The sequence below is a fragment of the Equus quagga genome, chromosome 21 (assembly GCF_021613505.1).
Source record: "Equus quagga isolate Etosha38 chromosome 21, UCLA_HA_Equagga_1.0, whole genome shotgun sequence".
NCBI classification, from domain to species: Eukaryota; Metazoa; Chordata; class Mammalia; order Perissodactyla; family Equidae; genus Equus; species Equus quagga.
This window is the reverse complement of record NC_060287.1, coordinates 12,214,531-12,358,709: the sequence shown is the minus strand read 5'-3', so window position 1 is coordinate 12,358,709 and position 144,179 is coordinate 12,214,531.

Genomic DNA, 144,179 nt, shown 5'->3' with positions numbered 1-144,179 from the left:
ATCATCTGAAGGTGATGAATTTTCGGTGGCACCAATCACTGTCACACATTCTAGGCAAGTGATATTTTTAGAGAGGCTTTGAGAAATGTAATGAAAAATTAGCAAGGAAAGTCATTTCCTTCATATAGGAAAAACTGCTGGGTGTAGATAGGAGAAAGGAGAACCCTCAGCAGAGATGTCTGTTTACGTGTCTGATGTCTACATGTCTTCTATCTGCATCAGAGATTTTGAGAAAATTACTAAACTATGATGTACTTCCATTTATTCATTTAAAAAATGTTTTATAAATCCAACTTTCCTATTTCACAGGGCTGTTAAGACCAAATGAGATATTTTGTTAAATATTTGAAAGTGCTATTTCTGTGTGTGTGTGTATGTGTGCACTTGTGTGAGTATGTGTGTGTATACACAAGGGGTACGTGTTTGCTGGGGATGTTATGATATTTAACTACTCCATAGCTAAGAATGTGACATGGTTTCTAACTTATTTAAGCATTTAGGAGCTGTAATTTTTTTGGTGAGCTTAAGATTTTGTGTGCAGAAAACATTCAGAGGTTCACCTTGGTTTTTAGAATTAATACTTGGCAGTAAATGGAATCTAACTAAAGCTGCAACAAAGCACAGATGGAATACAACTCTAGATTAGATTCATTTGCTCCTGACATTAGCAGCAGCCTGACAGGAGAAAGATGCATCCTTGCCTGGGATACAATGTGCTATGTGGTTTGTAGCATATGGAGAAATAAAATATAAGACCTCAAGAAGGTATGGAACAAGATAGATGGAAGGGTACTGTTGTTTATAATGTATTCTAATAATTTTTAAACATATATTTTGATAAATTAAAGATATATATATAGTGTTTTCAAGAACAGCACATAAAAAGAACACAAGAGGGGCCAGCCCGGTGGCGCAGCAGTTAAGTTTGCACATTCCACTTTGGCCAACCAGGATTCACTGGTTAGGATCCCAGGTGTGGACCTACATATAAAAGTAGAGGAAGATGGGCGAGGATGTTAGCTCAGGGCCAGTCTTCCTCAGCAAAAAGAGGAGAGACTGAAGTAAGTCGTTATGGATTGAAAGAGTCAATATTGTTGAATGTGTGTTCTCCATAAATCTATTTATAAAATCAACAAAATACCAATCAAAATCTCAGTAGGAGTTTTTGAAGGAATTGATAACTTTTATTCTAAAATTTATGTGAGAAAACAATTTTGTAAATGAAGAAATATTTGGAAGACCTACACTACCTGATTTCAAGAATTCTAATAAAGCTACAGCAGTAAGAATAAGAAACAGACCAATGCAACAGATGGAGAGTTCAGAAATATACCTACAAATATCTGGTCAATTAATTTTGACCAAGGCACCAAGTCAGTTTAGTGAGGGAAAGGAAAGTCTTTCTAACAAATGTGCTAGATAAAGTAGGCATCCAGATAGAAATATGAACCTTGACCCTACCTCACCATTTGCACAAAAATAACTTTCAATTTACCATGGATCTAAGTTTAAAGGCTAGCACTGTAAAGCTTCTAGAAGAAAACATAGAAATATATATATATAACCTTGGGATAGGCTAAGCTTTCTTGGCAAGATGGAAAAATTACTAACCATAAAAGAAAAAAACAGGAGTTTATCAAAAGTTTAAATTTATGCTCATCTAAAGACAACATTTAGAAAATGAATATGTAAGCCTAGATTGGGGAAAAGTATTAGCCATGCATCTATCTGAAAAAGGACTCATATACAAAAAACATAAAGAACTCCTATAAATCAATTTTTAAAAAAGGATAGTCCAGTTAGAAAAAAAAATGGATGAAAAGCTTGAACAGGTATTTCACAAAATTAGATACAACAATGGCCAACAAATATGCAAAATCAATCAATCATTAATAATGAGGACAATGTAAATTAAAACCACAATGACATGTCATTTTTTGTCCAATGACAATAAAATATTGGTGAAGGTGTGGAGCAACTGGAGTGTTTATACATTGCTGATGGGAAATGTGACATGATGTAACCACTTTGGAGGACTGTTTACAATATCTCATAAATCAAATATGAATCTATCCTATGACCAAGCAATTCCACTCGTAGATATTTACTGAGGAGAAGTGAAAGTATATGCCCCTAGAAAGATTTATAAGCAAGGTTTGTAGTAACTTTTTTCATGATAGCCTATAACTGGAAACAACCCTAATATCCAACAATAGGAGAATGGATGAACAAATTGTGGTGTCCTCATATAATGGAATACTGTTCAACAATACAAAAGAAACTGATTCCTAGAATGTGCAACAACATAAATTAATCTCAAAAATATAATGTGAAGCAAAAGACAGCAGAATCAAAAGAAGACATGCTGTATGATTCTGTTTATGTGAATTACAAGACCAGGCCAAATAAAGTATGTAGTAATAGAAATCTGAAAAACTAATTCCTCAAGGGTGATGGAGTTGACTGGAAGGTTACCAAATGGAATCCTCTGGAGTGATGAAAATTTTCTCTATCTTATCTTGCTTGGTGGTACATATCTACAATTAGCAAAACTCATTGAACTGAACACTTAATAACTAAAATAAAACTACCTTTATTCATATATGACATGATTGTGAATAAAAAATCCCAGTGGGATCCACGAAAAATCTAACTGAATTAATTAGTCAATTTATCAAGGTTGCAAAATACAAGATCAGTAAATAAAATTAATCCTATTGTATAATTTAGTAATATAGAATTAGAAAATAAACTTACTAAAAATGCAATTTGAATAGGTTAAAAACATCAAATTAAATCAAATTGTACAAAAATTATATCTAAATTTTTTAAAGTACACCAAAGTTTAAAATATGTTTCCCCACAAAGTAAACAGTCATGTCACCACAAGTATTTTAGGGAATTATTTTACAAAATAATCCTTTACAGTTTATTTTCACAATATTCTGAACAATCAATGTTGTTGTCTGGGATGCAAGGAGTTTCTTGTCTGTAGGTTAAAAATAACCTGAGCCTTATGTGAAAGCCCCCCAAATGGGATAGTCTAACAGCCCATCTCCCCCAAAGGCTAGTTACACATAACCACGCTCTTTCCTCTACGTACAGAAATCTAAGTATACCTAAGAGTTCCCCTGCTTAGGATTTTGCATGGCCATAGCTCTGGAAATTTCCTTCCTTCTTCCCCATTCCAAAAAAAGACACCAACTGTTCTCTAGGCTGATTTGTTTCTTACCTGGTCTCCCATTCTCCCAGATACTAAACTGTATGGTAACCTGGAACTCCTTGCTCTATTCTACCTTCTCATTCAGTGAATAGCCAAAAAAGTTGTTCCCTCCTTCATTCTGGTAGTGCCTGTTTACCCTTTCAGTGTAGTACTTATGTCAATATCAACTTAGTATTTACACTCACTCATTCACTAGAGTATAAGATTCTAGATGGCAGGGAAAAGTTTTTATTAATCTTTGCCCATAGATGGTACAATAAATATATATTTGCATGCCTAAATATTAGAAATAGAGCATATAATGATAATCATCAATTCCAACTTGAAGAGTAAGTTACATAGCTTTCCTTTAGATTCAAATTATGGTTATCTGGAGAGAGACAACAGAGGAATCTACAATGAGTAATTACAGGTACATTTGCCCGAGATATACTCCTCAAAAACGTGAAACTGACTAGGTTCAGACAATAGGTCTTAGCATTTGCAGTTTATTTGAGATGAAAGTTGATGCTCTTTAAATATTGAATGAGCCCATTTAGCTAGACAGGATGCTCTAAAATTGAAAAAGTCTTTCATCTGAGATGTAATAAGGAATGAGTTTCATTTGTGCAAGCATGTTTCTTACTATGAATTACGAGTACCTATCATGTTGTTTTGTGTTAGGTATTTCATATTATTCCAGTCCTATAATAACAAATACAAGTAAATGTTGAAAGCATATTATGGTTGTTTGGTTTATAGCATAAAACGAAACATAAAAAAACCCAAGTGCTCTGGTAAAGCTTTTCACTGTTCATATGACCCTCTTCCTCTTGATATGCACAGGGGTAAGATGTTTCAGCACGCATTACACTGAGATTTCTCAGGCTGGCATCATTTTGTCCTAAGCATTGTTTCTATAAGAAGAAAGATATTTTTCCTACTTTTTACTATTCTTTGGTATTTTATATGCTTCCTTTGATAACTCTGGTCACCATCTTATTCTTTTATTTCCCAAGACTACCGTTAGCTTTTTCTTGACTATTTACACCCTTTAAAGAGGTAACTTTTTGATAAAAAGGTCTACTGATAATACATGCTTTTCAACTGCTCATCAATTCAATTCATCATTATTCAGAATATTTTAAAAAGCATTAAAATGCATTTTAAGAGAATGATGTGGAAAATGATATTTGATATCATTGTATTCTACAAGAACACACAGGGGCATTTCTAATACTTCAGTTTCTTCTAAATATAGATAAATCCTACTAGACAGACATTTTTCATTCTCTTCTAGTTTAGTTTATTAATAGTGGCAACTATTTATTGAGCATATAATCTATGCCAGTGTTGCTTCAAGCATTTATATTTATTACCTTATTCAAGCTTCATAATACATGACACAAGTGTTATTATTCACTCTAAAAATGAAGAAACTGAGATATCAAGATTTTGCAGAGTCCGAAGTAGCCAAGTCTGAAATTAAACTCACTTCTGAATGACTTCACAGAAAATTATCAACCATTTTCCTTAATGTTGTTTATAAGAGACTTTTCTATTTATAACAAGGTCCCTCTCTATGAAATATTTTCAGCATATTGATGAGGATAGGTTGGCATGGTAATGTTAATAAATCCTGAAAATCCTCACCTTTCACCAAGAAATTTAGAGACAAAGCGATCTCTATTACAGAGATTATATTATAGACAGAAGAATCTCTATTTAAAGTTAGAATTTTATATTTAATCTGAAGATGGCCTAGAGACATGTTACATACAGTGAGCCCCACTTCCAATTTCATACTAATGGCAAATCATGATGCTCATAAATCTATGGCTGTCCATGTTTGACCCTGAATTGCTTGAGAAGTTTGCTATGGTTAATCCCCATCCATGACCAGCATAGTTCTGTATGAAGTTGCGTGTGTGTGATTGGGAAGGAGACTTGTATATTCTGCCATTCACAGAGGAACCACTTTGCCTCCTGATGAGAAGCTGGTCTACAATACTTCTGAAGTCCGCCCAACCATGTGATTGGCCGGAGTTTGAATCCTTCTCTCTTTTTCAAGCTTAACAAACTGGCGCAAATAGCGAAAACATAAAGAGCCCCTTTCTTCATTCCACCTTTCAGAAAAGTATTCCTACCCCCAACTTGAAATCAAGATTATTGTTGAGCAGTTTTATTTTAGGCGTGGGGGTGCCCTTGCCTGCAGAAATAGAGAAGGGAAGAAAGGAATATAATAGGGAACCCTGGGTAAAATGTTTGACTTTGGATCTGAAAAAGAAAGGTCTACCAAGTGCTATATCTGTAGGAATATCAAAGATTTCTATAACAAAGGAGAAGTTAGCTAACTTTTAAACAAGACAAACATTCACTTAATAAGGAAGGGAAGGCAAATTCTATGTCTGCCAATATAATTTGCCCCTTTTCCTTTAACTAAGGAAATGTCTTGTTTTCTTCAGGTTGACATTGTATTCAGCTAAAATGATTGCTTTCTGAAACTTTTGTGAAACTAGACATAGTCACATGATCCAGTTCTGTCCGACAAGATATAGGCAGATATCACTGTGGGCCTTCGAACAAAGCTTTTGAGAGGGGAAAGAATGTGCTAGAATCTGCTTTCTGCCTTTTGCTCTTGGCCTTTCCCCTTTTCCTGTATATATATATACAGGAATATAATGCTTGGATATAATGCTTGGAGATAGAGCAACCATCCTACAAGCACGAAGCTAAATGCCAAACTCTATGGAGAGTGAGGTTGAAAGTAAAAGGAAGACATTGTGAACCTTCTATACCAGGTCTGAACTGCTTCTTCTAAGACTCTTTTTATCATGAGATAAAAATAAACCCTATTTGGTTAAGTCAATACAGTGCAGCTGACACAATCTCAACAGATACAATCAAATTCTAACATCTTTTTCATGTACTGTATTGACTAGTTGAAAACACTGTTTTGTTTTCATAAGTTCTAGGGCTAGAATTCCTCTTGGCAAAGGAACCTCAAAGACTGTAAGTAGAAAGTGAATCCTGACAATGCACACGGGTGATTTACAGTATCAGCAAGCACCTGCAGCGTGATCTCTTTACTCGAGCCTAGTCATTGAGCAACTCTTCTTGTGGAAGATCTCTGAAGGCCTATGGGTACTGCATATGCTTATGCAGCTTTAATGACTTTACAGATACTCAGCACAGTTTCAGTGGGACATTGCTGAGAAAATTGCTGTTTATCTCAATTTAGCTATTGCTGTGTCTAAGTGTTCTCTATTTGTGAAGATTTAAACTGTTCTATAGGTGATGAAATTTTCATTGTATGTGTAGTTCAAAGCTAAAACTAAAGTGGGAGTAAAACAAGGGAAGATAGAATGTATTTTCTTTAGAAAGCAAAAATTTTGAAAATCGCCCATGACCATAATTTTGGAGAAAACTTCATTCAAGAACCACATAATTACCTAAACATTCCAGTTCAATGTCTGATTTCATACCAAAAAATATGGTAGGATAAATACATAACTTTTATGTACTTAACGTAATAGGAGCCCAGCTCCTAAACTAATATCTCCATAAGAAATTCACCATTCTATCTTGCAATTCAAAACAAATACAAAGAGAAGTATCTCTGCTAATATGAGTAACATCAAAAAGTAAACTTTTTTCATATGAAAAGGCTGCCATTCATAATGATATTTAAGAAAGAATGTGCAAATTGAAAGCCTACTCCTTTAAAAAACTTAAAGTATTAGAATTATTATTGTTTATGTGTAGACATTCTAACATTTTAAATCACTCTTTGCTACTTGCTAAAAACCAAAAATATTTATTATCTTTTAAAGTATTGGAATATTTTATCTGTGTAAATGTACAAAATAATTTTAATGCCATAAGAAATGCTATGTATAAACTTAAGAAAGTGAATATTATAGGTACCTTGTTTTATTAATCATATTGATCATGATGGTAATTGGTGACTTAGGGTAGTGTAAACAGTATTGTATTAACTTGAAGTTCTGAGGTCCAGGAATCACTAATCAGCTGTGTTAGTTGAGACAAGGTGAATAACCTCAAGATTTCAGTTTTCTCATTTGTAAAGGCAAAAAGTTGAAGTATATTGTAATCTCTAATAATTGATGGAAACACATGTTAAAATATTGCTTTGAGCCTATGATAGGTAAAAAAAATTGTCAGATGTCACCCAACACTCACAGGTTGAAGAAATTAGGGACACCATTTTTAAGGTCTGATCCATAATCCTTGAAATAGCATAACCCAGTGGTTATGATTTTCCTTCCTTTTCAGTTGCTGGTATGGAGAGATTTTAGCATGCAACCAGACTGAGGTTGCATTCTCCCCTCCAACCATCCCAGACATCCTCACCTTTAGCCTGAGGTCTGCTTCTGTTAAGTCTTTCAACAGATATTTATTGTGCAGTTACTCTTCTGTATGCCGATGTTTTCTTGTCCTTCTTGGGGTTAAAGTAAGAAGGCAGGCCACCTTTATTTGGATGTTTTATTTTAAAAATATGACATTTGGATAGCAATTACACTAAATAATATCTTTGACCTTGGGCTGGCAGATGTGTTTGGAATCTGTGTGAACTGTCTCGTTCCAGTCACCTGTAAGTAGGTAAAGAAATAGTGCAATGTGTAGCACTCAGTAAAATCTATAATAGCTTCTTCCTCTTTTGTCTCACCTGCCAGCTCAAAGGTGCGTACACTCATACACACACGCACAGAATCAGGATCACGGTCTCCATTAAATTTATGGTTCTACTCCTTGGCCTCATCTTGAACTCCTAACACAATGGCTCCTTGCAATTCGTCACAAGAGAGACTATAAGAAAGTGATGGATGAATTGGCCTAAATCTATCACTACTAACAGAAAACAACTCAAAAATTAAGATGCTTATCACTTTAAACCAGAACTTTTATTCTCCCATATAAAGAGTACTATAATAGCATCTTCATCATCAATCATCATCATCATCATCTTACATTTCTTTAGTATTATTGAAGATGAAGTCAAGAACAAGTAGTTCTAATTTTGCATCATGCTGTGAATATGTTCTGCTCCTACTTTCCAGGGCTCTGATGATGTCTAGGTAACGGTGATAGATAGTGTGCTCTACATAATTCTTCTCTTTAGTTTGGTGCATTTGGTTGTAAAAAGCACTAGCCTTTATGTCTAACAGAAAATCAATTAGCCTTAATGATACAAATATTTGCTTAATAAGGCTCCTTAGGGAGCCAATATTAATCAAAGGCTTAGAATGATCTGTAGTTAGCACATCAATTGTACATGTGTTAGTGGATGATTCTAAAGTGCTTAAGGGTTCTTGAAATAGTTTATTCTTTATTATAATTAAAAAATTTTTCTCCTGACACTTTATTTAAATTTCTTAGGCCAAGACAGCATTGTCTTTCATCTGGACAGTGCCCCTAACCTTCTAACATCTACTTGAACCTTGGGCACTTAAGGTTCAGAGTAACTTTTTTATAATATAAATCAAATCAGGTCTCTCCTCATATTAAACCCCTCCAACAGCTTCACATTACACTAAAATAAAATTCAAGTTTTGATCCCCACTTACATTTTCTGAATCAATTCCTACCACTGCCTCCCTAATGGTCTATGTTCCAGCTACATCAGACTTCAAAGCTTCAAACTGTGTCTCTCCTTGGGGCTCCCCTTTACCAAATCTTCTGCTCAGAATGCTGCCCGCTGACTCCTTCTTGTCCTTTCATTGTCAATTCAATTGACATCTCAGAAATACCTTCCCTGACTTTTGAATCTAAAATGCCGCCTAATTCAACCAGTAACTCTCAACAATTTTCCCCTATTTTTACTTTATTTGTAGCATTCATTGCTTTCCAAATGTTCTTTTTATTGATTTATTTGTTTATGATTTGTCTTTCTTCATTAGATGTAAGCTTTGTGAAAGCAAACACTTCTTGTTCCATGCTGTATTTCAAAATACCTAGACTAATGCCTGTCGAATAATAGGTATTCTATATAAATGTTAGCTAAACTGAAAAGTAGGTGTTAGGTGGAATCCTTTCGTCATCTCACATTTTCTGACTAACTTCTAAGGCTATTATTCATGAGTTATTTTAAAACTCTGCCTGGACTTTTATTATTTGTTTTATTATTTTTGTTATAGTGAGAAATTTTATTCATGGGAAATACCTGATTTTTCATTTATAAAGTAGAAACTTCCATTCACTTCACCAAAAAGTTTGAGGGAAATGAGGAAACAATGATGAGTATTCTGAGGCCTGTACAGCATCTCTTTTCTTTGAGAGTTTCTAAAATTTTGTAGGTTGCTGGCCTTAATAATGCTTTTCCCCTTTTACAGTGTCTTTTGTGTGTCTGTGTGTGTGTGTGTGAGGAAGATTGGCCCTGAGCTAACATCTATTGCCAATCTTCCTCTGTTTTGCTTGAGAAAGATTGTTGCTGAGCTAATATCTGTGCCAGTCTTCCTCTGTTTTAGGTTGGGTGACTCCACAGCACCCTTTGATGAGTAGTGCTAGGCCTGCACCCAGGATCCGAACCTGAGAACTCTGGGCCACAGAGTGTGCAAACTTAACCTCTATGCCACCGGGCCAGCCCCCTCTACAGTGCCTTTTTAAGGAAGTATCTATTTGAAATTCTAAAAGGGAGTACAACCTATTGTGTAAATTGCAATTAGTTTGCATCTTATCTGATTCTAGAAGTCTCTACCTTTTTTAATATAAATTTGCTTGGTTTTATTTTTGTCCCTGACTTATTTGCTGTTTCCTCGTTGGCCTGAATGCCTCTCTATTGTTTTCTTTGTGAACTAACTCTAAGAGAGATTAAAGTAAGCCAGCTGAGTGATTTCCCAATAAGAAACCACAATTCATTCTAATTGTTTTGGAACTGAAGCAGGTCACAGTTTTGCAGGTGAACAGAAGAGAGAGCCTGTGGTTCAGCTTCTTGTGGATGATATTCCATCCTGTACCTGTACTCTAATAGTAAACGTATCTCGTGGTCTAATCTGTTCTCCAACAGTTCATAATATAGGGTACCCTATCCCTTCAATTATTTATAGGCTTCTTTTATTTTGATTTGATGAGAACTATGTGTCCTGTGTAGGCGTTTGGATTCTGTTTCAAGCAATACACAAGGAAAAATATTTGTCCTCCTTCCTCTGAACCTTTAATATGGTAACAATCATGTTTTGAAATTCTGTAAGAGATATGATGTAAGCTAATTGAGATTCAATTAGTACATCACATGCTTTTTGCTATGCAGAAGCTAACAGGGGATCTGTCTATTAGAAATTACTCATAGCTGGATGAGAGCTAGAGGAATAGTAATTTAGACCTTGAAAGACGTGCAAGACTATAAATGGAAGTAAAAGTGAGGCTAATGGAAGATCGCCCAAGAACTTTTCAGAATTCCCTAATGAGAAATTCTAACTTTCATATTTGACCTTAGGGCTTATAACAATGACGAGACCTCAAGATTGAGTACAATTAGATCCATAAAATGCATTGCAAATATCTTGAAAACTACCTATTAAATTGAACCTTTGAGCTGGATTTGTCTCACTCTCTTATGATTCATAGCATGAGAAATTCTGGATTTACTTAGTTTTATTATTAACAACCAATATACTTCTATAGTATGTACTAATTATATAAAATAGCAAAAGCAATCTTTCCAAACCAAAGACAAAATGTCAATCCTCTGCTCAAAACATTGACATGGCTTTCCATCTTTCTGAGAATTAATTACAAAGACTGCCATGGCCTTCTAGATCCTCTGGGGTCTTCACTCACCCCACCCCCACTCTCCACCCTCATCACCTTTCAATCTCTCTGTTTGTTCATCACTTCTAGTGGCTGGCTCAACCTTTCTTTATGGTTCATGGCCATGACATATGGCCTGCTTGCTTCTTGGACCCTTAGCATATTCTGTTCCCTTATCAGGGAATATCTTTGTTATAGATATCTACATGACTCCTTCTCTCATCTCATTCTGCTCTGCTCAAGGGTCCCCTGTTCAGAGAGATCTTCTCTGATTGAACTACTTAAAATAGAACACTCCTCTCCTCAGACCCATCAACTCTGTATCTCTTATCCTGCTCTATTATTTTTAATACTTACAACCTGACCTACTATATTTTGTTTACTTTATTCTTTATTTTTCCATTGACAGTGTAAGTTTCCCAAGGCCAAAGACTTCAGAGTTTTTGTTCATGACTCTATCTCTGATGCATATTAGGCGTTGAATAAATGTCTGTCCACTGAATGAAGGATTTGTGAGCCTTTATCTTTGTGATTTATCTAAATCAGTTAATTGTGCATTCACTAATGAAAGAGAACAGAGTAACAATTTTTACATGAATTATTTGAGATTGGCCTTCATTTTATAGTAATGCTGTTTTCAAAATTACTTGCATAATATTCAATTTTTTAAAAATGTCTTTGTCACATAATCCTTTGAAATTCAATTTTTTACTGTATCAATAGCAAGTATTATGAAAATCTGTCTATTTTCACAAATATTTTTAGCTAATTATACACTGAAAAAATATTCTACATCTAATCTCTTATATAAAAATATCTCTTTAAATAGTAGTTAACAGTTAGTTTTTGTTAAACAGAGAAATAATCATTACAAAGAACAATCCAGTCCAAATTTGCTTCATGGGCATTACTTTTTCAGCATTTTTTACTGCAATCCAAGCAACGAAAATTGCAATCAAAAGCATCTTTTATTTTAAAGTATAAGAAAATAGAATAATAGGGTCACCTATACTATTGTTAGCCAAATTAGTGTGCACTCAATATAGAATTTAAGCAGAAACAGATGACATAAACAATTTTACATAATCTCCATTCCTTAAACTTTTAATTCCCTAAGTAGTTTATTTTAATGTCAAAATGACTATCTTTGATTTTAGAATATAGTTGCATAGATATTGCTTGCTTTACGCTCGTTATATCTCATATGACATAACCAATTTACCTGTTACCAGTTAAATTCCTAATTTCACAGTTCATATAACATTCTGAACAGTTATGGAAAGAGACTACCTCATCTAACTATCTATCTACCTACCTATCTATCAAGAAATATTTATGAAACTATTACCTGCACTTAATATACCCGATGTTCCATCATCAAGGGTGGTAGGGAGGTGGGAACAACTTGAGGAAGAAGAAGTGGATCTTTTTTTACTGCTGTTCCCTAAAAGAATTCATGCCAGGAGGATTGTGAGTCCTAACGCATTGCTTGACATTAGAGATAACACTAATTCAATGGGGAAAATTCCACTTACTGTATCACTACTTCCTGTGGTTTGTGCCTGAATTTACCACAGTGAAAATGCTCACACTCAACATTATTTAAGTCATAAAACAATTGGTTATTATAGTCTGCAGGAAACCACACAAAATGAAAGAAAATGGACCGCATGGAGCTTTTTATATAATTTACATTGTTCAAGTGGCTCCAATTTCCATGCAGAAAAAAACACCTAAATAATCCACCTTGAACGTCAAGCCTTTTACTGGATTTTTTTTTCTTCAAAATGAATAGTGTGTGAAAAAGCAGAGTTATTTGGAAGCTGTAACCAGTTTTCACTATAATTTTGTGCAACATTAGATTATCAATTCTTTTCTACCAGTCTGCTTGGAGTATGCATTGTCAACTCTTTTCTACCAGTCTGCTTGGAGTATGCATTGTCAACAACAGATAGTATTTACCAATGCACAGTGATGTGTATTCACTATTCTTTAGTAAGGAGCATTACTTAAAAGAGTGGATAATGGGTTTAAAATGAGCATTGATGTTGTAATCATGATTCTTTTTCTTTTGGTGTCATATCTAAATACAGTAAAGGTTACATCTTAAACCTTTTGTGAAATCATCAGGTATCATTATTAAATGAAGCAAAATCAAATCCTGAAAAATTCTATTGTGTTTGTCCCTTACGTGGTTTATAAAGACAGAGTTAAGATAAATAATTGCCAACAAAATAGTTGAGGGGTGAATGGGAGATGCTTTTTGTAGCCGTTTACATCTTTTTTTATTGAATTCATTAATTCCAATCAAATGTGAAAGCATGAAATAGAATAGTCTTTTTAAAAACATGTGTTCCAAGTACTTGTTGCTATGTAAACTTTACCCCAAAACTTAGCAGCTTAGAACAAAACTAATTTATGATATTTCATGATTTTGTGAGTCAGGATTCATCTGGGTTATTCTACTCCATGTGTCATTGACTAAGGTCAACAGTTGTTATACAGCAGCCTGATGAGCTGATATAGAAGGTCAAAGCAGCTTCACTCATACGTCTGATGTCTTGGCTGAAATGACTGGAAGATGGGGCTCTGCTGGGCCAGTTGATTACAGTGTCTACACCTGACCACTCCAGTGTGATCATGTCAGCATGGTTGAATGTCTCACACAGCAGCAAAAAGCTCCTAAATAGATTGTGTTAAGAGACAAGATGTGGAAGCTTACTGTTTCTTAAGGCCTAACTAGCATGGTTTCTCTTTACCATATTCTATTGGTTAAAGAAGTCCCAGAGTCCACTCAAATTCAAGGGAGAGAGGAACACAAGCCCCACCTCTTGATGGGAGGAATATCAAAGGACTTGTGGTCATTTCTAACTTGTCACAATATATCACGTTTATTTTCTCTCATTTCATCATTTGTCTGAATGAAACTCAGGAATTCTAATTAATACTAAAATTCTCTTGAAGGTATGCATGAGATATGGAGGAAACACATTTTGTTATGCAAAAATGTCCTCTTTCAACGACTCTTGAGAATGCTTCATCATTCTTATTCCCCTTCCCAACGTATTGTCAAAACTCTTTGTCTACTATTGAACTGAAAATGAAAACAAAGCAGACCATCAAAAAATGAAAGATGCCTCCCTTGATTCCATATCATTCTCTCATACATCTCCCTGTCTTTTCCCTTCACCTACAAACTTGTCACGAGAGAACTGTGCAAGCAATGTTTCTACTCCCACTTTTCTACCTGCAGCAACGTGGCTTCTTTCTCCTGTGTTTTACAGAAATATCTTCCACTGTTTTCATCAATAGCCTTATAATTCCAAACACAGTGAATATTCACTGTTCAGGTCTTAATGGACTTCTCTGCTGCCTTTGACACTGTTGCTCTCTCCTTACATCTGGAAATTATTCATTGGCCTCTTGAGTCATCACAAACTCCTGGCTCCCCAGGTTCCATGCTATCTTCTTTTGAGACTCTTCTTCCTTGTCTAACCTGAATATGTTAGTTCTCTCCAGAGTTCTGCCACTGGGGTCTGCTGTTTTCGTTCTACAGTCTCTCTCTAGGTGATTTAATCTTTGTTCACACTTGGAAATAATCACTATGTATTAATGACTTACATAGTTATATCTCTTTTTCAAACGTCTTACCAGGACTTCAGATCTAACATCCAAATGCCAGCTAGACATCTCTAAATAGAGGTGCTGGAGCTACTGCAAATTCAACATGTCTAAGCTTGCTCATCTTCTGATACTTATTGTATATTTTTGGCAATATCAGCATTTATTAGGTCAATACTGTTGTAAAACTGGGATTTATCCCTGGATTGTCTCTTTTCCTACCCTTTCTCACCCCCGCAACTATTTATAACCTGTAAGTAACTAAGTCTTGCTTATTCAACCTACTAAATATTTCCTCTGTTTTAAAATTATCCTCTCAATTCCTACTAACACTGCCCTAATTTGGATAAAATTATTTTTCAATGGGAGTGATGTAACTGCCTCCTGTTTGTTTCCCTGGCTTGTCTTGTGTCCACTCAGATATCACAATGAACCCTACAAACCTAACAACTTTTAATGTCTCTCCATTATCAAGAACAATATTTTTTCAACTGTAGATAGTTACCCATTAATAAATTATAAAATTAACTTAGTAGATCACAATGGATGTTTTTAATGAAACAATATATTATATGGCAAAATTATAAAGCTTTGCATTTAGTAAGAATGAGTATATCACTTGATTGTTTCAGACGTGTGTGTGTGTATACTGAGTAGCAATGAATATATTCTTCTTCTTCTAAAGCAATGGAGCACAGGTATTCCCAGTGCACAAGATAACGCATTGAAGGGGGAAAAGATAATCTAGAACTTCTATTTATTTTATCTAAAAATGGTAAGAAATAACTTGAACTTTTGTTATAGTCAATATACAGATGGCAATTGGTACCCTCCTAGTCACTAGGCAGCTTGTCGACTCATATCTCAGCTCCTTCCCAACTCTTCCATAATAGGCTGGGTTTTATTTCTTCCCCAGGATCCCCATGACAATCTTTGTACACTTCTCTCACTGCACTCACCCATAAGGAAAGGATCTGTCTCCCCCATGACTTCCATGGTTATCTTTATATCTTTGTAACCCTACTTCCAGGACAGTTCCTGGCACAGAGCTGACACACAGTAAATGGTGAATCCAAGCATGTGAGTATGTGTGTTGTGCATGTGTATAAATTCATGAAAGTAGCTAAGTTAGTGCTTTGGTTTACTATTTAATTTGAGCACAAAGATTAGAAATGCAAGAGGAACTTTGCTTCATTAAAATAAAGATGATCTATTCCTATCTTTAACCTTCTTTGAGTATCATGTGTTTATTCCAAAATATTCTGTGCACACAAAAATATGTAAATTGCCAAAAATTGAAAGGCTATTTGCAATCTGTTATATACATAATTATATCTGAAGCTTTGCACATACTGTATTGACTACACATTTGCTGATGTGAGAAAAAGCAAAACAAGAAACTTAGAAATTAGCTGCATATCAAATGTTTGCTTCAATCTTTGTGCATTAAATAAGACATATTTTTCAAGTTGATTTTTTCATGTGGCTTCTGCAGGTTTATGCACAATATCAGCATCATTCAAAACATGAGTTTCTATTGTGTTTAGTCAGTCTCCCTGGTTCCTGGTGATTACTTGACTATATTAACTTGTGTTCACCTCCAGAAACTAAAATAGTTACTATATTACTAAGCTCACTGAAGAGTGTACATTACTTAGATTAAACCATTAGGACATTAGGATTTCCTTAGGTTTCCTATAATATGGATAAATAATCTGGCTGTTAAGGAATAATAATATAAAAATCTTTCTAATGGAGTTTTTACTCAGTGAGTGTTTAGAAGAAATTGTGATTAAAAGAGAGTCATGCTACTAGATTAAGAGTCTTTTGATTGTCAACTGATAACACATTGAAGTATACTGATGTTAATTTCTTTCTGTTACTATTATTTTTACTGACATTATGTTTAATTATAATACTAAAAAGTATATGACATTCAGTCTTTTGTGTGCAAATAAGATAAAATTACATTTGTCCTTTGTTAACGTATCTTAAAGAGTAATGTTGCCACATCCAGGGCTATCCAAATAAGTGTTTGTATTTTCTCTTTGGGTTGAAGAATCTATATGTGATGAGTTTAAAAATATTAGTGCCTCATTTTATGTAGATTTTGTACAGATCTAAAAGCTAAAATGTTTCTGGAGTTCAGGCTCACCTCTCCTGACACACTGTTGCTACCAAAGTTGAGCAACATGGACCTGTAAACCGAGGTAGAAGTTGGTGTGAATTTCTGCAAACAATGATCAGCACCGTTAAAATAAATTGGGAGTGCTTAACCTTTTGTTTGAAAATGGTTTCCATATGGTAATATATGTGAAGTCTCAAATGCCCAAACTCTATCTTAATCATGGGAACACAATGTTTTCCTAAGTTACATTGACATGTATAAAATATATCTTCTTTTTCAGATTACCTGAAAAAAAAAATCAAATATTCAGCATAAAAATTAAGTTTTTATGTAACCAAGTGATTAGACTCTCATATTTGTAGATTATCAATCATTAATTCATTATAACTTAGGAGTCAGGCAAGACAATGCTTGCACATGGCTATTATCAACACCGCCCAAAGCCAAGGTGGCACCACTTAGTAATCCAGTAAGAAAGACAACGGAGGCTTTGCTTTTCTAGAACTGACTCCACTAGAACCCCTCATAGTGATGGGAGAGATAAGGCTAACCCCACCCCCACCAACCATGCCTCCTGAAGCTCCCCCAGAACCAGACCCAACATTGGACCATGAGTGGGGAATGCAGACATCTTTCTTGAAGATCAGTGAGATTCTCCTTAGACATGGCTGGTGTGTCGTGGAGGTATGGAGGGCTAAGTGTATGACAGCTAGTTTCACGTGTGAACACCAATATGAGCTCATTTTCCCCACCAGCTAAAGCTGCTTCTAAGGTTCTTTCTAAATCATTAAAAAGTAAAACCAGCTGGCCAAGGGAAATAATTTTATTCCTTGGGAACTACAGAGTCAAAGTCCAAGGATTTGGCTTCCTCTGGTCCCTGTTTGAACATAAGAAGTTCCCTTTTTGCTATCCAGGAAGTGTAGAACATTAAATTTCTGGTTAAATTTCTTTTTATTCTAACCCCTTCAGTAATTGGGAAACAGAGGGTACCAGTGTAGCACATTACATTTAAAAGGAATGTCAGTTTGGAAACTTTGACTTTATAGAAGTGCCTGAATAAGAATACATTCATATTAGTGCACAATCTGTGTAGATGGTAATTTCTTAAATTGAGCACTTGGTGGTCCATAGCACCCTCTGAATGTCCCTATTATCGTACTTTTTTTAAATCTATTAACATGCTTGTTTATTTGAATATATTCCCCAAAAGATGAACACTTTGAATCCAGGCACTATGACTTGTTCACTTCTGTATCTCCAGTCCTTAACAAAATGGCTGGCACAAATTAGGTGCTCAATAAATAGTTATTGAATGTGAGAATAAAGGATATGTCAGCAAATTTTTGATGTGCAACAAACCAACCCAAAAAGTAGTGCTTAGAACAACAATCATTATTATTGTTCATAAATCTGTTGATCATCTGAGCCTTTCTGCTTATCTGATGAGACTAGGTTGCTCTTGGCTGGACTTACTCATGCTGCTACAGTCAGTGATGGTTTTGCCCATGGACTGTGATATCTAAAATGGTCTTATTCTCACATCTGGTGTCTTTCTTTCTGTTGGCATGGGCAATGGGGGTGACTACGTGCCATGGCTCTCACCATCCAACACTCTAAGCAGAGTTTGTTCACATTGTGGTAGATGGCAGGGATTCCAAGAACTTAATAAAATTGCAAGTCCTTGAGGGCTAGGCTGGAGGCCCAATAACATTTCTGATTCATTTATTTGGTCAAAGTAAGTCCAAGGCAAACTCATTTTCAACACATAGGAAAAAAGATTCCTACTCTCCCAAGTTTTGATGGGATAAGTTTCAAACTATTGTGGTCATTTTTCAAATTTACCACAAATGATAAAACACAAAGAATGTCATAAGAGAGTAAGCTCCTCTGAAATCTGAAATCTCCTCCCTGTGACATTGGCAACATCATTAATATTTTCATCTTTTTTTCCTCTTAGGATCTGAATCCCCTTCAGAAACCCTCTTAAATGTTAGTTATTAGCTTTACTCTCTGTAAAATGTTTTTCTTTCTTTTATCACAATTGTACAACCTCTTAGCTTTTGTCTACCTGGGGAGGCTAGATAGAATTGAAAATCTAAGCAAAAAATCTACCCTGCTACAGAAAGCTGTTTTGAGAACAACTGGAAATTTCAGCAGGCTGGTGCAAACCTGAATTTATGGCTCATTTTAGTTTTATTTTATGTCTTGATTCCACTCAGCCTTAAGAAGACCACAGTTCAGATAATAATAGCTCATTTCTAAAGTGGGTTCAACAAAAGAAAGCTTTGACCATTCTTTTAACCTTCTTTTAATAGTGTGACTATCATAAGCTTTTTTTCTTCTTTTTTTTTAAGCAGGTGGTCTGGAGCATCAAGTATTGTAAGAACCCCTCAGGAGTTCTCTGGCTACATTAGATGGAATCAGTGAGTCAGAGGCTATCTATAAAGAGATATTGAGGATGTCATTAGAATAAATACTAAGCATTGTAAATGAGCACATGAAACTCTAGGTAAGGTGGTTTTCAGAGTTAGGTCTTAGTAAAACTTTGAGATTGGTAAAATGTCTTCTTGGCAACTCATGACTTACCTTAAATTTTGCATTCTGCTTTGTCTCAGAAAGTTGTCTTTCTCTACTAAAATCCTAACTGATAATGTTTGGGTAGTTTTTACAGAAAATGTTCGAAGATGGAAATAGCCTCAAGACCAGGAAGAATGGATTTAAGCAACAGCAGATGGATGAGGGTAGCAACCTTCATATCACGTTGTGGAGGTCACAATCTGCTCTTAAATAATCTTGGGTACTTTCATGTATGCAGTCATATATTCATCTAATAAACATTTATTGAACACCTTCTATGTATCAAGCACTGAGGCAATTACAGAGAAGAATGAGGTACATCCTTATCCTTAAGAATTATACTGCCTGGAAAAAAAGCCTACAGATAAGTTCATGATAAGTCATGAAGTGGAAATAAATATAAAGTGCTCTGAGCACACAGGGAAAGTAACTAAATATTATCTGGAGAGCTGGGGGCGAATTAATATGGAAGATAACGTAGAAGGTAGATCAAAAAGGATGACTCTTCACTATTCACAAGTAAAACAGAATTCAGACAGTCTGAATGATACAAAGCATAAAACAAAAGTGGAAAGTAATTTAGTCTCTGAGAAGTTAAAAGACAATTTAGTTTCTAAAGCATACGTTATATTGTAGTAGGAAAGATGATAATATTTTTAGGTATAATATTACTGAGTCAGAATTACCAGTGTTGAAATTATTAATTCACGTACAAGCATTGTTATCTAGTATATCACACACTCCACTCCTCTTGAGTCATATTTGAATGGTTTATCTCCTATGCCCTTCATATGTACCTGGATTCTAGTACTTTTCTTATTGGATTATATGGTTTCTTAATATCTGTACTTTTACTTGGCTTTAATCTTGAAAATAAGACAGTCTCATCATATTTCAATCTCCTTTGTCTGGAACAGTGCAAAGTGCTTATAATACTTACTGTATGCTTTTTTCTTAATCTTCCTAAATTACATCAATTCTTCCCAATCTTAGTCTTAAACTAGTTCCCACCTTTTAGTAAGCCTATTTTATTATCCCAAGTTCTTAATAACCCCAAGCAATAACTTTCAACTAGAATAACTTATTCACTTAGGTCTAACTTGGTTTCTTAACCCCAATGAATTAAACAAAAGCACTGAGCCTTGTAAACGTGCATAAATGGCCAAGGACACAATGTCACTTGTGCCAGGATTTGTCCAAATATGGGGAACCACTTAGTTGAGGATACCATGGATTTCACCTAAGTTGTCTGTTTGAACAAACTTGTTTGTGTTCCAGTATTCTTTTATCTGAATGTATGTGCTTTTAATCAGCTAGATATATAGTTGCATACAGTCTTTGCTTCTAGCTATCCAGCTTTTAAAGAGTTGTGAAAATCCAAGAATCAGTGGTCTCCCACTATCTGGTAATGATGCATCAAATCTGCTAAAATGTTCAGAAAATTCACTTCAACAAAAATCTATGTGCACAATATTTCTGTGTTCAGATTCAGAAACTTAATATCTATAGAATTACATGCAAGGCTTTGGTGAAAGGAATAGTCATAAAATAACTCATGAGACATCTTCTCAATATCTGTTTTAAATTAAACAGTGGAATCCATAATGTTGACACAGAACAAGGTTCTATGGCTACATTGCACTATTAATGGAATAGCCACATGAGTGATTCAAGGCATATTTAAATGTCATGCTTCAGGCATTGTTACCTTTTATTGACAAAAGAGATTGCATGATGGTTGTTTTTCAGAAGTTATTGCTTTCTGAGCAAGAGTACTGCACACAGAAAAGAGTATCGGGGTTCTGAAATTGTGAAATTGCTACTGAATATTACCTGGGGAAAACTGATATGATCTGAAAGAGTTGTACTGCAGATATTCCCTCAATTGTTCTTTTTATCCTTGCTAATCTCCTGGCCTCCTTGCTTTCAGCTTTCTTTGAAGTTATTTTTATTTTCTCCTTTTTACACTTCAGCGAATGCTCTCCCTATGTGAGAAAAACTGAGGACCAAAGTTCATAGCTGTTTACTATTCTCTTGTCTAACACATGCATGACAGAGTGTTATACTAAAAATATCTTGCAAACTGCTGGCATTTTTTTCTTCCAGGAGGAGAAAGGGTACTATCTTGTATATGTATATTTTTTTCTAATGGAAATATGCTGCCATTATGACTCAAAGAATCATTGATAACCCAAGTTGGTAGCACTTTTTCAGTTGATTACATTATTAGCAGTATCAGTTTGCTAGGATTTAACTCAGTGGCATACAGTTTGGTCCCTAGACACTAATGCATTTCTGGGAGCACATCTGTGACTGAGTGGTTGACTTTAAAGTCACCCTCTGTCACTCCATTTTTGTCAGTGTCTTTTTATTGGAAAAATACCTAGAGAAAAGTCACAGATTGTGGCAGCTCGTAGCATAATGTGAGATGCCTTCTAGGCATAAAATAAAAATACCAGAAGCACAGTTAAAGAATTTTAAACTTCTACTTTGTGATTAGTGAAAGGAACATTAGTCAAATAAACCTTACAAAGAAGTGAAAACTAAAATTCTTCACTCATTACTTTCGTGTGTGTTTCTAGATCCATGTTTCAAAGAAGATGATTAAGTTGATCTCAGTAATGGTGACAGATAAGGAAGTAAATTAGTTACTGGGATGTCAGTTATTTCAAATGCTGAAGGACTTATTCAGGTACCAAGGTGTAGTAATGGTATTAGAGATTTATTGATGTATCGATTTCTCTAAAATGTGTTAACTTATAGGAAATGTGTAATGTCATCATTAAAATCAAACATCAAATATCATCCATCCATTCATCCATCCATCTTTCTTTTAAAAAAGCATTCAAAGAGAAGTAAGATATATTACCAGACTTCAAGGAGCTCAGGCTGTGGTAGGATGCACAAGAATACAAATAATTACAGTGCAGACTGGTATATGGAGTCAGACAAGTTAATTCATACCAAAAGAATTCTGGAACCACAGGGAACAGAACCACCTAATTCTGCCTACATATATCAAAGAGGTTCTGACAGATGAGTTCAATCTTCAGCTGGGTTTCAAAAAAGAAGTAGTATTTTGCCAAATCAGTAAGTGATGGGAAATATTTCAAAAAAGTGAGAAAAGAACATAGAAATGCAAGGAGTCATACATAAAGTTGGTTGACATGTTTAGGAAACTTCTGCCAAGTTGTTATTGCTGGAGCCAAAAAATACAAAAAGGTTTGCAGCAAATGCTATGGAAGATTAAAAACTAGATCATGACCTCTTTGTACACAATAGTTAGACATTTTTCATTGCATTCTCTAGCCAGTGATGAGGAGCCATTTTATGCCTTTAGCAGAATAATGAAAGATCATAATATAAGCAGTGAGTAGATTGTGCTTAATGGTGGAAGGTGACAGGGACAGAGATAGGAGGGACTGAGCACAGGGGCAGACATTAATAAATGAAGATATTTTTTAATATCACATAAAAGATGCTGTGGCTTGAATAAAGACAGAATCTGGGATATAAATAGAAGAGAAGTAACAGGTGTAATAAGTTGCACAGCACATGCACAAGGCAGGTTTGAATTTGTAAGAAAGAAATGTGTCAGTGCAGGCTTACTAAAAGTTTTCAAACTGAAAACTATGGAAACTATTCAAACTGAAAGGAGAAGTTGATACATATTTAAAATCTTCACTTTTGCCGATAAACACATGAAAATATATTTTGAAATATTTTTCATAGAAAGAGCCTTTTTAATTGATCCAAAATGTCCTTATATACCTTCCTGTTTCTTTATTGAAGAGTTCTTGAGTTATTCTTAAAGCATCTCTAACACATTCACCAAAATGATGCCATAAAATGTAAGTCAAGCCCTGATGGCATAGTGGTTAAAGTGCAGTGTGCTCTGCTGTGGGGGCCTGGGTTCAGTTCCCAGGTACAGAACCATACCACCCATCTGTCAGTAGCCATGCTGTGGTGGTGGCTCATGTAGAAGAACTAGAATGACCTACAACTAGAACATACAACTATGTACTGGGGCTTTGGGGAGGGGGAAAAAAAAAGAGGAAGATTGGCAACAGATGTTAGCTCAGAGTGAGACTTTCCCATCAAAAAAAAACAGTCAGTCAGTCAAATCAGTCAGTTTGCAACAACCTCTCACTAAAACATCTAAGAGAAAAATCTTAATTCTGATATTGAAAATTCTATACTCATTTCAAGATAAAATTTGAAAAACCTGTATAATTACTTAAAGGCAGTTTCTTCTTTCACGAACATGAACTTTATGACAATTAAAAAATACTTGTAAATACTTTGTTGGAAGTTATTTTTTCATTATTTTCCATTAAAGATGAGTAAACAATATGAAGCAATGTTTCCAGTGTCTAGATTCCAGCTTTTGGAACATTAATAACATTTCAGCTCTGTTAGATTTGAGCTGATGCCTGGAAGTCTGTGAGATGAATATTGCTTCATGTGGTTTTAAAAATATGTTTCTGAGCCGTGCTCTTCAGTTGACTTTTTATATTAAAGCTTCAATTACTTTTTGATTCAATAGGTAATTTTTCTTTTTTTGAATGTGGAAGCCAAGCATTTTTTTCTTTTTTTGAAGATTGGCCCTGAGCTAACATTTGTTGCCAATCTCCCTCACTTGTGTTTCTCTCCAAAGCCCGAGTACATAGTTGCACATCCTAGTTGTAAGTCCTACTAATTCTTCTATGTGGGATGCTGCCACAGCATGGCTTGATGAGTAGTGTGTAGGTCTATGCCCAGGAGGTGGAAGATGAAGAAGAGGCATCCACTTGGAGATGTGGCCCAAAATGATCTCTACAGAGGCCATCCAGTAAGAATGAGCTCAGCTAGTTCCATTGTCTGAGAAATGGTCAGTGAACAGAGAGATGAGTAATAGGAGATGAGTTTGAGAGGTAGAAGTCAAAATTTAGGTCAGGGTTAGGTGTTAGACTTTATTCTAATGGAAACAAGCATCTATTGGAGGTTTTCAAGCAAAAGAGTGAATTGATATTCATGAAAAGGTTGGCCATTGAGCTGAGTCTGATGAAGAAGCTGAGCCTAGAAAATCAGGAGTGAGGGGAAAGGCCAACTTTGGGAAGAAGGACATACATAATAGGAATGTAGACTAATTATTGAATGTTCATGATGTCCTTAGTACTATTCTAACCATTTTGTCTATAATTACTTCATTCTCACAACAATAAGGCAGATAAGGTAAACAATAAGGTAGATGTTATTATTATTTTGCAGGTCAGAAAACTAAGACATAGAGAGGTTAAATGTTTTGCCCTACATCTCACTACTAGTAAGAGGCACAGTTGGAATTTAAATATAAGTTCAAAATCAAGCTGGAGAGCCTACCCTCGAGCACCATGCTATATTATGTCACTAGGCCAGACATATCTAGAACATATCTAGAGCTTTTATCAACTTAATGATCTTCTGTGATTGTTGAACTCATTTAAAAAAAAGCAAAGGAAGCGAGTATTAACGAGTGAAGAATTCTGTAACTGAAGAATACTATGAAGAATACTAATGAATGAGAATACAGTACTAATGAATGAAAAGTATACTAATGTAATGGGAATATCTATATTGGATGGAAGTGGAAGGAAAGGCAGGGAAGAGGCAGTTGAGAGGTAGGAAGAGAACACAGAGAGAAGGTTTGTTACTGGCAAGGCAGTGCTATTTACATACATTACAGGACTGTAAGGGCCAATGGATCTAACGTGTAGCTTTCTGGTGGCCATCAAGGCTGGTTCTAGCTTGTCCTTGGGGTTTAGAGGGTATGGGGGAAGTGAGGAAGTACAGATGATTCTTTCAATAATATTCAGGCTCAAGGGAAAGGAAGGAGAAAAGAAGTTACCCCGAGAGACTGTGAATAATTTTGTCTTTAGGCTAGGCAAACTTTAGCATCATTTCAAACTAAGTAACAAATAAAGAAGAGTTTGCATTTGCAAGTAAATGAAACAAATTGATTTGGCAATATTCTGAAAGATGTGAGAAGTGATGGATGAAATGAGCTAGGAAAGGTTAGTTTTGGAAATAAAGGAATGTTTTTGTCCTGAGAATAGAAAAAAAAAAAATTAGAGGAGCCCCTAAGTATTCTGCAGCTCAGAAGTTCTGCTATAGAAGTGGAGCACATGGCTTTGCCTATTCAACTCTGTTCCCCTTTATACAACTATGCAGTGGCTAAGTAGAGAATATATTCAAAATGACTGCTTAGCAAACACGTCCAACTTCCAAACAGCACATGTTAATCAAAACAGGTTAGTTTTCACTTTGATGAATTTATTGCTGCTTTTGATACTAGTCAGAAGCTGGAGTTTACTGTCATGTTATTTTCTTTTTTAGAAATTTAATTTGGAACGGAAAAACTTTTTGTGTGTTTTCCTTAGTGAATGGTGCTTAAATTACCTGTCAATAGTCTATTTCAAAGAATGTACAAAAATTGAATTTTTTTCTTTTAATGTGTGGTGAGAGAGGGAGAGACACAAATTATCTGGCATTTCTGGTGTGGAGCAACTGCCAACAGCTCAGATGGCTTTATGGTGATCACAGGCCATTCATAATAAAAAAAAAACAAAGTACCCCAATTCTGTTAGAATAAACCAAATAAATCTCTGATCATATGCAATAAATGAGCATAAGTGATCTGAAAAGCAAGCTATGTCCTTTATTTCGTGAACTCTATGTAAGGCTTCACTAGAGACTTTGAGTTTTCTAAGTGTCAGAGAAATTTCTGTTCAGGATATTCCCAGAGGATGGAGTGCTTTAAACTTAGACTTCACAATGACAGTGTCTGCCGCCGAACTGGCAGATGTCAGAGCATGTGACAAGACAGGCCAGGCAGCAATGCAGAAGAGCATCCCTGATAAGGCTCAGGGAGAGAATAGACGATTTGTTTACAGTGGACAGCTTATAAATAAATCTGCCATGTTAATCAAGGGCACGTAAATGCTTCCTCTGCCAAATGTGTAGTCATTTCAATTGGGCTGAATGAATTACACTGAAAAATTTTTTTCCAGTAGTTTTCTTGTAATTGTTACTAAAACTGTCCTTGGGCGCACATTAACATGGGATATGTTTATACATTTCTTGATTGGGCTTTGTAATATGCTGTTTATCCTCAGCAAGTACTTTAGTCCATGTTTTAGAGACAAGAACAAGATAATTGACTTACTGGGTATATGTTCATAGTCAGCCATATAGACCATCTGAGCCAACACTTTGGGGCTCTGCTACCACAATGAGAAGCTTTAGGTGGAGAAAAGCAGAGAAATAAATATGTTCAAACTGTAAGATCTGTACTACAAAGCAGGGGGGTCTTCTAAGCCTCAAAAATTGAAACCCAAATTTCATGTTCCTGTGTGTTCACATCCAGTCCCCTTATAGTTGAAGTTAGAGACTACACTCTGACTCTGTATTATTGTTTTAGTTTTTGAGGAAGATTAGCCCTGAGCTAACATCCGCCACTAATCCTCCTCTTTTTGCTGAGAAAGACCAGCCCTGAGCTAACATCTGTGCCCATCTTCCTCTATTTTATATATGGGATAACTGCCACAGCATGGTGTGATGAACAGTCCTAGGTGCACGCCGGAGATCCCTTCGGGTGAACACCCAGCCGCCGAAGCAGAGCACACGAACTGAACCACTGCGCCACCAGGCTAGCCCCTCCAGCTCTATATGATTTTGTCTGCAAAGTCTCTCTCTCATTTTTCATAATTCAATTCTTCTCAAATATTTAAAAATAGAAGTTTTCATATAAAAACAAAGCTTCTTCAGTTCTCTCAAAAAATCTACACACTTGGCAAAATGGACTCATATTTGGGATGGTGACACTTGGCTGAAGCTGTCTAGCATGACACAATCAAACTGTGAATAGTTAGTGAATAGTAAATTACTTTACCTACTCAATCCCTACAAATATTTGAGGCACATAGCCCTGGCTCAGCTTTTCGATATCTAAGAATTGTCAGCCTGGTATGGGAAGCTCACTAGCAAGTGAAATATTTAGTCATACGCAAAAAATAGAATTTGCATAAATACATAATTATTGCAGTCAGGCACCCTTCCAAGGCTCTTGGAGTCACTCACAGTCCACTCAGTGCAGCATTTTACCTTTTCCACCTTCTCAAAATCTTGTCATTCACTTTATTCTCCCTCACACAGATTTTGATCTGAATGTTTGGGTCAGTTTCTCTGTGTAGCAGGAGTAACAAAGAAAGAGTAATTTAAGTAAAGAGATTTAGTTTATTAACATATATTAATCAGCATATCACTTTTGAAACGTGGCTGCTCATTTTCCTGTGTCTATAGTTTTGTATCTATTTGACATGAAGATATGTCAGTTTTCACAGCCAGCAGAACATAAGCCATTATCAGCTAAAGATGTGGAAGGTTGGCTGGAGACTGAGCAATCTGATTCCAACTTCTCTGATGATTTAAGGAAATAAATTTTGTTCCACCCTTGATTTTCGATCCTAAATGAGTACATCTTTAAATTTAAGATGAAATACTAATACTTTTCCAATTAAAAGCCATAACAAGCCAAGTCATATATTTATAGTATATAGATATATTTTTATATTTATATAATATATATTATTTATATAGTTACATATATTATATTTATATAATAAAACGCATGCTATATTTTTTAACATATGTATTATATTTATGTGTATATTTATAAACACATATACCCCCTTAGATTAGTTTTACCTATACACAGAAGAACACAGGTTATCTTAATAAAGCAAACCTGATCTTCGTATTGCTCCTCCCTTCCTTTCATTCTTCCTTCCACTAATATTTATTGAATACCTACTACATGTCAGGTAATATTCTGGGAATATGACAGTGAATAAAACAAGCAAAAGATTCTGCTCTCCTGGAAGTTGCACCCCTTATTCAGATAGTATGTGTGTATGTATGTATATATGTATTTAAACTGTTATACATCATTTAGGTTGCAAATTATTGTGGTTCCTTCTTCAACATGTGGTGAATTTTCTCAATGTGGATTCTATATTGGCAGATGTTAAAGTGGGTTTTCAAGTGTAATGGAGTCTAAAGAATCATTTAGGACAAAAGGCCAGACTACAGTATCAAAACAGGGAGCTTAAAATACAGGTGATTTGGAATAGGTTTGTGTTGATTCTGTTAATCCAGTATTAAAATGGCACACACCATTATTCCACAAATGATTTTTTTTTTGAGGAATATTAGCCCTGAGCTAACATCTGCTGCCAATCCTCCTCTTTTTGCCGAGGAAGACTGGCCCTGAGCTAACATTCAGGCCCACCTTCCTCTACTTTATAGGTGGGACACCTATCATGGCATGGCTTGCCAGTCGGTGCCATGTCCACACCAGGGATCCGAACCAGCGAACCCTGGGCCACTAAAGCAGAATGTGCGAACTTAACCACTGCACCACCAGGCTGGCCCCAACAAGTGATTTTTGAGCTCCAACTGTGAGCCCCACAGTGGGATAGGAGCTGGTAAGAAAAAGGGAAATAAGCTGTGATCCTTGCCCGCAAGGATCCGGGATCAGCTGCTGGAGGTTGTAATCAACAATGAAAGGTGTTACGTGTTAAAACAGAGCGTGTAAAGAGAGTAGGTGGGAGGGTCACCTTGGACGCTATGTTTTACTTGCTTCTGTATCTCCAGCATCTAAAATTGTGTGTAGCACAAAATAGGCAATCAATAAATATTTGTTGAATGAATTTACCACATATTGTACTAATGGGTTGTGAATTTTTCAAGCCTGTGAAGCAACCCTATGAAAAAATCATTATAACTCTTTTTTCCTTTCACAGATGACAAAACTGGGTTTGTTTTTTTTTAAGAAATTAAGCAACTTGTTTAAATCATGGACTTTTTAGTTGGTAAAACCAGGAGAGTGTGTAATCAGGGCAGTTGTAGAGTCTGTGTTGTAGATGAGAGAAGGTTGGGGAAGTGATCAAGAACCATGTCTGATGTGTGCAGGACAAAGGCTTAAAAATAAGGCCATTTCTTGAAGATTCTTGCATTTCTTCTAAACAAGTGTGAGCTTTATCATAAAGGTAATGGGAAGTCATATAAAAAGTCAGAAGCAAGGGGATCCAATGGTAAGACCTTAACCTTAGCAAGATAAGCTAAAAACGTTATCAACCTTCTCTGGCGTAGGAAAACATTAGGCAGCAAAACCAGTTAAGGATTTCTTGCAGTAAAGATACTGAGGATCATGAGAAATATTTTCTGTCATATGCTTCTTTTTTGTAATTACTGGGTCATCAACCTATGACTTGTCCCTTTGAGTCTCATTGCTCTTGCATTGTACTTTGTCAGAAATGAAACAATTAAATTGTGTAAGGGAAAATACTGCTTATAAAGGATCATTGCCGTGGAAAATTATATAAACTCAGTGACTACAAATTTTACCAAATCTTGTTTGTATTTTTTTCCTGTCCCTCCCTCCAAATTTCCTTCACTCCACTATAACTTATTTTCTAGGAAAACTGAACTACTTGCAATCTTCAGAATGTGCCTTGGTTTTTGTGTCTTCAGCTCCAGATCTTTTATTTTCCCCAGGAAAGTTAATGTTCATTGATAACCCAGTTTTTTGACAGTTCTGCCCACTATTTTTCTGCACCTTTCCGTCTAGCCATCCATTCAGTAAATGCTTTGTGTTTTATGTCTATAGATATAATAAGTAATAAATAATTTCATATATTACCTAACATCTTTTTTCTTAAATAGTGCATTTGCTTTAATGGACCTTTTAATCTAAAACTATACCTATTCTAGAGCATTTTAAGTTTTGAATAATAAGACAGCAAACACAAACAAATTAGCCTATGTAGAAATCTTTTCAAAAACTAGACAGGAAAATTTTATTGCCCTAAAGTTAGAAAACGTATTTTACAAATGGAAGGACTTTGACTTAACATCCTGCTCAAATTTCATTCAGAGTTTGTATCTTATAAATTGATTTTGGGTGTGCAGGTCAGTGCGTGATACGCACAGTAAACTGATATTGAAATATGAGCAATAAAAACTTATTGACTGTGGTATTAACTGATATTTCAAATCAAGAATCCCCACAAGTAATACTTTTAGGAGCGCTTCAGAAAAGGGAGCAGAGAAATTATCTACTAGCATGCAATAACAGATTTTAAAGAAAAAAATTCTACCTAACAGTAAGAAAACAGAATATTTTAAGAAAATGACTGAGCCCTGGGTGAGTGTCAAGACGGAACTCAGAATTAGAATCCTCAGTATAGCTTTCAAATGGAAATAATTTGTTGGCTATGAACAGGATATTTGAAAACAATAGGAAGATATCATCTTGACTATGATTTCTTATTGAGAGTCATTTTCTCCAAATATATTACTGCATGTGCACTGTTCAGCCCATATGCTCTGTACTTATAAATCTTAGGTTCAGTGTTACAGATAAAAAGGAATCCATAAAATTCTTCACCTCTATATCTTTTTAATAAAAGACATACAGTAGCCCCACAAGACAAAGCTGTTTTCAGATTGGGTGGTTTGTATGACACATACAAATATAAGCAATGATAGGGCTTCTTGTGAAGTAACTTGATAATCCATCTTTCCATTTTCCTTTGTTATACATATTTATATTAAAATTGTTTCATCGATTACGTCTAGGCAATATGTTTTAGCCTCAATTTATTTCCATTGAACATAAGATTCTAGAGTTAAAATTATTTCTATGTTTTGCTTTGCATCGACCTTGGGAAATGATAGTTACATTTATTTGTAGCTTTTAATATTCTATTCTGAAAGCAAATTGCAGTCATTCTTCATGTAGGCTCAAACATCCCTTGTAAAGTTAGCAAAGTTCTACCAAATTTCCATTGGTTTGGGGCTTAAAATAATAATTATCTTGAAGTAAGGACTATTTCATTTTAAAGATGATACTCATTATATTTATTTAGGCCATACCCTAATAACTTAGCAATTATTACAAGCCACTTTTATTGAAAACTTTCAAATGTGCCCATCACCAAAAAAAATTGTTGATTTAAGAATATTTCATTCAAATCTAAAAGCACTATTATCATAATATCTTATGCTTTTCCATAACGTAAAGGTCTTTTGATGCTTTAACTCTTCAAAATAAGGCCATTATAGTAAAAATTTAATTAAAACATAAGCTTTTCTGCATGTGTTTGTGTATATATTTTGAAACTGATTTATTACAAATTTTATATCTTATGATTTTAACTTAAGGGAAAACAATATGATATATGTTAAAGAGGTCATTTCCATTTCTCAATGCAAGGTAATTATAGCTGTAATTTTTAGTGCTATGCTAGACAGTGCTGCTATGATAAAACTCATTAAAATTCCATTAATGGGATCTTGGCTATGTTAGCCCATGTAAGTTAAGCAATCAAACTGGCAAACTTAAAGTCATATCACTAGCCTACTTTGTTCCTTTTTCATTGCACTCTTGTCTCCTTGGCTTTCTACTCTTCCGTGAGTATACCACTTAAGTATGGGCGCATGTCTGTCCTTCCTCCTCTCTAAGTAATTATCATCTTCTGTTCAAGGAATTCTTGTCTTGACTGTCCTTTTCTTCCAACTTCTTCCACGTGCTACTACTATATTGGTGTATTAACCACATCACATCAGAACTAAAACTTCTAAGGGCAATATGTGTTATTTATGATATTTAATGCTTATATTCTAAAGTCTGACAAATAACACAGGCAGCAAAGTCTATCTAGTAAGTAAAGCAAAGTAATTTCAGTTGTTATCTTTTTAATGTGGACCATTAGGGACAGTAAAAACATTACTTAAATTAAATAATCCATGTAAAGTCTTCAGCATAGCACCTAGTAAATAGCAATCAATTAATATTAGTTACAATAAACATTATAAATATTAAATGTTATTATCATTTATTTTTTGCGTGTTGACCCAGTTGTAGATTCTCATTGTTATTGATGCAGCAATTGTTTCTCAATGATTAAGCAAGGGTGCACATATCTGGCCATACATTTCAATTTAAAACAGTTGCCAACCCTGGTTGATGACTAATGACTGCCTATTCTTTTTGTTGGAAATGATTTTGAGAATAAATCTCAAACTCCAAGTTTATTTAAGCACTTTAATTATATAAGTAAAAATATATATCTGAGCACTCTTATTCAGGGTTATTTTATTAGATGTTTTCTTCACAACATTACTAATTTTTTCTCAATGGCAATGGACTTATGTAATAAGATTTTCCTTTTCTGCGTGTATTTACGCCTAATTATCAAGAATATCCTTGGCATTAATAATGCAAATTTTAATTACAAGTTAGAAAATTGATGCACTCTTTCAGCTACATTATTGCAATGGCTTCCTACAAAGTGGGATTATTTGGATAATAATCTCTTGGGTATCCTGAGTTTTGTTTTAATTGTTTTCAGTTTTTTCTACAGCTCTGCACTATGGCTTAGAACTTAGTTTTTGTTCATAAACAGCGAATAGTGAATTTGAAAAATTCATGTATGATACAGTACAGATACCTAGATAAATTATTTTGTTTTAGAAGAGATAGTAACAAGTTAATAAGTAAATTCCTGTCAAATTGACATACATATTGATTCTTTGCTTCTTTATTTTACAAAGCGGTAATCATGACTGAATATTTGTTGGACTGATTTCAAGACATCTGATAAAATGGTAGCTTTCTTTGTACATTTTACTGCAAAAGGATTGCTTTCAATTTCAGAGATTGAGTAGCTTCTAGAAAACTATTTAATGAAACAATTGTCAATTGTCTCTCATCATGAAACAATAAAGAACAATAGTCATTTTAGGTTTAATAGAAGATAGGTATGCTTCAAGAGCCAGAACCTTGGATTCAAATTTATGATAACCAGGTATAAAAAAATTATACGAAGTTCTGTTTTTGATATAGGTTGAGATAAAAATCACCTCAAATGAACTGAATTTCGATGACCTTCACATCGATTTGTCTTGTTTGAAGGAGAGGGTATCTTAGTGTAATCATAGCACTGCTACTCAATTCTTGTTAAATTATTAGGAATTACGCTTTTTGGCCAAATTCAGTTTGGTATAGAAAAAGGGATCGGCTTAACTGCACATTTTTTGGTACATAAATTTGAACGTGAAGATGTAGGTGCTATTAGGAAGCTCCCTTGAGCTGACAACTTAAATGGGGACCTGTCAAGTGTCAAACAGGTGACAGCTATTGTTCTATACTAACAGTAAAATGCCATGTTTCCCAGCTCTCATGTCTTGCTGTGTATCGAAATCACCAGGGGAGCTTGTTAAAAATATAGACGTCCAGGCTGCAGGCCAGACCCATTGAATAAGAATCAATCTCTATCACAGAATGCAAGGACCTTTTATGTTTTCAGTAGCCCAAGTGGTTTTGAAGTTGTTTCAGAACTACTGAAACAGTAAGTTCCTCATTGAAATACGGAGGCATTTCCACATTAGAATTAGTCATACTTCTGAAGAATTTGGAAACATTTTTACTTGCATTTTTATAAATGAAGTTCCAGTAAAGAAAATTTGAAAATTATGGAGTATGTGATACCAAAATAATAGCAGGGATTGTCTGGGGTGGGAATTAAATAATCATTGTGAAGAACTTCAACTTTTTGAAACCTTTGTAGCATCTTTGTTATTACAAACTTTGATCTACTTTTATTTGATTCCCTATGTCAGCTGGAAATAAGACTCTCTAGGGGCCGGCGGGGTGGCGCAGAGGTTAAGTGAGCACATTCTGCTTCTTGGAGGTCCGGAGTCTGCCGGTTCGGATCCCGGGTGCAGACATGGCACCGCTTGGCACACCATGCTGTGGTAGGCGTCCCACATATAAAGTGGAGGAAGATGGGCACGGATGTTAGCTCAGGGCCAGGCTTCCTCAGCAAAAAAAAGAGAAGGACTGGCAGTAGTTAGCTCAGGGCTAATCTTCCTCAAAAAAAAAAAAAAAAGAAAGAAAGAAGACTCTCTAAAGTAAAGGATATATGTTCTCGTCTTGAGAAACACTATGAAAGGTTGGGGAGAGAGGGGTAGTGTAGTGGGCTTAGTAAGAAAGTAACGCCGAGGAGAAATTTCCCTGAAATCATATGACCTGCAGAAAGAAATTAAGTGAAGCTTGCTGAGCCAGCTCTGGATGCAGAAGTGTATCTGAGTTTTTAAGACTTATGACAGTTTCTCAGCATCAACCTTATTTAGTTGTTTGTTTTTTTTTCACCTAGTAACATGCTGTCAGATTTTACTGCTATATTTATTATACAACAGGTAAGTGTCAAATTGTGAGGATATGCTTGGATTTGCTAATAGGGCTACACTTAGGTAAGCACTGTGTAGGAAAAGAAAAATAGGAAATTAAAGTATTTATTTTAGTTTAGAAGTTTGATGTAGATTAATAATATATTTGATTAATCAATTAGGTCGTTGCATTCAAGAGAAGTTTAAGATATGTCTCTAAACTCTGGAAGTATATAATCTAGTTGAGAAGGCAAAACTTAAAACAACAATACATTATACAAAGCCATATTTCATTACGTGGTTATATTTGCAATGCAGATGCAAATAGAGGAATTCAAACGTGAGATAAATCATTAAAGACAGGAGTAATGTTGAATCTCACTGTGTTTAGATAAGTACAATGTGAATAGGCAGAGGGAAAGAGAGAAGATATTCAGATGAGAGGAACTATATGGACAAAGTGATGGTAATGAGAATAGTCCAAGTGTATTGTGGGCTGCCTAGAGGAGAGACTGTGCAAGTTTAAGTGGGAACATTTTGGATGGTAAAGTCAATATTAGGTGCTAAAGTTATCATAAAGGCAAAAATCTCATCATCAAAACCAGCCTTAAAATCAGTTAAATGACCCGCAAAGAACAACTTACGTGGTTTTAAACACACAACTCTGTGGAGTGTTTGTTTATATAAATATGTAGTGTATACAATAATATGCAGTCTATACTAGGCACATAGGTAAAATACAATTTTATAACATTTAAATCATATCACAGACAGATGAAAAGAAAAGTTCTTAGAATTGACTTTGTATTTGTAAGATACAAAGCTGCAACCTGTCTAGAGAAGTAAATAAAATAAGTAAAGAAAGGAAAAGGTTAACATCACAAGTGTCTATTCTGTGCCGGATGCTCTGTTAGTCTCTCTGTGAATGGATCATCTGTTCTTCATGATAGTACCTTGAGGGAGGAACCATTTGAGCGAAAAATCATTATCACTATTTTACACATAAGACTACAGAGATTAAGTGGTTTGGGTAATTGTTGAATCTGGGGTTGAAACTAAGGTCTCCAGGAATGCAAAAGCCTTGCTGTGGTATGACACCACATTTCTTTCCTAGCACCAAGAAGAGCTTTCAACATATTGTTAACTGAAAGACCCTGGAGATTTCTGAACAAATTAATGACATAATGACAGCAACTTGTAAAATGAGATCAGTGAAATAGGTCAGAGTGGAAAAGAGATGCAAAAAGCTGTGCATCAGGTGATAAAAATCCCATCTTACAGTAATAACGTTAAGTGTTGGGAAGTACGTGGTTTTTCCGAGGAATAACTGATAGCCTGTCAAGCTCCTAAGTCCTCGTTCTAAATCTCTCTACTCAGAAAGTTTTGTTGTAGAACAACTGCCTAAGGAGCGGGGTGAAATAACAGAAATGTTTTAGAAAAGCCAGGCTCACACTATTATAATATCATAGAGTAAACATGGTTTGATCTTGACAGAAAGAATCCTGCTTTCTGACCTTACTGTATCGATACAAAGGCATTTGTATTTCAATATTTTTATTTTCTCTTAATTAACAATAGAAGAGACTCAAATTAAGTCTATTTTTAATCAAATTTTAAATGATTATTGTAAAGAGATTGGTTCATCTCATATCATCATCCTATCACATCATGATCATCGTATCACAATCAATGGTAGGAGACTTTGAGTAAAAATAAATCTATTTTAAAATTGATGTTATTTCATAACTTCAGGCTATAAACAATGGACAAATGGATGTTAGGAGTAGGGTGGACAGTTTTTCTACATAAAGGATATACTTCATTTCTGAAGCATTATACCAATTATAGAAGCCCAAGAACTTGAGAACAAACTTTCATTAACATGCTGCTGCTTCGCTGGTACCCATGGTACCTTAATAGTTAGCAAGAAGTTTACACTTGAAAGACACACTGGAATATTTAAAATTGAATAGAAGATTTCATGGAAGCACTATCTCAGGATCTCTGGACACTTATTGAACTACAGAAATCTCAATAACTGTTTTCATTTCTGCCATGGAGATAGTGAAATTAATATCTGTAGATTCTCTCCTTACTCAGTGATGAGACATATGAAAGTGCCCCATCCAAAAGGGGAAAGCCATCTAGATAGCAAAATGATCTTTGATGGGACAGAGTATAAAAGTACTAAGTATGATGATCATCTTAGCTAATTGCAGAGCATTAAAATTTATGAGTTTGGCAAAAATTCTGTAATTGGTGTGGACACTGAAATGCAATTCCTTCAACGAAAGATACGGTATGGAGAAATTTCTTTAAAATAGACTTTTTTTGCTTTAAAAAAGTATGTTATTATTTTCAAGACTTTGAGAAAAAAACTATAAGTATTACAACAAGATATTGAAAGAGTGCATCATTATAGTTTTGATGCATCTTTTTAAAGACAATGTACATCTTGGTGTGTAGTAAAAATATAACTTACACAGCCATTATGCATTTGCTATTCGTGAAATCAAGTTTATTAGACTTATTTGTATTTATCAGCATTGGAGCTGAAGTCCTATCAATTTCTAAAATGATTTAGACAATTCAGTGTTCTATGATCCCCAAATATGAATCATACAAAACAGATCTCCCAGAAGGTCCAACCTTGCCTGCCAGTTTGCCACCACTGTTCAAGAATTTGTTCTTTGTGAAGCTATAAGTGCACATGGGAGACTTTAGTGATACACACTAATATCTCTGGTTCTCCTGCTAGACGGACACATGAGAGATTATACTTCCTCGCATTCTTGAGTTCTGCCATGACCATGAGATTTGCACTGGTCAACAAAACATGAGCAGAGATATTTAAATGCCTGTTCTCCTCTCCTCCACTACTGCAGTGGTTCTGGGGCACTTGTTCCTGTGGGGTACGAAGCTCAGCTACCATTGACAACCTCTGTGGTCTCCAGGACCCATAGCCAACTTTGCAGGAGCAAGAAATAAATCTTTATATTTCCAGTCCTTTAAGACACTGAGTTTGGAGACTGCTGGTTATTGCAGTTAACCTACATTAACCTGAATGGTATACTACGAGACCTCTAGGGATAATTCTAATTTGAAGATGCCAGACCTTACTTTGAAAGTAAGGAAAGTCTGTGTTTAATTATCTTCCTAACCTCAGTACCTAGCCTATGCCAGCAGTGTAGGAGGTTATTGGTTAATGAAAAAAGTTAAATAAATGATCAATGTAACATGTAATATAGATGGACAGCCTCTTAAAAGGGCTTTTTAAAAAGGCAATAAAAGTGACATAAGATTAAGTAAGGATAAGCAATTAACAACAATAATAAGAGTTGAAATTTATGGCAGTCTTACAAGTATCTGGTGCTGTTCTGCATGCCTCCCATACATTACCATATTTAATCCTCACTATATACTTATGATATAGATATTAACATCATCCATATTTTACAGATGAGCAAGTAAAATCAAACTTTTACTCTGGAAATATAAGAATAAAAATTATATTATTATAAAACTGTTCAAAAACATTAAGAACCTAAACAGCATGAAAAATAACCATTCACCAGATTCTAGTGTACTAGAACAAGCTGGTAGAATCTAAAATGTTCTAGTTTACACAATTGTAGTAAAATAAGTGAAATCATTACAGAAGCCCCCCCCCTTATCCAAGGGCGAAATGTTCCGTGATCACTAGTGGATGTCTGAAACCATGGATAATGCAGAACCCTATATGTTCTGTTTTTTCCTATACATACGTACCTATGATAAAGTTTCCTTTACATACACATATATAATAAAGTTTGATTTATACATTAGGTACAGTGAGAGATTAATAACACTAACTAATAATGAGAACAATTATAAATGTACTAAAATAAAAGTTACCATATATCTTAGCAAACTCAGCATGCTATTTTTTTCTTATTAAAGTGATAACTTTCACCTTTTCACTTAAAGAAAGCACGTTACAGCTTCTCCTTGGCATATCAGAATTGCCAGTGTCACTAAGGGTTACGTGAGCAAGCACTGTGAAACTGTGGCAGTCATCTGATAACCAAGATGGCCACTAAGTGACTAACTGGCAGGTAGTGTAAATGGCGTGGATCTGTGGGACAAAGGGATTCAAGTCCTGGGTGGGTTGGAGATAGAGATAGCATGAGATTTCATCATGCTACTCAGAACAGCATGCAATTTAAAATTTATGAATTGTTTATTTCTGGAATTTTCCATTTAATATTTTCAGACCACTGAAACTGACCACTGACTTCGGGTAACTGAAACTATGGACAGCAAAACCACAGATAAGGGGAGACTAGTGTATATCCTAGAATACAAGGGAAATTATTCAGAAGTATTTATATGAATTCCTGAATGCAATCCTGTAATTTGATCACTATGTGAGAGGAAGTTCTGAGTTCTTGAGGTTAACAGGAAGAAGATACTCAGGCTTGAACAAAAGATCCTCGGTGCCTTGAAAGACAGAGAATACTGAGCTAGATGGACCTAGCCTCTGAATTAGAACAACTCTTCTTATGTGCTAAGAAGAATTTTATTTCTTTTTACTTATGATTTTCCTTATTTATCCGTGTGTACCTAGAATTGTCAAGTGCATATTTATTTAAATCCTGACTTGGTCTTGAATTTAATTACTTTTTCCATTAAAGGTATTGAATCACAGCTATCAATCTTATGTCCCCAGTGGTAAATGCTGGGCTTCCATATGCTGATCTACATTCTTAACTTGGCAATTGAGTAGGAGATGATGCTTGAAGCCATTTCTGTAATTGTGCAATCAGGCATGGCAGCTCTCGTTCCTTCCTATTAAAAATCACATACTCTCTTTTACTTACATCCTTATTAGGTCAATGTATTAGTTTTCCATCACTGATGTAAAAAATTACCATACACTTAGAGGCTTAAACAACACAAATTTATTATCTTACAGTTCTGTAAGTCACAAGTCTGGTATAGGTTTCACCTATAAATCAAGTTGTCAGCAGGCTACATTCCTTTTGGAGGCTCTAGGGAAGAATCCATTTGGTGCTCATTTGGACTTTTGGCAGGAATCAGTTCCTTGAGATGGTAGAACCAAGGTCCTTGTATTAATCAGAGTTCTCCAGGCAAACAGAACCAATAGGATATAGATAGATAGATAGATAAGTAGAAAGAGATTTATTATGAAGGACTGGCTCCTACAGTTAGGGAGGCTGAAAAGTTCCAGCCTGCAAGCTGGAGGCCCAAGAAGACTGGTGGTGTAGTTCCTCCAAACCTAAAGGCTTCAGAGCCAGGGGAGCCAATGGCATAAATCCCAATTCGAGTCTGAAGGAACCAAGAACCAGGAGCTCTGACGTCTAAGGGCAGGAGAGGATGGATATTTTGGCTCAGGCAGAAAGAACAAATTTACCCTTCGTCTGCTTCTTTGTTCTATTCAGGCCCTCAACGGATTGAATGACACCCACCTGAGTTGGAGAAGATGATCTTTACTCCGTGTACAAATTCAAATCTAATCTCTTCCAGAAACAGCCTCACAGACACCCAGAAAAGAAGTTTACCAGTGATCTGAGAATCCCTTAACCCAGTAACATTGATATTTAAAATTAACCAGCATAGTCCTCATTTTATAGCTGGCTATAAACTGGGACCCATTAGCTGCTTCTGGAGGCTGCCACATTCCTGGTCTCCTTCCTCCATCTTCTAAATCAGACATCAAAGCCTTCTCAACTTGCATTTCTCTGACCTACCTTTCTTTCATCCTCTTCCACTTTTAAAGACTAGATTAGACTGGGCCCACCCAGACAATGCAGGATAATCTTCACATCTCAAGGTCCTTAACTGTATCACATCTGCAAAGTCTCTCTTGCCATATATGACACAGTTTTAGGTTGTGGGGATTTAGCTGTAGATGTTTTTTGTGTGCCATTATTCTGCATAGGAGAGCCAACGAAAGTTTGTTTCCTAGAATTGTTCAGACTTGGTAGGTTACATCACATAGGAGGAGTATCTTAAGAGAAGATCATTCAGCAATGTTTTCAGTAAGTGCTTTTTTGTCATTTACCCTATAGCCAATGAAAAGATGTGTTTGCATTTTTTTCTGCACATGAGGAAATTAGATAACAGTGAGTTTCTTTTTTAATTTTAATTCAGTGAAATCAGTATGTAACGTATATTTGTAGTACTTGAAATTTGAAAATCATTCTCTACGTTGTTACTAAATAATCTATTTTTAAAAATCGTTGACTAGGAGAAGCATTTGTCTTTCTTTTCTCTCAGATTACAAACAAGAGCTAAACTTCTCAGAGCAATTGTTGGTCTTAGGGAAAACTTCAGAACTATGACACTGACCCAAACTAAGTTCTCCAAAAAGCTGTACCCAAATGACACGCCCAGTGGCCTATTTTTACTCTATTGCATAGGTGATTGGCTGCAGGCCATTACTTTAATTCGAGATGGTTCAAAAACCACGATTATTAGAATCACCTGGAGAGACTGTTAAACAATGCATACCTGCCGGACCACAGCCTTTGTTGCATGAGAGCTGTATTGGGGAGGAGATTCCAGGTATCAGGTGAATGCAATGTATACTAATGTTTGGGAGCCGGGACTTTCCTTTCAACTCAAATACTTATTTTGAATATTAAATAATGCTAATACTTTGTGGAAATGTATTTTCTATGTCATGTTATTAAGCATTTCCTTAGACCTTTAGGGTTACTCCTATTAAACAATTTGTTACTCCAAGTGAATGATTTATAAGAGAGAACCTAAATACACTAGAAAATTTGAGATGACAAGATCTCTGACTAGGAGTTAAGAGATCTGAGTTGAAGTCCTGACTCTGCTACTCCCTAGGTTATAACCCTAGACAGAATACTTCACCTCTGTTGGCCTCAGTCAGGTGAGTTTTAAACAACATGGTCTACATCTCTTGTTTATAGATCCACTTATTGAATGCCTGATCTGTGCTATACAAGAAGCATAGAATATAGCACCTTCCATTAATATCGTATCAGCTGGTTGGGAAATCACACCTGTATACAACAATTGGTTACACAAGAAGTGTCATCATGAGGTGAAATTTATGTTTAGTATATATTATTTAGTTTATAAGTGTGATTGTAGATTAGAGAAGGGAGAAATCATTGAGAATTTAGTGGATTATGGTAGGTATAGGGAAGTAAGTCTTGGGCTAAGCCTTGGAGGATGTGTAGAGTTTGGATAAATGAGAGTAAAGAGTTACTGTGGAAGAATTAAACAAAGCATAAGAAAAACCATAGGAAAAAGCAATTATCACCATATGCTCTTAAAACAGTAATGCCATTGATCTAGGCTGAAATTATTGGTAGTTAGGAAGTGTGAAAGCTTAGGTGAACCATATATCACAGGACTTTGCAAACTAAGATGCTTAGGTTGAATCAGTTAGGTTAATGAGGGAAAACTAGTTTATGTATAATTGCAGGGAACAACATACAGCTAAAGTCTTAGATAGGCTTCTTTATCATTCAGGGCACACAAGAAATGAGAGAATATGGAAGTTGTTTTGAGATTGGTATAGAAATGCACATGTAATGGATTGAGAGTGACTGTCATAGGACTTAATGGTAGAATAAATTGAAGAGAGGAGGTGAGGGAAAGAATTGAAGATGACTCTAAGACTTGTAATATAGAAAACTGAGAAAATTGGAAAAGTTAACACAATCCAGAATTTGAATGGTTTGGTTTTCAACATGCTAAGTCTAATATGATAATGGGATATAAAGCATAAATATTGAAGAACAATGGGCCTATGTGATAAGGTACAATATTCATTGGGATAGAGTTAAAAATGGCAACACTTGGCATACTTCCTGGAGTTTTCACTTTGACAGGGATGGAGCTGGCTGGTAATCAGCTGCTGATAATGGCAAATGTTAAGTCGTAAAAAAGAATGAAAGAGTAAGTGTACTTTAGGTAGAGCAATTGAGGAAGGCCTCTTTGAGCAGGTGACAACTGAGCACAGACTTGAATATTGATAAGAGACTTGAGACTTTAACAGGCAGAAGTTGCTTAATGCTTGAAGGCTCTGATGTGAGAACAGGGTTGCTTGTTCCAGGAAGAGCAAGGTCAGTGTGGCTGAAGGGTAGTGAGTGCATGGTTAGAGATGAAGTCAGAGAGAAAAGCTGGGGCCAGCAAATGTTTGTTGTATGACTTAGTGCATGATTCATTCTAGGTGCATACGATGTGGGAATCTAAAAAGAACTGAAATGTAGTTTAGTTAAATCCCTTTCTTTTGCAAATGAAGATGCTGAAACCAGATATCTAAGGAATATATACAAATTTACACTAAAATTTTGACTAAATTTGGAAGAGCTAGGAATCTGTCTATTATTCTTTCTTTTATTTAGCAATCTTCCAACCTGTTTTATGTCTTTGCTCAAAAACAGTAGAGTGTCATTACTGCATCAAGGTATCTGAAATGATCATTAAGAACTGCAATTGTGAAGGTTTGGAAAACATGGGTTTCTTGGCTCTAATCCTTATGTTTATATTTTCCTATTTGCATTTGTTCTCCCCACACTCTTTTAATGTCAAAGCAACCTTGAAGAGGAAAGAGCTCACAAGGGTAGCCTATGGGAAGGGGGATTGGGGGGTTAGGGAAATCACTTTCCATTGCTTTGCCAGGTGGTGCATATGGGCACATTAAATCTGGAAACTAATCATGCCTTTTGAAAATGATTTGCTGATGTATTTCTGTAATACATTGTAGGTTCTTGGCATTCTTTGTGTAATTATTGTATCTTGTCTTTTCCCCTTAGTTATTTGTGTTTTGCTCATGTTGTATGCCTTTTAAAAGTGGGTATGACTAAATAGATCCCAGTATCTGGAAATAAACATTCTGACATTTCAAAAAATTACATATGCCAGTAGTAAAGAGATATATTTCTTTATTATGTATTTCCATAATTTCATTATTGATTTTATTCATATTTCCCTGAGAATTTTAAATCAGAATGCTAATTCAGAACATCTCCAGATCATAGCATTAAATTTTCTTTTTTTTCAACTTAGCACAATATAAAAAAGTAAAGATTTAGTGAATTGTCAGGATCAACCTTTCTTAAGAAGCAAATAAGTTTTGCTAGACATCTATAATCAAGTATCTTCTGTAAAATTTTGATGCTGCAGGAACTCTTTCTTTGATGATAACTAATCTTTAGATTAGATATTTTTCCAAACTCAATCTGTGCCAATAGTTGCAAACATAGATGAGAATTGGGACTTTCTGTGTTATTTCTAGTAACAAGTATAGACAGCCTTGATTCTTGTTGTTTTATATTTTATTTTCTTTTTTAAGATAATGGTCCACAAGGAAGTAACTTGAGGGGTAGGGAAAGAGGAAAAGAACGATTTGTAGAATTCTTGAGCCAGTATGACACCTACCTTTTCGGATTAGGGTGCTAAGTTTTCCAGAAAAGTGATTCATTCAAGGTCACACAAGTAAGTAGAAAATCTGAGTATGCATGTTTTGATTCCTGCCCAAAGCTAGTTTCTCAATACTACTGCTAGTAATAGTACTAATTGGGTACATAAACTTAACTGTGTCCAAAAGTGATTTGTGTGAAATTACAGAGATTAAACATTTTCTCTTTTTTATGGGTACTGTCCAATTTAGACATTTTTGTGAAGATTTCATTCTGGAGGTAAGTTGCATATTTATAGGCAACAATGATTTCCTTGAAAAACATCCATCATGGATACAAACTGCTCAAAATCTTCCAATGGCTTTTCATTGCACTTATAATAAATTGCCTGTTTTACTCTGGCCTATGAAACCCTACACAACCGTGTGAGTCCACCCCTAATTCTTTCCATTTATTCTCAACCACTTTTCCCCTTGCCCATCCATGCTGGGTTTCTGTTCCTTAGATACACCAATTGCAGTTTGCGGTAAGAATTTTGCACTAGCTCCTCTTTCCTCCTGGACCATTTTTCCTCCCGTGATCTTTATTAACATGGTCAATTCACTCTTGATATTCAGGTCTCAGTTTATATTTCATCTCAAGAGACTTTCCTTCGTCACCTCATCTAAAGTAGCTTTCCAGTCACTCTCTGACAACACCCCGCCTTGCTTCTCTGCATAGCAATCACTGCTTTCTAAACCTTTTCTGTTAATTTACATATTGTTTAGATGCTTCTTTCTTTTTAAAATACATTGATTTTCGCAATGAAAATGGGTATTGGGATCATCCCTGTTATGCTTGTCATTGTGGATCCCCAGTGCTCAGACAAGTGTCTGACACACAATAACAGTCCATATAGTGTGTTAAATCAAACTACGTCATGAAAATCGCATAAAGATAGAATAAAATAAAGATGTAAACATAGATAAAGGAGGAACCTTTCCATTATTGCAAGCCCTTCTAATGAGAGACACAGAGGGCAAGAGGAAAAGTGTTGGTATCAGAACAAGAAAAATCAGGTGATTATGATATCATTGGGAGAACAAATGGGAAATTAACATATCAAACATGAATAATTAGTCATAATCTTTGTCCTCAGGAGTTATGTTTATTATTGTTTTCCTGTTAATATGTATGCACACATATATGTGCACTGCATTTTCTAACTATTCTAAAAGGAGCATGTGTTACACTTTATAATCAGTAAAAACACTTTTAAAAAATTACATTTTTAAAAAACACATTTAAAAATGACATAGAATGAATAAAATGGAGGGACAGGCATTCATTCTTACAGTTAAAGGTATAACAGAAAGGACATAATAAACATACCATTGAAAATCTTAGTTGATGTTTGATTGAGAACACCAGACGCAATGTAATCAATGTTTTGCTTAATTCAGACATTGATATCAATCTCTTGATAAGTTTCCTACTGGTAATAGTTGGAAGGAATTGAGAAATGTGGGCTCAGCTGGCATGGATAACAACACGGAGGCAGTTTTGTTTTTTTGCCATTAAATTCATGGATAGAATTCTATTTTATCTATCCTCACCAGTTGCCTGTTTTTGCTCCAAATACAGACAGCTTCCAAAAGAGTCAACTCATATCAAGCTTGTGAAACACCCTGTGGTTTTGTTCAAGGGTAGTGAATAGATTCTTAATCACTTTAATTTAGCTTAATATTAACCTTGCAAAAAGTATCTCACTTAACAAAGCTTGAAACAAAAGATTTTTAAGCAAATCTATTTATTTCAGTAAAAGAAAAATGTCAGAATGTAATTGGAAAATATGTTTTTGAAGACACCAATGTGCGAATATGTTTGGAAAATATATTTCAGATGTAAGTTTATCATTGATGAATTAGAGAAAAAGGCAATGATAAAACAGCATGAAAATGAGGGAAAGTTAATAAATTTGGGGAAAATGAGATTAAAGAGATAAATGGATATCAATAATCCATTCTCTCTTTCTTCACCTTTATGTAAATTAGGTAGTTACAGAACACTTTTAACTTTGTAAGTATTTGAAAATTTATCGGTAGTGATTATTTGGAGTAAAATTTTGCAAATTTGCTAAGTTTTTGGCTTTTTCCTCCTGACTCTCTAGCTGTTCATGCACTTTATCAATTTTGGATAACATTGGAGAGGTTGCAGGCATTCAGCATGAACTCTCATGTACTAGGAGGTAGCAAATTCTGGATTGAACACAGAGGCACTCATATGTGTTGAATGAAAAGAGAGTTCTGTAGTCAAATGAGTTTAGGAAACTAGGTTTGACACATATAAAAGTTCTTATTCTGTTCTAATTTTCATTGTAGACATTTTCAGAACTGTTTGCATACATAAAACTAAGCATACAGCAAGAAACATGAGAGCTGCTAAAGACATACAGAACCTTGTATCCACTTGGAGTGTGAAATTATAGGTATCTAGATGAATAATGATCTGGTCCAACTGAAAGATACGTCAAATGCTGGCAATAGGTAATTTCTGAAACACGTTTTTCCCTTAGCTTTCACATCTCCTAGCAGAATGCCTTTAGTTTTGAAATGGCATGTTGGATGGAAGCCCCAAAGGGATCTTTATCCTAAAAATGATCTACTCCTAACTGGCCTTTTCCTTATCAAGCAACTGATCATTCATTATGTTTGGTAGCAGTTTGAAGGGAGATTTCTCAGATAATTATGTGTCTATCAAACGTAAATCTCTTATGTTGTAAGTTCTCACCTGATAGTTCATTGAAGAGGTACAGCTGCAATAGTTGAGAGCATAGTCTTTGGGACAAACAACCTTAAATTTCAAACTAAGCTTGATTACATAGTAAGCTATGGTCTTCAGTATGTTACAAAAACCTTTTGAACTACAGTGTTCTCGTTTGTAAAAGGAGGCTAGTAATAGGACTATATCAAACATAAAACAAAAAATAAAATGAAAAACAACAACAACAACAAAGACAAAAACTGAGCATAGGCCCGGGATAAGGATAAGCCTGAAGTAAATGAAATAAATAGTTATTATTTTTTTTAATTCTTAGATTTCAGTGAGGGCATGTGACAGAGTACAGAGCTATTTCGAGCAAAAGTACTCCTCCCCCAAACATGTGTTCACTGCAATCCGTTTTTAAATTACTCATTTTATATCAGTTTTTGAAAGGAGCCCGTTGCTTTGTTTATTTAAAGTGCAAAAGACTGGACAAAAGACAGCATTTTTGTTTTCACATACATGTTTTGTCATTGTTTAGACAAAATTGTTATCTCAGTGCAGTTTTTCTTGGGCTGCTCTGTTTCTACTAAAAATTTGCTGGCAAAAACAAATCCTCTAGCAATTCTCTACTTTCTTCTTCTGCCAGAAAGTCAGTGAAGCTCTGAGGGTTTGGAATCTTCTGTACACCATTGTTGTTCTCTGTAATTATTTACGTGACATAGTCTGCCATTCTTCCGATCTTTGCACTAACATATGCTGTGTATGAGACAGAGCACAAGAGCACATAGCAGGGCAGACAGTGTATACGGTATCTAGCCTAAAAGTTCGAGACTAAACAATGAGGATTATGACTATTAAATTATTAAATAATAAATATTACGACTATTAAAACTTTTATGACATCATTGACCAAATGAACAAACAAATATTTAGAATATTTAAATAGATGTACTTCTTAGTGGCAGAAAAATGTGTGTTTCTATTTGGGTATACATGACAGTGTCACATATCTGGTCTACCTTGTAAGTTTAGGTCCTACATTGCATTCTAACCTGAGGCTGTTGATGGCACTTTCCCATTTTTCTATTTTTCTATCTCTTATGTTTTCATCCAAGTATTTCCTAGTTCATTTCTAGCCTAATATAATTTTCAGTGCCCAATTATATAAAAGAAGAGATAAGGTTTTGATTTATTAGGGAGATGTTTTTATTAACTCAAAGTTGATTTTAAGCCACTAAAAAACTGTAGTAAAGTCAGAGTGTTTCTCTTATAAGACTTATGTGTTAAAGGTCTTGTAAGAACTAATTTTTTTGTTTTCCCATTAATTAGTTCAATATATAATGAAAACATAAAGAATAAGTTCTAATTATCCTAATTTTATTGATTTTACTAATTATCTACTTATTATATCTGATTTTATCTATATTACGTTTCTTAAACATGTTATTTAATTTTAATTGTAGATAATTTTTCCTCCTTTTTTTTCTGTAAAGCCGTTTGGTTTTATGATTTCTTCTTGGGGAATATAAACATGTTGAAGGAAGTCAATTTATGCTTTAAACTATTGAACTACGGAGATATTGCACATAGAGAATGAAATTACTCATGTAGATTCACATAGAGGAATCTATTTTTAAGTGGAAATCAAGGCATCCGATGGAAAAGCAAATTAAATTTAATGTTGTTTACATGTTGATTTCAATTAAAACTTATTAGCTGTATATATTAAGCTAATTTCATTTGTTGTTTTTTTAATCTTAGAAATCCTAACATTTACTGTATTGATAAGGCTATGCTAAGTCTGTCAACATCTTGGCAGCTTGCCTCAAGGTCTGAGCATTTTCTTCTCCTTCATGTCTTGTTTTAATCTTCATGTAATTTAAAATAAAATTTTCATCACCTCATCTGCTAAAGTAGCTCAAAACAAATTATGCTAAGGCCTTGGCTAAGATTGACTTCCCCTGAAACCCTCTTCTTTGATTTGTGTCTTCCATTTAATATTGAATTTAAACTTTGCTCCTTCCCATATTTATAGCTACCTTATTTCATTGTCCAATTCTATTCTCTCTTTAATTTTTGAAATATATGCTTACTCTATCCCTTGCCACTGCATACACTTCCTTCATATTTGAAACCATGTTAATCTATCTATTACTGAGATTTCTCTGGATTAAATCATTATTATACCATCAAAACAAAAATTATACTTATTCACGACAGAGCCAGAACCCATGGAAAGGTTTTCTCATTTTTCTTCCTTAAATAAATACAAGAAAATCAAGCTGCTTTATTTGTTTGAGGTTGATCTGAATTTATTTTTGTGAATGACATCCCAGACTTATTTCCTAAAAGAATGATAACTTTGGGCTCTATGAGAATATACATGTCTTTAATGATATAAACATATTATTGTTAGAAGTTTGTAGCTATTTTCAATCTGTAACCATTTGGAATTTTTGTTATTAAATGAGAAGTGTGAAATGTTATATTTCAGGGCAATCATATTAAAAATTGAAGTAATAAGTATAGGACTTTAACAGGGAAAAATTATACCCATGACTCAGCAACTCAGAGTGAGTGTGGTAAATCCTCTGCTTAGAAGAAGACAAGTTGCAAATTATTTTTAGTCCAGGGAATTGTGTGCTTTAACAAGTGATGATGAGATGTTGGGCATTCCATCATGTTGAGTCATTCTTTTGGATGGCAAAGTCCACTGGCCATGAATGAAATTTGGCAGACTTTAAACCTAGGAAGAGCCAAAATTATAAATAGCTAATAAGCTGAATTATAGAAGTCCAAATAACCAGATGGAACTTTGAAGTTCACTTTAATTCAAGAAACATATTTCAATGCTTCCATCATGGCCAGGCAGTGTACCAAGATGAATAAGACACAGTTCTTGCTCTGTAGGTACACACAATCTAGCTATAGAGACATAGAGGTAAGAAGAAAATAAATTTAATATCTGTAATAATAGAAACAATGTAAAATAAATAGAAATAGCCTAGATAATGAAATCTTAGTAACAAAATATTTTTCCATTACGTGTTTTACAGAAAAGGCAATGCTCCAGCTTTTCCTTTGGGTATTATCCCATTTGGAGTAAATTTTAATCTTTTCTAAATTTATCTCAACTGAAGCTTTTTGAAGCCAACTTTTTTATTTCTCTGCCATAATACTTCAGGCAAAATACCTTCTATAGGGAAGATACAGCTCTTCCACCACACCAGTTCACACATTCCTAACTCTTCCTCTAGCATTTAAATCTCTGGTAAATTATCAGAGTTACAAGGGGTATTTCTGATCCACTTTCAGGTAACGTAAATGCTGGTGGACAAGTGCCTTACAGAAAGGGGAAGATAGCATAAGTCAATATGTTTCACTCTGTTACTACCCTGCAGTGATAGTATTGGCAAATGCTGTTGTATAGAATGCATATATGTCCTAGGAGTAGGTCAGAAGATTATGAGCTTTTTAAGGGCATTACACTTAGCCTATCACACCCAGTGGCAATGAGTCATTCTCCCTTTTTCCCTTCTCCAAAGGTATATTTATGTCATGGGAGTGTATGCCTGAATTTGCCTATCTTGGGCTTTTTTGTCTTGATGCTTAGAAATGGATATTTTGTTTCTAGCTTTAAAACTACTACAAAAGTGGGACTCATGGTCCCTATTTCAAATTGCACATACTGCTCAAGTTCAGATCATTGGGGGTATGCCTACTGGGCTGGATCTTCTAGGAGTTTCCAGACATAAAAATTTTAAGAGTGTCGTGGAAACATTATCATTGGGCAGAGGTTAAGCATGCAAGCTTGGCAAAATATCACCGTCTCACTCTGCAAGAATATGCGAGATACCAAGGGGAGAATCCTGCCTGTCACACGGATGTACTTCTGGGCCAGGGCTTCCTGACATCATGGCTGTTATGGGGTGGAGGGAATGATGGAGGGGGAGAAAGGATTACATGAAAGTAAAACCTGAAAGATGGCCTTTCACTCTATCTCTTTCTCCTCTGTAAATCATTAGGGAACAAAATAGTCTATCTTTAGTCTACATAAGAACAAAAAGTGACCAGAATCTCCCACCTCACTCGTACATGGAATGCATCATGGTCGCTGGAGCACATTGAGGGCTCCAGCATAATTTTGGCACTTTAGGGGCTCTTGTTATTGGTGGTTCTGAGGCAGTGGGACCTTGAATAGAAGTGGGACCTCTGCAAGCATCCAAAGTCTTAAGGGTGAATCAAGGGTAAGAGATATTATGTGAGAGACATTTACAACTCTCAGAAATGTCTGAAAGCCCTTAAGAAAGTCTAGAGATCACAGTGACTTTGGATGTTTATGTGTTAATGGAACCTAGTTTTAATCTCAACAGGGTATTGCTTGGTGACAGAAGAGCTACAAAAGCAAACATTGTTCTTCTAATTTTATCTCAAAAGCCCTGAATATTTTTAATATTTACTTTATAATCTCTGCCAAATTGTGGAGGCAAAGCCTGAGCTAAAATTATTAGCACCGAGGAAAGAAGAAAGACGTGCACATAGTTTTCAAATTATGCACTCTTGTGTATGTGTGAACATCAATATAGAATTTAAAAGTGGCAGCACAAAGTTAGCTAATTGATGAAGAGTTGACTGACTAAATTTGTTATAGTTTTTCCTTATACATATGAATGAATTTGAGGCTAAAATAGCTAAACTATCATTGTTATGCCACTTTCATTAGAGTTTGACCCACTTTTGAAAAACAAAAAATCAGGCAATAAAGAGTTACACAATTTTAATAAGTACCAACCACTGCCTGAATTTATCTTCGAGCATCACAACTGAAATTGGAACTTTCCAGATCACTTTAAATTAAATTGATTAATAATACATCATGTTAAAATGAATTTTTCATGGTTTGGGAGCTAATGTTCTCAATTATTTAGCAATGCGAAATGTAGGAAACTCAATACAAACAGCATGCAGGAGCTGATCTGTGAACTTTCCCTTAAAACAAGATGATAAATGGCCTATTTTTCTATCATACTAAAGCAATATGTTAAGTTTTTTCTACTCTGAAAATATTTGTTCTCCAGGAAACCAAATCAGGACATGTACTGTGGTTACAAAATATAAGAATAATAAAACTTGTTGTAAAATTAAAAAAAATCTCAACCCTGAATGTATGTAACAAGAGAATGTCTAATTAACAAATTCTTTAGGCATATTATCTTGTGCCTTTTGAGCTGTATTTCTACAATCATTTCAGTCTCACTTTCCATTTTAGTGGAAATTTAAGTTTTTGGTATTGTCTCCTTGAAAGGATTATATGGTTCTATACTTTTATTTAACATTGAATCTACATTCCTTGTGTTTTTGTGGGAAAAAGGATGTTTACCTTAGAAGACATTAAAAAGAAAATAGTATGTCATTTACATTTTGAGCATTCTGTTCTTTGTAGTTAAAAATTGCTTTAAAAAGTTTAAGTAGTTAAGAAGAGAAATTACTACATTCTTTCTGGATGACAACTACGCAATGCTCACTTTTACCAGTGTTTCCAGAATCAGACAAGCACTAGGATGTTAATCTCCCCTCTAGGCAAGCATTTTAGTGTACTGATTTATAGGAGAGATGATGACCACAGGCCTTACATAGATTTAGACAGAGTAACTTGACAGGCTCTCTAGTCTAGGGATCTGGAAGACACTGCTAATGTCTCCTCATCATCTGCCCCAGCATTATCTACTCCATCAACCTCTCTTGCCTTAGTTTGCTTTGATGAGAACCACTTTGTGATGATGTAAACTTTGAATTATCAAGTCCTACAAAATATTATAAGCAATAATATAAAACCTTTCATTATATAGTATTTATTTTTTCACGTTTATTGTATAATTGACAAATAAAATTGTATATATTTTAAGTGTACAACATGATGATTTGATATATGTGTACAATATGAAATGATTACCTCAATCGAGTTACTTAACACATCCATCACCTCGTGTAGTTGCCTTTCGTGTGTGTGTGTGTGGTTAGAACACTTAATATCTACTCTCTCAGCCAATTTCAACTATACAATATGGTTGTACTAATTATAGTCATTGTGCTAAACATTAGATCCTCAGAACCTATTTATCTTATAACTGGAACTTTGTACCCTTTGACCAACATCTCCCCATTTTTCCCACCCCTAAGCCTCTGGCAACCACAACTCTACTCTGTTTCTTCGAATTCAACTTTTTCCTCTCTTTCTTTTTAGACTCCCTGTACAGATGATACCATACAGTTTTTGTCTTTCTCTATCTGCCTTATTTAACTTAGAATGATGTCCTCCATGTTCATCCATGTTGCCACAAATGGCAGACTTTCCTTCTTTTTTAAGGTGGATAATATTCTGTTATATTTACATGCCACATTTTCTTTATGCATTCATTCATTGACAGATATTCAGGTTGTTTCCACATCTTGTCTATTGTGAATAATGCCACAATGGACGTGGGAATAAGATATCTCTTCAAGATACTGATTTCTAAGCCTTCAGCTATATATCCAAATGGGGACTGCTGAATCATATGGTAGTTCTATTTTTAATTTTTTTGAAGAACCCCCATACTGTTTTCCATAATGGCTCTACCAATTTATATTCCCACCAAAAATGTACAAGGGACAGTTTTCTCTACAACCTCTCCAACCCTTGTTATCTTTTATCTTTTTGATGATAGCCATGCTAACAAGTGTGAGGTGATAATCTCATGGTATTGATTTGCATTTCCCTGATGATTAGTGATGTTGAGCACTTTTTCATGTACCTGTTAGCCATTTGTATATCTTTTTAAGAAAAATGTCTATTCAGGTCCTTTGCCCATTTTAAATCAGATTATTTGTTTTTTTGCTATTGAGGTTTATGAGTTTCTTATATGTTTTAACAATTAACCCCTTCTCAGATATATGGTTTGCAAACATTTTTCCCCCTTCGGTAGGTTGCCTTTTTATTTTGTTGATTGTTTCCTTTGCTGTGCAGAAACGTTATAATTTGATATAGTCCCACTTTATTATTTTTCTTTTGTTGCCTGAGCTTTTGGTGCCATACCCAAAAAATCATTCCCACAATCCATGTCAAGGAGATTTTTATTCTAAGTGTTTTATGATTTCAGGTCTTATATTTAAGTCTTTAATTCATTTCAAGTTAATTTTTGTGGGTGCTGTAAGATAGGAGTCCAGTTCCAGTCTTTTGAATATAGATATCTAGTTTTCCCAGCACCATTTATTGAAGAGAATCTTTTCCCCATCGTGTGTTCTTGGTAGCTTTGTCAAAGATTAGTTGACAATAAATGCATAGGTTTATTTCTTGGCTCTCAGTTCTGTTCCATTGGTCTATGTGCCTGTTTTTATGCCAATACCATACTGTTTTGATTACTGTAGCTTCGTAATATAGTTTGAAATCAGGAAGTGTGATGCCACCAGATTTGTTCTTCTTTCTCAAGATTACTTAGGCTCTTTGGGATCTTCTGTGCTTGTATACATATTTTAGGATTATTTTTTATTTCTTGTGACAAATCCCATTGGAATTTTGATAGGAATTGCATTGAATCTGTAGATTACTTTAGGTAGCATGGACATTTTAACAATATTAATTCTTCTGATCCAACAACATAGGATATCTTTCCATTTATTTGCATCTTCTTCAGTTTCTTTCATCAATGTTTATCATTTTCAGTGTATAGGTCTTTCACGTCCTTGGTTACATTTATTCCTAAGCATTTTATTGGTTTTGGTGCTATTGTAAATGGGACTGATTTCTTAATTTCCTTTTCAATTTTTTAATGTATAGAAACAAACATCTTTATTTTAATTTTGTATCCTGCAACTTTACTGCATTCACTTATTACATCTAAGAGTTTTGTGGTGGAGTCTTTAGGGTTTTCTATGTATAATATCATGTCATATGCAAACAGAGACATTTTTATTTTTCCCTCCTGATTTCGATGCCTTTTATTTCTTTTACTTGCCTAATTGTTCTGACCAGGACTTCAAGGATTATATTGAATAGAATTAGTGATGGTTGCATCCTTGCCTTGTTCCTGATCTTAGAGGAAAAGCTTTTAGCTTTTCACCATTGGAAGTGATGTTAGCTGTGGACTTGTCATATATGACTTTTACTATGTTGAGGTACATTTCTTATATACCTAATTGTTTAGAGTTTTTATGATGAAAGGATGTTGAATTTTGTCAAATACTTTTTCTGCATCTATTGAGACTATCATATTATTTTTGTCCTTCATTCTGTTAACATGTCACATGTATTGATTTGTGTATGTTGAACCATCCTTGCATTCCAGGGATAAATCCAATTTGACCATGATGTATAATCCTCTTAAGGTACTGTTGAATACATTTTTCTGGTACCTTTTTTTTGAGGAATTTTGCTTCCATGTTCATCAAGGATATTGCCCTGTAATATTCTTTTCTTGTAGTATCTTGTCTTTCTTTGGTATCAGGGTAATGCTGGACTTGTAAAATGAGTTTGGAAGTCTTCCCTCTCTGCAACTTTTTAAAAGAATTTGAGAAGGATTGGCATTAATTCTTTTTAAATGTTTGGTAGGATTTACCTGTGAAGCCACTGGGACCTGAGGTTTTCTTTATTGCAAGATTTTTGATTACTGATTCAATCTCCTTACTAGTTATGTCTATTCAAATTTTGTATTTCTTCATGATTCAGTCTTGGCAGGTTATATGTTTCGAGGAATTTATCCATTTCTTCCAGGTTATCCAAGTTGTTGGCATATGATTGTTCACAGTAGTCTCTTATGATCTTTTGTATTTCTGTGATATTGGTGGTAATGTCTCTTCTTTGATTTCTAATTTTATTTATATAGTTTTTAAAATTTCACAATAATAATGGAAAAAGGTTACTTAAAGACATCCAGGTTACAGTTAATGCTATGGGCATATAAAAGATTAGTTTTATAACACTAAAATTAAAGATTTGTCCTTAAATTAGAATTATCTTCTATCCTGGCTATCAGTGATCACAACAAACCATTATGAGATCATCATAAACACTGGATGTTATCTAGAGATGTGGTATTCTTTTTACATAATAATTATAGATGGTAGAACTAAAAATGAGTAGTGGAAAAAAGTCCTTCTTACCTAGAATGGAGGTAGGCTCACCACTGTATGTTATAAAATATCGTCATCAGTAAAGTGCCTTAGAAATCAACTAACTTAATCTACACATTCAGCATATAAAACAACTCTGACTTAAAAGAGTATAGGGGCCTTGTCCGAGGCCATATTGTTATCGGAAAGCCAGGCACAGAACAGAGATTTAGTAACTCTTTTTATAGTATTCATTCCAGGACATCATGCTGCCATCCTTTTACTCTCTCAATGTGGTGGGAATTACACATGAGAGAAGGAAAACAAAACAAAACAAATGGACAAAAAAAAATCAACTTTGACCAAAATTTACCTTGCTAGTTACAGAGTTAAAAGTGCAATGAACATCTCTGATTCCAGTTCCGTTATGCTCTCCCTTTCTCAAGGAGTTTTATTAGTTAAGATATTGAGAGAAAAAAAGTTTAGTTAAAGGGGTTAAAAAAAGAAAACGAATTTATTCAAATCACTATGGAAAAGATAGTTATGGTATGAGTAAGTCCTAAGGGATCAGGATGTAGTAGACGTCATCATAAATGAAAGACAGGCAATAGGCAGTAAAATTCTTAAGCAGAAGATAAAATCAAGTTCACTTGAACTGTCCCTGCAAGCCTGAACTATTAATTTTGAAAAACCGGGTGAAAAGAACATCAAGGGATTTTTGGATTTTACAGTTTATTCCTATCTAGACCATAAGGGTGGGATTTTCCTATAACTCCATTAATCAATTTCATACAAAACACAAATTTCCTGCAAGAATGTGTTTTCTACCACATAGCATACCAAAATGATCTTTAAACCAAACTGAGTAATGTAAGGATGATGAAAATTCTCAAATAAAAATTGGTCGCATCTATTCATAGTTCATTCAGTTGAGAATATAATGAAAGACTTTTCAAATCAGTTTTGTCAATTGCTTCTTGAGTTAGTTTGTAAGTCATTACTTACCTAGTTTACTAACTAAAGAAAAATTCATGAGCTAGAATTAACTCACTTATTCCTCATGGGCAGTGTAACTCTTTGTTAAATACAATTCTCTTTATTTGTTTGTGAGAATTAAGAATGTCTGATCAAAATACCTATGCAACTATGTTTAAATCATGCTTTCACAAACACAGGAAACCTAGTGTACCATTTTTTCTTATTTTCATTCCCCAACCATATGTATTTTGTTTTCTAGACTTTACTGAAAGCAGGTTTGATGGTATAATAAAGAGTGTTAAAGAGTAAACAGAAAACCACCATAAAATGGCAATATACATGCTTAGAAATACATTATGTCACCACATGCTACTCTGCCATTTATTTATGTTTCTTCTGAGCCTTGAACAGTACTCCCGTCAAACCTATGTTTTGGAAGAAAGGAAAGACCAGGAAACCTGAAAGGTGAGCAGGAACCATGGAACACTGTGACTTGATTCTCTCTCTTGGCATGAGCATAAAGGGCTATATGATGCTAATGGCAAGTTGCATATATCTGTGTACCATTGTACATGTGAAATAAATACCACTTTTGTTCAAATTAATATGAATACCAATGGAATTGGGTTGCCAATAGTTTTTTAATTTAACCTGGCCTACAATGAAAACAGGTGAAAGTGATTTGCTTTATTACCTGAACTACTTTTTTATTCAGGGCAATTAAGATCTTCTAAATGAACTACCTGTGTATCACTTCTTTGTTCCACAAAGGGAACTGTAAAAACTAGATCACACTGTGTTACGATGATAAGGATTTATTTCCTCTGTCTACTGAGGAAGAATTTGTACACTGTTGTGTCTTTTTACCTAAAAGTAGAAAACATGATGTTCTTAGGGTCAACTGCATCAAGGGGATTTAGTCTCATATTTTATTAATGGTAATGGGAATCGTGTAGCTAAATCCTGACAAATTGTACTGAATAGCTACTTCCAAGGTTACGTGATTATATTCATTATGGGATGTTCATTTGATTCCGTGTGGAACAACTGATTCTAATAGGCTTTTGTTTTAGTAATAGTGATATATCAGCAGGTGGAAAGGCCTTTGCATTTGGAATAAAAATGCCCTACCCTAATCAGTGGTTACATTAACCATTCCTCTATAATCTTACCTGTAATTCTCTGGACCATATATGGTGCATGTTTTAGTATATTATTAAAAGACTCATGTATTGACAGGAAATAAGATAAATACTTAAAATACTGCTTCTCAGAAGATTTCATTACATTATTTGATGGAAATCACCATAGATGAGTCTATACCATATCATTCATTTATTATTTGGTCTTTTTGAGAATTCTTTTGAATATGATCATTATGCTATTGAGAATGCAATTTTTATCCATTTAGTTGTGCTAGTTGGAAAAGGCCTAACAACATATAGAAGTTAAATTCTAACCTGATGTCTTTAAATAATGATGTGTTTAAATAATGTCAACATTGATGTACTTCTATGTATGATGTTAGTCTAAAAAGTAGAAAACGAAACCTAATTTACAGGTGACATTTTTTGATTAAATAAATTGTTCTAACATGTTGAAAACAAGAATTAGCTCCAAAGATGGCTGTGTTCACTGATAGTTAAATAAATATAGACACATGCGCACAGAGACCTAATTCAGTTACAGTCCTTTTTTTTGTTGCCATCTGACATTTTGTATCAATAATTCTTATAAATTAGCTGTGAAGAATGTACTTCAACCAGTAGCATTTTTCTCTAAGAAATTCCAGCTACTTTCAAATTAAATCATTTTTCTGTAGTGCAATTTCATATTTTCTGAAACAGAATATTACCAATTCTAATTGATAGGAGATATTTTCTTTTTTAAAAGACTGAATCAGAATTGTTTTATATCTCTACAGAAAACTATTTCATTCCATATGCTTAGATATATAAAAGCTATTACCAATGAGTAAAGGATGTTCCATATGTGTAAGGAGTAGGGAACTGGCAAGAAATAGTTTGTGCCGAACCGCTGGAGTCAGTCAAGAAATCCATGCTGACATTTAATAGCTCTTATCAGCAGGGAAGCAATGAGATTATTTGGGGGCATAACTAGTTCCACACCAAAGCTGGGTGTAAAACATCTATTAAATTGTTGAATCTCTTCCAAATGAGGGAATAAATATCAAATTTAACAAAATGTTGTAACAAACAAATCTAACATTTATTTTTTAAGCTTACCCATATTTGGATATTTATTTATACCTCGTTTGTAATAATAATTGAAAATTTACTGCTGGGAATCCAACAACCAGCAGTGTTTAGGTAGACAACAGTCTCTATTCTGTGGTGAATTTTATGTTCATTCAACTGCAGTTTCTGAGAACAGCCAAAAGAAGTTTCAACATGTCCATGGAATAGGTTATTTTCTCATTAGATTTCAAACAGACTGTTTATTTGCAAAGTTATTGGGTTTTAACTGTTCTTTTCTTCTACTGAGAGCACGTGTAATGTGAAGCAGGAAGAGATTAAGCAAGTATGGAGTGAAGGAACTATTTAAAATGCTGATGAAGTAGTTTTGCATGTCATTCATTAGACCTGGAATCAAGATTATCATATCACAACTTGATATTAATACGATCTGCATTACTTTTATCTTAAAGAAGCAATGGTTTTCAATGCTAAATGCATCTTAGAATTACCTAAAAAGTTGCTGTTTAAAAATGCAAATACCCATGTCCCACCCACAACATATTGATTCAGGTCTTGGTTGAGTGGAGTGTGCGTGGTGTGATCATCTCCATCATTTAAAAGCTCCACCAGTAATTTTGATGTTCACAATGGAGAAGCCTGCAGTGGATACAATATTCCTATTAGAGAGTGTAAGATGACAGGACTTGGGGGAGGTGAAGGTTCATGCGTAGGCAATACAAAATAAGATTTGGCATTTTTCTTCAAAACAATATGTTTTAAGATTGTAATTTGTCTATCCAACGTTATTCCCAGAATAAAAAAAAATCGCTATGGGATTGGGACAGGTACTAACAGCCCTGAATGACAATGTTTGCATGACTTTTCCATGAGAATCATATTTAGTTCCCAATTTTTACATTTCCTTTACATATAATTACTGTGATCCTTCTGAGGTGTCTTTTTGTCTTTTTCTGCCAGTTCTTCATATTGCTATATCCAATTCTTGCTTCCTGACTTGCACATATTGACCACCTAGAGGTTCAATTGCATTTATTTATTTACCTGTTGACATGATAGACTAGTCTGTGTAACAGTGGACTAGAAGTGAAAGGAATATATGTTACAGAACAGAACTTCTATATAGGCTTACCCTCCATTTTCTTCAATAGTCCCTACTGTCTACTCTTACCTCTCCTAAATGTACAATTTTCATGACAACTTTCTGTCAAGGGGTTGTGTACTTGGCTACAGCTCTTTGTTTAATAAGTTTCATATCTGAATTTGGACTCAAATTTAGCTTGAGAGAAGGACTGAAAGAGAAGATTGATAAACTTATCTATTTCTACATGACTAGGAGGACCTGAGCCTGCTGCAGGTCACTAGAGTTCCATATGAGACAGTGAATCAACTTCTCAACAAAGATTAAAAACTACTTGCATGTTTGATCTGAATTAACCTTTCAGGTCACTGGGGCACCATTTAGTAAATTGCATTGTCTCTTTGTAAATGGGATCAAGGCTATAAAAGAGTTGTTTCATCTAACTTAGGAAATAAATTTACTTATGTGCATTAGTCTGGGAATCAGAAACATGCTTAAAATCCTTAATAGCGAAGTGATGATAGAGTTTATGTAGAAATTTTTTTTTTCTTTCAATGCTTTTGTATGCAAAATCCTTTTAAAAATAAAATAGAAGAGAATGAGAGATGAGGAAAGAAAAAGTACAGCTTTAGTCAATGCATTCATGAAATCTGGTTTTGAAGGACAGGAGAAGTGGGTGGTAAAGGTTAGAGGTCAAGGTCAGAAAAAGGTGAGGTTTCTTTGTAAACTGAAAACACCAGGAAAATTATCTTTTTTTTACTGAACGTTCATGATGGAAAGGGGAGAATAGGCATAGTAGGATACCTAAGGATATGAGAGGGGATAAAATCTTGCCCGTATGTGAAGGAATTTCTCCTTATGAAGTGGGTCATGTCTCCCATTGTAGCAGGAGGGAAAGTGAGACTAATAGTGACAAATGCAGGTAAGCTTGTAGGTTTGACCATAGGGTGAGGGGATTATCATCTGATTGTTTCTATTTTCTCTGCAAAAACTGGAGGTAGTACTTAGCATGCTGAAAGAAACAGAAAGAGAATGAAGTAGAAGGTCCTTCAGGAGAGCAAAAGAAAGAGTAGATAAGGAAAACACAGAACCACCAAGAACCACTCCAAGCCCAGCTCTGGTGGGAGACCCTTCAGTTGTAGTGCCACTTGTAGTCACAGATAGGTTTTCCTCCATCAGCATTCAGCAGCCAGGACGACATTTGACATGAAGGTGTTAATATTAGAAAGCAGCAGCTGAGAGGATAGAAGGGAAGCAGCTCCATCTTAGATCTATCATTTTTACATCCAGTATATTCTTCTCCTTCCCCCACCTCTGTGGTTTCCAGCACTGTCAGTTGCACAAATTTGTGAGGCAGTAAAGGTCAAAACTGTTGACTAGAATGCATAATAAATGTCAGAAAGCAAGAACATAGTGGTCGAAATGGCCCTCAATGCAAAGCTCACATAACAGAGGAGAGTCATATAGAGCACGCATTGCTAACAGCATTTGTATCACAGTGTGCTAATGCTCACTGATCAAATTCAAATAGTACAATCAGGCTGAGAGTATAGAATAAGTCAGGAAATGGGAAAGTATATATTAGCAAGGCATTGTAACATATCAGTGTGCATGAGTGTGTGTTGTTAAATAATGCCACAAGATTTTTCTGATGTTATATTTATTGAACTGATAAGTATATAGTACCAGGAATTGTTCTAAGTGTTTTAAAATATAATCTTCATCCTCAACCTTAATAGTGGGTATTCCACAAATGTTAGTTCTTTGTTTCTCTCTTTTTTTTTTTTTTTCCCAGGCAAGGACGACCACTCAGTTTTCTCTACCCCCGTAAGCTTAGGTCTGTAGACTGGACGTAGCATATACATCCCATTGTATTATTGTTAAGACTATGTATGTATGTCTCTGGACTATGAGCTCCGGAAGGGTAAAGCTTAATAATTATTTTTGAATCCACAAGAACTAACATTATGCTAGGCTTATATTAGGAAGTCAACAAATGTTTGTTAAAGGAGTGACTTAATGCTAATTTTTTAGCTTGACCATACAGGGTATTGGAATTTGGAATTGGATCTTTCCTTCTTATGGCTTTGGGTGAGAAGTAAGAGGAGAAATTTATCTATGAACCTATCTATCTAAGGCACTGGAGTGACTGGTGCCATCATGAAGATCACCATAGTTTGCTCAGGAAGTTTTGGAAACCAGCTTCAGTAAGTGACACTTCCCTCATTGTCATGGCTATTTGGCTCAGTTCAGAGAATAGGAACCCCAAAGTATTATACATGTCTTTTCTGTTCGTTAATAATGTAGCCAAATGTGAAACCTAGTCTAACATATAAACTTTTAGTTTATCGCCAATTTTATGAAATGTACTTGTTCTTAGGACCCAAACTGTATTTTGTCCCTACAGAAAAAAAAAAGATGTATTGTTATTCTTTAGTGTCTCTGTAAGAATACAGAATAGAGTTAGAATATTAGTGTTAAGGAAGCAGAAACCTAACACTTTAAGTACTGAGGCATTTTCACAATATAATGAATCTAAAAAATATTTTTCTCTTCTTTTCTCAGTTAAAATCTACACTATCTTTACTATCCCAAATAGATGAATAAGTGCTAGCAATATTTTTAAATTACACAGAGAGTATTCCAAAACTTTCCTTTGGAATTCCTAAGAACTTCTCATCAAATCATTTTTCCCAAACATTTTTCTACAATATGAAAATATGCAACATAATGATTCTATGCCCTGTTTTTTGTTTCAGAAGAATCCACAGGTTTAAACAACCAAAATACTTAGCATTAAAATCAGGAAGAATGTATTTATTGCTATTGAAAGTCAAAGGGAAATTGGTGCTATTTACATAGCATATTTTTTCCATGTTGTAGAAGCCTACAGCTAGTCATAATAATAAGCCTACAGCTAATGCTGCTGCAAATGTTGAGTAACGATTATGACCTCTCTCAGTAAGGCAGATGGAAAGACATTTATTGCCCCCCAAAATATGGAAATTAATCACAAGATTGAAAATTTATTAATCATGTTGTATTGTACTTATTTATTTATATATTTATATTTTATTGATGTCACGTTGATTTATGACATTTTATAAGTTTCAGGTGTACATCAGCACATTTTGATTTCTGTGAAGACTACGTTGTGTGCACCACCCAAAGCCTAATTGCCATCTGTCCCCATCCACCCGGGTGCTTTTACCCCTGGAATATGATTCTTGAATAAAAAAATTAGCTAGGCTCATGGCACAATAAGGAAAACTGAGTTATACCAAAACCATATCAGAAATAGGCAAAATTAGACGAACTTTACATACATGTTATCTTCATTTTATTGTCCTATCCGAAAGTTTCACTTCATAGAAACCACCCAGATAGCCATTTGCACTTTTTTGATGTTTCCACTAGTTACCTCTCAGTTGTCAATAGACCACTACAACAAATAGATTTTCATTACCTTGGAAAGGTGGTTTTTAAATGGTAAGTGCGTTTATCTTCTCAATCCACTTCTGAAAAAAGTGCCGTGGATGGTGCACAGATTCAGGGAATCAGGTGAGACTAGAAATAGGTTACTGGAGGAAGGTTTATGTACAAAAGGACTATTTACAAAAGCGTATGTATAGGAGAACATCAAGGCATGGTGCATGGTGCCATAGACAGAATAATGATGTCCACCTTCCAATCCCCAGAACCTACGAGCGTGTTACCTTCCCACGGCAAAGGGGACTTTGCAGGAGTGATTAAGGCAAGGGTCTTGGGATGTGGAGAGTTCCCTGGGTGATCCATGTGGCACCAATGGCATCAGGAGGGACCTAATAAGTGAAAGAGGCTGGCGGTAGGGTCATAGAGGGAGATGTGGTGACGGATAGAAACAGATATCACAGAGGAGAGAAGGTGCTGGGTGGCTGGACATGAAGATGCAGGAAGGGGCCACAAGTCAAGGATTGTAAGTGGCATCCAGATGCTGGGAAGTCAAAAGGAGACTCCAGAGGGCACTAGCCATACAGACATCTTAAATTTAGCTCAGTGAGACTGATTTGGGACATTTGTCCTCCAGAATTGCAAAATAGTAAATTTGTGTTGTTTCAAGCCACCAGGTCTGTGGAAATTTCTTACAGCGGCAATAAAAACCAATAGGCAGTAACAAGGGGTCCTTACAGCCCAGTTTTCACCACCTATAGGCCTCAAGGAATCAAGAGAAGAGAGCCCAAGGAAGAGAACCATGCTGAGTCAGCCCTTGAGAGGAGCTGGGCCTCCAGCCACAGATGGAGCCAGTGCAAGGCCATCTTTTCAGGAAGTAGCCAGGAGGTTCAATGCTTGGGCTCACACTCCTGCCTCCCTCCAGTCTGTTCTTGGGCTTCCCCATTGGTGACTCCAAAGGGAGCTGGAAGGGTATGAATCTGCTTGTGGCCAACACCCTACAGGTCAGCAGCAGACAGCAGGTGGAGAAGGACAGAGAGTGGATATGAAAGGACATACTGATGACATCTTAGAACAGGAGGCCATGAGCTGTCGGAAGCGAGGGACCCAAGTGCTGGATCAGAGGAAGGCACAGGCCCTTTCAACATAGGCCTAGAGTTGATGGCTTATGACAATGTAGTTCATCTTTGCCATGCATCAGAACCCTGAGAGAGACTTGGACAAACTACAAATTTTGGGGCCCCACCCAAGAGCCACTGAATCAGAGCCTGGCAGGGAGGGGCTCCAAAGGAGAAGGTCACTACCTCCCTATCTTCCTCCTTGTGCAGTCTTTCTAGGAGCCCTGTTTTGGGCATAGAACTTCATGACTGTCCAGGGTTGCATTTGGATTTAGATTGAAATCATGCTGTCTATTTTCTCATGAGCTTGCATTTTCTTTTTAAATTTTGCACTACTGTTTGGAAAAGTTTGAACTCATGCAAGGTATTAGTTTGGTGGCCATCAAATTTCTTGTCAGAACTGGAGCCATTTTATGAGTGAAAAAGGGAGCTATCCATAACATGCCAGGCACCCACCAAGCACCGCCTGAGCTGTCCAGGCTGCACTGGGATGTGTGCTCACCCTTGCCGTCCATGACCCAGAGGCAGGAGACGGGGCTGAGGGCAGGGGTCAGCCGCACCTTCATCACACGCACGTCCAAGCCTGGCTTTGTTCTGGCCCTGCCTGGGTCATGGGTTAAAGAGTCTGCTGTGTCTGCCAAGAGGAGGTCAATGGGAAGATGCATGGTGACCTGGGCCCCATAGGCAGGACAGTCAGCAGAGCGACAGTGACCCAGGCAGGAGACAGAGTGGTGGTCTGTACAGGAGGGTGTTGGCAGAGATGGAGAGAACAGAGGGAGTTTGAAGGAATAATCTGTGGATGGCCCGATGCATTGCATGGAGAGGGTGAGGACGAGGATCAGGTCAGGACGGGTTCCCAGGTGCCTGGCTGTGCGAGCCGGGAAGGTGGAGCTATCGACTGACTAGGGCATTCTGGAGGTAAAGCAGGTCCTCCATGGCTGGCTTCCCCAAGAGTGACCCCAAGTGTTTGGTTCCTCATGCTCCTCTGAAACAGGACATGAACTTGGGACAGGACCCATCCATGGGAGACAGGAGTGTTTCAGAGGGTAATTGGGGGCAGGTCACTTGCGTAAGTTGTACCTCTGCTCTCCCAGGCTGTTTGGAGCTTCGCGTCTGCGCCTGGGCTGAAATGTGGCCAGAAATGGTGCTTCCCCCTTTATCTTTCCCACACTTTTCCCCACAATCATCTCAAGATCCTTGCTATTCTATGTCCAGTCCAAGCATGGATATCACTGGGGAGCAGGGCAGTCTCAGACCCACTCAGGACCTGATGAACTGGGATCTGCCCTGTAACCAGATCTCCAAGTGATTCCTGTGCCCCGGAAAGTGTGTAAAGCACCTTGGATAACTCCTTCTCCCTCAGCATTCAGCTCAGGACCACCTCCTCCAGAGACCCCTCCCTGACCTCCCACCCACCGCCCAGCCTGCTGCAGGGACAGTTAGAGAGCCAGGCACAGCGCCAGCAGTGGGTGCACACGCCACCTCCACGAGCACTTCTAGTCCGTGAGTCTTCCTCTTCCACTGGCTCTGCGCTCTGCTGGGGTCCACTGAGTGTTCATCTTGGCATCTCCACGAGCAGCATCGTATCGGCTCCACTCAGGGAGCGGATGCATCACCCTTGGGAATCCTCACCCTGCCCTCGAGCCCCTCCCAGAGCTGCCCTGGGAGCCCCTGTTGTGGGAGCGCCTGAGGGGTGAGACCCTCTGATCCCCAGGGCCTTCAGGGACGGTCGAAACCTCATGGATGTCCAAATGGGCATGACTACTCCCTACTCTATTCCTTCGAAAAATAGGCTTCTCACTGGGTGTACTTCATATATGCCCGGCTGCCTTCTTTTCAGATTCCCCTGCAGAGATTGTACAAAGGTGTCCTTAAAGTAGCGCAGGCAATACACAGGTTATCAGAAGCGTTCAGTCTTCCTTCGTTCCTCTTCTCAGACCCCACAACAGTCACACACACTCCTCATCTGAATGACAAACACCCCAGTGCCAGCCCCAGGGCTCCCTGCAGACTGCTGTGAGACCCCTCACCAAAACGCTGCGCCTCTCCCCCGACCCACATTCCACTGTCTCCACAGCCACAGACATCTGTGTAGAAAGCACATCACACTATGTCCCCAGCCACCCTGTCTCCCCTCCAGGTCTACACCCTTCCCTGGTGTCACTCCCCTGCACTACAGAGACATCTGTGCAGTAGGCCCTGCTCCCTGCCCACCTTCCACTCCCCCTCATCTTAGTCCCATTTCTGCTGCCCCAGAAGCCACCTCTCAGGCCTCTGTACATCCTGTTCTGTCTGCCTGGAACATTCTGCCCCTGATCTCCCAGACTAACTCCTCTTACCTTTCATCTCAGCATAAATGTCACCCACTGAGTGTTAGCCTGTCACCGCCCTTACCATCCCCCTATAGGAATCGTCTGTAGAGCACGTATTTCCCTCCTTCATCTCTTTTTCTTTATTATGTGACCTTGTCCCTCACTAGAATGTAAGCTGCGGGTCCCCAGGCCTCATTAGACCGTTTTGTCCATCACTGCATCTTAAATACCTGGAACAGCGCAGAAGACATCACAGAAGCTCCACATGTAACAAAAGAATGGATGGGAAGGAAGGCAATGAAACCCTCACACTTCGGATTCAGCAGAGTCAAGTGTGCTGGTCACTCTCCAGATTCCTTCGGGGCCCCTCTCTGGCCGGCTCTGTGCCCAGGCTGACTCCTCTGCCTGTGCTGCCCAGGCCTCTGGGGGGCTCCCAGGCTCCAGCAGGAGGTGGGAGGACAGGAGGACAGAGGGTGGGGGCAGTTTTCCCTGTTCCCCTGACAGCCCCTCATGGGCCCAGAGGACACCACTTCCCCTCCTCCCTCCAGCCCAGGGCTGGGAACAGCTTCCCTCTCGCTGGCCCCTGGGAGCCCCGCATCCCTGGCCCTTCCCTCCTCCCTGTCTCAGCTCCGGAAACGGCCGCATCTCAGTCTCTTCATCTGCACCATTGGGGTGAAGTGTTTGTAGTGGGAATTTTGTCGGGTACATCAGGCACCTCTCCTTTTCTCTGTACAGGACTTAGGAGTCTTGTGTGTACATCGCGGTGGATTGCATGACCTTTTTCTTTTATTTATTTTAAATAATTTTTCAAAATTGAATCTCTTAATTTTACATTTTCCTTAGGTACTGAAATAACAAAGTATTCTACATCTGTACTGTAGTTTGTGCGTGTCTGTGTGTGTGTGTGTGTGTGGGTGCATATGTGATTGCCACCAAGGGAAAACTGCATAAAATGGACTGCAAAACATTGAGAAATGTTTTGGCAAGAAACACTATCTTAAACAATACAAAGATTTAAAAAATTACAGAACAAAAAACAGAGTGCAAATTATCTAAAATTACCCTCTAAATTAATCTATAAACTTAGGAATAAATCAAAACATTATGAAATGTGAGCAGGAGTATGTTGAAGTCCTTTTTTTTCCTGCTTTTCTTGGTTTTTACTAACAATCTAATTCATTTAGGCAAATATTGTCACTTTGCAGATTCCTAATAAGGGCTCAGAGCACACAGAAACAGTCTTTATTGTTTTCTACATCTCTCTGTCCTACTCTAATGATGGCTTATTAATAGTGACCTTTCATTTAAATCTAAACTCAATACTTATATTGTCTTATTCTAGAGGGTCCAAGGACAGAGAATGCAATTGATAAGAAATGTATTAAATGAAACTTTATTTGAAAAAATATCTTACATATAATGCTTTATCTACTTGAATAAGAATAATTAAGTAAGTAATAGGAGCTAAACTAAAAACAGAAAAAAAATCAAAATTCCTTTGAAAAGAGAACACCCGTGCAGATGTCCTGCCGTGGCTGGGGTGCTGAGGACCCAGCTGCTGTGGATGCTGAGTCAAATCTACAGGTGACCCCAGGCCCCTGAGGCCTCATGACAGGGCCATCTTCCTTCCTGGGGGTCCTACCGGCCCAGGGGATCGCCCACACTTCTGGGCCTCTGGGGGCCATGGGAGGAGCAGCTGGAGGAAAATTGCCTCTTGGCAAAGGCTGGAACGAGGCCTCCAACATGGCCAGCCTCTGCCTGTTGTGCTCATTTTCTCTTCTTAGCTCCTCAAGCTTTCTCTCCGCCAACACGGCTGCCCTCTTGCTTTCTTCGGCTCTTTGCATCTGGAAGAGGTTCTCCTTGTGACAGTAGGAAGTGCACGTCTCCACTTCTTGGGCCAGGTCTTCAGCCATCTTCTTGTAGAGGTTGCGAAGCTGGTACGTGGAGTTCATGTCCCAACACACGTTGAGGAGCTTCTTGTCCAACTCGGAGCAGACCCTTTCCTCCTCAAAGAATTTTCTGTCAAGTTGCCCAACACGTTCATCATGGAGCTCATGCAGAATTTGAAGTTTGAGCTTCAGCTGCTGAATCTCACCTTCAAGCTCGGCGTTTTCGTGCTGCAAAGTTGCTTCCTCGGTTTGGAGGGAGAGGATTTCTCCTGGAAGCTCTTCCTCAATTTGCTTTTGTTGCTGCAACCATCTGGCTCTTTCCTGATGTTCCTCTTCGGGACTTTGAAGGGGCACACTGAGGTGAGCATCATCAGTGACCTCCCTCAGACCAACTTCTGACTGAGGGACAGGGGGCTCATCCATTCCTTCATCCCTCTTTTGCTGGACTTCCGTGTTCCTGTCATCCACTCGGTGGTCAAGGAGGTCAGGCAAGGAGATGGTGTGCAGCGGGTCTGCGACCACTGATATGACTTGGCTGACTTTATCCTTCAGGATCGGCTGTATTCGTGTGTTCAACTGCTCCAGGCTTTCTTTGTCCTCCTCCTTTTCCTGTGTCGTCTTCTCACATCTCAACTTGTCTTGGCGGAGCATGAGTGGACTTGCTGGAAAATGAGTGTTTTCATTCAAATCATTCGTTGTGTTCTTCTGAAGTTGTTCTCCATCCTTCTCTGATGATTTTAAGATGGGCTTTGCATCAGTTGCTTTGGAGACTTTAACAGGCAGGCTCTTCAAAGCCTTTTCCAGAAGATCGACAGTGTCCTGAAGTGATGAAGTGCTCAGGATTTTATTCATCGCTGCCAAGCACAAGGTTCGTAACGGGAGAGGACTGGCCTCCACCCGAGGGCACTGAAGGGCTTCCTCGGCCCGGGTCTCAGGTCCGGTATTCTCCCCACATTCTCCACTGACTTCACCGCGGGCAGAACACCTTTCGCATGGAGACTTCCCTCTTGTGAAAGTGTGTCCTGTCTTGACTATCAAAGCCACCACCACAGTACATACCAGGATCTCCCAGGGGAACGCAGGGAGACCTGGACCCTGGCTCAAGCTTTCCGAAATCACCAGCAGAGCACCCCACAGGTGCCCCAGGATCAGCTGGAAAGCGGACGCGATGGCAGGCAGCAGGCCCTCCATGGCTGGGGAGAGCTCCACAGCTGTGCCTCTGAGTGCCAGTGTCCTGTGGGCCACAACTGACCTCTCGGAACCCTGAGGAGTGTTCCATCTCCAGAGTAAACAGGTGGCTGGAAGCAGGGTGTGTCAGTTGGTTGGGGGAGGGGAGGCCAGCCAGGGTCTAGGAAACAGACTCCTGAGTGAGCTCTGAAAGTAGAAGGGGTCTCACTTCTCCAGGCACTGGGGGAGGTGGACAGGGCTGATGGCAGCCTGGCTCTGCCAGTCGAGGCCCACCTGGTCCTACCACACCCCTCAGGGGGCAAAGCAGGGCCAGGCCATGTCGCTTTCTTGCACGAGAGCAAGTCCGGGCAGAGTGGTGGGGGCCGTCCCGGAGCCAGAACCGGTCTCCTGTGTTAAAGCTCCTTTCTGCACAGGCACACCTGGAACTGCCCGCAAACCTCCCAGGATCTTCCTAGTCTGGGGCTCCCTTTCTACTCGTGCTTGGTCACTGGGGCCCACGACTGAAGCGTGTCCCCAAGGGTATGAACTAAGAGACTAGGATTCCACTCCAAACAACTCAAGAGTCATTAATGGGAAGTGGCAGTCTTAACATTTGATGGATTTTGGTTCAGTCCAAGTGTTCCTGGGTATGAGTGACTCTCTTGGGGTGACACAGTGATTAGGGCTCCTTTTCTCATGTGACCTTGCCATTTTCACCACAAGCCTCCCAATGTGGCCCTGAGGAGGGTCCCGTCTGCCACATGGTCTTCAGAAGTGGGCCTCTGGGGAGGGCCCGGGTCCTCTTCTGGCTCTCTTGCCATCTTTTATTTCATCACACCGCCTCACAGGGCCGGGCTCAGACCCTCCAGTCCATCCCTGGGATTCTGCCGTGAGGGGCTGGTCCGTACTCTCATTAGTCAAAGGGAAGTGAGAGAATTGTCATCTGAGTCCTATTTAAAGGTGTTGAGGGTATCAGGGCTCAAGAGCTCCATGGGACACAGAGTGGGCTTGGGGACAGTGGCCCTTCCCAGGGGATGTCAGACTCCTTTCAGGGCAACAGGAGCCAACTCTGCTACTGCAAGTGGTTGGTCTTTATAAAGGATCAAAAATGGGTCAAAGAAATGATAATATTCTCCCAAAGGCCGTGCCAGTCCCAAAGAGAGTGAAATGGACTTAAAACAATTCTTATAAAGAGGTCCAGGATATGTTATGACGTCAAACAGGAAGATGCAAAATAACATGTAGACATAGGATTGCAGAAAAAATTCTGGAGGCATAGCCCATCCACAATCCCCTATACTGGGAACATGGAAAAAGGCATGTTTACGTTTTTAGGGGGTGACAAGGTGGCACTTTGGAGGAATATCAGAAAGCTGCATTCCTTTCCTATCCCTGCTGTAGCAAATTACACTCACGCATAGCTTAATGGCAGGGGTACGTACATCATTAGGGGATTTCATTTTTGTGCAAAAATCACAAAGTGCACTTACACAAACCTGGATGGTATCGCCCACTACACCTAAGCTCTATGGTACAGCCTATCGCTCCTGGGCTCCAACTTGCACAGCACGTTACTGGACTGAATACTGGAAGGAATCATAACATAATCATTAAGTATTTGCACATCTAAACATATAATAGATAAAAAATGGTGCACCTGTGTAGGGCACTGACCATGGATGGAGCTCACAGGACTGGAAGTTGCTCTGGGTGAGTCAGTGAGTGAGTGGCTAGTGGCTGTGAAGGCTAGGACGTTACTGGACACCACTGTAGACCTTATGAACTCTGTACACTTAGGCTACACTAAATTTATAAAAAATTTTTCTTTCTTCAATAATAAGTTAACCTTAGCGTACCATAACTTTTTTACTTTATAAACTTAAATTTCTTTAACTTTTTGCCTCTTTTGTAATAACCCTTAAAACACAAATACATTGGAGGGGTGTAAAAAATATTTTCTTTCTTTAGATCCTTATTTTATAAGGTTTCTTTTACTTAAAAAAAATTTTTATTATAAGGTTTAAAAAACTTTTTTATTAAAACTTAAGAAACAGGGGCCGGGCTGTTGGCGCAGCAGTTAAGTTCTCATGTTCCACTTCAGGGGCCTGGGGTTCCCCAGTTCAGATCCCAGGTGCTGACCTACAGACTGCTTGTCAGGCTTTGCTGTGGCAGGCGTCCCACAAATACAGCAAAGGAAGACGTACAAAGATGTTAGCTCAGGGCTAATCTTCCTCAAAAAAAGAAAAATTAAGACACAAACACACTCATTAGCCTAGGCCCACACAGGGTCAGGATCATCAATATCACTGTCTTCCATCTCCACATCTTGTCCCACTGGAAGGTCTTCAGGGGCAATAACACGCATGGAGCTGTCATCTCCTGTGATAATAAGGCCTTCTTCTGGAACACCTCCTGAATGATCTGTCTGAGGCTCTTCTTGAGAAGGTGTCACCCTTTTCAGAAATATGTCCATGATGCTTTGCTTGATTTGTTTCTTTTTCACATTGTAGAATTGCGTGTAAGCAGATACTCCACCATAAATATTCCTCTCTATTAATAAAAACCTTTCAGTGTTGGGGCCCATGTTTTCAAATTTTTAAGGAACCTATTGAGGTCTGCAAAAGTGTCTGCAGGTCCCTACCCTGCAAATTTTCTTGGAGGTTCTTCTTTTTCTTCTCTGGTAGTGTAGAAAAAACGTTCTCTTGCTTCTTCTTCAGCCATGCATTCCTGTTTCAGGTCCAATAACTCCTCATTCATCAATTCCTCAGGACCCACCTCTAGGAGCTCCTCAATGTCATCCTCATCCACACCCAGGTAAAAGTTGTTTGCTATCACAACCACATCCTTGTTGATTTTTTCAGCCTCCTCATCCTTGGCAAATCCTTTGAAGTCATGGACGAACCTCTTGAGGGTCTTCTTCCAGATGCTATTCATATGCTTCTTGATGACATCACCCCAAGCCCAAGTCATAGATGTTGTAATTCTTCCAGAATTGCATCAGAGTCTTCTCAGCATCTTTCTCAGTTGCATCAACGGCCTGGGCAAAGGTCTTTCTCAGGTAGCAGTTGTTAAAAGCTGACATAGCTCCTTGATTCATTGGTTGGATCTAAAAGATAGTGTTTGGAGGGAGAAGCACCACTTTAATATTGGGATGAAGATCATCAGTTAAAGGAGGATGTCCAGGAGCGTTATTGACAATAAGCAAAATCTTGAAAGGCATGTTATTCTCCAAACAATATTTTTCCATTTTACTGGCGTTGAAATTTAGGAGGGCACATTGGAAGAGGAGTTGGGTCATCGCTGACTTCTTATTGCTCCTGTAGTATACTGGATGTATACTACATCCAGTGTGTGCTTATTGATATGCTTGAAAGTCCTGGGGTTCTCTCTGTGCTAGATTACAAAGGGTTTCAATTTGTAGCTTGTAACAGTGCCCCCAAGTAAGACTGTTATCCTGTCCTTAAAAGCCTTGAAACCTGGCATTGACTTGACCTCTTTTTGGATGAAAGTTCTTTCAGGCATCTGTTTCCAGGATAGGGAGGATTCATCCATATTGAATATTTACTCTGGCAAGTAATTTTTCTCCACAGTCAGCTGTTCTAGAGTTTCCAAAAATTCTTCAGCTGCCTTCACATCAGCACTCACAGACTCACCACTCACTTTCACATTAGGTAATGAATAAGGATTCTTGAATTGTTTAAACCATCTAGAGTTAACAGTAGATTAAACACCATAGTCAGGTCCACCCTTTTCTTTCAACATCACAAATAAACTTTGTCTTTGGCTGTGATTGTCATGGTGCTAGAAGTGATACATTTCTGTATCTGGTCTTCAATCCAGGTCATTGGAAGTTTCTCCATGTCTGATATAGGCCCTCCTCAAATTTTTGTTAGTCTCATTGTCTTCAATGAAGCAGATCTTTTAACTGCTTCTGTCACTTTATTCTTGTTCTTTAAGATTATAGCTATGGTGGAATGGGACATACTTGACTGATGAGCAATAACCATCCCTGATTTTCCACTTTTGTTGTGTTTAATCATTTTTAATTTTGTTTCCAGGTCAGTAACTTAATGTGTCCTCTTACTTGCAACATCAGTAGTGGGTTTTGTATGGTTAGGAGCCATGCTGAACAAAACAACATGAGATTAAATCAAGCACAAGGGAAAATGAGGCAATCAAGAGATGTGGTAAACACAAGATGTATGAGGCTGCTGGCATAACATGGCATACTGTTTTACAGTAAACTTTTTTTTATAAGTAGAGATAGTGCACTCTAAAATAATGATAAAAGGTATAGTATAGTAAATACATAAACCAGTGACATAGTAGTTTATATCATTATCAAGTATTAGGCACTGTACATAATTGTATGTGTATACTTTTATGTAATTGGCAGCACAGTAGGTTGGTTTGTATCAGCATCACTACAACATGTGAGTAATGAGTTGTGCTATGACATTACAATGGCTACAATGTCACTAGGTGAAAGGAATTTTTGAGCTCAATTATAGTCTTATGGGACCACCGTACATGTGGTCCATTGTTGACAAAACATTGTTATGCAGCGCATGACTGTATATGTATATTTAAAATATTTATATTCTTCATTTCATAGAATCCTTTGGATTTTTTCTTAGTGGAATGGCAAAACTCTCTTACCTTTGAACTAACTTTTCTCAAACTAATAGAATATAGAATAATAGCCATTTATTTATATTTAATTAAATAATTCTACATATAATTATGATATAAAGGGTTTATGTTTTTTGAGTAGCTGAGCAGGTGGAAGAAACAACTTGCTTTATTTATGAAAAATGTAAAATGTCAGAATATTTTGAACATCACTGATGCTATAGGAAAAAGTTTTTCAAGAAGTATACTGTTCAAATATAACTACTTCTTTGGCTTTATGAAAGCATAACACAATGGCCTTTTACTTTTCAGCCAAAAAACAAATGTGTTCAAAAGGAATTTTAAGAAGACACCCAAAGATTAGTAATTAAATATTTCTGCAATATTTTTAGAAATTAACATGCATAGCAGTTTTTAAGCATTTTATACTGACTAAAAGGTGGACTTATAATATTAAGAAATACTTTTATGTGTTTAAAATCAGATAAATAACAAATGAAATGAAGTTTTAAATATCTTTTAAAAATATTATACCGTGTAATGTGGTTGTATAAAACATGGGCAATATAGTAAATCTGAGAGTCTCATATTTATGACTACAGTTTGTAAGCATTATTGCCAGTGAATTAAGCTTAGCAGGGCAAAACGATGTGATTCGGTATTCCTAAGATAGTCTTAAGAATAAAGAAGTAGAAACATTAACCTGAGAAAGAGATCCTCTGCAAAAGAAATAAAAAATAATTATAAAGGAATGTTGTTGATGCCAAATGAGTACTGTGTGATGCCAAAATGACAAATAAAGAAGGCAGAGAGTTAGGTGCTAGATGAGTATCAAATAAAAGAAGTTTTGTTTTGTTGTTTTCCTTTTAAATATCAAGACCATTGAATGTGTTCATAAATTGATTGGTATATTAATGAAAGAAGAATTTAACCGTAGTTCATTTTACATGAAAATGTTAGTTTTTGATATTTTGGGGGATTGAAAGGTCAAGGACCAAAGACTAATGTGTATAAGAAATACAGCAATGACTCCTAGGCACAGGTATTAGAGGTTGTTGCTTAGAATCATTCGAATCCTACCAACAAACAGAGAGAATATGTTTTGTAACAAAATGATAATCATCAAAGTTGTCACTCATGCTATATGGAGTTTAGTCTTCTATAAAGCTGTGTATCAGCATATCTAGAGCTAAAGGAGTTTTGTTCAGATAAGACTAGAGAAATGGTTTAGGTTTTGTATAAATAGCACAAAACCTTCATACTATTCAAACAGGAATAAAAATGTTAGAAAAAATGTGTGGTAAGAATAACAAGATTTAGATCAGTAGTGTGAGTACCACATTTTAAAAATAGATGAAATTATATTTAAGAATGTTCTCCTTATTCTAGTGATTCATGGTCTCAAAAGACATTTAGACGAAATGAAAACATTAGTATGGAAAATTTTATTTTTTAAAAAAAATCTATTTTCAAAGTCGATTTCCTGAGAGTATTAGTCATATTTTGCTACATAGCAAATTAATCCAAAACTTAGAGGCTTAAAACAGTGAATATATATTATCCTACACAATTTCTGAGAGTCACTCACCTCAGATTGCCTTAAGTGGGTGACCAATGTCTCTCATGATGTTGTAGCCAAGATGTCAGCCAGAACTGCAGTTACCTGAATCTCGAGTGTGGCCAGGGAGTCATTTTCCAACATAGCTCGCTCACATGGCTGTGAATGGGAGACTTCAGTTTCTCACTGGCTGTTGGGAAGAGATCTTAGTACTCCACCACGTGACCCTCTCGTGACATGACCGCTGGCTTCCTCCAGAATGAGTAATTCAAGAAAATGAGACAGAAGCCACAATATCTTTTCAGACTATACCTTGGAAGCAATACACCATCACTGTTGCTGTGTTCTATTGGTCACATCAACCAACCTGAATGCAATTTGGAAGGAACCTATTCAAATGAACAGATATTAGAAAACTGGGCACTGGGAGCCATCTTTGAGGTCAGGTACCATAGTGAGAGAAAAAAGGAGGAAGGGAAAGGAAAGGCAAAGCAAGGGAGGAAAGGAGTGAAGGAGGGAGGGAGAGAAGAAGCTCACTCTAGAATCTCAGCAATTATTGCTTCACATTTTAGACAGTAGCATTTAGAAACCATGACCATCTTCTCAAAATAAATGTTATTATCTGAGATTTTCCAAAAGCATTGATTTTTTAGCATATAGTCAAGTAGCTACACTCTCATATTTAGGGTTCTCATATTTAGCAACTAACTGATCAGATGTTTTATTCTTAATTGGACTGTATTAAAATATGAAGGTCTTCCAAAAGAGGATGTAAAATTGTATGGTGCTAACATGATATTTATAAGTTTAAAACTTTAACACTAAATGGCAATCTTAGATTAGGGTTGCCAGATTTAGCAAATAAAAATGCAGGATGTCCAGTTGAATATAAATTTCAGATAAACAACAAATAATATTTAGTTTAAGTATATTCCATGTAATAAATAACATTTTTTATCTGAAATCTAAATTTAACTAGGTGTTCTGTATTTTACCTGGTAACCATATATTAAGTAGCTCTCAAGCTACCTTTTGGACAAACAAAATAAAATTTTAGGTGATATAAATTCTTCCCTTTTACGTGTTATTTTTGCTACAAAAACTTCTATTCAAAACAAAATGAGTACATCAAAGAAAATAGGTCATTAACTCTGTGTGTGTGTGCATTTGTATACCCAAAACTTGAGCAGGAGGATGACTTGACAGTTGAATAAACATGTGTGTATTGCCATGTTTACATGTAAGATCGCTACAATTTACTTCTAGGAACATACATGATTGCCAAGATTCCAATTCTAGTTCCAATTCTATAGTCAATTTTATAGAATGACTTGAACCAGTAATCTGACCACTTTAAGGCTCTAGAAATCTCTAAACCTTCAAGAAATTCTGACTACTTTAGAATGCCTATGTCTCTATCTCTTTCCCTGAGTTTGGCTGGTTGTTTTCCTCATTTTCTTTCCTGCCTTGAATTTGTCCATCTCAGGATGAGAATTGTGATGCCACTCTAATACAATTTAGAAGAAAATCAAGAGAGATCTCAGGAAGCTGAACTCTGGGAAATAATCATACAATATCATCCGTGAAAGTGTCCTGCCCATTGCGTTTTATGCAGTGCACATGTAATCAATCTGAAAGATGCATTTAGCTTAACAATCCCTTTCTACTGAGGTCGCGTGTGAGGTGCTGTGGCCAAGACAGGCAAGTTAGAATCCCTGATTTTAAATTCCATGGCTGGTTTACTTTTCTGTGCACACTGATGTACCAATATACCCTCATACCACAAATGAATATGTAAAATGCTATCACAGTTAACATTTAAATATTCAACAGCTGACTTTTTTAAAGTACAATCCAAAACTGAGTTTGCACAAGAGAATGATCCAATCCTTTCAAGGATATATGAATCACTGTGTTTTAAAGTTTGGATTTCAAAATCCATATGTAAAAGATGATAATACACTGAAGCTTTTGAAATTTCGCTCAAAGCCAATTTTTTAACTATCTGATTTGATATAGGACCATGCATAGAATGGAGCTGGACTTTAATATTCCAAGGAAAAACGTTTTACATGTGGCATTAAGTATGAATAATGAGAAGGAAGATAAATGAAAAGACACTAGTATACTGCTTTCTAAAGAGGCTTGGTCACCACTGGCTGAGTTTCATACAACTGAAAAAAACAATGTTAGCCTCTCCAGTGGTAGTAAGCTGGGCTATTGATATTGAAAGGGAAAGAAATCAACAGATTGCATGGAAGAAAATTTCTAAAATAATTTCAAATACTGCCTTCAATCCTGCCAATGGTTTGGGAAGTATTTTCAGTTCCTTTAATGAAAATGTTACACGTGGATTTTAAAGCACACTAAAAAATATTAGTGTTCTTTTGAATTCTGAACAAATACAGATGGCTTAATAAAATGAAAAATTAGAAGAGTTATAAAATTATTATACATACTTTAAAATTCAGAAATTTCCTCCTGTGACCAAAAAGCTTTTGCAGTGTTGTTTCACTTTTGTTTACACTCTACATCCCACAACATACGCAAATGAATTGCAGAAAAAGGAAACAAAGAAAAAAATGACATTGCTTCTAGAATATTCCCTACTTCTACTGGGTATTTGCCGTTTTTCATATCATCAGTCATTTAATAATTCCATCAACATTCCTCTCTGATGGCTAGATAATAGTGCCAGCTAGCTTTTCCTGCACCTCCAAAGTACAAAGAATGTGGAGGACATAGTCAGGTCACCACGATGCTCTAAAATATACGTGTGCTCTCAAGTGAGCTTATATCTCTCAAGGACATAAGACCCTCTGCAAAAGGTTAAGCATATACGGTCCCAGGATTGGAATGACAAATTTTATGTCTACTAAGGACCTCAAATTTTGTTGGATTTGCAGATTTTGTGCAAGCCACAGCATTTGTAAGGCCGGCAATATTCTTTCTTGAGAAAGAATTTATATTATCTGGCAAACACTAAGCAGAGGTTTGTTAGAAGAGCTTATTCATTGAACATTGTGTAAATATTGTCTACTTATAGTTTATTTAAAATATGTCATTCTGAATTGGGATTATAGTAATAAAATGTTAGCAATTCTTTGTAGAATGAGTAAACTCTAACTTGTGTCATATTTAAACAATTGTATGTGGAATATAATGTATGATATAGGTTAATATGTGCCCAATGTTGGGCCCATCTTGACTTTTTAATATTTAAATGTAATGGGTTGATAAATATATATATATATATACATGAATTAGATATATATGTATATGAATTTGATGTTAACACACATTTCACATCAAATAAATCTGTAAAAAAATTTCTGTCCATCTCTTTTACTGTTATGCCTAGTTTCACAGTCATAGACTGGGCAAGTTATACAAATCAAATAGGATTATAGCTAGAGAACAACTCACAAATAGGAGTTTGTTTGGAAAGGTTAAATGCCGGATTGTGTCACTGGGGTAATTGCATTTTACAGTATGTATAACATAGGAATAACTGAATGTTAAGTTGTTAACTTTCAATTTTAAAGCAGAAACATTTTGAATGATTTCTACTGTAATTTGTAGTTAAATGATCAACTATGACATTTAAATCTATACGTTCAGTGAATTAACAGATATTTAGAATCTATCTGAAACAGATGAAATCTAGAAATAAAAAACATAAGTCTTGATATTAAATCATTGGGCTCATAAGGAAAAAAGAAACAAAGTATTTTCAGAGTCACTAAAAGTTGTAGCTTGTGCGAGTTTCTTTAAATTATGTTGACAACTTCAGAATTTTGGTTGTTTTTATATTCTTTGACCATTTGTTTGTGGTTATGTATTTCTGCAAAAAATGGCAACAGAAAAAGGACTATTTTTTTAAGGTACATTTCCCAAGAATAACCATAAAAAAATAGAGCGTGTAAATAGCAGGACTCACTATTAAGGTTTATTTATTCATTCACTCACTCATTAATTCATTCAGTAAATATTTATTAGTGCCAACTATGTGACAAGTGTATACCAGGTGCTGAGAAATGGTGACTCAAAAGACACAAGGGTGCCTATTATCATGGAATTTCGAGCTAGTGGGGAGACTGAAACAAATGTAAATAAGAAATGTGATTCTGCTAAAGGTTACAAAGAAGAGGTGCAAAGAGCGCTGAATCAGGGAGATCACAGAAGGTCTCCCTAAAGAAGTGACACTGATATGCCTAGAAGGATAAATAGAAGGTAGCAATCAATCAAAGAGATAAGTGATATCCAGGCAGGAGAACAGCATGTGCAAACATGTTCTAGTCACAGGAATCACATCAAGCGTAAAAAGATGACCAAAATGACGAAATTGCTTGTGCTCATTGAGGGCAAGTGCTCCCACAATGCCTAGCAAAATTCAGGGCACATATGAGATGCTCAATAGTTTCTTGTAAAGAAAATGAAGAAAGAATTAGAAAGCTGTAGATAATTATCCTTGACCTATTTTTAATATCTACCTGTCAATGAATGAGGGAAGAGTTAGTTAAATCATGTGCTAGGTACTAGATGTTCCTCCTACCCTTTTTCTTATGCTGTTGACTTATGGGGATTTATTCTCACACATCCACAGTGGGTAGTTCATCACATTGGTGGCCCCAAGGAAACTTATCTTCTAGAATCCATGTCTTTGTGTTTTCTGCTGTCTTTTAACATGGACAGGTGGTATGGATTGCTTCACCCAATAGAATGTGGTAGGAGCGACAGTATTCCCGTTCTCGGGCTTAGCCTTTAGAAGTGGCAGTTTCTACATTTGCATTCCTGGGAGCCCTGAAATGCCTTGTAAGATACCTGACTCTCCTGCTAGAGAGACTACTGCATGGAGAGGAAGAGGATGTGAGATTACGTGGAAGAGAACTAGAAATTCAGCAAGAGCTAAGACACCAGATATATTGTCCCAAGCAAGTCCAAAACAAGGATTTGAGTGTAGGTACCTTGTTTGGAAAGGGGTCCCAGATGCACAGTCAGGGGAATGAAGAAATAGAAGAAAGGAGGGAGGAAATCTGTAAAAGGTGCTTTACTGAGCAGACTACCACTAAGGGCAACTGAGGTGCAATTTCTCCTGGAAGTCTGGGAGGCAGTGTAAAATACATCTCAGAGTTACTTTGTTCAAGTGCAGAAATGGATTATGCATCCACCAAATCTCCATCCATCATTGGTGGAAGTCTGCTCCCAGAAGCAGTAACTCTCTGGCACTTCTGGCTTACCCTCAACAAGGGCCAAGTTTGCCCCCATACCAGAACAACACCTGCAGCAAAGAGTCACAGGTGTTCAATGTAAACAGCTTTGGCATCTAGAGGTAAGTGCTGACTGAATATGGCAGATCTCTGAGCAGTCTGCCTCTACTACAACATGTAAACTTCTCAGGGATACAGCAGTGTTCTTTCAGCCCATTATCCCATCTCTAGCCTAACACCTACCACATACAACAGAGCACACATTAGAAATATGGATATTCAGTTTTGAACTGGACTTTTGTGAAAGGCTTTGTGTTGTATTCAGTGAACTTGGTAAATATTAGGTGCTGGAACACGGTGTGATAGAAATGTAAATATTCATTCTATCCCGAGGAAACTAGTCAAGATACCTTGTCCTGACAGAACGAGAAATTATATTATGCTGCTCACTTTTACAAAATCAGTGCTTGGATGTTTTATAAAACATCAAGATATATTTTGAATTACATGGGAAGAGAAAGGATAGAGGAGAGTTTCTAAGAAATCTAAGATATTGGTTGTACCCTTCTCCCTTTGCAGAAGTCTTTTGAGGAAGCCTCTATGAATCACATATGACAGTACTTGAGCAACGTGAATGGAAATGGTAGAAATTTAAGAGAAACATTTCCTAGTCTTTAATTCAGAGCTTTTACAAAGGAATTGATGGTCCAAAGAATCTTAGACATTTGGAAGAAGAAAAAATTGTTTATTCTTGGGAAGTTATATAGTAAAAACCAGAGGTCAGAAATGTAGTTTTCAGAAGAGGCAGATTGACAACCCCAAAATTAAACATCTGCAGAACGAGGCTCAGTTCCGCAGACCGCCATTAAGTTCCTTTGTTATTATATTCAGTATGTCCATGTTCATCCCAACAGCTGTTAAAAAAAAAAAGCAAGTGCGCACCCTCAAGTGAGAGAGCAAGGGTGCCAATTGGTACCTGGATACAATTCTCCCCTTGCCTCTTGTAGCTGGAAGAAGAAATGCAGCAATTTAAATGGCAAGCCAGTTTTCATATTAATAATAAGAGGAATAGCCTGAACTTCTTTCTCTAGGCTGGATTGCTAATGCCTGGTCACAGATGCTAGGCTGTTTGGTCCCATACAGTGTAACTTTCACTCCTAAACTGAAAACGTTAATTGTGCTGGGATCTGGCTTCAATTTTGTAAATATGTTGCATTTAAGGGGACAGACAAAGGGAGAATGAGTGAGAGAAGAGGAAAGAGGAAAAGGTGGATAAGGAGATAAAGAAGAGGGGAGGGGGAAAGGAGAAGGGGGAGGGCGGAGGTGGAGAGGAAAAGACGGAAATGAATCAGAGCATTTGGAAGTTGCCTTGACAGTGTCCACTCCCTACTTGCCTTTCAGGATAAATGCAGTGAATGCAATGGCCAAAGACCATTTTCTCATGGGGCAGAGGAAGAACAAGTGAGGGACCTAGATAATCCACAGCTGAGGAATTGAATTACAGGTACTTTCAGAAAGCATAGAGAAGAATACCTTAGAAATCAATTCATATTTTATAGATGAGCTGTAAAATTTCTAAGAATTATACAGCAAAATGACCTAGGGATATTAGCATGTTCATCTTTGTGTCAAAAACTACCCCAGTGACTTATCCGTGCATCTCATAATTTAGTTAGGATGCTCTCTTGAATGTGTCTTATAAATCTCTCCTGAGACCTCTTCGGCCTTTTCTAACTTTTCTAACTTTCCCTAGTGAAATAGAGCAGAGCTGATAACTGTCTGCCACACATTATTATTTTCTATTATTTTTGTTAGGTTAGCACTTTATTTGTGGTGTAGGGCAGTACCTTTTACAGAGTAAGTACTATAGAAGTATTAGCTGATGTCATTAATACTATTGCTGCTGCTGCCACTACTACCATTAAAAGTCATTGGAGCGTGTCATAGAACTTCAGATAAAAGTTTCTCAGGGAAGTATGCTTTCTCTCTGTTAACAGTGCCCTTTTCTCCAAACACTGTGTGGTCTACCATGTAAAAGATAATCAGTAGAAAAAGATAAAGCAGTTAAACTCAGCTTCTGTCCAGTTTTTCTTACTGGCCTCTTGCATCAGAACCATCTCAAGTTCTCTTTAAAAATGTAGTGTACTGGGAGCCACATCAAGCTCACTTAGTCACAATCTCTGAGGACTGAGACTTGAGAATCTTCATTTTAGATTAATTCTCCAGGTTTTTCTTAGACACTGAAAAATTCGAGATCTTCTGCTGGTCTTTTCATTAAGGGGTAGCTATCTGGCTTTGACCTTCCTTGGTGGAACTTTGGTACAGTGTTCGTATACAGATATGGCCAAACATTTCTCCAAAATATATTTTATTGTATTATTATTAAGATTATTACATATATATTTAAAAATTGGCAAATAAATTTTAAACATCTAAATGTGTAATCACAAGACACAAGATAACTTGACAGTCTAAATATCTTCCCTAAGATTTATCTAGATCTTTTCCATAGAAGTGAGGTCATAATTATCCTATAATTTTTTACCCTTTTATCCTCAAAATATATAGTGAATATTTTCAATACCATTAAAGACTTTTCTTTTTATTAATTTTTTATTTTTTTAATTGCAGTAACATTGGCTTATAACATTATGTAGGTTTCAGATATACATCGTAAAATATTTCAAATTCTGTGTAGATTACATCGTGTCCCCACCCAAAAACTAATTATAATCCATCCCCTCACATGTGAGCCTAATCACCCCTTTTGCCCTCCCCCCTCTTCCCCTATGGTAACCACCAATCCAATCTCCATTGCTATGTGTTTGGTGTTTTTTGTCTTCTACTTATGAGTGAGATCATACAGTGTTTGACTTTCTCCCTGACTAATTTCACTTAGCATAATGCCCTCAAGGACCATCCATGTTGTCACAAATGGCCGGATTTCATCATTTCTTATGGCTGAGTAGTAGTCCATCGTGTATATATACCACATCTTCTTTATCCATTCGTCCCTTGATGGGCACCTAGGTTGCTTCCAAGTCTTGGCTAGTGTATATAATGCTGCAATGAACATAGGGGTGCAGGTATCTTTATGCCTTTGCGTTTTCAAGTTCTTTGGATAAATACCCAGCAGTGGAATAGCTGGATCATACAGTAGATCTATTCTTAATTTTCTGAGGATACTCCAAACTGCTTTCCATAGTGGTTGCACCAGTTTGCATTCCCACCAGCAGTAAACAAGGGTTCCCTTCTCTCCACATCCTCTCCAACATTTGTTGTTTCCTGTCTTGTTAAGTATAGCCATTCTGACTGGAGTGAGGTGATACCTCATTGTAGTTTTGATTTGCATTTCCCTGATAGCTAATGATGTTGAGCATCTTTTCATATGCCTGATGGCCATCGGTATATCTTCTTTGGAGAAATCTCTGTTCAGATATTTTGCCCATTTTTTAATTGGGCTATTTTTTGTTGTTGTTATTGAGCTGTATGAGTTCTTTGTATATTTTGGATATTAACCCCTTATCTGATATATGGTTTGCAAATACCTTCTCCCAATTGTTAGGTTGTCTTTTCGTTTTGTTGATGGTTTCCTTTGCTGTGCAGAAGCTTTTTAGTTTGATGTAGTCCCATTTATTCCTTTTTTCTTTTGTTTCCTTGCCCCGGTCAGACATGGTACTTGAAAATATGCTGCTCAGACCGATGGCAAAGAGCGTACTGCCTATGTTTTCTTCTAGAAGTTTCATGGTTTCGGTCTTACATTCAAGTCTTTAATCCATTTTGAGTTGATTTTTGTGCATCATGTAAGGTAATGGTCTACTTTCATTCTTTTGCATGTTGCTGTCCAGTTTTCCAAACACCATTTGTGGAAGAGACTCTCCTTTCTCCATCATATGGTCTTGGCTTCCTTGTCGAATATTAGCTGCCCTTAAATATTTGGGTTTACTTCTGGGATTATCTCTTGTATTTCTGCGGTGTCCATTATAATCTCTCCTCTTTCATTTCTGATTTTTTTATTTGAGCCTTCTCTCTTTTTTTCTTGGTGAGTCTAGCTAAGGGTTTGTCAATTTTGTTTATCTTTTCAAAGAACCAGCTCTTGGTTTCATTAATTTTTTCTGTTTTTTTTAGTCTCTATTTCATTTATTTCTGCTCTGATTTGTATTATTTCCTTCCTTCTGCTGATTTTGGGCTTTGTTTGTTTTTCTTTTTCCAGTACCCTTAGATGCACTGTTAGATTGTCTATTTGGGATGTTTCTTCTTTGTTGAGGTAGGCCTGAATTGCTATAAACTTCCCTCTGAAACCCACTTGTGCTGTGTCCCACAGATTTTGGCATGTCGTCTTTTCATTTTCATTTGTCTGCAGGAATTTTTTGATTTCTCCTTTGATTTCTTCATTGACCCAATCGTTGTTCAGCAGCATTTTGTTTAATCTCCACATTTTTGTGGCTTTTCTAGTTTTCTTCCTGTAGTTGATTTCTAGTTTCATACCTTTCTGGTCAGAAAAGATGCATGATATTATTTCAATCTTCTTAAATTTATTGAGACTTGTTTTGTGGCCTAATATGTGATCAATCCTGGACAATGTTCCATGTCATTTGAAAAGAATGTGTATTCTGTGGTTCTTAGCTAGAATGTTCTATATATATCTACTAAGTTCATCTTGTCTAATATGTCATTTAAGGTCAGTGTTTCCTTATTGATCTTCTGTTTGGATGATCTATCCATTGGTGTAAGTGGAGTGTTTAAATCTCCTACTATTATTGTGTTACTGTCCATTTCTCCTCTTATGTCTGTTAATAATTGCTTTATATATTTAGATGCTCCTATGTTGGATGCATAGATACTTACAAGTGTTATGTTTTCTTGTTGGATTTTTTCCTTTATCATTATGTAGTGCCCATCTTTGTCTCTTGTTACAGTTTTTGTTTTAAAGTCTATTTTGTCTGATATAAGTATTGCTAACCCCACTTTCTTTTTGTTGCCATTTGCATGGAATATCTTTTTCCATCCTTTCACTTTCAGTTTGCGAGTGTCTTTAGATCTGAAATGTGTCTCTTGTATGCAGCATATACATGGGTCTTGTTTTATTATCCAATTGGCCACCCTATGGCATTTGATTGGAGCATTTAGTCCATTGACGTTTAAAGTAGCTATTGATAAATAGGTATTTATTGCCATTTTGTTACTCTCTTTTTTCCTGGTTGTTTTAGTAGCTGTTCTCTGTTCCTTTCTTTCTCTCTTGCTCTTTTTCCTTGTGGTTTGATGGCTTTCTTTAATGATATGTTTGATTTCTTTTGTCTTACTTTTTTGCTTACTTATTATAGGTTTCTGATTTGTCATTGCCATGAGGATCCTATTTAATATTCTATGTATATAACAGTCTATATCGAGTTGAAAGACTCTTTACCTTGACCTCTTTCTAAAAGCTCTACTTTTTCACTCCCCTCCTCCCACATTTTATGTTTTTGAAATCATATATAGTCTCTTATTTAGTGTGTGTCTACCTATTACCCTCTTGTCATTGAGAGAGGAGATTTTAGCACATTTGTCTTTTAACCTTCATATTATCTTCACAGGTAGTTCATCTCTTACCTTTACTATATTTTTACCTTTATAAGTGATTTTATTGCCTGATTATTTTTTTGTAATTTTTTTATCTCTATTTGTGGTCATTGCTTTCCCACTTAAATAAGTCCCTTCAGAATTTCCTGTAGAACTGGTTTCTTGGTGATAAACTCCTTTCATTTTTGCTTGTCTGGGAAGCTCTTTATCTCTCCTTCCATTCTGAATGAGAACCTTGATGATAGAGTATTCTCGGCTGTAGGTTTTTTCCTTTTAGCACTTTGAATACCTCATGCCATTCTCTTCTTGCCTGTAGGGTCTCGGCTGAGAAGTCCACTGATAGCCTGATGGGCTTTCCTTTGTATGTCACTTGTGGCCTTTCTCTTGCTGCATTTAGTATTCTCTCTTTATCTTTAATTTTGGACATTTTAATTATACTATGTCTTGGTGTGGGCCTCTTTGGGCTTATCTTTTTTGGAGCTCTCTGTGCTTCCTGAACTTGGATGTCTGTTTCCTTCCTTAGGTTAGGAAAATTTTCATCTATTATTTCCTCAAATAAATTTTCTACCCCTTTGTCTCTCTCTTCTCCTTTTGGGACACCTATAATCTGAATTTTAGTGTGCTTGATATTGTCCCAGAATTCCCTTAGGCTGTTTTTATTCTGTCTAATTCTTTTTTCTTTTTTCTGTTCTACTTTGGTGATTTCCTCTAGTCTTTTGTCTAGCTTGCTGATTCGTTCTTCTGCATCCTCTACTCTGCTGTTGAGTCCCTCTAGTGAATTTTTCATTTCCAGTGTTGTATTCTTCATTTCTGATTGGTTCTTTTTTATATTTTCCAATTCTTTGCTGATGAGCTCACTGTGTTCATCCAGTCTTCTCCCAATATCTGTGAGCATCCTTATGATATTTTGTTTGAACTGTTTGTCAAGTAGGTCACTTATTTCTGTTTCATTGAGTCCTTTTTCTGGGGTTTTGTCCTGTTCCCTTGCTTGGAAAGTATTCCTTTGTCTCCTCATTATGCCTCTTTCTCTGTGCTTATTTCTCTGTATTAGATGAGTCGGCTATGTCTCCTGATCTTGGGGAAGTGGCCTTATGTATGAGATGACCTATAAGGCCCAGCCGTGTGCTTCCCTCTCATCACCAGTCCAAATGATCCAGGAGTGACTCCTTTGTGGGCTACTTGTGACTTTCTGCCGTGGCAGGGTTGCTCCCACTGCAGGTACCCAGGGAGTCTAATCTTTCCTTCCCTGGCCAGCTGTTTGTAAATCCAGTTTTGAGAGCCTCAGCCCCATTGGCTACAAAGTCTATCAGCACAGTTCTGTTGCAGCTTTCCTCTTAATTGAGTTGGTACCCAGTGTAGCTGGTTGCTCAACTCAGGGTCTTTCAGTTGATAGGCCTCAGGCCTACAAGGCTGTTGTCAGTTCTCTTAGGAGTGCAGCTGAGTGGGGCGGGCCCTAGAAATGGGGTCAGTCAATTGTTTCAGGCTTTGGAAGGTGGGGCCGATCCTTTTTATGGCTTTTTGTGAAGCACAAGTCTTCTGCCACTGATCAGCCTCACCCCTCACAGGACCACACACACTCTCAACACAGTCTTTGTCTGTGTACACTTCCCAACCCCCTGGAGCATACCCCAATGCCGTACTGCAGAGGCCCCCACCTTTCCACCAATGCCCCCGATAGTTCACCTGCTTCTCACACAGGCCCTGCCCCAAAGAGGTTAACACACTCTCCTGCCTATAGAGGATCAACGCACCCAGTCAATGCAAGCCAAAAAGTAGCCTGAGGGCTTGCTGTTGGGTGGGGCCAGTCCCTAGGGTGGGCTGCCTGTCCTGGCTGAACTGGATTAGATCTGTGCCCTAGTGAGTGTGGTAGACCCCTGGGCTAACAGACCAAGGGAAGAACCTCAATGGCGCCCACCAGGGTCTGTGTCAGCATGCCTGGACCAGTTCAGAACAATGGCTCCCACCAATGTCTCAGTCTCCAGAGAGGTCCCTCCTATCACCAAGATGTCCCCAGAGCCCACTAGGTGAGTCCCATTTCACCAAAGGACTGTCAGCCTTCTCTCTAGTGATTTTAGGTTGCTGCAATTAGTGAGTTTGTTTGTGGGCCCTTTAAGACCCAGGTCTTTTGGGCTTTTGGCCAATAGCTTTTCTGGGGGTATCCTCACTGCAGTTAATAGCCAGCAAAGCCAGATAGTAAGACCCCTGTCTCAGTTGGGCTGAGTCTGAAGGATGCTTATAGCAGTATTAGCCACTGCTTCAGACCTCACTCATCCGGGGAGGGATGCATACCTTAGGGTGTCTCCTGCCTGGCCAGCTGAGGAGGTCTGCTGCCCCCAAAGGTGGCTTTTTTCTCTCCAGCATGAATTTCTGCCTCTTCCACCTTAGTCAGGACTGTCCGTTGTTGTGGTGGTTCTTTTTATCCAGTTTTCAGTTTTCTCTCCAGGGTGATTTTCCAAAAATAGTTGTAACCTGGTTGTGTTTGTGAGAGGAGATGGGTTCAGAGTCTGCTTATGCTGCCGCCATCTTGACGAGCTTCTGAAGGATTTTTCTACACTTAAATCATTTCTAAAAGTTTTATGCCACTTCATCAAAATTATATGCAGGCATTTAATCAATTCTATTGTTAGACAGTTGATTATTTCCAGGTTTTTGGAAATATTAAAATGCTGAATTAGCATTTTTATCACATCCATTTACTTTAAAACCATGAAAATACCATAACATACTCTTTACAATTCCGTGTCATTATAGCAGACTTTAGGTTACTAGCAAAAGAAGGTGAAGATTTTTTCTAAGTAGTTAATGAATAAAATGAATACATTTATTACAAAGTCTAAGTACCTTGCATAAATCATATTTTAAAATTAACTTTCTTAAAGTATAATTGTCGAATGCAGTGAGCGTGAACAATTAAATAGAAAATTCTAGGTTGTCAAAATTTAATGGAAAGAGGATATTTTTCCACTTCAGATCCTATAGCAATTTGAAATTGAGAGGGAAAACCAACGTAGACAAATCTAGCTTTAGCAAAAGTAGGCAAGGACAAGAAGATGAAGCACTTAGTAATACTCTGTTCAATAGATACTATTTTTTTGCTTAAAGCCAAAAAGTAGCCTTCAAAGTACTCCCTTCTATTTTGTAAAAATGATTTCCTAAGCTGAAAGGATTTTGAAAGGGGCTTTCAGGTGAGCCATTTTCCAGAAAATTATCTTGTGCATGAATATGTGTGGTAGCAAATTTAAATGAGCAAGAATATTTAATGTAAATATGCTCACTGAATGTGCGTTGAAGGAGCAGGTCTCTGTATTTCAAATGTAGAACCCTGAGATCTCTTGCAACTGACAATCAGTTTTAATATAAGGAAATGACTAGAACATCACTAGTGTGCTCTTCGTTTCCCGAGAAAAGAATGAGCACCATGGACAGTTCCCCAGGGGCAAAATCATTGCTCTAGTCTTTCTTGGTTAAGGGAAGAGACTGCTGATTAATACTAGGTTGTTGTCTTACCAAAAATGTTACCATTTGCTTCATCTATTTATGATTTCTGTAACTTTTACTAAACGGTTGTACCATAGCTAACCCCTTCATGGTTTTTATAAAATTCTGATTTAAAGAATCCTTCCAAACAATTTTAAGGTGAGGCACTTAGAACTGTTCGAACGAACTGAAACTTTCTTTTAGATAAAGTTTATTCAGCACTTAATCTGAACTAGACTTCACATATGTTAATTCATGTATTTCTCACAATAACTTTAAAAGATAAACTTAATTATCCTCATTTTGCAGATGAGAAAGTCAACTTCAGAGTAAAGTACCAAACATTTGCTGGTGGTAAGTGCTTGGATCACCAATGAAATGCAAGTCTAAGCCACTATGTACCTAGTCATTACTGTCATCATGGATCCCACAGTAAACAGCAGCTTTGATAGAATAGGTTCCACAAAAGTGATGTATTTTTACAAAAGCATTTTATAAATTGTGAAAAACAATGGAAATATGTTAATGGAAGTACATCACTGAATGATATTTTATTCATAAACGATGAAGAGAAATATTTTGGCTTTTCCATTCATGTATTAGAACAGTGATCTCAAAACTAACTGAGCATGTCCCCTTATCAATAAAAATGTTTTGATCTAGCCAAATATATGTGTTTAAAACTATGCATAAATGATATATATGTTATACTGAATTGTTTATTATAAATTATATCCAAAATGCAAATTTAAAGGGATCAAATATATGAATCAAATTAAAGTTCTTTTTTTTCCCTCTTTCCTCCCAAAAGATAATTTTGCGCACCCTATTTTGTACATTACTAGAGTATGTTCCTTAGCATTCACAATAAGCCTTCCAGCAGCAACTACATACTAATCAGGGGTGAATGTAAAGCAATAGTTTACTTCTGATATTCGCTACACCATTTGTAAATCTGGAGACTAATCTCTGGGGAAGGCAGGTGGCTCTACATGTGTAATCATATAAAAAGTCTCTTAACCTGACTTCATTTAACTGATTTGCTGTATTTCTAGAGCTGCTGATTGCTCTTGGGTTGTTGGAAACACTCTAGATACAATATTTGCAATTTGATTACATATCAAAAGTCAGTTCTGTTTGCTCCCCCCAAAATAACATTTAACAATGATGTGTTATGATGTGATATAATCTTTAGGTTTTACTTCCGGATCAGTGAAACTAAATTAGGGAACACTAGATACAGTACTTACTCTGAAGAGAGTCTTTAAATACTTGTTTTGCATCATTAGGTTGCTCATAAAGGAATCACTACTAAACATTTTAGAAACATTGAGTTTATTGCATATATTGGATATTCACAACATGGTAAATATTCCACCTGCTCACACTTGCTGCAAGTGTAAGAGGGAAAAATGTTTCTGACCCTGGAATAAAGAAGCAATAAACAGTTTTACACTACATTGAGTACCAAAGAGAAGTTGAAGAGTCTGATCATTTAAAAGACATTTATTGAAATAATTTTCAACATCATGAACGTTGCTTCTATTGTAATGCCAGATAACAGAAATATCCAAAATATGAGAATCTTTAGGAAAAGAGTAAGTCCCTTTTCATATATTCTTAGTTCTGTGCTTGATGTTTTTCCACACTGATAGAGGTGGGAGATTGGATAACCAAGAAAAAGTAGGTTTTAGAATAAAGAATTGTCCAAGATAGTAGATGTTCAAAATGAAGCTCAAATGGCTGATTCAAAGAATGGACAACCTCAAGAAAGTGTGATCTTTCAGACATCTCAAACTTAGTATAGTTTTATGTCATCTTTAAAAGAATGATATTTGAATTTTAGGTTTTATAATTAATTTGCAGGAATAAAATTAACCCAATCTTTTAATTAGAACTTATTTTTATGCTTAACATCTTATTTGAAATTTTCAGAGTGAAAGATTTTAAATGTGGCAGAAAAAATGATGAAAATTTGAAATGACTTTTTATGATGAGATAATTTAAAATTTAAAAACTACTGAAATTTGATGGTAGTATTTCTTGCATTCTATGTTGAGTTATTTTGTTAAGGAAAGTTTGTAAATGACATGAAACACCAGAAATTTAGCTCATTCTAGAATACGTGCATTTGAAAAATATTTTTATTTCCAGTGTTTTAAAAAATATTTAGGGGCTGGCCCTGGGCCGAGTGGTTAAGTTCGCGCGCTCCGCTGCAGGCGGCCCAGTGTTTCGTTGGTTCGAATCCTGGGCGTGGACATGACACTGCTCATCAAACTTCGCTGAGGTAACGTTCCACATGTCACAACTAGAAGGACCCACAATGAAGAATATGCAGCTATCTACCGGGGAGCTTTGGGGAGAAAAAGGAAACAAATAACATCTTTAAAAAAAAATTTAAAAAAGAATAATAATAAAAAATATTTAGACAAAGACATTTTCAGAAAATATGTTAGAGATTTTCTATAACCAATAAGCTTTTACAAAGTTGTAAAATATCTATTATGTCGTTCCTAATGGGCTAGGTTGTGCTGTGGTAATTACCAACTACAAAATGTGAGTGATTTAAGGTCACTAAGGACAATTTACCTCTCATATGAAGTCCACATTGGCCCCAGATGCTTTCCAGGAAGACTGTTTTCTACAGTGCTATTGAGGGTGCAAGGCTGCTTCATCAGAGAGTGTAACAGGGTGGAACAATGGGGGATAATGCAAAGCTTTTCAGTGCGTCAGCCTGAAAGTGATGTGTGTCACCTCCCCACACAGCCCATTGGATCTGTCATGCGGACTCATCATGTGGCCTCTTCCAGTTGCAAAGGGGACAGAGAAATGGAGTCCCCTTGTGCTCACAAGGAAAGGAAAATAGAGTGTTGGTGAATACTTGTAATATCTACTCACATGCACACAAACATGGCATTACTTATTCTTGCTTCTGCAGTAGGTTAAGCCAGACTATGTCACTTATTTTGATGTATTTTTTTTTTAAAGTACATTGAGTGTCTCTGCCACCAAATGCTGCTACTCCAAAAATTTGGTAATGTATTTCTCTTAAGTTATACAAACTTAGAAATATTCATTTATTAGAAAATTATGAAAAAAGGAAAATTATGACTTAAAGAAGATATTGATTGCCTCTTTCCTAGAAATATCTTATACAGCTGGTCAGTCATTAATTTCCAAGAATATCCCACATTTACCATCTGTGAAATGTATAATGATGGAAGATTTCATCAAACCATGACCTAAGGTGTTATCCTTGGAATTATTTGAAATTTTCTGGGCATAACCAGCAGCGGTTTCTCTGCCAGCAGTGGCTTCAGGGGAATGGGGGCACTAATGGCAATCTCCCACTCTGTAAAGAGTTTATAATTCTTTTAAGCACTTTGAGACCAGGGAAAGAAACTTTATAAATCAATAAGTTACTATAATACCATAATGGGTTGGCCCTTCTGAATTGTTAGATTCAATCTGCATTGCTTAAAAGTCAAAATAATAACAGCAGAAAGGGAAAATCATTTATGACTAAGCAAATTCTCTCCTGCAGGTGATAAGGTGTCTGGATGAGTAGAGAGAAGATGAGAGGGGGATGGTTAACAGGAAACAGGATGGTCAGCAGGAAAGAGGAATCTCTGTTTGAAATCTTCCCTGGAGAACTCAGATCCTCACATTACTCCTCCTTCTTTCTGATAGATTTAGGTTGATGCAGTTAAAGGCCAAAATTGTTTAGAAAGAAAAAGTTGTTTTGTTTTCTGACTGAATTCTGATGTAGCTGAAAGTCTAAACTAAAACCTGGCAAAAGTTGATCCGGCTAAATAGACCCCTCAATGTCCCAGTCTCTGTTGGGAGAATATTTTATTGTTATACTATTAAACCTAAGAAACCTTTATTTTGTTGAAGTTGTTTTTCTCTTCTAGCTCCTTTTTAAAATATCATAAATGTAAGGAAACATTTTTAGTTGGTAAAGCAACCTTCCAAACAAATCACAGGTATTCAATTAGGCACCTTTTAATTCCTAAAACAGAAAGCTTGTATAATTGTCCTCTAACAAAATAAACTTGCATTTTGTAACATCTGCTTTAGTAGTCGGTATTTAATAAGATACTCAGTAGAAAATAGTTCCTCACTTAAAACTTGATGACGGAACAGAATGGATATGTTCATATATCAATACATGAATTCACTCTATTATTTTTCAGATAAGGAGAATGAGGCCCAGGGAAACAAAGACTTTTATATGGAGCTGAGGAGCCCGTTAGTGTATTTATACCTATCTATCCATCTATAAAATGCATCCTACCATATTTCTATTCTTATGACTGCATTTTGTTGATTTCCTTGCATTGTTTACATGGATGTGTATTTCTTCAAAGCCACTAAAGAGTGACGCAGAAGAGAGGTCTTTCCGCAAACTTAATTATTCTTCTTCAATTCTTAATTCATTCTCTCATATATTCATTCATTCACTCAAGAAACATTTATGGAGTACTTATCAGGGACCAAATTCTGGGGATTCAGATCTCTTCTAATTCATTGTCATTGCTTTCAAGAGCTCACATAATAACAGAGGTAAAAAATACCTAGATATGGTGTGTTAACTGTAAAGTGGAGAGGAATATGGATAATTTGTTAGTTTTGCAAAAGTAGTTTGCAAAAAAGGAGTAAGCGTTTGTTAAATTGGAAAAGAGAGAAAGTTGTCTCTTGCCAGAGAAAGCATCATTCCGGCAGGCAGAGGCTGTGTGAGCAGAATATGTGGGAGATTAAGGCATCTATGAGACCCGAACCAAATGTAAACTGCGGGATAGACAGGTGGCTGCAGGTCAGGAGTGCATGGTGCTTAGCTTTCGGTTAAAATCAGGTTTGAATATTAGTTCCATCCTTTACCTACTGCTGAATTTGAGCGACTGCTTAATTTCTCCAAGCTTCAACGTCTTCACCGTAAAATGGGGTCATCCTTACCATCGTGTCATTTATTGTGAGGATTTAATCAAATGAAATTGTAAAGCATTTAGCACAGTGACTGACACACAGAAAATACACATCAAATAATTTTTTAAAGATTGCAAAATCCCTTTTATCACTGTTAGGAGATGATCAAGAATTTACACAGAATATACAAATACCATGGCTGTATGTTGTAGGTACATAAATACATATGGCAATAGTACATATTTATTTGTTCAAATAATTTATGTAACATGGAAAAATCATTCAACATTCCATAAGCCATCTTCACATAACCTGACCTCTAAACACCAACTTGAAAAATAAATTGTCTAAGAATCTATTTAATTTATCTTGGACAAAATGTACTCAAAATAATATAAATATGGTAGGATGTTAATGATTGGTATGGAAAAAAATGTCTGGTCAAATTAATTTAAATTTAATTTACTCAGAACCTGAGTAAATTAAAGTTAAAACATCTTCTTTGCTGAATGACTTCTCACAACCTTTAAGAAAGAGATAAGATATGCAATACTCCACAAATTTATTTTACTGTACAATGCTTTTGTTGTGGAATATCTCACATCATTATTGTTTTTTAATACTTTGGAAAATTATGCCGTAGACATTTAGTCCTGTCCAGCCTTGTCACTTTCTAAAATTAGAACTAGAATTTGTCTAGCACTGAGCTATTGCTTTACATGTTTCATTTTACTCAAGGCATAAATGACAGTAGGCAGTACAAAAATTAAACTACCATAGGCAAAGCAAATATTTGGTTCTTATTCTTTTGTAATTGTTTGTTTTTATTTGGTTTCAATGTCATCCATTCAATTAAATGTATAATTTTCATGCTATTCTTTATCTTGAACCTAATGAAAAAAATCAGGATAAATGTATTTTTATTTGGTACTCATTTCAATTCTTGGGACACAATAGATAGTTAGTAATTTAAAAAATAATTATCCCTTCTATATTTGCCTATTGATCAAATTAGACGAAGTTTATCTTTCTTCTACAGTCATCCTAGTGAATGTTATGCATTACTGTAATCCTAAAAGGAGATTTAATATGCCTGTACTTTTATTGACTGGTTCTTCTTGTCATTCACATTCCTTTCGGAGGAAGGAAAAAAAATAAACAAAACAAAAACCATAAAAACAAACCCAGATACACGCACATGCAAATACATAGGCAGGAGTGATCTGATTCTAATATGCTAGTGTCCATGTCAACTCATAAATTCATTAGAGAAATGAATATTGCTTTTTATTTGTCTGCATGTCGAGTCTGGCTGTGGTATACATTATACCAATGCTATTTTGGATTGATTGCTGACAGCAGCATCATTCATTATGCATGTGAGGAATGAAGTCCCAGAGACATAATTTTTGCAGTTTGACTCCATGAATACACAAAAAGATTGGAATTTCTTTGTGCTAGTAATCAGACAATAAATGCCTCATTACCATGTTTAAACCACATACAAGTTATAAGCATTTGTAGCATATTGATGGTAATCAATGCCCTCTTTTGAGGTTTAGCTGTAAGAAAATGTGTGATTTAGTAAATGGACTACTACGTGGTAATAGGAATCCCAATCTTGCTAACTACAATGTTAGAATTATTTCATTATTAATCTAGGGATGGATAAATGTCATATCTGCAAAGAAGACAGAAATCCAATTAAACTGGAAAGAGTTATGTAGTTACTCAGGCTGCTTCTGATAAACTCAGGTAGAAGTTTAATGGTACTCTGTTGTTCTGGTTATGTTTTCTTATTGTTTCAATTACACCATCAATCATGATTCGTTCCAGTTGTTTATGCTATTGAATTATAACCACCACTTAAAAATCAGATATCGCAAACTGACTAAAGCAACTAATTAACAAACAGAGAACAATGCATCAAAAATGAAATATAAGTATCAGAAGATACTTGACTTCAGAAACGTGGGTCAGATGTCTTAAAATGATATCTTTAATGACAATGGTCGGTTTTCAATTACCAGTTGGCATATGAATCATATTATGGAGGCATATTAAGTGTATGTCAAGCTATGCGCATTTTCATACAGTTTTAAAGAAGGTTGTAATTTTGGTGAGTTATGACATAATCTCAAACAACTCGAATAACCTTAAAACGGGGCTGGTGCTCTATACATCATTTTTGTGAGAAGTAAAATTTATCTTGTTTCAGAGCTCAAATTTTCTAAATATTCCTAAATTTATACACAACTTTTTTATTATTGTCCACGTATCAAAACATTTCTCCTTTTGCTTTCTCTTCTCTTTTGCTGTTGTTTGTTTGTGTGGCTTGGGACACTTTTCTTTTTAGGTGTATTATGTTATGATGCAATATGGAGAAAAGAGTTTTAAATAAATATAACTCTCAATACAGTGTGGACAAAATTTGACCTAGTCTACATATCTTAGTGTTATTTATGATATATATTTTTTAATTTCAACAATGTAATATTCATCAGAAATCAGGGAGAAAAAGGGCAAAAAATTATATTAACATACATCTATCTGTCTATATGTCTTCTATCCATCTATCACTGAGTTGTTTAAAAGATCGTAATTTATATGCAACGCTTTTGAAGGCAGTAGTATAGTGATTTGCATCTTTTCTTATAGAGCTGATAGTAACTTTTACAGACTTTATTCAGCCCTAGCATTCATATTATATTGTTCTCAGTAGCAAGTTGGTACTACTTGCCTTGGTACCAAAGGTCATTGTTAGCAAGTAGCAAATTGGTACTAACTTACATATCAAAGATCACTAATGTAAAATGATTTCCATACATTCTATTGATCAAATTTGAGCAGCTACAAGTAGCCCACAGAATTGGGATTCACTCTGTGGTTAATAAATGAAGGGTAATTAATAAAGAGTAAGAGAAAATATCACCATATGCCCACTCAATAGTTTTATTCTGAAAGTCTTTCAATCAACCATTGCTATCAAAGGATTAATTAAATTCAGTTTTCTCTTCTCTAGCTTGGCAATAACACTAACTCCTTCAAATGTATGGTTTGATAAGCGAACAAGCAAACAAAAAACTAGAAAATACATCGAACCATTTTGTAACCTGGAAAGAACTGTATGAATGTAAGAACATTACCATTAGGAAAAATGAGAAAGTTCAGAAAGGATATATTTTTGGCCATAAGTTTATGCTTATTTATGTGTGTGTGACAATACTTTGTAAACAGGAAAACGTTTACATTTATGAAAAATACTAAGAGCTTTGTGCTCTTGATATAGTGGACCATTTTCCCCAAGATTTAACTCACTGAACTTACCAGGAAAAAATAGGAAACCTGAATAAACTTATAAATAGTAAAACATCAGAAAAACTGTCAATGTAAGTCATTATATTAATATATTCAAAAGAAAAATAAACATGTAATTATGTCAAAATATGTAGAAACCTAAGAGTTTTCGTTGTATGTGGTAGAAATTCTTTGTGACTGTAGGCTGAAATTAGTGATTCTCTTCTAATGGATAGATTAAACAGAAGTGATGCTTTTTGACTCCCAAGGGTAAATCATAAAAAAGATAGCTTTCTTTTGGCTCTCTTTTTTCTCTATAATTGCTCATACTGGGACAACCCAGCTGACCTGTTGCAAGGATACTCAAGCACTCATGAGGAGTGACCCATGTGGACAGGAATTGAACCCTTCGACCAACAATGAACATCAATTTGCCAGCCTTGTGAGTGAGCCACCTTGAAAGTTTGTGGATGACTATAGCTGTAGCCAACATCTTGACCTCAATGAGAGACCCTGAGCCAGAAAAACACAACTAAGCTACTACAATGTCTTGATCCGCAAAAGATGTGAGAGATCATAAATATTTATTGTTGTTTGAAACCACTAAATTCTGGAGTAATCTGTTATGCAGCTATAGGTAACTAACAAAAACATCAAGACATATTAAGTTGTAGTGATTAAGACAATGATAGCTGTAGATTGATAAATAAATGGAATTATAGAATATAATAGGCAATCCAAAAACACACCCAGGCCTCAATAAAATCTTGATACATGACAGAATTACCACCATTGTAGAACAATAAGGAGAGAATTCAGAAAATCTGATGGAAAAAAATATATAGGATTCCTGCATCACACAGTATATAAAAATATCTAGTAACCTAAAGATTTAAAGGTTAAAAAAAGGAAGCTTTAAAATTTTAGGAGAAAATAAGAAAATATCATTATAGGTTTCGGAGAGGGAATAAAATCTTAAACAAGATGGTATTTCTAAAAGTGTTGTTTAATTGATCTTTAAAATAACCCAAAAATATTTTAGAATAATTCCATTTCAAATTATTGAAAACTTATTGTAAATAGAGTATTAAAACTTGATAATGAAATTTATCAGCTGTTCTTTGAGAAGTGAGGTGTACCTAGATAAAGGGGGAATTTATAAAGTAGATACATTTATAATTGTTCCAAATCCTAAGTCTTTATTATTTTAATGTTTCTCCTTGTACCCTGCGGTGTGTTGTGCCACCCCAAGTTGCTTATGAGCTTTTCTGTTTAAAAATAACAAAGAGAATAAGAGCAAAGACTCTTGAGTAAACATTGAAAGGAGCCAGACTCAATCCCTTAGGAATTTTCACTTCTTTACCCAGCCTCTTCCACTCCGCCACCACTGGCAACTTCAATCACATCTCGACTCCTGAGTACAGACATCATATCTGTCCTTTTCTATTAGTCTGGATGTGACCCAAATAGCTCTTTCTTTGTTTTCTCAATTTAGCTGAAGCCACTTGGAATTTCCAAAGTGACTTTATCAATATTTAATCAATATTAGAGGAAACCAGGAATAGATAAAGAAGCACAATACCAAAGCATAACAATAAATATTTGCAAAATGTCAATTTTTCATTCTAACATGGCTAAATGTTAGGCTTAGTGTACAGTCCCCCCTTCAGACTTACCGACCTGGGTTCTTTCTTCTCATGTCCTAATTTGATGTGGGACAATGTTGAACAGGAACATTTAACCTGTTTTTTGACATTTTACATCAAAACTCAGTACACGTACTTACACATACAGGTGCACATATACATACATGTGTGTATGACTAAAACAAAGTTTCATAAAATAATATTGAGCCATTATGAGTGATGCATTTAGATTTTTTTAATGCTGATCAAAACCTATTAAATTCATTTCATGATACAATTACAGATCACAAAGATCAATAATTTTATTTTAAAGGAAATAGAATAAGACAGAACAGAAGATATCAGAGTGCATCACAGGGAATAAGAGTAAATATTGTTTGTTTCTTTCAGCTGTATTTTATACATAATTTTATGTGTAAGTATGTCCAAAGGTGTTATATGTTTACACTACAGTGTGATATAAATTGTATTTACTACTGTCAGTCATAAAAAGTCTGGAAGCTGCTAATCAAATTTCCCTCTGAAGAAGTTCCTTCCCTTTTTCTCGTATTTTTTGACTGTTCTTTACAGCCCCATTCTCTGCCGCTCTTTTCTCTTTGGACAAAGTTTGCATTACCTAGTCCAGGCAAATTGGCTGATCAAGGTTGATATTCAGCCTGAGCATCTGCAGGTCCAATCTGCCTTGTGCATAGGTCACTCACCTACCAGTCGGCACGGCCCATGGGTCTCCTCCATCTCTGACAGCAGGAAAGTGGAGGCAGTGGCCAGAGATTTATTACCATGCGAATGTAATGCCAAGGCTGCTCCAGATGGGAAATCAGTGAAAGCAGGTGAGGCCAAGGGTGTAGGTAAACCCGAGTGGTATAGAGTGGTACATGATCTGGGTGGGATACTATCCACCCCCATCCACTCAGACCTGCTTGCATCCTTTTATGATATTCAAATCTTGTATGAGGACAAGATGTCATCACTTCTCCCCTGAAAGGAGAGGACAATTTCAATCCTTAAAGGTAGTTATCATTTGCAATCACTTGAGAAGGTTCAAAGAGGGTTTTCAAAACAAGCTGCAGTTATCATGCTCAGTTGGTCTTAGGTTTGTAATTGCCATTTATCATCTCTCACCTCCATCATTCATTTCAGAGTCCCCACATCCTTTGCTAGAAGCTCTGTTGATCTAGGTCCCATACCTGGGGAGATGGGAGCATCCCTGATGTAGACCCTATTCCTGAGCAGTCTGAGCCCATAGTTACCTTTTTCTGGTTGGGCTGTAGTTGCTGCCGTTGCTTATTTACAATTATCGCTGGGCACAGAAGCACCAAGAGTTGTCCCAGTGCCTGGCTTGGGTCCTGGACACATTCCTCCATATCCCCATTGTGATGCAGCAGCCAGAGATGTTCATTCAGTATAACAACACTTTTCTTTTTTTCTTCCAGTTTTATTGAGATGTAATTGATATTGTTTAAGGTGTACAGCATAGCGATTTGACATATGTATATATTGCAAAATGGTTACCACAATAAGATTAATTAACATACATCACATCATATAGTTACAAAAACATTTTTTTTCCTTGTGGTAAAAACCTTTAAGATCTACTCTCTTAGCAACTATCAAATAAGGTAATGCTTTTCTTTGTTCTTCGATCAAAGCAGCTAGGTGGTAGCTGCAGTTTCCACCTGAGTAGAACCCTTAGTGGCAGCAACCCCTCAGTAACTGTCTATCCAAATTACCTCTGTTGGTCAAATTACCTAAAATCAAGGTGTTTATTAACACCTTAGCAGTGATTAAATGTGTCAGAAATGTTTGATTGGGGGTCAGGGAGGAAGAGAGAAGGTAAAGAAAGGGAGCCAAAAAGAGAAAGAGACATTGACAGAAGTGCAAATGGATCTTGTTCGTATTTCAAATGCGTTTCACAGTCTGGGGCCTATCACATGTCTCAATCTGATTACAAAATACAGATTCACATTTGTGATTGTCCCACGTTTTAATAGGACTATTTCTTTGAAGGGAGGCTGAAAGATACAAAATTTTGTAGGCATCTAGAGGGTACTGATTTGTTCATGTGGGTATTAGACGAACAGTATATGGAGTCTGAGAAACAGTAGAAGGGAATATTTCACCCCTAAAGATACACAGATGACCTAGAAACATTTCCCAGGTCTTCTGTCTTCAGCATTTCTAAGGAACAAAACAAAACCACTTCAAGGATTAGGCCCACACTGCCAAATCCCTGGACCTAGCTTTCTTTTTTTTTTTCCTCTTAATTCTGCTCCCAAAGATCAAAATCATTCTCTCTAGGAACCCAACAGACACTCATTCAGTATCTTTTCCACTTAGGTAGGGTCAGTGGTCTCTTAGCATAATCTCAAAAAAAGAGCTTTGGACTTAAGAATTTTAAATAAAAACAATATAAACTCCTTTACCCTTTCCCTGGTGGAAGTGAATTAATCATTAGAAACATAATTACCTCACTACTTCCTGGAAGTGAGAGAAAATTCATTTTCCAAGAATAGATCAAATGGATCTCCTTGTTTAAGTAGGGAAAGTAGTACACAACCACATATACACAAATGTATATATAGATATTTTTTCTATAATCTACTTTAGGGCCTTTGCACTTGCTATTCTCTCTTTGGAATATTCTCAATGGGACTTTTTCATGACTGGTTTTTTAAATCTTTCAGGTCTTCAACTCTTACTCCTTAAGAGATTATTCTTTGACTGCCCTAGATAAGTCATCTCTTCTGTCAATCTCTATACATTACCAAGCATTATCTTTTTCAAAAACCTAATGAGTATCTAAAACTTTATTTATGTATTCATTCATTCATTTATTCATTTGTTTATATGTTTATAGTCTCCCTCAAAAGGAAAATAAGCTTATCAAGAGAAGGTATTCTTTTGGGTTGGTATACAAGTAATGAATCTTTAGTGCCTACATTAGCATTTGGCTCACAGAAAAACTAAGTAAATACTTAATGTATGGATCATAATTTATATAGTTTTGGTGAAGCATAAGTACAAACCATGAGGATGTAGGATATCTAAAGGGGATGGTTCTCTTTTTTATCAGGTGCTATCCATATATTTTAAAATATGTTCCTACTAGAAGGATTTATGTAAGTCAAAGTATATATGAATGCATATGCAAATATTGAGTTATGTCAAAATGTACATTTCACATTTGATTGAGCAATAAGAAGAATATAGAAGAAATATTGTGAATATTACAAAATAGTGGGTAGTAAAAATAGTTTGTGTTGCAATTTGAAATCAATTATAGGATCTGGGATGAGGCATTTACACCCACTCACCCCACATTCTATTATATTTTGCTTTATTGGGTTTTTGATTTATTACAGAAGTGTTGGATGATTTATTTAGAAAAATGGTAGGTGACAGGAATAAATTATTTGAAGTTTTAAAATTGCAGCGGATCATCCACAAAGTGGATAATCTACATGTAGATAATTGAGAGTTGGCTGAAGATAAATGTTTCTAATTTTGATGATGTCTTTGAGAAAGTAACACTCATGGTATTCATCAGGTTGAAGGACCTGTGTATTAATACAATTCCTGTATGCTGTCATATTTTTCCAATCCATTTCACGGGAAAAGTGTCCATTGTTATGAAGATATATTGTTTGCGTGGTTTGGTACATCACTGTCATACTATTAACCTTCAAGTATTGTGAAGACTACTGCCAGACTACGGGAGGTTGAAATCAAGACATTTTAATTATTCTTGTTGTTGTGGGTATATAAATTAGGTAAGGTGCTTTTAGTTTGACAAGCAAAGAATAAAACACCTGCCCTTTTTTTTCTATTACACATTTTCTTCTTTTGCTCCCCACCCTCTTCCTCACCTCTACAAGACTAAAATATGCTAGATAAAAAATTACAGAAAATAATCACTAAAAAATTATTGGACTAAAGTACATAGATTATATACACAATATTGATGCTGAACCACTGAATTGCTCTTAGAATACCAAACTGTATAACTACACATGACATCAGACATCTTTATCTCAGCCTGGTAGAAAATTATATACTCACATAGCATTTATAATATTAATTCACATTTGTTGTCAGGATGAAGTACTAATGCCTGGGCTTGGCCATTTCCATCACATTCTTTTATGAACTACGTTAATTATGAATTTAAGCCCGGCAATGCCTATATTAATTGTATTGTAAGTGGCATTTGCCACTTTCAGAATAAAGCATGTTCTCAGTCAGAAAGCGCAGGCTTTCAGGAAGATCAAGCACACTACACATTGTTTCCTTCAGAAGAATTATATGCAATGCTGTATTGTTTGTTTTTAATGTTACATGTGTTCTAAGTGTTTTAGAAGAGGAAAATATAAGGCAAATGAATAATCTTATACAAGAAAATACTTGTTGCTGGTAAATATGACCATCTGACAATAAATATTTAAATTTTATCACCTGATTATTTTTTCATAGAAGCTTCTACAGGCTACTTTTTGGTCTTCTATCAGTTACTGTTGGAAAGTTCAGGCTGGCTTTCAACGTGCTCCGTTTCTGGAATATGTATGCATCTTAGATATGCAGGTCATATTACCAACAGTGAATTTTATACATTCAGAACATTTGGGATCCTCTGTCAGAGCTAATCTTTAGATATATGAGGACCTTTTTCACTGCTCTTTCAGTCATTAAATTCACAACGACGTATTCCTATCATCATTCACTAGCATGAGATAAAATTTGCTTTAATACTAAGCTTTGTATGTGTAGAGATGTGAATTTGTTTTTGTTGAGAAAACAAATAACCATTATGCTGAGATGTCATGATAGCATTTGAAAAGAGAAAAGAAAAAAATAGTTATAAACAAGTTTCGGGACAGCTGAAAAACAATGTAATACCCTATACAGCTGTGTGCAAAAAAAGGACCAAAGTGGGGGAATTTCTTTATGATTATCTTCAGCAAGATATAAATATCAAGAGGAACTTGTGTTAGATATCCAAACCCTACATGAGCATTTGCTTAACCAGGCCATGGGAATGAAGAGGCACTTGACACGTCATTTACTTCTGAAAGTAGCTTAATGATGCAACCATTACTAACTGTTTTCCAATTATGTTATATGACAACCACATGTGATGATTACTTAAAAAAAGACTCAGGATGATCATACAAATTGTATTTTGTATAGAAAAATTTTTAAAATAACATAAAATATGACAAGATTGATATATCCAGAAATTGTCAATATTTTTCTCTGTGTTTCTTCACCATTTAAAAATGTGTCAAACAATAAAAAAATATATTTAGAAATGTGGCAGACACCGTTGGTGCTCACCAAATAGTCTGTGTGTTCCCAATCCTCCCTTCAGGTGAGGTCAGGACCATGTGATTAGTTCTGACTCCAAGACCATAAGAAGAAGTAACGGGAAGGGGCCGGCCCAGTGGTGCAGCAGTTAAGTTCGCTCGTTTTGATTCTCAGAGGCCCAGGGTTCACCAGTTCAGATCCTGGGCACAGACATGGCACCGCTTGGCAAAACCCATGCTGTGGTAGGCGTCCCACATATAAAGTAGAGGAAGATGGGCATGGATATTAGCTCAGGACCAATCTTCCTCAGTAAAAAGAGGAAAATTGGCAGCAGTTAGCTCAGAGCTAAGCTTCCTCAAAAAAAAAAAGAAGTAAAGGGTGTCATTTCTGGGCCAGTGTACTTTATCCATTCCTCAAGTCCCTTGTCACAGTGACCCTGACAGTCACATGTTCTATCTGGTTGGTGTCGTTACATGATGGAGGAAGGACACCTGACATTGATTGGGTTTATATGGGCTTTTAAGAAATAAAAAATGAAATAACTTTTTTTTGGTGTGTTAAAATATTAAGATTTACTATCCTTATTAGAAGTGGATAAGAACTTGTGGCATATGTCTGATAGAGTCTTGTCTAACGTTACTGCATGTTGCATTTATGTGTTTGTGTGGACTCTGTTTCCTACATGTTTGAGCATTCCATAGCAATATATTATGGTGCCATAGTCATCTCCTAAAAAAATAAATTTTCTTTCAAATATGAGCTTAACTCAAAGAGGAATAGCCAGCTATGTCTCTGACAGTTTTCAGTAGGCAGAAATAACAATAACAACCACCATTTACAAAAGCCTCTAATATGCCAAGCTCTATCCTATTTCATTATTTGAAAAACCAAATATCCAAATCATTATTTAAATTACCTCATTTGATCTTCCAAACAACCTTTTGATACATAAACTTATTATCCCCATTTTAGACCTGAGGAAACAGGGTCTCAAAGAGGCTAAGTAACTTCTCCAAGGCTGCATTGAAGAGCAGCTGGCAAGGTGAGGATTCTAATACAGGGATTACATCCATTGTCATCACTTTAATACATAGACTAAATTTGACATTGGAAACAAGCTATATTTTATCTGGACACTCACAATAAATTAGCCTGTCATGCTCCTATTTATTCAATTACTTCATTTCACTTAGAATCTTTCTAGCAAGGCTTAAACACACTCTGTAGTATTGAAAACAAGTAACAACAAAAAAAGGATTCCAGAGCAACAAAATTACTCTTACTCAATTCCCTTCTTCCTCCTCCCCTTCATACCCACGCATCTAGAAAAACTCCTCAACTTTTCTTCACTTTTTATCTCCTACTCTGTCCTCATCCTTCTCCAATTTATCTCTTGTCCTTATCATTTAACCAGCACTCTCCTGCTGTGTTCAACAAAAACCACATCTCTACTTCTCAGCAATGTTCAGAAAGTGATTCAGTCCCTCCTTGAAAAACCTGTTCCTTCATTGATGACACATGTGCTTAGTTTTCCTGTCCCTTGTGCCCTGTTTTCAGACTATGTAGGTTAAACCTCTTTTATTTAGCCACTCAGTGTTGGATTTCCTCAAGACTCATTCCTAAACCTTTTTTCTCACTGTCTGCTCTCTATCTGGGTGATCTTATTATACCTACAGCTTCAGTTGCCGGTCATACCTTTCTCTTTTTAGCCACACTATTTCCTATGTAATTTTCAGTTTCCTACTTGACATCTCCTGTTTATGTCTAAAGGAAATCTCAGACTCATCATGTCCCAAACGGAACTGATCATTATCTTCCTGCACAAATGGCTACCATCTTTTATCCTGTTGTGTATACCTAAAACCCCCAAAAGTCATTTTTGATGCACTTCTCACTATTCCCCTGCTCCACAAGCCATCAACTTTTTTTTATATTACCACAAAATGTATCCTGAATATGTCTAGTCTCAGTATTCATCAACCTAGTTGAGATAACAACGGCAATGATAAACCTGATGATAATAATGATTGCTAACATTTATTGACTTATTGAGTACAGTAGTCTCCCCTTATCTGTGGTGGGATATGTTCCAAGACCCCCAGGGGATGCCTGAAACTGTGGATAGTGCTGAATCCTATATATACTATCTTTTTCCCATATATACATATTTAGACGTGACAGCAAACGTAGCATGAATTTCTTTTTCCTTCTTTACAATTTTGCAGATAAAAGATTCGTTCTTACCATAGATCTTAGCAACCTCAGCATATGAGTTTTTCTTCCCTTAAGTCAAGAATTCTCACCTTTTCACCTAAAAGAAGCACTTTACGGCTTCTCTTTGATATATCCGAATTGCACCATCACTATTCTTGCACTTTGGGGTCATTATTAATTAAAATTAAGTAATTATTGAGTAAAATAATACAGTCATCTGATAACCAAGACAGCTAGTAAGTGACTAACCCGTGGGTAGCATATTCAGAGTGGATACACTGGACAAAGGGATGATTCACATCCTGCATGGGATGGCGTGGGATGGTTCAAGATTTCCTTACCCTACTCAGAATGGCAGTCAATTTAAAAGTTATGACTTGTTTATTTCTGAAATTTCCCATTTTCTATTTTTGGACCACAGTTGACCATGGGTAAGTGAAACCACAGAAAGAGAAATTGTAGATAAAGGGAAATTATTGTACTTAATATATATCAGGTACTGTAAAGTTTGTACTGTGATAGCCTACTGGTGGGTATCCTCACGTGCACTCCAGTCATTCTTTAATTCATTTTCCATGCTACAGTCAAAACGATATTATTGAGAGAAAGTGAGGTATCACACTGCTTCTCAAACTCACCTACTAAGTTGCAAATGCTATTGGAATAAATACAAAGTATATTATATGGCTGGCAAGGCTTGTAAATTTCACCCATACCTACCACTCTTGCGCCTTGACTCATACGTCATCCCCTCTCATTCTGGTTTGTTATGCTCTGTCTCTTATCATCTTTTAAGTCTCTGAATGTGAAATTCATTCTTGTGTTTACTGTTCATTCTTTGTGACTATAGAATGCTTGTTCCCACTGACTCAACTTAATAAACTGCTAATCATCTTTGACATCTCTCTGTTTAGTCCTCTGTCAACCTCCTACTGTCTATGACTAAGTCTGGTTCCATATGCTTCTACTAGCTTTCTTGATTCTACACTAGTTACCTCAGTGGTTTAATGAGAATATGTGATTAATTTTATCTTCCTCCAGTAGATTGTAAGATTCATGAGTCCAGGAAGCTTGGTTCTTTCTGCTCACGTTTTTTGCAGATATCAGTGTTCAATGCACATCTGCTGGATGAAGGAATAAAGAAAGAAAAGAAAGAAAATATATTCTTTTGCAAGTCATCCTAGACCCCTCACTTTTGCTTACCACTCCCTCCATACCTACATCCAATGACATGTCAAGCCATCGGGTCCTAAAGATTATATCTCTTAGATCTTCTCCTTTCCACTCTCGTAAGTTCAAGTCCTCATCATATGCCTCCAAATTTCTGCAATGACTAGTATTGCTGCTTCTCAGGCTTTGCTCTGTTTTACCATTCATATCACAACTGGGCTGTTTTCCCTAAAAAAATGGTCCAGATTTTAAATCTTTAAATGGATCCTATTTTAGTTATCTAATGTAATGTAATAAACCTCCCCACAACTTAATAACTTAAAACAAAGATTATTATTATCTCTCATGATCCTGTGCGTTGACAAGGCTTGGCTGGACAATTCTTTCTTGGGGTCCCTTACAGTGCTGCATTTAGATATTGCCCAGGATTAGTCACCAAAGTCGCCAGTAAGCTGGACAACCCAAAATGGCTACCGTATGACTCACTACTGTGGCTGGGAGCTCAGCTTGGGCTGTTGACTGATCACCCACAGTGGCCTCTCCTTGAGGCATCTCATACTGTGGCTGCTGGGTTCTAGGAAGAAGCATACCAAGAGCTAGTTCTCCAAGAGACTTAGGCAGAAGCCATAAGACTTCTTTACAACCCAGCCTTAGAAGGAACATGCCATCACTTTCACTGTATTCTTTTGGTGAAAATGAGTCACTAGATCACCTCATGTTAAAGAAAAATAATGGCAGAAGAATACGAATACTGGGAAGAATGGTTCATTTGAGGGTCATCTTGGAGACTGCTGCAATCTCCACAGCTTCACGTAACATACATCAATGGCACTTCATATTCTTGCCCTTGCCTGCACCTCTAGTCTCACCCTTTACCCATAACCCAACCCCATTTGCTTGTACATACTCTTCACTAAGTGAATTTAGTTCCTTGAATACAGTAACCATGCAATTTTATGACACCATGCTTTGTTATATGCTCTTCTCCAAGTTATTTTATGTTTGTTTTTTATTTGCTAGTTTTATCTAACTTTGACTCATTCTGTAGAATACAAATAAAGAAGTGCTCACCCTTCATGAGAAGCCTCTCTGACATTCCTCCAGATGTTTTATATTCTTATTGCAACCTGTGAATGCTTGTATTCTCAGATACTGTAATCATTTAAAGTTACTCAAGGGCATCAATCACCTATTAGTCAATTTTATTTGAAGAGGTCATGGCAGGTAGAAGGACAACCAATAAATTCTTGTGGAATGGCTGTATAAATACAGCACTTATTTTGCTTCTAGGTTATGAATGTTTTTTAAGTCGCTTATGGTAGATTTAATTTTCAGTCTTTCCCAGGAAATGTATCTCTTCACTATGTGAGCACATTTCTCTTTCAAATGACTCAACAATAAGCTTTGAATTGTACATGAAATGCAAGGGAAGCCTGATAACCCTCAGTAACACAGTGCATCGGCTGCCTGACATGAAGGTTATTCTGTATAATTCCAATAAAGATGTTCATAACTAAAGGCTGTGATTCATCGCATGGTTTTATGAAACCCCTTGCCATTATATACGAAATGGAAGTTTTGGATAATTTTCAAAAATTCTTAAAGCAAATATATTTCTAATTTACATAATCACAGCTCTATCAAATTAATAATATTGAGTATCTGAAACTGTGACATTTCTCTATTTGATACAATATATGTGTGTGTCTGTTTCCATGATTGTGTGTATTGCTTGCTTCTTCCATAAAGCTACTACATTTCCCAACATCAATTAAGTGATGAGAAAAACATATATGTCACATATTCACCAGAGTTGGCAATGATTAGTTCCTGTTTAATTTTTATTGTAATAGGGCAATCAGCGAAATATTAAGTATTGATATAAATATTTTCAGAGATTTCTATTTTTTCTAAATTCAACAGTTTAGAAGAGCTTTTAGTATAATGTCACTTGTAGAATTGGATAGTGGATTTAAATATACTTTTCTGAGAAACAGATGTGCAGATTTATAAAAGAAATTTGTTATAAAAAGGAATAACTGGTACAATTCTCATCCTATTATCTATACATGTGATACTAATAAATAAAAATTGGACTTGTGCATTTCTCCAGCCACTACATTGATTATAAAAATTGTTCTCAGGTAACATAAGTCAATTGCTTTAATAACTATATTATTAGAGTGATTTTTGATAATTTTTGAATAAAATTGTTCTATTTTTTACCTTCTTGAGAGAAAAATTCACTTTTAATACTCAAATATGACTTTTTATTGCCATATAATGTCTTCAAAATGCTTCAATTTAATTGCTCTTATATAGAAAAACAAAGAACCTTGAAAATCTTCAGACTAAGGTCACAGGTCAGTGTTCAAGCAAAATAGAGCTGGGCTACCAAATGATTTCCTGTTATTAAGCCGATAAATCAGAGTGATGTTGATAGATGTGAGCCCTGGGACAGTATGTCAGTCTCATGAAAAAAATGCTGAACAGACACAGGTGATCAATGATGTCAGAGTCTTGAAAATACAAATTTTAAAAAGGTCAAAGAAAGCATTGAGAAGACTATCAGTGGTGTTTACGTATCCAAAAATGCAGTTTTCATGTGATTCAACTTAAAAGAAAGCCTCCAGTGGGTTCACAATGAGCAAAGCTGATGAATTTTCAAAACCAATGCAATTTGTTATAAAAGGGCACACATCAACACTCCACATCTGTTTGGACTGCTCCCCAGGAATTCAAGGCCCATCCACACCCCGAGTCTTTCTGAGTTGTCATTTTCTTTTCCACATATTTTAGCTTGCTGTCGGCTCCTCATGTCCTATTTCTGCCCACTGCCCCCAGGCCCTGTTCCAGTTCTGCCTCTTTTAAGGTTTTACCTGAGTGCTCCAACTCCACATAAGCACTTCTGCTTTGAGCCAATAAAATAATGTTTATTTGATGCATTGCATTTTGACGTTTAATGAATTCATTCTTAATGATTACCTAACTAATCCTTTCAACATTCAACAAATGTTTTCTGAATACCTACCTTTTTTAGACTCTAGTAATAAACAAATAGGATAGAATTTCTGCCTCTAAAAGGTTTATATTCTCGTGAATGATTTATAAGTTTTGGGGGTCAACATTCCCTTTGAAAGTCTAACTAGAACAACAGCCACTTTTCTCAGAAAAATATGTTCACATAAAATTTAGCACAGAAATTCAGAGGATGCAATCATAAAGACCACGAAAGAAGAGTGAGAGCATGCTCCAGGTAACACTTTTAATTCTGTTTTGTTAAAGTAATAAACTCTTTTCCAACTGAAGAAGTGTTGAATGGTTATCCAGGGAGATATAACAAATAGCACAGGCAAAAGGATAAGTAGGAAAAAGAATGGGACATTAAGGAAACGAGATTTTTCATGAGGCAGGAGAGTGGAGTGAACTTAGCTTGCAGATATATGTTGGAACAAGCTGCCAATGGTCATATTTACTTGCTAACATGTCTAGCCTGTTTTGGGGGTTATCTCATCTTCCTGAGATAATTACTATTTTTCTAGGCCCTAAAGATTTTACCATGTTCTTCTTCTATATCTTTCAGTAACTTTAAGCACCTGTTGTAGTGCTTTGCAAATATTAAATATCTAACTGATAGTTGACAAAGAAAAAAATGGGAGGGAAGGAAGAGAGAATGTTATAGAGTTAGTTGATCTTCAGAGCTCTGGAATGGATAACAAAGAGATTGTTGAATTATAATTGTTACACTAGACCAGTTATGTGTAAGTTTAGGTCATTTTAATAGGATAATGGAAATAAAGAAAATTATTTGCATGTCACTTTATAGGAAATGCTGTGAGTGAAGATATTTTTCTTGTAACAACAGTTAGGTTTTGTTGATGCCATTGGACATAAAATTATAAATATTATAACTATGGGGCTTTAGATTAATTCACATTAAATGATGCAATATTTTATACCAGTAAAATATAAAATATTTATACAAATATTTAAATTATAATTTCAATGAGGACATAGAGTATATTTGTTTAGTCCACTTAGCTCCTAAGTTCCTGCACATTTTAGATAATACAATAACACATAGTAGACAATTTATTCCACAAATATTTATTGAGAGCCTACTGAGTTCCAAGCCCCATTCTAGGTGCTGGGAGAATAACAATAAACAGAATAAAGACCCTCTTCTCAAGTATATATTATATATGAGTATATAAAGTATGTATTAGAGAAGAGGAACATGACAATAAGCAAATAAACAAATAAATATATATGTTTGATGATGAATGTAATAAAAAAAATCAGTATGCATCAATTAGACATTGTCATAAAAATTCTATATAACAATTACTAAAGTCTTATCAGTGTCCTCCAGCAGTAAACATTTATTTGGCTTAAGTGTCTGGAGTCAGTTGGAGATCAGCTGAGGTTCGAGCTGGATAGCTCTGCAGATTTTAGCTGGGCTCATTCATGAGTCTGCAGGTTGAAGGCTGACTAAACTGGGCTGGGCTCAATAAGATGGCTGGGCTGGGGTGCCTCCACTCCACATTTCTCTCACTTTCCTCTTGGGATCAACAGGATAGGGGCATGTCCTTCACATGACAGTGTCAGAAGTGCCAGAGATCAAACCCAAGCATGCAGTGCACTGAAAGTTCTACTCGCATCACGTCAATCTAAACAAGCAAAAAGGCTGAGGAATGGGCAATACAGTTTGTCCACCAAGATGGGAAAATGGGAAGTGAATACTTTTGAACAGTATCTAATATACCATATATCCTAAAGGAATAGAGAGTTATGGGGGTGTTAGTTTAAGTAGGGTTGTCAGGACCATATTCACTGGTAAGGTGACAGTTGAGCAGAGGAACAGAGTGAGAGAGTAGGCATGGGAATAACTGAAGGGAAACAGTTTAAAGCAGAGAGAACAGTCATTCTGAAGACTCTAAAGTAGAAGCCCGCGCTGTCTGGTTCAGGTACAGCAAGAGTGAGTACAGCCAGATGTGAATGAGTGTGAAGTAGAGGGCGAGGCGATGAGGCTGCAGGGAGTTATGACCAGACCATGCACAGCCACCAGCCACGTGAGGATGTTGGATTTGATTCTGAGTGAGTTGGGATGCCATCAGACCTTTTTTAAAAAAGACTGACATTGTCTGACTTACACTTGAAAAGGACCACTCTGGCAGTGAGTTTTGGAAGTTTTTGTATTAAATATATTTTGCTATTTTACTTTTTAAAAATCTCAACTAAGAAGCCAACTTTTTTGTGTGTTGTGTGTGGGGGCATGAACTGTGTATTATGTATATTTGGAAACTTACTGATCTTTCTAACAAATTTATTAAAAATCACCTTAATAACGTAGCTATTTTTTTCTTAATTTTTGAGAGAGAAAGTAAGTGCCAATTACTGTTAATTTTTATTTTAAAATTGCTACCTTTTGCCATACAAATGTATATACAGTCTTCAAAGCTCACAGACCCCAATTCCCTCCCCTCCTGGAGACTGGTGGCATTCAATTTAATCAATTACCCCTGATGCTGCTGTTCCTTATGTCCAACTACTGAAGAAAATCCCCAAAGATTTTCAAAAACTTTTCCTCTGGAGTCTTTCATCCTCTTCCATATTATTTGCCAGAAACTTGAAGAGAATTCATAAATATGTAGTGCGTCAACATTCAGCAATTTTACTTTCACAATAAATGCCATTTCTCCCTTCAAAAGACTTTTCAACCTCTTCCTAAATTTATTCCCCCAATCAAAGTAGCTGCTAGTACTACTAATTTGTAGTAAATGTTTCCTTAGCAAGAATCATATATGATTAGATATTCATTGGCTAAATGTGCATTAAAAATTATGTTCTAATATAAAATAAGATTTGTCTAACTTTACATACTTTAGCTAGAAACTTTCTTTAAAACAGAAATATAGCAACTTTCATAGCATAGTGTCTTCACAGCTTGGAAAAATGGCCTCAGCTTGCATCACAGTGACCTGGTTCTCACCTGCCATTGTGTGCACTGGGTGATCCTTTCACACCTTAAGGCATTCTTTTGTATGTTGACAATATAGCATTTCCTTTAAAAATGCCATATGCAAAAGCGGCACAGCTTCTTTAATGGTATTCGAGAAACTGAATTTTAGTAGATGCTGGGAAATCCATAATGTTACAAAATGGTTCATAAAATATTGCCATCTGCTGTATCAAGTAACAGTTCATTTTTACTAGTTTTAAAATGGCTGTGCTTTTATGTGTTTGGATTTTTGCCTAAGCTTCAAGTTCCCTCTGAAAGTTACTTCTGACCTCTGTCTGAAGAAATGTGAAAATCTGCCTTTCCTATCTTGCTTTAGAAGCTTCAGTGAAAGAATGTAAATGGACTAAATACATTGTGTGAGATTTTACCAGAAAAAGCTCTCACATACAGCCTGCATGGCTGGTTCTGTTTACGATATTTCCAGTTTATACTGGAGTAACCACTTGTAAAAGAAATTGCCCAAAGGTCTGGTGCTAAAAACAAACATTTATAGAACAGAACTCAGTCAGCAGAAGAGAAAGGCTTTTATTACAACTGAGGAAAAAATTTTGTGAAATTACAAAGTGGACATTTCACACAGAAAATACAGAATAAAATATAAATTTCAGAGCTGGAAACTGTTGAATACACATATTTGCTAAGGGATAAAAGTGAGGGATTCTCTAGAGGGATTCTTAGTGATATGCCCGGGGTCTTACCTTTAGGGACAGATAGTATCCAACTTTAGATAAAATGCCTTTTTTGTGGAAATCAAATTTTAAAGGACTTTGCCATAAGGTGAAATTGTGACTATATGTATACAATTATTTTCCATTGTTTGGATGTTGACTCAAACCATCAAGTGAGCAAATAAATTTAGTAATTGATGAATACATAGATTTTAATTGGGCAGAGTCAAAATAAAGAACAACAAAATAAAAGGCTAATTTAAAGAGAAGAAGAAAGAGAAAAAGGAGGAGGAGATGAAAGAGAATAAAGAGGAGAGAGAGAAAAAGAAGAAGGAAATGAAGGAGAGAATGAGGCAGCAGCAGCAGCAATAGCTCAAAGGACAAGACTCATAAGTATGAACTCCTTCCTCCAGATGCGGCCATCACCATTCAACATAACTTTCAACTCCTTTTCCTTTCTATTCCTGAGTATCTATTTCTTACATATTCACCTTCCTTCCTTGCTCTCCTAGACCGTTGATGTCCTTCTCATATAAGTTTTCAGAATATCCAAGAAAGTGCTTTACATTTAAAACGTATTTTGAAGCTTACTCCTGCTGGCTGCCACTGAATGACTGAGCTCTGAGTATCCTTGGGTTCTATTGCCTTTCTGTTTCTCAGTTTCCTCATGTATACCTCTGAGGGGAACACTATAATATAATTACCCAAAACATGGGCCTCCTTTGTCTCATCAAGGATAATACTTTCGCCTTATAAAAATATAAATATCCTATTGGAACATTTCCAGTAAGAACAGATGTTTAGACGGATTTATCGGTTATCACAAGGGTCTTATAACTTTTCAATTTTTGATTGAGGGGATATGCTGACACATTATTTAAAACATAAATTTTATATGGTTTCTACAAAGTTATTAAATATCTCAAGTAACCCCAAACCAATTCATTTTGTCCAGTGCTCTGTATCTAGATGAATCATCTGCAGTGTTGACTAGATGTGTCCAAAGATAGGAGGTATGAGGGAGGAAACACATCTTAACTACCTGACAGTTTTCACTTCATGTTGTCATAGTCTTTGAAATTGATGTTGGCTCAGAGGCATCTTTTTCTAAAATGTGAACATTCCAACCAGGTCTCAAGCATTAGTGAGTATCAGTTTAAGTAGATTGCTTTCTTCATTCCGCATAAATGAGATCACCTGCATTGAGTAAATGGAAATTGTAATTGCATGAGGGAAAAGAAAAGCAATGAAGAATTGGGTGAAGAAACACTTTTGAAATTGAATTTCCTCCAGGGAGTAGAGGGTCTAGTGGAGGCATCACTGTGTTGGGAGTTTAGAGTAGCAAGAAGGCACTGACCAATGGGAACAGAAGGAGAAGACAGCAAGCTCTGTTCCTATTTAACATGCCTAACAGAGTGCATGGCTATAGCCATTCACTGTACACACACCTATAATTTTGAGTAATTTAATGGATGATGTATGAATAAGTCAGTAAATGAGTGACAACAACCTGAATGAATCAAAGGAGATTCCAGTGTATCTGTGGAAGATCAATGGCTTCAAAGTTTGCATCAGCATCACCTAGGAGCTTGTTAGAAATGCAACTTCTTGGACTGTCCCCTCCCCCCCACCAACTGTACTGAACCAGGAACTCCGTGTGTGGGGCCCAGGTATCTGTGCTTCAATAAGCCTTGCAGATGATTCTGATGTGGGTTCAAGTTTAAGAACAACTGAGAAAGGGTAGAAGTCAAAAGCATCACTCCAAGCAGGGAAGTGACTGACCTGACGGTGCGGGGAAATGGGGCATTAGGATGGCATCATTCAAAGAGTCTGAAGGTTCCCGAGAAAACGAGTCATTCTTTATCCAAACAGAAAGCAAACAGTTTCTGTTCTCAGCAAACATATCTTCAGCGGTGCTGACTGGGGAGCTATCTGGTTGCCTCAGGATGTCCAACCACAGCAGCATCAAGTCCCCTCTGCGTATGAGACCAACTCTGGGTGGGGATCTGACTCTTACAAAATTTAGCAAGGCCTTCAGGAGTCCTTTAAACATAGGTATCAAAAAGACAATCAGACGAGTATATTTCTATCATGACAGTTACCCAAATTTAGACTGATTGCATCAATCAGATTTATATTCAAGGCTGACCGACTTCAGCTAAATTTAATGAGGAATGAAAAGAAGTTTATTTTACAGAGGTGTTTGTGTAGAAAGTGCCAAATCTCAGCTAGAAGTTGCCCAGGAAACTCCTAATGAAACAATCACTTTCAAGTTTTCCTGCGTGTGACCCAAATTAATAGCCAGCATAGAATCTCTCTGTTCAGGTATGCTTTTATTTCCTGTCATCTTTTCAAAGCAAAATAAATGTTTTACCTCATGGAAAAATTAAATATTTCCATTTCAGAAAAGCTGACAAAAATATGATTGATATCACCAATTATTAGAGTCTTACAATAGCCCTCTGAGGACTTATTCTTCCGTGAATGTTAGAGTTTATCACAGCCGTTCAGAGCAGCCATCATGGGTATGTGAATTAGGTACATTATTTTATGCAAATAACCATTAGTGACTTTTCTAAGCCCTCACTTCTTCAACAAGGCAGTTTCAATTTACTATTAGAAAGAAAATTTGTCCCCTACAATTATATCGTATATCATAATTGCCCGTTTTTAATACAATTTTCTTTTACTGATCACAGCTGTAGATTTTCTGAAAGGTTAGGTAACTGACTAATTTGATGCCAAGTATCTTATCTCTAGAGACTTAGGTTAAGAAATGTCACTTTGATTGTCTCCGTGGCAAGTCATGTCATATACGAACAACTCTATCGCACTGTCTAATTTGACCCAATTTTCCATATTGCTTAATAAGCACATTACAGCGAATCACTGATCTATTATCCAAGGAATTATGAAGCTTATGGGTTATCTTCCATTGCACCTGCTTTAATCAGCATATTGCCTTGGGTATTATGGTCACTTTATCCTTTAATAAAAGAATTGTTAATATCTTTATCTGCAATTTCAAGCAATTTGCAAAATTAGGTTAGCTGAATTTTATATTGAATTTACCATAAACTCAGTTACTTAATGTGATGTTTTCAGGAATAATTCCTACGTTTCCAACATCCTCAAGTTAATAATTTCATGAAACAAATTATCAGTATTCAAAAGGATAAATTTCATTTAAGGAGGCAGATGGAAACTTACATTCTTCTAAAATTACTTTCATGCTAATCTGACACTACTTTATTGGCTTTTTTTTAATTTACAAAAGTTACTACTTTTGTAAATGTATGGCCCTCTATAGTAAAAGTTATTTTAAAATTGTTTTTAGAAACAATGTGCTGAAAGATATGATGGCATAACTTTATTGAGCTGTATAGAATAACTTCTTTGTTTTTGAATATGCTATTTTCTACCAGTAATGTGTTAACTCACATTATTAATGAGGATGCTTTATACCGTCTTCTTAGAAGTCACATGTGTAACCAATATATAGATACTGGCTATGAAACAACCATAGGCAGAATCCATATCATCCATACCAGAAAGTCAAAGTCTACATCACGCATTTGACTTTATTCTCATTCAAAAACACCTACTGAAGTATCGGCTCTGTGTCGGTAACCATCTCACATTGTAGGAGCACTCAGCTCTTGCCCTCAGTGGGTTCACAGTGGAGTAGAGAGTTTACAGTGCAGTACTGAAGGCTGGGCAGAGAAGCCGTAATCAACAGTTAAAAGCCAAACAGTCCTTTCTCCCCAGGAGAAGTTGAGATTAGTGAATTTTGGTTTTCTGATAGGTACAGGTTACATATCCTAAAACCTTGAACATAGTTACCTCCTTTCTATACCTGCAGGCCTGAGGAACCACATAATTTCTGTTTGGTTATTCAATCTAATTTATGCTGACTTATTATAGTCAATACTTCTGTGTTTCTAGCTTATCCAGTGTTAGATAGTGAGTTCTTTATTTGGTATATCCCTACACGCTAGTAAAGAAACCATTTTTATCTAATTTAGTGACAATTAAAATAAAGAAAAAAGCATAAAAGAAAAATATTTCTATCTTTAGAAGAATTTTAGTATAATTATAAAATTTTGGTCCTATTAACTATTCACGTCTCATGTCACTTGACAGGGCGCCATTTGGTCAGCTATCCATTCTCTTCAATCTTTATATCCTATTTCTTAATCATTTACTCAAGTTAACTTAATATAAGGAAATCAATATACCAATGTAGTCCATGAAACATGCAAAGATCTTCACCTCTTGTGTTGGTTTAACTATTTTTGGGAGTCTTTTGAGCCTGCTTTGAAAAATAGCACGTATTTTTCTGAGGAAAAGTTATAGGGGCCAGCCCCATGGTAAAGTGCTTAAGTCTGGTGCACTCTGCCTCAGGGCTAATCTTCCTTGAGCAAAAAGAAGAGGAAGATTGGCAACAGATGTTAGCTCACAGGGAATCTTCTTCACCAAAAAAAACCCCACAAAGTTGTACATGTCTGCCTTTTTCTAAAATGTTTTTCAAAGGTAAGGATTGATGTCTGAACTGAAATAAAACTGCCTACAACTAAGTTACATACAAATTCCACTTTTGTACTGGTTTACCATACCCTCTCACCAGGCAAAAACATGGGAAAATGGGGAGAATATAAGGTGTCACTCATAAGATCTGTCTTGAGCCTCAGCTCTGTCACTCTCCAGCTACAGAATTTTGGGCAAGTCACCGTCTCACTCCATGTCCTGTCTGTTGACTATAAAACTGCAGAATAAGCCCTGCCTGTTATCACCAGGGGATGCAGGGAGAATCAAGTAGCATAATACATGTGAATTTGCTTTGTGAACTTCAAAGTGTTATATAAATCACTGTAGTTTTTTTTTTTTCTTTGAGGAAGATTAGCCCTGAGCTAACTGCCGCCAATCCTCCTCTTTTTGCTGAGGAAGACTGGCCCTGAGCTAACATCCGTGCCCATCTTCCTCTACTTTATATGTGGGACACCTACCACAGCATGGCTTGCCAAGCGGTGCCATGTCCGTGCCCGGGATCCAAACCGGTAAACCTCAGGCCGCCAAAACAGAATGTGAAAACTTAACCACTGTGCCACCAGGCCGGCCCCAATCATTGTAGTTTTTGCTGGAAAGGACTTTGCAGCTACTAGGGAGTCATCAAATAAACAAATGATGTTTGAATTGATCTCTGGAGAACCAAATACCCAGATTCTAGATCTTATGCAGGTAGTCCTTAAAGTGATTCTGTAAGATTAGTTAACTTGAGTTGATGATATTTCTCTTTCTAGGCTAACAATTTGTGCTGATGTGGAGAGATTTTCATCCTTCATGTATAAAACTGAGGTGTAATGAGTAATGACGATTCTGAATTGCATTGGTGGCCTAAATAGCACACACACACTCTATGCAGGAAGAGGGAGGCCTTTGAGATTTTTTGCACAGATTTTCTAACACATATTTTTCCTGAAACTGTTTACTCAGAAAATCTCTGGTTCTGTGATAATGAAAATTCATATATCTTTGAAATGTCTCATGATGACATTTGGCAAAGATCAGTGAGAGTCTTCTCAAATATTAGAAAAATCAAAATAAATGTGTGAAGGTGAATTTTAAAAGATGTTTTATTTTCCTGTTATTTAGCAGTTTTCTGAATCTCAAAATGTTAGTTACTATGCATTATTCTTAGAAACAAAATGTATGATATTATTCTTCTGTGCTACTGTATTTCACTTCTGACAACCATGTATTTATCTTAGGAACAGGAAATATGTGACCTATTTAGTATATGATCCATGCTTCAAAGTTTTTATGTTCAAATTGTAACGGTTGCGCATCGCTAATTAAACTAATTCATTTCTCTTCAAAATAAAGGGAAAACTTATGAAACAGTGTTGTGTAACTCAATAGGAGTTTTCCAGATTTTTACTGTTAATTCAAAGAATTAAGTATATGTTAAATCATTGGCAGAGAATTGTGCCACTATATAAAACCTCAGATACAAGAAAGAATATAAATTTTACCCCAAGAAATTTTGAAGGGTTTCAACCAGGAAAATGAACTAATGATATTGATAATTTTAAGAGATTGTCACGGAAGCGTTGAAAATTCAGGAGGAGGAGAGACTAGAAGCAGAAGAAATTAGAAGGATGCCAAGCGATACTTGATGGAGATGGAAAAGATAACATTTAACGATTTTTATGAGGCAAAGTTCACAGAGTGATTAGATATCAGATTGAGGAGAAATAGGAGTCAAGAATACATTCAAGAGTGCTAGCTCCCCCAGAAAGTAATGGTGTATATAAGTCTTTGGCTGCTTTCAAGAAGAATATGACTGGAGAAATAGATTTTCAATGCATAACATTATGTTGGAAATGGAAAGTCAAGATTGGTTGAGCCTATAAAATAAAAGTGTAGAGGATGAAAAGAGATAAGTCCCAAGGAGAAGACCCTGATCAAAGGAAAGGAGCCCACAAAAAAGGTGGAGAAGTTCAGCCAGAAAGGATACGATAACCAGAGAGGAGGGGGTAATTTGTCAAATGTTGCTATTGGGTCAAAGGAAATAAAGACTGAGAAATTTCCATTGAAAGAAAAGACGGAGAGATTTTTGGTAACCTTGGAAAGATATATTCCTGAGAGGCTGTGGATAGGAAAAAATTGGTGGATTGAGAAGTGAATAAGAGATGGGAAAATAGAAAAAATATAGAGGAGAGCAGATGGAAGAGTGAGAGACACCGAGATTTAAAAGGAAACAAAAAGAGATTTGGGGTTGGGAGAATTTGGATTTCATTCATTGTTAATTTTTGAATTTGATTTTTTTGCGGGGGATCACAAGAGAGAAAACTTTAGAATTAAGGCTGAGGTTATTGATAGAGAAAATTGCTAGGGAGGCAGAAAAAGATGAGTTCAGAGCACAGACCTTAGTTTCAGAAGGATAATATCACTTCCATAAAAGTAGGAAGAAAGGAAAACAAGAAGGGAGGGATGGAAGGGGAAAGAGAGGGAGGGGGAGGGAGAGAGGTTGGTTAGATAGGATTCTATGTTGGCTACAAAACCTTGAAGGAGTTTGTGTGTGTGAGTAATGACAAGAGGGAAGTACATTTCCTGAAAGTGAAAGTTTTTGAGGAAGAGCCTATAATTTTGTAGAATGGAAAGAAAAATTGTAGAAAAATTATTGCCAGAGAAAATCTGGAATGTAGAAATAACCGACTATTGGATGAATGGAAGAGGATGAGGAGATGGGGGGGGGGGGGGAAGAGGAGGAGAAGAGGAAGAGGAAAGAGAAAAAGGAAGAGGACACTATAGATGTATTTTCCTACTTTATGATTTTATGATTCTGTGAGGATTAATAACATTTCAAACTTTTGTTTTTACATTCCTCAAATGCTTACTGAGTGCCAACTATATACCAGGAACATTCAGAGACAGAAAATACAGAGAAGAAAACAAAGTCCTTACTCTAAGGAAGCCTCCTCTTGAGTGGGAGGGGCTAGAAATAAAAATAATAATAATAATAATAATAAGATGATGACAAGTACTACATAGAGATTACAATATCGTTTGTCCAGGAAGAGTTTACTTGGTCACAGCTTTTGATCAAATGGTCAGGTTAACTGAAATCTAAACAATAAGAAGGAATTGGCAAAGCAAAGGTAAGGGATTCCGGACAAAGGCCTTAAGGCAAGAGCTTGGTATGTTATAGGAAGAGAAAGAAGACCAATTAAGAGGTGGAGACCAAAATGAGATGAGGTCAGAGATGTGGGCAAGAACCCCATCCTCTTACCTTTGTAAACCAGGGAAAAGAGTGTAACTTTTATTCTCAGCGTGATGCAATGCCAAGAAAGGTGTCAAGCAGGTGAGTGAAATGATCTGGTATTTTTTAATGATCGCTATTGCTGCTGTGGGGAGACTAGAATTTAAGAGGTCAAGAAAGAAAGAATAGACATTTGGGAGGAGTGAGCTGATGCTGGCTTGGGCTAGGGTCATACAGACAGAAAGAAGTGGACAGATTTGGGACATGTTTAATAGTAGGTTCAATGGAACTTGCCGATGGATTGACAGTGAGAAAATAGGGATAGTATTTTGGTTTGGGGCCATTTACTGAGAAAGGAAATTCTGGGGTAGAAAGGGAATCTCAAGATCCGTTCATGCATAAGCAGTTGGAAATGTCCATTAGACACTCATGGGGAGATATTAAGTAGGAATTGAACCGATGAGTCTGAAATTCCTGGGAAAATTAATCTCTATTGCTGTCTCCTTACTCTGCTTTTTATTTGTCATTAGCCCTTACCACTATCTGATATACTATGTATTTACATTTTTTTAAATTTATTAATAGTCTTACACACACAGTCTAGAATGGGAGCTTCATAAAGACCAGGAATTACTTTTAACTGCCATGTTCTCAGCAACTAGTATAGTACCTGACACTGGTTGATGCTCATTAAGTATTTATCAAAAAAATAAATGACTTTATGGTGTCCTCCCTTTCTCTCAACTTGTTTATATATTCTGAGGTCCTTCTACAATACCAAAGTGAAGAAAAGCGTTAGGTGTCCATGTAATTCATGATGAAGATCTTGTCATTTTTGCCCCGATTCTTCTACAACTGAAGTCCTGTAAGCCACTTCTGTGGAATATCAAGAGACACAACCATTTTTCTACTGCCTTACAAGCATGCCAGGACATGTGAATACCACCAAAGCTGCCTAGGAACCATTAGCCAATACACATTTTGCACCCATTCAAACTCTGTGGTCCTACTTCATGCCTAGTGATATCCTAAGAAAGAGGACAAAGGCCCTTGTCTTCCCTTGCATCTACCCTCTCTCTTCTGGATCTGGGGGTGTTTATTCTAGTCCTATAATGAAGAGCCAAGGGGCAAGATGCAGTTGAGGTGTATGCAGTTCCCTTTCTCAAAAATTTCCCTATGTTTCCATGGTGTCTTTCCTATGTAATTATTATGCCCTAAACACTCTAAATTTTTCAAGACTGAAGCTTCTGGGACACCCAAGACAGACATTCTCATATTCTTTTGCTTTTTATTTCATTACTTCCTTTCTTATGGCAATGGATTTCAGTGAAAGGATCTATATGCTTGAAAGGGCAAAAGAAAAATGTGAAAATAGCAAGAGAAACAAAAAGAACACAGGTTAATATCTTTAAAAATATTATTCTGATGCATATACATAGATTTCTTTTCTATCTCAACAAAAAACAAATTTTATTATACTTCAGTAAGACTTTTAAAAGAGGACTTTTATTTAAGCATTTAAAATAAGCCCAGTGGTCAGGGAAATATTTCACACCAGACACCAGCGTTGTGGTACTCTCTGATTCATATTTTCAGGGCAGAAGTCCAGACATGGTGTACTTAAGCCCGCTGCTTAGGGTCTTAGAAGGCTGCAATCCAAGTACCAGCTGGGGCAACAGTGTCATCAGATTCTCAACTAGTGAACGATATTTTAAGCTCCCTCAGGTTGTTGGCAGAATTCATCTTCTTGCCATTGTAGGACCAAAACCCCCATTTCCATGCTGACTATCTGCTCCTGAACTCTGCCCACAATTCCTCAGGGCCTTCTCCAGAGGCTCTCTCACAACAGGACAGCTTACATCTTCAAAGACAGCAAGGAGTCTCTTTAACCTCACTTTGCTAAGACAGAGTCTCACATGAGGTATGGTAATCACAGGAGTGACATCCCATCATCTTTGCCATATTCTATTATTAGAAACAAGTCAGAGGACACACTTACGCTTAAGGGGAGGGGATTACACAAAGGCATAAAGACTAGGAATCAGAGATTACTGAGGGACAATTTAGGGTTTGTCCATCACAATAATGAACAGGGCTGCAATCCTTTCTATTGTTGCATAACAAATGACCCAAATTAGCAGCTTAAAGCATATATTTATTATCTCGGTTTCCCTGCATCAGGAGTTGGGCATGGCATCTTTGGCTTCTCTGCTCAGGAGTTTATGTGACAGAAATCGAGGTGTCCTCAAAGGGCTGTTCTCTCCTCTGAGTCTTATGGTTCTCTTTCAGGTCATTCAGGGCATTGGTAGGATGTAGTTTCATGTGGTTGTGGGACTGAAGTCTCTGTTTTCTTGATGGCCATTTGCAACTCCTGGAGGAGATCCATCATTGCCTGCCATTTGGCCCTCTCACAACATGTCAGTTGTTCCTTCAATACCAGAAGGAACATGCCTCAGCTCCTTTCAATCTCTGATCTCCTTTGTCACTGACTTTTAGACCTAGATTTCAATAGATCATATGATAAAGTCTGATCTACCCAAATAATGTCCCTATAGTTACGTCTCCAAAATCCTTTTTGCCAAGTAATATACTTCCTGGAGTGATATCCCATCATATCCACAGGTTTCACCCACCCTCAAGGGGAGAGAATTGTACATGGCATGTATACTAGGAGGAGGATATCTTGGGGGCTATCTTAGAATTCAGACTCCTATAGAGTCAATGAACAACAGTGTTTTGTTGGTATAGAGCACAAAAAACAACTGTACCAGGAATTTTCTGAAAACAAATTTTAGAATTTATTTTACCAAAATAAACCACTTTATAGTTAGATCAAGTTCACTATAGAAATTGTAGCCATTGTTCTGTTATGTAGAAGGATGATTTTGTGGTATCTATTTTTGCGCAATCTTCACTTTTCATACTTTATTGGTGAGACTGGCAAATCTGATGATTAGGATACTAATATAGTAGTATTATGTTAGATAAAATTAGGTATAATTTTATCTAAGAGAAGAATTTGCCTCCTTAAGGTTTAGTGGCTCTGAAAACAAAAAATACTAACATGAGTTTTATAAAAGATAAGAGCCTAGACTCTATCCATTGCTAAGATGAGAAATTACTTGCCTGTAACTTTAAAATGTCATGATAGAGGCTGGCCTGGTGGTGTCATGGTTAAGTTCACATGCTCAACTTTGGTGGCTCAGGATTTGCAGGTTTGCATCCTGGGCACAAACCTACACACTGCTCATCAAGCTATGCTGTGGAAGTATCCCACATACAAAATAAAAGAAGATTGGCACAGATGTTAGCTCAGTGACAATCTTTCTCACCAAAAGAAAAAAAACAGTAGGATAAATGGAAGGAGAATAGTATAGGTGAGAGAGCAATGGACTGGGAAGCAAAAGCCTAGAGTTCTAATCTTGATGGCCTGAGCAAGATAGATATTTGGACAGAATCTTCTAAGTCTCTCTGAGTCTGGGTTTTCTTATATATAAAATTATAAAGTTAAACCACATGGTTATGAATTCTCATTCAGCTATAAAACTTTATGATTGCGTGATTCCAAGTTAAGTAACCAGAATCTCAGGGAGAAGTTTTCACCAAACATTGTCATTACCCACTACACAGTTTCATAATTAATAAAGCAATTGTTTTATCTATAGCTTTTCACATTGTCATTTGAATTCAAAACTTTATTTGAGTTAATTTTTACTTTCAGCCAAAAAATTTGGTATTAAATTATAATTTTCCATTTCTACATATGTAAATCCAAATGAATTAGACAAATTATGAAAAGTGCCAAATGTATATTAAGATATGCTCTATAAATATAAACGGTAATGTCCCAAGTATTCTTTTATAAACATTTTAATATCTAAATGAGATATTTTTCACTCATTAACGTATAATAAAATTTTGTTTGAAAACAAGATGCCAATAACTCTAAAAGCACTAAACTTATTTTCTTAAAGAATCTCAAAATGCACACATTAGGACATGCCTCAAATTCAAATGAGTATTTCAGAAATAAAACGATCTTATATTATTTGCCTTGCTCATCAGTGATCATCCTGAGCTGCTAATTAAAGGTTTTCTTCTTTCACTTGCCAAATGCTCTCCTAAAATACAAGCTTTGTCTTGAACTACACCCACTTTTTCTAACATCAGAGATTTGTTTTCCTTGAATTGTTGCATTCTCCTCTACCTTCTACTTCTTTTTATGAAGAAGGAAACTTTTCTCTCTTTTTCTCAAGGCTGAACGATGGATCTCCATCACTACGGATAAAGAAAATCAAGAGTGATGCTCTTCCTCGTGGTCCCAACCTAAAGCACTTCCCAATTGCGTTTCATGACACTATTGATTCAACTGCAGATCAATGTTGAACACTTTTGGCAGAGTTAGCTACAGAATCGATAGTCCTCTCTCCTTAGCCCAATGGGACCCCAGCAGTTCTGATTTTTATAAGCCTGTGTTTGGTTTCATTATCCTTATAGTGTCTATTGTTACTGAGGTTTAAAAGACAAACAAAATGTTTATCATTTTACACAAAGAAAACATGTCTAAATTTTGCCAGAAGAAAGCACTAAATTGAACTCAAGAATTATTTTGGAGTGCTTACAATTTGTTCAAGACTGTGACAAATGACAAAAATACACTCCTTCCAACCTAATATATCCCTAAGTTAAAGTTATTCATGGAGAAAAGACATACATTCTAGAAAGTTTTAAATTTAAAAAGCAAAACACAACCCCAAATTTGAAGGAGTACCAGAATGAGAGCCACAGGCTGGAACTCTGGATTTATGTGAAGAAAGAGTTGGAAATGCAATGGTGTTAGTGTGTGTGTCTCTTGGGTATCATACAGCTTATGCTCTGTAGTCTTGTTTTGATTTAGGGTTTTGAAGCTTTAAGAATCAGTAGATTAAAAGTAACAGAAAAATAAAAGAATATTGAATAGAACAGCTGCCCTAATTACTACAAAGATTATAGAATTAATTCATTTAATCATTAATAAAGATGAATCAACATCACGTTAAATACACCATCAATAAATATTCGTGTGTAATGCATATCAGCTATATCAGCATGTGATTGCCTTTACCCCATTCAATGCCCAGCCTTCGCCTCATCTTGTAAGTCTGCACTTCCATATAAACACACTCACACATTCCACATACAAAATCCAAGATATTTAACAATTAATATTAAGTTGGGTGAGAGAGATTGAGTTACCTAAAAGAACTTAGAAGTTACTAGAGAAATAGTCAACTGCTTTGGGTTGAAAATATAGAATGATTTAGATGGAGAATAATTCAGAAATGTACTGCTCTGTATGGACTTTTTAAGCAACTCCTTGTATATATAACGTTAATCAGAATGATATTCTACTTTTTTATCCCTTTTTAGGCATTATGCACATACTCATATTGAAAAATTAAGCAAGAGAATATATTCATTATAGTCAATCATTGCTTCCTGCTGGAATGAGAACCTGAATTTCAAGATTATGATATTCTCATATTCTCTCCTCTTTCCTCTCTCATCAGTACTTTGTCAGATGTGGGACTGGAGACTAGGAATAAAACAAAACAAAACAAACAAAAAGTGTAATCCATGTTGTTAAGTGTTATTATTGCTTTTAAAATATAGGCTTAATGATAAAAGTAGTTTCAGTTTGGGGCTATATCAGGCTTTTTAATTACCTGTGCATTTTATCAGTCTGGTTCCAATATGTCTTATTGTGAATAGATGAGAATGAAGCATACTGACCAAAGCCATCCTATCTGGCATATTAGATATTCAATATAAACTGTTAATGTGTTCACTTCTTCAAAGCATGCATGTTCTTTCACAGATTTTACCTTGGTCCATCTGCTTCTGGGGTAGCACTAAAAAAATTATTTTTAAGGTCATTCTTCACTTCAGGTCCCTAGGAAGTTTACTGTACATGGTGTGTCTTAGATGGCAAGATTGTCACAGGCAAGAACTCTGACATTTAGTTTACAAAAGGGCACAAACGAAGAAAGAAAGGAAGGAAAAATAATCACTCTGATTTTTTTATGTTTCTGAGTTTTGCTGTCATACAGTCAAGCTTCTCAATGTTTCACTGTCCCAAATGTTTATATCAATCTTAGTATATAATTTAGCCATAACTATTTACCACAGACAACTTTCTCCTTAGAGTAAATAGAAGATCTTCATTCAACCAACCTGAATTTTCTGACCAATTGTTTGCTTTTACTGCTAAAAAAAAAAAGAAACAGAGAAGACAGGACATAATTGAATGAATTTTTATATCTGATAGTTGTATGTTTTTAATATACTGATAGTTAATGTTTATATGTTTTTAGTTATATCTTTAAGAAAACATAAACATTTTATAGTTATGTATCTTTTTAAAACTTATTTTCTAAAGTTTCAAATAGTTCTTTTATAATTGTATATACTCATATAATTTTATAATTTAATTTTAAAACTTCTATACTTTTGTTACAACTTAATTTAAAAGTTTTAATAACTTAATTGTAAAATATAATGCATTAGAGTTAAAGTGTTTGCATTCATTGGAAAAGACATCCACATTTAAAATTCAAAAAGGCAATAAAGAAGAATGGCATGTTTGGGACATGTTTTTGCACATACACATAGTACTGTGGCTGTCTCAATATTTACATGTGAGTAAAATCTATTTGACTGTTGCTGTCAACCTCAGCACTTTCCTCTCCTCTTTTGTTTCCTTGGATATTTTCAAGTTGCTACGCTCACACATCCACACAAGTTTTCCTGACACTTGGCACTTTCTATCTTGTCACTGTCTCTCTGCAAAAAACCTGTGATGTTAATATATCTTAGCACCGAAATCCAGAACATATAGACAAAAAAAAAAAAGTTAAAGTAAGAAAATTTCATCCAATGAAATCTTGTTGAGGCTAAGATATCAAAATATCAAAAGATAGCTTTAGTCTCTCATTCTTGTCTTATTTCTCCATATCCTATTGTTTTGGGAATCTCTATCTTCTTCCACTAAATATTAAAACATACTATTGTTGTTTCACATGTGTTTCCTTGCCTTTTCAAATTTTATGTGATCTTACATCATGTGAAGCCTTCAAGTTTTCTCTTTATAATACTCTCTTGGCCTTATCTGTATCCACTTACTAACCTTTATTCTATAACCCAAACCAATGAAGTAGTTAAAGCACGAATTTCCATTGTTGGCCCTGACACCCCTGCCAAAGTAAGTTTTGTCCTGTCCCACTGCAGGACACTGAATGGATTGCCTCTCTCTCCTCAACTTTGAAGCTATCATAGAGAGTTTCTGTAGTAGAAAATCATTTTTAATTCCTCTTCTTCATTTTGTTAATAGAAACTTGATTTCTTGAATTTATCCTGCAAATAAGGAATCCAAAATATTAACTCAAAACTGAGGGGAAATCTGCTTTTAAAAGTATACTCATAAGACCCAGCAATTCTATTCCTGGGTAAACACTCCAAACAATTGAAAACAGGTAAAATACTTGCATGTGAATGTTCACAGCAGCACTATTCACAATAGCCAAAGGGTGGAAACAACCCAAATGTTCATCAATGGATGGATGGACAAGATGTGATATATACATAAAATGGAATATAATTGATATATAAAAAGGAACAAAGTACTGATAACTGATAAACATGGAAAAGCCTTTAAGCCAGATACAAAAGGACAAATATTGTATGATTCCATTTAAATGAAATCTCCAGAATAGTTGAATCCTTAGAGACAGAAAACAGATTGGTAGTTGCCAGGAGCCTGGAGGCCTGGGGAGTGAGGAGTGACTGTTTAGTAGGTACAGGGTGATGAAAATGTTTCAGAATTTGATATAGGTGGTGGCTGCCCAACACTGTGAAGGTACTAAATGCCACTGAACTATCCACTTTAAAACGGTTAATTCTAGAGCCAGCCCTGATGGCTTAGTGGTTACAGTTCAATGCGTTCTGCTTCAGCAGCCTGGGTTCAGTTCCTGGGCACGGAACCACACCACTTGTCTGTCAGTAGCCATGCTGTGGCAGTGGCTCACACAGAGGAACTAGAAGGACTTACAACTATGCACAACTATGTACTGGGGCTTTTGAGGGGAAGAAAAAAGGAGTAAGATTGGCAACAGATGTTAGTGAAGGGCAAATCTTCCCCTGCCAAAAAATAATAAATTAAAAATAAATAAATAAATAATGGTTAATTCTATATTATGTGAATTTCACCTCAATTTTTTAAAAAGAGAAAAAAATTACTCCCACATGTATTTGGGATCAACATTTGCAAATAGATCAAGACAAATATAATAATCTATGGAATATTCTTTTTAGTAGTATCCTAAATTTATCTTTATTTAACAGTGCTTTGTGTTTTTATTCATTCCATTTTTTTTTCCATCTGATTCCAGAATTTAAAACACAAAAAGAATGTAATAGCCATCAGTTGCTCTGGATTATGTGTTATTGGTTAATTAATACCCGCTGTAAGTGGTTGAAGATCTTTGAGCGTGTCTGAGTTGTGTATTAATGGAATACTAAAACATGCCCTGTCGTGTCTTAAGGCCTCCAAACAGCCTCACAATCAAGGAGTGAACAGTGATTAACACTTAAATGTCTTACCACTGAATCACCTACTATCTTAGATATGACTGATTAATCACTTGTTCACTGACAATCATAAATCCTTCTTCATTCTGCTGTTAGATATTTTTTTCTGGGTCATTTAAGCTGTATACCATTTTTCAGTTCCTTTAGATTATATATACTCTGTTCTTTCTTTTAAGTATCATCAAACATAAGGAAGAAACATATGGTCAACCAGTTATGTTATAAAATTTTGAATATTGGGTGAAAATGGTTACATAATGGGGTTTTAGAGCAGGTTCTTAAATAGCCTGTAAAAAAACACCAAAGTTATCAGAACACAAAATACAAAATGCAGGTGTGAAATAAATCCAGTGCACATCTGGGTGTTAATTTTATATCAAGAATTTAGAAAAGCTGTGGCCATTTCTTACTCACTTATCCAGTTTTATGTTTCTGTGAAAGAAGAACATTTCATGAAATATATACCTATTAATATTTCATAACGAATTTAGTTAACAGCCACACAGTAAAGTACTTTGAGGTCACGAAAGTAACATTGTACAATGGAAACACTTCCAAAATTGTCTTTTGAGTCTGCATTCATATTTCAGGCAAAATTTTGCATGACGTTAAGCAAACTGCCTTACCTCACCAAGCCACAGATTTTCCCTATTTGTAAAATGGGAATAATTTCCAAATCCAAGATTCTTGTAACAGTTACATGGATTCATATATAAAAAATTTTACCACCCTACCCAATGCTGCACTCACGTTGTCCTCTCCTGACAAATCCCGCTGTTCATTCCCTAAGTTTCAATTTAAATATAGTCACATTTGAGGGGAAAAATGAATAGATGGATTTAAAAGATACAGAATGACCCTAATTAATCTATACAGTTAATGAAGTTTCAATAAAAATTCAATTATTTTTTTGGACCTTAATGAAACTTGTAACTTTCATATAGAAGAATAAATAATGCATGAATGTCTCAGATTCTCTTCTCAGACCTATTATCCTCTCCATCCAATTTGAGTTCCTAGATGATTTCATCCACTGCTAAAGCTTTTAAATACCTCCATGTTTTGATGACTGCCAAGTTACTTCTTCCGTTCCCAAGATTTGTATATTCAACCGCCTCCTTGGTTTCTCAATCTGGATATCTAACAGGCATCTCAAAGTTAAAGTTAACATGTTTCAAGCTGAAATCTTGACCCTCTAGATACATTCCCAGTGTCTCTCAACTCAGAAAATGGCAATACCATTCATCCCTTTGCTACCCCAAACCTTATAATCATTTTTGATTTTTCTATTGCTTTCTCAACCCTTACCCAAAACATCAGCAAATCATGTTGCCTACTTTCCAAAGTGTCCAGAATCTGACCAGTTCTTACCAGTCACACTGTCACCATGGCATCCCAATTTTATGACGGCATTCCAGTAGACTTCTGGCTTGTCTTCCAGCTTCCTTCTGCCACTCTGTGGTCTTTTCATCACATAATAGCAAGAATGAACTTAATAGTTGAGTTAGATCATGTAATTGATTTTTCAAAACTGTACATGGCTTCCCATTGCTCTTAAAATGAACAGTGATGTTCTTCAAAGGCTGAATAGCCCCTCGCTGCTTCTTATCTCACTGTCTCTCTCCCTGGCTCATTGTACTCAAGGCATAGTGGTCATCATATGATTGTTCTTTAAATACTGCCTAATACTCTTGCCCCAGAGCCTTTGTGCATATTTTTTTCGTATGCTAGGAAAGATCCTCCTGTAAATATTCTCAAGGCTCACTCCACTTCATTCATATCTCTGCTTAAATGTCCCATCCTTTATGAGGAATTCCCTGACCACCCTGTCTAAAATAGTACCCCTTGTTTCTCTTTGTGTTAGTTAAATTTATGTCTCAACTTAGCTAGGTTATAGCGCTCAGTTTTTTGCTCAAACACCAGTCTAGATGTTGCTGTGAAGGTGTTTTTTAGATGTGATTAACATTTAAACCAGGAGACTTTGAGTAAAGATTATCTTTCATACTGAGGCTGAGCCTTATCTAATCAGTTGAAAGCCTTAAGAGAAAAGACTGAGTTCCCCTGAAGAGGAAGGAATTCTTCCTTGTCTGCCTTCAGTCTCAAGACTGAAATATCATTTCCTGCTAGAATTTCCAGCCTGTTGGCCTTCCTTGAAGATTTCACACTTGCCAGCTTTCACAATTATATGAACCAATTCCTTAAAATAAGTCTCTTTCTCTTTCTCTCTCTTCTCTCTCTCTCCCTCTCTCTCTCTCCCTCTCTCTCTATATATGTATGTATTAGTTCTGTTTCTCTGGAGAATCTTAACTGATACACTCTTTGTTTACTCTCATTATTTGCCTCCTCAATTTGAAGATAAGCTCAAGAAGAAATTTTCAATGTTATGTTCACTGTTGTAATTCCAACACCTTGAAAAATACTTGGCATGTATTTTCCCCAGAATATATATATTCCAAATATATTCTTCAATTAATCAATCACTAATGATGAGAGTTTTGAAATATCATAAGTGGAATTATTTGAAACAAATGTTGTTCTACCAGACATTAAAATGCATTTGTCACCAATGGCAAATGGCATGATTTCCTTCTTTTTTATAGCTAAATAATATTCCATTATATATATATAATGCACTATATTATATATATATAATTCCATTTTATATATATATATATAATTGCATTTTCTTTATCCTGCCATTTGCAACAACATGGATGAAAATGGAGGACACTATGCTAAGTGAAATAAGCCAGACAGAGAAAGACAGATACTGTATGATCTCACTTATATGTGGAATTTAAAAACATAAATAAAGTTGAACCCACAGAAACAGAGACTAGAATGGTGGTTTCCAGGGGCTGGAGAATGGGGAAAATGGGGAGATGTTGGCCAAAGGGTTCAAACCTTTAGTTATAAGATAAATAGTTCTGGGAATCCAATGTACAGCATGTCGATTATACTTAATAATATGTATTGTATACTTGAAATTTGCTAAGACAGTAGATCTTAAATATTCTTACCAAACAAAAAGTTGTTAACTCATACACACAAAGAAAACAGTTTAGTGGTTACCAAGGGGAAAGGAGGAGGGGTGGCCACATGGGGTGAAGGGGCACATTTACATGGTGACTGACAAATAATAATGTACAACTGAAATTTCACAATGTTATAAATTCTCTAGATCTCAGTAAAAAAACATGTTAACTATGTGAGGTGATTAACTTGATTGTGATAATGTCACAATGTATACATATATCAAATCACCACATTGTACACTTCAAATATATACAATTTTATTTGTCACTCATACCTCAATAAAGCTAGAAAACATAACTGAATAATAAAAGATAAAAATAATAATAGATAAGATGCATTTGTAACCAAGCTTCCCGTTCTAAGTGCTAGCACACTTCGAAAATAAGGAGAGTTTGTCTCATTTCTATGCATGAGTCTGTGTACACCCCATTCAGTTCTACTTATCCAGTTGTCCTTACCTAGGCTTTACTTTACTTCTGACCATCCCCTGGAACTCCAAAATTAATTATCTCCTTGACCTTGTTGGGGGGCTGATGTTTAGAATGCCACACAATCCTTTACTGCCCCTGCCCTCAATTTTCCTTCAACATAAGGCTTTGTGTGTGTAATGCCCTTTACTGAAAAGTGAAAGAAAATATGGTATAGGAAAAATAACATTTAAATCTGGATGCTAACTATGGTTGTTCCTAGTGTCTGAAAAAAATGGGAGGAAAAAAGAGATATCCTTCATAGGGGTACCCTTATCGAAATCTTTTAGTCCTAAGCTTTGCTTCTCTATCCCAATGTCCAACCTTCTACCTATTCATCGGCCTGAGAATGCACAATGCTGCCTACTCACAAACATGTAGTCTTTGACTCTCAGCAGTACATTTCTCAAGTCTTGAGCGATTCGTTCTCGACAATTGTTACGGAGAAGACATCTGCTGTAGGCCTTAAACATCCCAATCGGTCTCCTTTGGGATCTCTTCACCAGTTTTAAATGAGTATACACCTTGTTCATCCTCCCTGCAGCCATCTTTTTATGGGAAATTATTAGACCAAACACTGAATGGGAGAGGTCCGAATGAGCCCACACATCTGCACATTTAACGCCCATTTCAAGGAGTATATATTCAGACCCTATTGATGAAGAAAAACAATTTTGTAAAATCAACATCCTCTCCAAAAATCCCCCTCAAATCCGGAATGAAGACAGTACGTTGTACATTGTTTTGCAGACTGTGAATTCTCCTTTATTTCCTTTGTTACCTCTGGCTTCCTGCCTAGCCCAGGTGTCTACTGATACATAAATAAATAGGACCTATTACGAGACCTTATCAAAACACAGAGACACAATGTTCTTATCAAAGAACAGAGACGACCTTGTCTACTCAGAAACCAGCCCAAAGCTTTATAAACTCCAGGGTTTTTTGTCTGTTTTACATTTAATCCAGGAATGAGAGTCAAATACACATACACTGGGAAAAAATTACTTTTAAAACCAGAGGGTAAAAAAAAACAGCAAAAATAGTTAATTTAAGATGAAAATGTGGAAGACATTATATGGCTATATAAGGGCAGCTGGGCGGTGATTCCTGAAATGTCTAACTATGCTGGAGCCAACAGAGAGGGACCCTGTAAAACAGTCACCACAGAGCCCCCGCTTTCCTGGAGAGGGTAAATTCCTTGGCAGCAGAGGGAGGTGGGGGACCGCATTAGCTATGTTCTTCACAAAACTGGTCATATTAGTTTTGGGTTAGAGAGCGACAACTCTGGAAAGTTCTGTGCATGACTCAAAAATCTGTGAGATAAAAGGTAAATTTTTCTTTATGAAAGTCAGTTCTGGAACATAAAGTTGAGTTGGATATCTTCACAGGATGATTGCATGGTTCAAAATTTTCTGAGGCCCTTCTCCTTAATTTTGAAAAGAAAAGAATAAGAACAATATGAATTTTCAATTAAAAGGTGGCTATCCAGGGTAGTTTTCCTTAAAAGAAATGCTGGTTTTTAGGGGCTGTGAATTATCCCCTGACTTGTCCTATAAACAGCAGCTTCCAGGCTGAGTTATGACTCTAGCAGGCCTGGCTGGACACCGTCGGGAGAGCTGGGACACATATTTGTCATTAGATTCATAACTTATCCTGCAAAATATCAGAAAGGCTGGAAATGAGTGTTAAAAATAAAAGCTATTATTGCACCTATGTGTAAATTATTCATTCTATTTTTATGCCTCAGAATTATTTAGTTATTATCTTAAACTAGATTCTATTTATTTGAAAGGTAAATTTAGTTTGGAAAGAGATGTGAACTATTTCTCTTAAAGTTCTTTACAAGTTTATGGGGGATTATTTAGTTTCCATTATATTTCAGAGAAATATGTCTACTGTAATTTGTCTTTTAAAGGGGTGAATCAAAGACTGCTATATATGATAATTGAACCCAAGTGCTCCAATACTGATCAATTTCAGTACCTTATCCTGATCTGCTACTGTGGAAAGCGAAGGAAATGTGAAGAATTGAAGTCGGAGAGGCCTCTAACACAAAGGAGTTTACAAATAGCATGCTGAATTTCTTCCAAGGGCTAGTCATTCATTCATTCTTCTGCTCAACAGTTAATATTAAGTGTCTGACGTGTGCCAGGCATTGTTCTTGGCACGTGCGACAGCAGTGGACACAATAGACCCAAAGCTAACACTGTGACAATCTTTTCATTTTAAATCAAGTCACTCAGCTGATAAGTCACAGAGCCAGAATTTGAACCCAACTCTATCTAAAATTTAGGGCCTGTATATTATATTTTTCCCTTATCCTAAACTATATTTCCCCTTAATGAAGGGAGAATATTTCATTATAAAGGCTCAAATCTCTTTATTAAATATAGGGCTACAATTTTTCTAATATTTCAAGTTATCAGGGCACAGAAGAATAATGTAGAGATGTGTGTTCTTAGGGGGTGGGAGTGGCTTATGTCTATCACTTTTACCCCAGCTTTTTCACACTATTAATTTTTATAAATACTAAGTGATGCACACTGTTTGACTTATTGTGGCTTTTATCTTTCATAACTACAAATGAGAAGCTGGTATTTTTACAGTTTCTGGAAGAGACTAGAAAAAACTTCAACCATTATGGAATTAATTAGAAAGTTAGCCTTCAAAATGACTCATTTTGCCACTGAGAATACTTTTAAAATATACTCTCACGATCTTCAATATAACTCAGAATAAGTATTCGAAGATTTATAATAATAAATGCAGTTTCTTAATAGCATATATTATACCATGATAATTGTAAAATGCTCATGACATCAATTATGTTTTGTCATGATGAAATATATAATACATCAGGATTTATTAGGACAATGCAGAGAGACAGCCCAGAAGCATGAAGGTGGAAGTGAAGATGATTTTCTTCTGCCTTAATAGCTTTAATTGCAGGATACAATGTAATACAGCTGCTCCTCTCTTCCAAGTTCCATTTCATTGTCTGTCTCTGAGCTGTCACACCATGCCTGCTGCTTGAGTGTTGTGTCACCCAATCCTGTTCCACCTGAACAAATCTGTGGCAATATGTGCCGAATGCTCCTTTTCTTTGCTCTAAAGTATAAATTCCCTGTATATTACTGAATTAGGAATAGTTTAAGCTTATTGGTGTAAACTTATTTACCGTGATAAATGTAATCAGTGCTTTACCTGTATAAATAAAATAAAAGCTGATGTGTAGAACTGACATTTTACTTAGGAAAAAAAATGAGGATATGCTTTATATATTTCAAAATGAGAAGTGTTGTCATGATTTGAACAAGATTGCAGATTTCATGTGCAGATAACTACAAAGAAAAGCAAAACCTTTATTTGAAAGATATGGAGAACTTCTAAACGATGACAACAAAATGAATTAAACCAACATCTGGAAAATGGCAAACTTTACCAGTAAAATATAGATGATTGATTGCAATATATTCTCTAGGAGTCTCCTTAAAAATTGTAGCTTTTAAATAACTCACTCAACACATGGAGATTTTGTTACTTTCTTCTCTTTGTATTCAAATGCATCATGAAAATCCTTAATGTCAATAACTGGTGTTAAGCTCAAATTTACTGTTTCTTGCATAAAATGAATGACTATGATTTGCTGCAATAGGTAAACAAAATGGTCCTTTTTTCATATCATTCTCTCTCTTTGTCCACTAATGTGGTGAATGACAATGATTTAAATTATGTATAGAATAGTAAGTAATAAAAACATGGATAGCGGGGCCGGCCTGGTGGTGCAGCCCTTAAGTGCGCTCGTTCTGCTTCGGCAGCCCAGGGTTTGCCGGTTTGGATCCCGGGTGCGGACATGGCACCGCTTGGCAGGCCATGTTGTGGTAGGCGTCCCACATATAAAGTAGAGAAAGATAGGCATGGATGTTAGCTCAGGGCCAGTCTTCCCTCAGTGAAAAGAGAAGGATGGGCAGCAGTTAGCTGAGGGCTAATCTTCCTCAAAAAAGAAATAAAGCAAAAACAACAACAAAAAATATGCATAGCATAAATATTTTGCTACTGAAAACACTTTTAAAATATATGTAAATGATGTTTGACAGTGTTTACAATGGTCACTGTCCAGTTGTGCACTTGCAGGAGTTCACTATCTCTCTGGCAGAAAAATACATTGTGACTTGATAAGAGACCTGAATAAGAATTAGTTTAGTATGTGAGAGACAGAAAATGATGCAGAAAGCAATAGCCAGCACCTAATGACTACGAGGAATCATGAGACCCATCATGCCAATCCACTCTAGTTTAAAAATGACGGTTCTGATAGGCTGAAATTTGGTAGACATAATTTATCGTCACTTCTGACTATTTCCTTCTTTAAATATTCATCGATAAGTTTAGAAAATACAGTGTAAATTTTGAAAATAGTTTGGTTAGTGCAGGCCTAGCTACGAACATGGCTTTTGATGAGCGCCTTTTTTTTAGGGTACCAGGGGCAGTAGGGTTTCATGTTTCATCATTAACTAGGAAGATGGAAAAGCACGCATATTTATTATGTTTGCAGTTGACACTAAGCTTTATCTTTGTGTGTGGTAAATGGGCAAAGACGAAGAAACAGGCTAAGTAATGATTCAGAAGTAAGGAAAGAGGAAATTGGAGACAAGAGTCAGATTTGAAAAAAAAGAGTATGATGAGAGGATTGATAACTACATTTGATCAATTATTTTTGATCAATCATTTCTAAGGATCAGTGATCCTTTCCTAGATTATCACTAACTGCCTTAAACACTCTGATATTTAAATTAATTAACAAAGAGAATACAACTGGTGATTTGATCTTTGGGCAAAATGCAGCACATATGGGTTATATTTTCTGGAAAAAAATGACAAAAATCATCTGCTCCTTCCTCAAGGAAGAGCTTCAGGGTCCATGGGCACACTAACCACCAACTGCTGCTCAGTAATAAGTAACTTATATAAGGCTCTTAGAGACAGTTCAGCATTTTTCATTGCAAAAGTTTCTGAATATCACATTTTAAAATGTTATCAGTATGTTTTGCGAGTTGAATTGTGTCCCCCGAAAGAATATGTCCAAATCCTAACCCTTGGTACCTGTAAATGTAACCTTACCTGGAAATAGGGTCTTTGTGAATGTAATCAAGTTAAGATGAAGTCATACTACAGTAGGGGCGACCCTAAATCAAACATAACTGGTGTCCCTGTAAAAATAGGAGAAGCAGGGGCTGGCCCCGTGGCAGAGTGGTTAAGTTCATGCACTCCGCTGCAGGCGGCCCAGTGTTTCGTTGGTTCGAATCCTGGGCGCGGACATGGCACTGCTCATCAGACCACGCTGAGGCAGCGTCCCACATGCCACAACTAGAAGGACCCATAACGAAATATACAACTATGTACTGGGGGGCTTTGGGGAGAAAAAGGAGAAAAAAATAAAATCTTTAAAAAAAAATAGGAGAAGCAATGCAGACACAGAAATGAGGAGAAGGCCATGTGACAAGAGAGACAGAGACTGGAATAGTGTGTCTACAAACGTCAAGAAACACCAAAGATTGCCAGCAGTCTCAGGGAGCAAGGAAAAGACAGTGAAGGATCCAGCCCTAGAGCCTTCAGGAAAAGCACAGCCCTACCAACACCTTGATTTCAGACTTCTACACTCCAAGAGTGTGAGAGAGTAAATTTCGGTTGTTTTAAGCCACGCAGTTTGTGGTATTTTGTTACAGCATCCTTAGGAATCTAACGTAATATGATATCCCTTAAAGAAAAACCTAAAAAAGTTGTTTTCTGCCTGATGGATATAAATGAATATTTACACTTTATATACTTACACATTTGTAGGTGACCTGTGGGTGCTGTTATCGTAAGTCACAGAAACAGAAATTCCATTTTGAAAAGCACTGATGAAGAAACTGCGAGAGAGAGAGAGATACTGGCTCGTGTGCGTGTGAGCACATCCATTCTTCACTACCATCGCTGTCATCTTGCTAAAACTTAGCTCTGCTGGTGTCTCTGTATGGTTCAACAGCCTTTCCTGACTTCCTTTTGCTTACAAAGAGCGACTCCATATTCTTCAGTATGGCATATGGCGCACATGCTCTTTCCCAATCTATTTCCAATATTCTGCTGTCATACTGAGCTGTGTCCAAGTGGCATCTATGTTCCAGCTGCACTATGTTACATTACACTACAGTACGTTACACTAACTCAAGCGCAATTTTCACTCATGAAGGCTTCCCCAGTCCTCTTCATTGTATTGTTTTTTCTATTCCTATTCCCATCATCCTTTGTACCTAAATTACAGCATTTAATAAGACATTTTTGATTTACAGTTATTTTATGGATACCTCTCACCCTAATTTTATAAGATTGTGTTTACAATAGTATTTTACAACCTCCCAAGTTAAAAGACTCTGGCAAGCTGAAAACAGTTAAACGTGAAACGTCATTTGTCCCACAAAAGATTTTAGAGTGTGGAGCACACAGTCGTGTTGGAGAATGTATGATCAGTGATTAATGAATGAGTGAATGAACGAATGCTTGAGTGAGGAATCAATATAAAACTGAATGTTGGCAATTTACAATATTATCCAAAAATAAGGAAACAGCTGATCTATTTTAAGTTTTGCTAATGTTAGTCAAGAACATCCTAATAAGAGCTATGATACTAAGATTTACAACTTTTGTTAAAGAATATGAATTTTAAACTTGAGTCTGGTGTCAGGGAAATCTTAATATCAATTTTTCACAAAAATTTAATAATGATGGTTTGCTTTGGACTCAATCTTGGATTACATGTTTACACGGATTTTACTTAGTAATAAATTGACAAATAATTACAAATCAACATAAATAAAAAATTGAGTAAAGTGCATAAATTAAATAGATGTAAATGTTTTATATCAGTATAAACAATTATCTTCACGGAAATAGAATCCTGTTTCAGGTTCCATAAAGATAATTAAATTTTAAATGTCTGGAAAATATAAATGCAAATAACACAATTAGTGTGAGTTTATTTATAAAATTGGATTAGATTTTATTTTAAAAGATTACCCTAGCCACATAACCCTTGATGTTTTACTAAATATGAGCTAACATAAGTTCTTTATAAGAAAAGCATTTATTCATAAAATAAACATATTACTTGATTTCCAAAGAGGAATCTTGTGTTTGGAGACAAAAATTGTTAAATTTTAAGACTTACAGGAACTGAAAGACAGAAGTTTCCTTTAGGAAGAATGCCTCTTCATTCTATTAGAATGGAATCTTCTTTGGATCCAGCCGAAAAACAACATAACAGTACTAATAATACCAACTAACACTTAAATAGCACTTAATACATGTAGGGCAGTATTTTAAGTGCTTTGAATATATTTATGTAACCCTCACAATAACCCTATGAGACAAGTACTATTATTACCCGTATTTCACAGAAGAAGAAACTGTTACTTATTTAGTGTATAGTAACTCACCAAGGTCACAGACCTAGCATGTCGTGGAAATAGAATTCTAGCCTGGGTCTAGAATGCTCTTCCTTTACCATTCTTCTCCAGAGGCTCTTCTAGTTCTAGAAGGGCAACTCTCTTATCCTCTCCTTCACAGGAGTTCAAAGTTGTGGCCACATATGTTCACTCCTTCAATATCACAGAGTGCTCCAGAAGGAACAATTTACAAAGGGTTGTGTAGTGGAAACTTCCTGAGATGTCTTTTTCTTCATGCATTGTAAGTGTTTGGCATATATTTATTTATTTGTGTGACTACTGACAAGTTGCATTCCTTAATTGAGGTTTTTCTATTTGTAAAATAGAGATTGTATATCTATTTTGGAACTGTTGTAAAAGAAATAAAAATTAAATAAATAGTACATTTCCTAAAACAATTTGGAGCTACTCAAAATTCTATTTTGTTTCTGCTTTCCTCATTCATGTACAATGGAAATTTGTCAGCTTTCCTAATGAAAAATGGTTAAGAAATGCCTTTTAAGAAACAACAGTTAGGTAGGTGGAACATGCTTATCTATGCTTTAAAAATATTCAAATAATCATTAATCTATTTATTTTAGTACAAATGCAGCAATCCAAGGGTACCTTGGATTAAGTGGTGATGGGACAGATTTGTTTTACCAAATTGTTCCATAAGAAAAACATATGTAAAAAGACTTGACGTTAATGCTAATTCCCCCAAACATTCTGGAAAGTTCTAAACATTCTGGCAATTTGTTAGAAACCAAACATGTTACCTTGCTCCTGTGTGGATTCTTCTATACAATGGATATGAGGAGATGTGAATACCAATAAGCCTCAGTTTTTCTGTTAAGGCCCATACTGAAGTCATATACAAAGTCTATATAGTGAATTGGGGTTGTATTTTGTTTTATTTCTGTCTCTAATGAGATTAGTATCAGAAAGTCCTTAGGAGAAAGATCTGTAGACTAACAGTAGCTATTCTGGAAAAGAGGGAGTGGGCTGAAGTGGTGTCATCTTAGGGCTCGTTTTTTAGAACAGCTGATTTTCAGTGGTGGAGAGCTCTACTCTCTGAGAAATGAAATTCAATCATACCCATTCTGTTTCAAGAGTTTGCAGAAAAATTCTACTCACCCCTAATGGAGTGGAGATAGAGAGAAA